Here is a 144,179-nt window from a genome sequence, read left to right as displayed (position 1 = left end):
AGGATGTTAAAGTCTTCAACTATTCTTGTATTCTAATCAATTTCTCCCTTTATGTCAGTTAATATCAGTTAATATTTTTTTATGTATTTGGATGCTTCTGTATTAGATCCATATACCTTGATGAGTGTAAAATCTTCTTGTATCGATCCCTTTATCATTACATAGTGTCTTTCTTTTCCTTTCTTTATGGCCTTTATTTTAAAGTCTATTTTGTCTGACATGAGTAGTGTGACCCCTGCTGTCTTGTAATTTCCATTTGCATGAAATATATTTTTCCTTCCCCTCACTTTCAGTCTATACATGTCATTTCCCTAAGGTGGGTCTCTTACAGGCAGCATATGGTAGGCTTTATTTATTTGTTTAATTTATCCAATCTGCCACTCTGTGTCTTATGATTGGAACATTTAATCTGTTGACATTTCAGGTAATTGTGGATAGTCAAGTGTTTATTGCCATTTTAAATGTTTTTTTCCTGATTGATTTATTTCTCATTCTATTCTAAATGATACTCTTGCTAGGTAGAGTATTCTAGGTTGAGATTTTTTCCCTTCCAAGACTGAGTATATTTTGTTTTGTTTTTGTTTTTTTAGGGCAGCACTTGCAGCATATGGAAGTTCCCAGGCTAGGGGTCAAATTGGAGACACTGTCTTCTGTCCTGCAATGTTTCAGTAAAGGAATCAGCTGATAGCCTTAATGGTGTTTCCTTGTAATTAACTCTTTGTTTTTCTCTTGCTGCTTTTAGAATTCTCTCTTCATATTTAATATTTGATATTTTAATTATTATATATCTTAGTGTAGGTTTGTTCGTGTTTATCTTGTTTGAGACCCACTGTGTTTCCTGTACCTGGAATTTTTCCTTCTTTAAGTTTGGGAAGTTTTCACAGCTGTAATTCCTTAAAGTACATTTTTGATTCCATTTTCTCTTTATTCTCCTTATGAAATCCCTATCATGTGTAGATTGGCATGCTTTGTATTATCTCATTGGTCTCTTACATTGCTTTCATTTGGCTTTCTGTCTGCTATTTTGATTGGGTGATTTCCATTATCCTATAATCCAGATCACTTATTCATTCTTCAGCATTATTAATTCTGCTATTTATTACCTTTAGCTCAGGTTTCATTTTGGTCTAATTTTTCTTGTCTCCTCATTGTTACTTTTTACAGTAATCTGTATTTCTATTGATAGCCTTTCTTAATTCTGTCAATATTTTTATTATCTCTTCTTTAAATTTGGTGTCTGTTAGATTGGAGAGGTCTGTTTCATTGTTTGTTCTTTCAGAGAAGTACTCTTGACCATTTACCTGGGAGAGGTTGCTCTGCTTCTTCATGTTACTTATATTTCTCTGGTTGTGTTTAGGAAAAACAATTTTCTTTGAAGGCTATTTATATGTGGAAGCATCCTGGTGTAGCTTGTATAGGTTTACTATTTTTTATGTGAAGACTGTTTTTAGTATTTATGCTATCTGCCTCTTTCCTCAGTGTGTGCAGGCTGTTATCCCTTTCATAGCGGGTATGTGGATGTGGTAGATGTGGCATTTTATGTGTGTTCTTGGCGCCTGAGATGGTGGAAGCAGCAGTTGGAGTCTACTCCCAGATCTCACAGTGGCGGTGTGGCTCACACCCACCTCCAGATCTCATGAAAGCAGTGTCCTGTCTCCTGAGGGTGTGATCATGGGAAAAGTGGCTTCTGTATCATTTCCCCTCCCCTGATGTGCCTCTCAACAATGGTGTCTCTCACCTCTGGTCGGCCCAAGCTGCTTCTGTGTACATCCCCAGTTGCAGCTGCTCCACACTTCAGCCCTTTCAGGCTGTTTCTGCATAGCCATCCCTAGTCCTCTCCTGGAGTCTGACCTTCAAAGCCCATGCTTCAGCTCCCAGCCCCCTCTCCCCACCTCCACACCAGCAAATTCACATCTCAGGATGGTGAGCACAGGTGGTGGCACTGACCATCTATGTCTATACAGGTCTCCCTTTGTTCTGGCTGCTGCAAACTGGTCACTGCACTTTCCTGCAAGACTCCAAAGCTGCCCCTCTGCTCTGGCTGATCTTTCCACTGGTGAGGGAACTTTTCAGGGTGCAGGAAACTCTCCTCTTTCATAGGTCCCTCCCAGGGGTGCAGGTCACATCCTAATTCCTTTCTCTCATTTTTTTTCTCTCTCTTTCTGTCCTACCCATTTATGTAAAGATTTTCTTGCCCTTTCAGAAATCTGAGGTCTTCTGCCAGCATTCAGTAGGTATTCTCTGAGGACTGTTCCACATGCAGATGTACTTACGATGTATCTGATATATCTGTGGGATGAAGTGAGTTCCACATCCTACTGCTCCACCGTCTTGATCACTGAAAATCCCAAATAGTAATTTTCTGTGTCTCTAATGAATGGAAACTTCACATAACATTTAATGCTGCTACAGTGGATGTGCCATTGTAGCAATAACTCTGTCCAATGGGAGACACAGCAGGCTCAAGCCTCAAATGGCAGGTCAAGTCACTTTTACCGACAAAAGTGTACAAAGCTTCCTCTTTTTCTGCTGTAATGTGGAGAACACAGTATAAGTTACAACATAAGCCAGCAGCTAAGAATGAAATGAAGCAAAGTGGACACTGAGATATGAAGTCCTTAGCCCCCCAAAGATTCACTTTTGTTTTTAGGTCCTCACAAACAGGAAAGGAAAACTGGAGTTCCCATTGTGGTTCAGTGGGTTAAGAACCCAACTAGCATCCATGAGGATGTGCATTCAATCCCTGGCCTCATTCAGTGGGTTAAGGATCTGGCATTGCCTCAATCTGTGGTATAGGTCACAGATGTTGGTTGGACCCTGCATTGCTGTGGCTGTGGCATAGACTGGCAGCTGCAGCTCCAATTTGACCCCTAGCCTGGGAATTTCCATATGCTGCAGATGTGCCCCTCCAAAAAAAAAAAATGAAAGAAAAAAAGAATCTGAGGTGAGCAGTGCACAGTGCAGAAATGATCAAAGGAAGTAGCCCTCTAAGCCAGGCCACTGGAGGAAATGCTCCATCAGAGGCTGAACCTGAAGCACTTCAATCTAAGAACATGATTCGCCTCACACAAAAACAGGGGAAACTTGACCTCACAGGCCAAAACAATCTAGCAAAGCTTACCTACCAACAGCCTTGGCTCATGTTTTTATCAGGTCCTTAATGAAGAGAAGTGGAAAGCTTGTGTCAGAGTCCCACACTTACCACTGGTTGTTGTATATAAATTATGTGTGTATTAAAGGTATAATTTTCAAATAATTGAATAGAATGTGTCTTGTCTCTAAAATTAAGATTTTTTTTCATAACTCAACAAGTCCTTTATAATAGTCACAAGGTTCCAAATGTTTAAAAAGTATGCAGTCCATATATTACTTGTGAGTGAATATCTGAAACACAGAATGCCAATGAACAACTGCAGTTAAGGTTATGATGCACAGAAAGGACAAAACCAACTGAGGAGTGTGCCTTAAAGAGGACTGCTTCATAGCACTACTGACAACTCTTTATTCTACAGTAGACACCATTAAGATAAGAAAATAGGAGTTCCTATTGTGGCTCAGGGGGTTAAGAACACAATATAAGTGTCCATGAGGATGTGGGCTCACTCAGTGGGTTAAGGATTGGGTGTTGCCATGAGCTGTGGTGTAGGTCACAGATGTGGCTTGGATCCAGTGTTACTGTGGCTATAGTTTAGACCTCAGCTGCATCTCTGATTTGACCCCTAGCCTGAGAATTTCCATATGCCCAGGGGAAAAAAAAAAAAAAGAAAGAAAATATACTGAGAAAATGATATCTTGTTTTTGAGAAATATCTACACCACATTTTTCATATACTCATTCTTTTACATAATAAAATAACTATATATTCTTATACAAAACAATAGATGAAATTGCAAAAAATACAATATTATTGTATTTTATTAAAGTTTATCCAATCACCTTTGAAGAAATTAAGTATAATTTCCACATGATTAATCTATTTTCTTTCATATGTTCTCATTTAGAATTCATAATTCAAAAATGAAAATTCCCTAGGTACTTAGATATTCACTCAGATAAGATGGATACCTGGATTTTCTAATTTTCCCATTGGACCAAACTGATAAATAAATTGCAAATTAATGAGTATATGTCTTTATAAAACTACAACACCCAAATATCAACACAACAAAATCCAGAGGGAGTAGAATGATCAACTCCATATTTCCTAAGTCAGTCTTATGAAAATAAATACTAACTTTGCATTGGGTTTCAGAATATCAAATATGCAGTCTCAGAAAAGGAGTGGGAACAGAGATTTAAAAGAGAGGGAGCAAGAGAAAGGAAAAGAAACAAAAGAAAAGAAAAAGAAAAAGTAAGAGGAGACTAAAAATCAATGTGAAAAGTCTAAAATTCTCAAGAGTTTTAATAGTAACCAGAGTAACAAAACCTGTGTCACATGGCTGGCAACATAGGTAATAGGCTAAAATAACAGGGAAAAAACTCTAGAACAAGGGTAACATTAGGTTGAGATCCATAAGTGTATTTTATTTTCCTCTGACCATAAGACATATGGAGTTATGATTTTAAAGAGAAAATAGAGGAAGTTCAGTTCTCTGTTTCCTGTTCTATTTTTAGTTCTCTTGCATTTTATTTTAATTTAATTATTTTTTAATTGAAGTGTAGTTGATTTACAATGTTGTGTTAGGTTCTGGTGTATATCAAAGTGACTCAGTTACAGGTACATACACACATATACACACATATGTACATATATATATATATATATATATATATTCTTTTTCAGATTCCTTTCCATTATAGATTACAAGATATTGAGTATATAGATGGCTATGCTGTATAGTAGGTCCTTGTTGGTTTGCTTCACATTCTATTCCATTTCCATGTCCTGTTTCTTATCTTTTCTGATGCTCCAAAATTTACTAAAATAAGATGTAGAACATATCAGTTCCCTCAAAACACAGCCCGTGTCTAATGGAATGTTTACAAATCAACTTCCATTTAAACTAACAACAATACATCAACAGGAATAAAAACAAAATTACAGTAACTATAAAGGTAAATATTTGCATTTGATACATTTTGTATATTCAGATATACAGATGGCTTCTAGAGTAGACATATATTTTGAAAGGTGATTTCTTTGTTAGTGGAAACTATCTCACACATGTGCTTGAGTAAACTCTCTCTCACACACACATACACACACAAGCATATGTGGCAAAAGAAATGCAAAGCAGAGCTATTATTAATTTTTAATGACAAATGGGAGTACAGAAGTCTTTGATCTTTGCATGCCATCCACAGGATAGACTGGTATTTAATGTAGTTCAGGAAAATAAAGCAAATCAAAGTAAAATACTTTTAATTAGTGGTTTAACTATGTGATTAATGATGCTTTTTTAAAGAAAATGCCTGAACCAGTAAATGAAAAACTCATTATTTACAAAAGCTGGTTTCTTCCACTTAATGACTTCTAATAGGCAGATAAATTGAATAACAACGTATGAAAACTATTAGCCTGAACATTTTCACAGGGAACAAAATAGAATGTTGTGTTTCAGCTTGTTAATCAACTAATCTTAAAATAATGAAACAAACAACATTATAAAAAGGCTTCTGTTAAAATGGCATGTGGCTAGCTTTTAAACAACTACACAACAGAGCTGAACTTTATTTGCATAAAAGAATAATCTGTACTAAAATGAAAAGCATTTACCAAAAGATTAAATCAGCCCTTGAAAACACATTCTGGTTTTCTTTATGCTTTATTTATTTGGAAGCAACTGCAACTCTATTTGAAATGTCTAAATAATAAATTTCATCCCAAGAAAAGATGTCAAATAGGTCTTTAAATACCTGGTTAAAAATACTGAAAGTACACAGAAATTCAAGACACCACTATCTTAAAATCAATGAAATGGGGACTTTATCAGTAGGATAGAATTATCAGAAACTTGGCCTCAGGGTCAGCTGAACTTTGTGTGACTCCAGCTTAGAGTTTCACAGATGAATGTCCTTGACTGGATCCTGAATATTCCTGAGCCTCAGTAGACTCATCTATAAACTGCACATAATAATATTATCTTTCAAAGAGTTCTCATGAAGCATGAGGTAATGCACATATTAGCTGTAGATGCTGGTTTTATTAACCTTAACTATTGCTGTACCAACCAAATGTGTTTAATAGCTTTACCACTAATCGTGCTTATCACTATGTGTAGACCCCAAAAGCAAAGATGGCAATCATCTTCTTTGAAAATTTAACCAATTTCCCCTATGCTGTTTGTACAAACATGTTCTCAAAATAAAATGTAAATATGACTGTTGCCATCAGAATTTTCCTAAGGTGACCCTCTATCATCCATGATTATAGAATTGGGTGAGGGCTACAGTAATATGTCTTCATTTCACTCTTGGAGGAATATTTATTTAGAGTGAAATAGTAATTATTTGATATAATTGAATAAACTAGCAAACTTTTCATTGGAACAGGTTTTTCTTGGTTTTGGGAAGTGTGGAAAGTGTTTTTCCCTTCTATTCCCATCTACTGAAATATTACTCGTTTTTCAAGGAATAAATGCTTTTTTTTCCCAAAAAATGATTTATGTCAATACTCAAATGAGGATCCCTTTGTGGCTTAGCAGGTTAAGGACCAACTACTTTGTCTCCGTGAGAATGCAGATTTGATCCCTGGCTTCCCTCAGTGGGTAAAGGATTTGGCATTTCTGCAAGCTGTGGCGTAGGTTGCAGATGCAGCTTGGATCCAGTGTTGTCATGGCTGTGCATAGGCCTGCAGATGCAGCTCTGATTCATTCCCTAGCCAGGAACTTCCATATGCTGTAGGTGCAGTTGTTAAAAGAAAAAATAGATACTGAAATGAAATTAGATTATGCTTTTTCCTCTGATGCCATAGTGAGTCCCTTGTGACTCTGTTTGGCCCTTTCTCCCTTCTGTTCCTCTTACAATTGTCTTACTTGTGTATGTGATCTAAACAGCTTCTGACGGTTTCTTCACTCCCCACCCCGATGGTTCTCAAGGACAGGCTAGACATGGTCCAGCTCTTACTTCCTTCTCTAGTCTTTCCCTGCATCATTTCCATGGCTCAGGCTTCAGCTCACCACTCAAACCTGGACCAGAAATGTCTGGAAGACCCTGTTCTGGTTCTTCATGTGGCTCTTCTCATCCTTCTGGCTTCAGTTCAAAAGTTGATCCTAAAGAGAGGATTTCTCTGACCAGATTTTCAGAGTATCCAAGCCACCATCCTCTGTCACTCAGACCATAACTGTAGCTTTACTATGGACCCCTGGGAACAAAGATTATTTTCTCCCTTTGCGATTTAGATGTCTTTGATTCTTTACATTTGTAGTTGCTCTGGCTGGGACTTCATTACTTTATTGAATACAAGTGGAAAATGTGAGAATCCTTGTCTTGTTCCTGATCTTATAGAAAAAGCTTTTTCGTTCACCATTGAATATAATGTTTGTTTGGGGTTTTTCATACATGAGATTTATTATTATAAGGTAGACTGCTTCTGTTCCTAGTTTGACCCATTTTATCATAAATTTTGTCAAATGCTCTTTCTGCATAATAGAGATGATCATGTGGTGTTTCTCTATTTTATTAATGTGGTTTTCTACACTGATTTTTGTATGTTGAACCATCCTCACATTCCAGAAATAAGTCTTTTCTTGGCCATGGTGTATAATCTTTTTCATATGCAGTTGAATTTGTTTTTTGTGGAGTTTTGTTGAAGATTTTTACATCAATATTATACAGGATATTGGCCTGTAGTTTTCTTTTCTTGTACGGTGTTTTTTTCCTGGCTTTTGGTAAGACTAACATCAAAGAATGAGTTAGGAAATTCTTCCTCCTCTTCACTTTCATAGAATAGTGTGGGAGGAACTTGCATTAATTCTTCTTTAAACGTTTGGTAAACTCCAACAGTGAAATCATATGGGTCCAAAAAGACTTAACACAGGATAAACAGAGATGAACACAGGATAAACAGAGATGAACACAGGATGAACAGATAAGTCACTGGTACTCCATCCCAGTGATGCCCTAAAAGGAAGTTGTGATTTCTTGGTGGGCTTGGATCAAACAAAATATAGTTAGGCACTTTAGTTTGATGCTTTATGGCAAAACCTCCCATTACACATAAAAAACTTAAGGTCAAGTTGGTAAATTGAAAAGTGCTGTTTTGTGAGTTTATTCAATGACTAATTCTCATCATAAGCTGTGGAAGCCTAATTAAGAGCACAGTTGCACTCATTACAATTTAATGTTTGGCAATTCTTAAGAGCTGAATGAAGTGAACAGAGAGATAAAGCTGTCCTTTCTCTGACAAAAATAAAGTGTGTTTTTACCTAATATGAATTCTATTTCCAAGCAGTGTAATAAAATTCTGTGATGTGATTAACTTCCTTTATTATGCAGGTCAGGACGTCATAGCATTAACTTCTCTACTTTCCCATCTTTGATGTAACACAGATGAAATGGCATTAATTTATGGATCTGAATATCTGGTTCAATACAAGAGGAACCACTTTTCCTCAGTTGTTTGGTCATACTTACATTTTTATGGGTCACTTTGGACTCCTCTATAGTCTAATGGAATAGTAAAAATAGTGCCTTATAGTGAGTCCTTAAATATATTTGTTCCAGATATTGAATTAATCATGAAGGGAAAAAAATTGATCCTAGTGATTCAAAATTTTTTTGAATTTTGAAAATAGTAATTGTCTAAATTCCTAGAGTAAATAGTAAGCATTATATCCTTGAATGAAAATTAATTTACTAAAGATGGGCTCATGCTTTTTGATGAGTCTATTTTTAATCATGTCAGTAACATTAGAAACACTCTAAATATTTCTATTATTTACTATGGTAACAAATTAAATTTAAAGAGTACAGAAATTAAGTTTTAAAGATCATAAAACTAGATAAATCACAAATACATTTTTGTTTAAAATCTTTGTCTAACTCAATCTATGAGCCTGGATATACTTTCCCAACAGTACATATATTTTTTTAATAAATCATGTTTGCAAAGTGCCTTAACAAATTCTGTAAAGATGGCAGAGTAGATACTAGTATTTCATTTTACAGAAATAGATGTCCTCTTTAAAACTGTATTTCAAAAATGATAAAAATTCACTTTTGAATCAAAACTTCCCAAATGGCAAAACAGTTTCAATCACTTGTTATTATTATTATTATTTTTTAGGGCCACACCCATGGCTTATGGAAGTTCCCAGGTTAGGGTTGAATCAGAGGTACAGCTGCCAGCCTATACCATAGCCACAGAGGCATGGGATCTGAGACTCATCTCTGACCTACACCACAGCGCACAGCAACACCAGATCCTTAATCCACTGAGTGAGACCAGGAATCGAACCTGAATCCTCATGGATAGTAATCAGATTCATTACCACTGAGCCACAACAGGACATCCACTTGTTAATATTTAATTAATGTTTATTTGGACCAAAATTATATTTTTCAGGTTGTCAAAGCAAATCATATTTTTTTCAATCCCTTGAAAATGGATTGGAGTTTACAACTGACATAACTTTAAACATTTTTGATTTTCAAAGTTAATGACTATTTAGTAACTATACCGGACATAAGTTTTGGATGTTCATTACAGAATTTTGGTGTATTGACTTACCTAAAATTCCTTTGGAAAGATTAAAAAGTATCCATATAGAAATACCGTATTACATAATATTATTTCAGAGGTGAAAAAGGTTACAGTATTTACAGGAATAGTATTTTTGGTCTATTTTTAGGCAATAGAACCAAAGCAACTTCATATTAGAGGAAATGTTACAGAATTCTGATTGTTTCAAGTTGTGTTTTGTCAGGAGAATCTTCTGAAATGAAGATCAGAGCAGAGGACGTTTCTTAGTGAAATGCAGCCCAAAAATGTCGTAATTGATTATAAGTGGAGCTTTAGGCCAAGGAAGGCCTTCAAAGGACCACTGTGTTAATGTGTCATGGCACGGAGGGTGTCCCAAGAAGGAGGTCAGACCCAGGACAAGGCGGTTATCTTCTACTGAAGCAGCAAGCAGAGGGCTGACACCAGCAGGTAGGCTTCAGGCTGCAGGGGTCATAAGCCCCTCAGTCCCCAAGGGAGAGATGTTTGAATAGAAGACAACTTTGAACTTCATTACTGTGTTCATTACTGTGAAATTCTAATGACTGATGTGGCTGAAGGCTGCTGAGAAGTGGGTGATTACCATTTACCTCACCCCTCTTGTCTTTTAGGTGGTCACAGTTGTGGTTTATTGAGTCTGGTGCAGTTTGTGTTTCTCACACTTCATTTCCTAAGACAGTGCTGTTATATTTGCTATTGTGTTTCACAGCTGTCTGTGCCTAGCCATGCCCCCACTCCAGCCCATCCCCTCCCTCTCCCTCTGCTAATATCTGCACGTGCTAAATTTCTCCCAAGCCTCCCTAGACCACTCTGTCTATGCATGACTCGCTGGAGAAGGGACAGCGAACCACCATGCCCCCTTCTCTCAGCACTCCATCCAGAACTGAAACTGACAGCACTTATGATTTGAACCATGCCAGAACCGAGATTGGGACTTGAACGCATGTTCTGGGACTTGAACCCAGCCTAAACCCAGATTGGGACTTGAACACATGGTTTTAAATTAGAATCACTCACCCAGTATTTGAATTTACTGAGGTTCAGGTCCTTTGTGCATCAGTGAAGAAGGAATTCAGTAAGAGACAAAACTATAGGCAAGAAATAGATTTACTTAGATAAAATACTTGTAAGAGATATAAGTGGGCAGGCAAGGAGGCTCTGCCCCGAGGATTAGGTGGGCTACAGTTTTATAACCCAAGGGGAGTGGGAGTGGGAAAAGACCGCCTCTTCATCTTTCTTCAAGTAGTAGCTCCTCCTAAGCATCCTGTAAGAGAGCATTTGACCCGACAAGGTCAAACCAGGACAGTTTGACCTGAGGCATATATCATGCCTCCACTAGCCAAGCAAGCCTTCCTCATTCTGATGGCTTTCTTGAGCAATTATTAACTTACAGTTGTCTCCCAAAGTTCCCTAGGTTTCCCTCTATCTATGGTCCCTTATAGGGAATTCTACAACTACCTGTGTAACTAACTATCCTGCTCCATCCTTATCAGAAACAGGAACTGCCTTGGACTATATGTCATAACATCTTATCCCCAGGTGGCCGGTGCTTTGCACCACTATCCAGTTTCCCATGGAATAAGCTTCAAGGACCCACAATGGGAGCTCTCATGGTAGCACTGGCTGCCTCACCTTTCCTGGCTCAATTTTCCTTTCTTCCCCTGTACTTTCCTGAACCTCCCCAAACAACTGCTATCACTTGTATCCTTGATTCAGTGTCTTCTGGGGAATCCAAACTAAGATTTTATCTTTTCATTCAATAGTTTTAGGAAACAGCTTAGGGCAAACCAAAAGGATCCTGGAATTAGACTACACTGCTGGGATTCGGATATGAAATTCTCCACACATTTGCTCCAGGATTTTGAGCAAATTAGCTAAAGTATCTAAGGCTTTGTTTCCTAAACAGAGAGTCAGCCAAATTCAAGGTTAAGGAAGAATCCTCCAGACAGCCACGTCTGCCTAAGTACTGCAGTGAGACTGCCAAAATGTCAAATCCTCATAACCCCACCCCTCACTTAATGCATCAGCAGGCTGCCTTCAGAATTGATAATTTGCTAGAACAATACTCAAGAGCTCAGAAAAGTTACATAGACTTAGTACTGATATATTTACTGATTATTAGATACAATTACTATTATAGTTTTATTATAGTCAGAAGATACAAGTAAGAACTAGCCAAAGTAACAGCTGCATAGTGGGATCTGGGAGAGCTGCAGATGTGAGCCCTCCTCATCCTCAGGTATGTGCACAGACTATAGTCAACCCAGGGAGTTCACCAGACCTCAATACTCAGAGTTTTTATTGACATTTCATTGGGTGGGCATGGCTTGTTGAATCATTGCCATGGGGTTGAATTCAACTTCCATCTCCCTTCTTCCAGCAGACTGAGCTGATATCACCTGGCCAAAGCCCTAACTCTCTAATCACATGATGAGTCTTCCTCATTAGTATAATAACAGTCATCTCATTGGCATAAACAATCTGGTGTGGTTAAGGCCCACCACAGATAACTAGGACGCTCTAATCACCTAGGAAATTCTAAGGGTCTAGCAGATAATTTCTAGTAACTGGGAACAGATGCCAGACTTCTATTTGGACCAAGGCCAAATTTTTAATATGCATTTTCTAATTTATAAAGTGAGTTTAATGGCAGCCTTGTATATTGGATTTTGTAAGGATTAAATGAGTTTTACATATAAGTTACTTGTACAATTCATGGCAAAGTCCTGCAAATTTTAAAATATACATATATATTTTTATGATTATGTTTTCTTTATGTGCCAGTTATATTTCCTTTACTTCTTTGACAACTGCATGTAAGAGCCTTTATAGGTAAATTTGTAGAAGGATATTCACATATTTGCAAGCAGAGCTGTAGAAGCAATCTAGGATTTGATGACAGAAAAATTAAGGTCTAGCTGATTTTCCCAAAGACAAATTAAAGGTGAAAATAAATAAGAAACAGTAATTTATGATACTGAGTGAGTCTGTTAAGTGCAGATCACCATTCAAAATGAAACTGAGAAAAACGGGGAATATTTCAGAAAGTGATTACTAGGTTCAAATGTAAATAAAATGAATTTTTTCTACTTTAACTTTTTTCAAGTTATGGAAGAAAAATACTTTATTCTCATTTGTTTTTTTTCTTATATTACACTGAAACATAAAAATAATGATCAGTATGTCCAGGTATTACTGACCACAAAATTACTTTAGACTATGCATCTGAGAAAAATAGTTACTTATCCAATGTGCCAACTCATCACACATGCAATACCTGTGCTATGGGAAAATAAATGACTAAAATATAAATGGAGGCTGGAAATTTCACAGATGAAGCCAGTGCAACAATTCTCATTAACCTCTAAACTAAAATGTTCTATGAAACCAATTTGTGTCCTGCCAGAACTGCATGTTTAATATTCTCTCTATAACTTTAATTTGTTCTTTATCTTTTCTCCACAGACCTCAGTATGAAAATTAGAAATTATGCATTACCATTATAAGTTTAATCTTTAACTCTATCTGGCTGTTGTTCACCTTGGACTAAAATATAGAGTGATATATAGGGAATGAAATTAAAAAAATTTTTTTTTCTTTTTAGGGCTGCACCCACAGTATATGGAAATCCCAGGCTAGGAGTAGAATCAGAGCTACAGCTGCAGGCCTACACTACAGCCACAACAATGTCAGAACTGAGCTGCATCTGTGACTTACACCACAGCTCATGGCAATGCCAGATCCTTAACCCACTGAGCAAGGCCAGGGGTAGAACCCACATCCTTATGTACCAGTCAGGTTCATTACCACTGAGACACAACAGAAAGTCCAGAAAAAAAGCATTTTTAATGAATGTTCATTTGTTTTGCATGTAATTTGTATATATGATAATGTTCCCAGTGATTTTAAATAACGAATGTTTCATTAATTAGGTCACAAAATAGAAAATAAGTTAAATATTATTTTTCTTATGACTGGAGTTTCCCAATGAATAAAATAAAACCATGAATCTGAGATGTACCCATGCCAGTATCAATCCACAGTGTAGCCAGAGTTTGACTCAGGAATAATATGGACACATGCATCTGCAAAGTTCTCTTTGTTATGTTTTCATATACATAAAATAAAGTCTCTCACCACTGACATTTAACACACCCTGAAAGAGCTCAGGGTGGAGATCAGGAGTGAGGACTCTGTGCTCTGGGAAAACTGGCTGGACAGGTCTTCAGATAGATATTTTCATAAGGAGAATTTAGGAGCCCAATTCTTGCATCCCTCTTATAGATAGAAAAGCACAAGAATAACTAATGGAGATATCTGCTCCTCATGACTGGCAGGAACCTTCTTGTGACTAGCAGTAACCGTCTATCTAAATATGTGCTTAATTGCTTAATTGCCTGAAACCCCCTTCACCAAAATCACACATGCTGACCTCTTCGTAGCAGTTCCTCAAAGCTGTCTGAGAGGTTGTCTCGCAGGCTATAGTCCTCATTTCGTTCCAAATAAAACTTAACTCACAACTCTCACATTTGTGCTTTTCTTTTTTTTTTTTTTTTTTTTTTGTGTGTGTGTGTATGTCAACACCACTAATTTTGTTTTTACATATTTTGACTCAAATGATAGAAATATAAATTTCTATACTGTACTCAACTTCAAATGATACAAGGAGCTTGGATAATTTAATTCTGATATTCACATTATGGTGATCATTTATTTTAGTTTTACCTTCATTTCTTTGACCCTATGAGATACTGTTTTATATACTCAATGTTTGTTGAAATGTGTCCTCACATTTACCATTTACTTGCTCATCATTGCTTTTTGCATATCAGACCTCTCAACTAGGATCACTTTTAGGGTGGCCAGAGGCTAGAATATAGGCTTTTACTTAAGGTCTGAAAATGTCCCAGTTTTTGCTTACATAAAAATGCCATCATTTTACTCTCATGTCTGAAATACCAGTTAGCTGATTATACAGTTCTATTTTGTGGCTATCTTCTTTCAGAATTTTGAAGTAGTCTTCCGGTTTCTATGGAAAAATTAGCTGACAAACCAATTGTTATTTCTTTGATTGTAATCAGTCAGTTCTCCATGGTTCTTCTTAAGAACTGTGTCTTTGGTGAACTGAAGCTTTGCTGCAACATGCCTGGGTCTGTATGACCTATAGGCTAGGTGAAGTCTGCTGTTCTCAACTTCGGCACCTCTGACACTTTAGGCTGCATAATTCTTTGTTGTGGATGCTGTCCTGTATCTCCTAGGATTATTAGCAGCATCCTTGGCTTCTACTGAGTGGAGGCCTTCAGTGTGACCCAGCTACGTCAACCAAAATTATACCCATCATTGACAAATATCCCCTGGAAGGTAAAAATCACTCCTCAGTAAGAACTGCTCAACTAGCTTAAACTACGTTAAAAAAAAAAAAAAAAAAAAAAAAAAAAAACTTCCAATTTCAACTATTTTATCTTGAAAGAAAAATCTCTCAAGATTACCCATTCTCTTTCTTCTGTTACAGTTGACCCTTGAATGACAAGTGTTTGGACTTCATAGGTCTACTTAGACCCCATTTTTTTCCAGTGAATATAGTAATTCACAACCCCAGGCTGGTTGGACCTGTGGCTGTGGAACTGCAGACTGGGAAAGACAACTATTGATCTTTGTCATCCACCATCTTAGTATCCACCTAGAGTTCAGGATCCGATATCCCCAGGTGACCAAGGGACAACTGTATATACTAACTAAATAACCCACTGGTAATTTTCTCTCCTGAGTGCCTTTCTCACATTGAGTACCATGGTGAAATACTCAAATCGAATTCTCCATAAATGTTTTTCTTTCAAGATTTAGCTCTCTTCATAAATTCATAAATTGGCATTCTGGGGGGAATATTAGTTTCTAATAGATCCTCTTTTTTTAAGAATTTTTTATTATGGTTGGTTTACAATGTCCTGTCAATTTTTGCTGTACAGCATAGTGACCCATTCATTTATATATATATATATATAACACACACACACATTTTCTTTCTCTCACATTATCCTCCATCATGTTCCATCACAAGTGACTACATAGAGGTCTCTGTGCTATACAGCAGGATCTCATTGCTTATCCACTCCAAATGTAATGGTTTGCATTTATTAACCCCAAATTCCCAGCCCATCTCTCTCCTTACCCCTTCCCCTTGGCAACCACAAGTCTACTTTTCATGTCTGTGAGTTTGTTTCTTTTCTGTAGATAGGTTCATTTGTGTCATATATTAGATTACAGATATAAGTGATATCATATGTTATTTGTCTTTCTCTTTCTGCCTTATTTCACTTAGTCCCATTCCATCCATGTTGCTGCAAATGTTAATATTTCATTCTTTTAACGGCTGAGTAGTATTCCATTGTGTATACGTACCACATCTTCTTAATCTATTTACCTGTCAATGGACATTTAGGCTGTTCCCTTATCTTGGCTACTGTGAATAGCACTGCTGTGAACATAGGGGTGCATATATCTTTTTCAATGACTGTTTTGTCTAGATATATTCATGGATCCTCTTAACATATTGATCCATAAGAGGTTAATTTGCCCTGGTAGAAAAAATAAACTTGAGTTTCTAAATCTACAAAGCTAAGAGTCTGCCTTTGAATAATGTATTAGAGCTCTGTATGCTTGTAAGTAACAAAAATAAAAATAAAATGGCTTGGGAGTTCCTATCGTGGCTCAGCGGAGAAGAATCTGACTAGCATCCAATGAGGACACAGGTTCAATCCCTGGCCTTCCTCAGTGGTTTGAAAAGCCAGTGTTGCCATGAGCTATGGTGTAGGTCACAGATGTGGCTAGAATCTCACATTGCTGTGGCTATTGTGTAGGCAAGCAGCTAACTTATTTGACCCCTAGCTTGGGAACCTCCATATGCTGTGGGTATGGCCCAACAACAACAAAAAGACAAAAAATAAAATAAATACATAAATTGACTTAAATAATAAAAAGAGAGGGGGAGTAAATATTATAAGAAGAAGATATTTGATGGAATAGCAAGGCAAGGGTATAGTACAGATTCAGAAGGAGCCAAAAAAGTCATCTTGCATCCAAGAAGTATTCTCCTCTCTTTCCACTGAATCTGCTTACACAGCATCTTCTTCCTACAGACTAGTCTTCTGGTTTGCTACTTGGTCCATTGGACAGACAGAACAAGAAGGACTCTTAACCTAGTCCTGCATCTCCAGGGAAAGGGGCATGGGGGGTACTTAGGAGAACCTTCCTCCAAATGTTCTAAGTTTCTTCAGTGCCTACATCTGGTAGGGCCTAGTGACAGAACCTAGTCATGTGCGGGTCCTGGAAATGTAAACCCTGAAATGTTGTATTGTCCACTGGGGACCAGCCAGCTCAGCAGGCCTTTCTGGGCAGGACACCCCAAATCTGTACTAGGACTTTACTGGCCTCAGTCCCTGTTTCTCCCTTTCAGGACTCTCTTAACGATACCCATCTCTCTCTGTGCGTGGGGCCCACCAGGTCCCCAGGAACTCTGGGACTTGCAACTGTGGGGAAGCTATTGATTCTTGCATTAGTTTTCTAGTGATGCATAATGAATTACTACAAATTAAATGTATTTTAAAAAACCTTCAAAATATACCAGTAGATAATAGCAACAAATGTTTATAAACAGTCTCATATATGCCACATGTCCATTGTGGGCTGACCATGGCTTTGCTCCATGTCTGGGATCCAGGCTGATAAATGAGGCTTTATTAAGGGCATTTCCATTAACCATGGCAAGAAAAGAAGGAAAACCTGACTAAATATATGCTAGCTCTTAACACTTCAGTTTAGAAGAGACCCATGTCGCTGCTAATTCTGTTTCATTAACTAAAGCAAATTGCATTGCCAAGCTCAAAATTAATTGCATGGACAAGATCTTTCCTCCATAGGAAGAAGCAGAGAATATCTGGAATAATAATACAGTCTCACACAATATGAATACGCTTTAATTTATTTGACCTCTTGAATCTGAAGATTATAATCTTATATCACCTCTACTATACTCAGTAAAACTTCCAAAGTTTTCTCTCTCTGTTATTCTTCTCTTCTGGAATTTCAATTTGTGGTACATTACTCTTTCTGAAACTTCTTTGAATCTTAAACTTCCTTTCACTTTTATTATTTGCTTAGTCTTCATTATGCATTATAAATAATATCATTAAATACATCTTCCAGTCCACTAATCTCATCTCCAGCTATCTTTTAGAGCTTATTCTTCTGGTTACCCTTAAGTTTTTATGTGCATCTTGGACCTAATGAAGGTGTACATTAATTAATGTTTCTGATAATAATTAGAATGCCTTGATCCATCCTCCGTCATAACATTTGCCCTGTGTATTAGTTCCTCCTTGTATTTAAAATCCCAAATTTTGGGAGTTCCCGTTATAGCGCAGTGGTTAAAGAATCCGACTAGGAACCATGAGGTTGCGGGTTCGGATCCCTGCCCTTGCTCAGTGGGTTAACCATCTGGCTTTGCTGTGAGCTGTGGTGTAGGTCGCAGACGCGGCTCGGATCCCGCGTTGCTGTGGCTCTGGCATAGGCTGGCAGCTACAGCTCCAATTCGACCCCTAGCCTGGGAACATCCATATGCGGCGCGAATAGCCCAAGAAATGGCAAAAAAGACAAAAAATAATTAAATAAAATCCCAAATTATTTATCAATAAATTATATCTTCCACATGTATTATATGTATATACTATATAATATTACACATATTTTATATTAAATAAATGTATACTACATAAACACATACCTATTATATGAGCATATACATATATGCTCATATATATGTATATGCTCATATACATATATATGAGCATATATATACATATCTTCTTTTTAGTTCTTTTACAATAGCTTTTTTCTGGATCCAGTTTCTTTCCTAATAAACTTCATCCTTTCATTTCAGTAAAATTTCATGAATGATAAAAATTCACTTGTATGTTAAATATCTTTATTTTACCCTCACTATTGAAGGATAATTTAAGTTGATAGTTATTATCTCTCAGCACTTTCAAAGACATATTTTTGCCGATATGAAATTTTCTGCCAAGTTATAATTCCAGTACTTTATTGTTTATAATTTGTAATTTATCACTTCCCACTTAAATATATTTACCTTCATCTTTCTCATTCTGCAATTTTTCTTTTTTTTTTTTTTTTTTTTTGTCTTTTTTGGCATTTCTTGGGCCGCTCCTGCGGCATATGGAGGTTTCCAGGCTAGGGGTCGAATCGGAGCTGTAGCCACCGGCCTACACCAGAGCCACAGCAACGTGGGATCCGAGCCGCGTCTGCAACCTACACCACAGCTCACGGCAACGCCGGATCATTAACCCACTGAGCAAGCGCAGGGACCGAACCCGCAACCTCATGGTTCCTAGTCGGATTCGTTAACCACTGCGCCACGACGGGAACTCCTGCAATTTTTCTAAAATGAATCTCAGAGCCTAGGTAATTATCAGGACTTAAGTTACTCCTACAATTGGAGGAATTATTTACTTCTCAGTCTGAAAAATTATCTATTATTTATTCTAATTTTGCTTCTTCTCTATTTTCATTTGTTTCTTCTTTTGGAACCCCACTAGATAAATGTTGCCTCTGTCTTAGTCTCCCTTTGATATCTCAACATGTTACATTTTCCATTTCTGTTTTTGTGTTTTTTCTGTGCTCAAGCAACTGGAGGAGAAGAAGGTGTCTTATACAGGGCATAGGACATTTTAAAAGATGCTATAAACGCATGAAAATAAATATAGCAAACTAACCACTTAAATAGATAGTTGCTAGGAAGAATTTTACATAGCATATAAATTATGAAAAACTCCTTCAATAGCAATAGACAAAAAAGAAAAATCAGCATTTTATGTAAAAATGTAAAAAGAAACATTCCCATACATTAAAGGCAAATCACTTTCAGAGTGAAGTAGATTAGTTCTCTTTTGTTTAAAAATATACATTCCATGTGGTTTTTCTTTAGTTTGTTACAAAAAAAATCCTAACATTGTAATGAAGCCTAGCAAGAAGGTTTATAAAGAGTAGAAAGTATCTAGAAATATCCCTAAGCTTTGGTATTTTGTACCTGGATTTGTGAATTCTTACTATTCTCTCACAATACATCCTGATATAGGAAATTAGGTATCATTCACTCTTACAATAATTCCTTCAATAATCGCTATGATTCCATGCTCGGAATGACCAGCCAAACACAGCTTCGTGGCCACCTGACCCTTTCCTTTACAGTTATGACATTTCATCCCTCTTTCCCTTTGATAAAGACTTCTCATAGAATCAGTCTCAACTATACTGCAGTAAGATAGCTTTCCTACTACCCAATAAAGGATATGCACAAGTTTAAATCTTTGACCTTGAGACCTGAAAAATAGCAAAAACAAGAAACATTTCTCTGGACCAAAAAAACGGAAATTGTTATTGGTGAATGCAATGTGCAAGAGACAGAAACACACTCGAACAGAAGGAGGCCACACTTGGGAAATTCACTTCAGCTGAGGAAAAACAGGGGTCAATATATTTTATACGGATAAATAATTCTGACAGCTGTAGAGGATTTTCTACTTTCTGTGGAACAGTCTCCAAATAAAAATGTCTGAGTGCTTGCTCTAATATTACAAAGCTTTCCACATATCTACCACTGATTCTTCTCTTAGTATTACCAAAAAATGGCAGCAAGCATTTGCTGGGAACTTACTGTGGTCAAGGTCACAAATTGCTCCTATGCTAAACACACCTGAGTGGTTTGAGAGCCAAAGTATCCTTAGAGAAAAAAAAGAATAGAAAGATACAGTTCTCTATAATGGATTATATTATTAATGTTTATAGATTCCTGAGAGAAGTAGTCAGAAAGAAATTTCTTCACCCTTCTGTAATGTCAAAACAGACATTTCCAACTAAATGATCATTTTTCTCTCCTCTCTTTTGACAATGGACAAGGTGACCTTGAAGGCACATAAATGATCCATTTGTTCAGAGTTGGACATCAAAATACCACCCTTACATTTAGATTGCTTTTATGCCTGCAGACTAAGGAAGAGGCAGGTCATGTCATTGGAGAACAACCAAGAAGGGATATTAGTAAACATCATTGAAAATGATGTTGAATTAAAAAAAAAAAAAGTGTCTTTCTTTATTTGGCCACTTGAAAACCTCAGTTCATTCCTCTCAGTAAAGTTCCCATAGAAATTTTCACCTTCTACCTCTACTTGGGACCCTGCAAGTGGTTTCAGTGGAAGATGTGAATAACCCCAATTAATGTGCCCTAAATAAATCAGAGTAGACTCAGAAACAAGCTTGGAGCCTGCACCTTCATTGTTTCCATGCTTCCAGGACTCAAAGAGAAGCAAATTTTCCTGCTTCCAGCTCTTCCTTTGTCTCTCCTGATCATTTGATAAACTTGGTGAGAAAGATGGTAGACTGGTCCTTCCTTCTATGGTTTCCCTAACAAACTGTACAAACTGTGGGAACGGAGGCACTAACAACTGTGTTCCACCGTCCTAGTCATCATAAGCATCATTGCGTAGGCAGGAGAAAAAGAAGACTTCAGAAAACAGTTCTTTACTGGGCAGAAACTGCTCTGAGATAATCCCATTTTAACTGCTCAATTACACTAATGCAGGAATTTAAGAAAAACAAAAAACATTCACACTGATTACAGCATCACTAGACTATGTAACAAATTGCATATTGAAGTTCTCCTGGAGAATTATACCATCTCTCTCATTGGTAGAGATAGGCCTGTAAAATAGACTTGACATTTTAATGCCAGTGCATTCTAAAGTTCCAGATGACAGCTGCAGAGCCAACATTTTAAAGCGGTCAGAAAATTCATGCTATACAATGGTCACAGCTGGACCCATCCATCAAACTGTTTTTGCTCAAATGAGATTCAGTAGTTGTCAGATAATTAAACCGTGTGTGTTCTGGACTTTAGGATTTTAGCCATGGGAGCTAGATTTGGAAGGAAAGCAAAAATGTTAAGCTTTCCCTGTTAATTTAGACTGAGATGTAGATTTTTAAAACCTTGCGTAATTCTAGGATGTTTCTGCATTAATTGAGCCCTGTAGTTGTTATCAGCCGTGTTGGTCACTGAGGTTGAGAACATTAAATGATGAGGATTGAATTAAAATACTGATATTCACCCTTGTAGAAACAGAGGGTTCAATATAAGTCAGTTTCTCCTTTCCTCCTTACCAGGGTCCATACACAAAGTAGTCTGTGGTTCCAGTGTCTCAGGTGTGACAGGCCCTGAGTTTCACTCTTTGTACACTTTTGGGTAACACATATCAATCGAGATGGTTTTCACTGTATGATACTGGAATATATGATTCTGATGCCTCAAGTGAAAACATGACTTTTAAAAAACCTTGGCTCTGATTCATTTCACACTAACCGGAGTTAGCATTATCTGTGAGCCTCAGTTGAAAAGTGTCAGGCTTGCTTGAATTCAGGTAACCCTCATAATAGTTCTCTGAGGTAGACCTCCTATTATTCTTATTTTTCACCCAAGGGGACTTGAGATACATCTTAACTCATTTAGCCTCAAAATATTCAATAGCACCCATTTTGCAGAAATGGTGATAAGGCTCAGAGAGATGGAGCATTGAGCACAAGACTCGCTGGCTGCCGCGTGGCAGAGTTGGGAATGGAAGCCAACATGCTAACTCCACAGCCTGTCTCCTTAACCATTGGGCCATCTAAACTCATCTTTGCAACATGAAATAGTGGCTGCAGGAATTCCCCACATTTGTGACTGTATCTAAGGGCAGAGGATGAGCGAACACCCCTGTGTTTATTTTAAGAATCAGAAACCCGTTGCTAAGCACCCCCCCCCCCCCGCCAAAGATCTGCACTTGAGTCACACTCTCCAGAATGGTCACCTGCCCAACCCAATGCTCATTGCAAGTGGCACGGCAGCTCACAATTTGCCTTGCGTGGATGGGAAGCAGCCAGGCTCCCTGGAAGCCTCCTGGAGAAGCAACTCCAGAATGACACCTGTGTTCTGCCAGCAAGGATATGGTGTTTGCTGTAGGTTTGCCCATGGAAGCCAAGTTCCTGGAATGTTCAAATAGGGACCCAGTACATGGTCTCAAACAGTCCTTAGCCTCAGGTCTCCCTTTGCAGTTTCAAGTCATGCCAGAATAAAAACGGAAAAGAACTGTCAGAAAAGAAAAATGCCTGCAGCAAATCCTCCCCACATTGAATTCCTCTTAAAACAAACATCCATTCTTTGTTCTGACAAAATATGTGTTGAAAACATTCCTTGTGCCATTTTTCTAATGTTAGAGATACAGTAGTGAACAAACACACACAGTCAGGTTTGTGGAGCTGACATGAGAGGAAATATTTAGCATGTAATATATAAATGGATATTACAATTGGAAAGGATGGGGCTAGATGGTGGAGTGGTAGAGTGAGGCAGGATGGATGGTCCAGCAAAGCTTCTCAGAGAAGGTGACATTAGATAAAGGCTTAAATGACATGAAGGAGAAGTAAGGTGGCTTGATGGAGTTTAGCATCAGGACTCTGAGGTTCAAGGACATCAGTTCAAATCCCAGCCTCTGCCTCTGGTTCCTCACCTGCAGAGCTGGGACACCTAGGAGTTAAGGGAAGATTAGATGAGTGAGCACCTTTCAAGATGCTTGTACTGCAGAGTGGGGCACTGTGAGTGCTCAGTAAATGTCAGCTCTGTTATTATGTCAGAAATAGTAGTCCAGGTACAGGCATCAGCAAGTTATCCTAAATAGGAATGATGCTACTGGGAAGCAGAAGGAAAGGTGGGGGCAGGAGGGAGAGGAACTCAGTGAATGTGAAGAGGGAGTTTGGAGGGGATGAGATCTGAAAGGGAGGCAGGTGCTTATTTCCCCCCACCAGTGGTAAATCCCAACTCTGGCTCTACATAAGGCTGACCTTAGTCAGAATCTCTAAAATGTGAAGCTCAGGTGTTAGGTTCTGAAGTTCAGCCAAAAAGGAAAATCACTGATGTGAGCTTTGCCTGTTAAAGAAAGGAGCTTGCCTTTTTATTCTAAGAGAAGAGCCAAGCCATTGGGATGTCCATTGTGTCCGTCCTCCTACCCACTTCTGCCCTCAATCTCATTTCGGCATATCAAATCCTGAACTGTCTTTTTTTTTTTGGTCTTTCTAGGGCCGCACCTGTGGTAAATGGAAGTTCCCAGGCTAGGGGTCAAATCAGCTGCTGGCCTACACCACAGCCACAGTAATGTCGGATCCAAGCTGCATCTGTGACCTACACAAGGGCTCACAGCAACACGGGATCCTGAACCCACCTAGCAAGGCCAGGGATCGAACCTGTGTCCTCATGGATATTAGTTGGGTTCATTATTGCTGAGCCACAATGGGAACTCCCGAACTGTCTTTCAAGGATGTCATGTTCTCTTGGATTAGAAGACTCCTGTGACAACCTCTCTCTCCTCAGGGCCCACCAACACTTTTCCTTTGCTTCTGGATAACTCAGCACTTCACAGATTGTGCTTTTGTGTCCCTGCCTTTCATTCTCCACCAGTAGGTAGATTGTTCCACAGACCGGTAATGTCCTGTGCATTAAGATGCAAAGAGGTATTTTGAAAGAATGAATTTAGGACTTTGCTCAGAAACAATGGCTTAGAATAAAAGCTGGTATTATACCAAAGCTCCCTAGCTTTTGCAAATTGGCCCACACAACATACATCCAATGGTAAGCACTAAAAAATGAAGAGAAAGTTCCTGTTTTGGCTCAGCAGCAACAAGCCCAACTAGTATCTATGAGGATGCGGGTTAGATATCTGGCCTCGCTTAGTGGGTTAAGGATCCAGTGTTGCCATGAGCTGTGGTGTAGGTACAGATGAGGCTCAGATCCTGAATTGCTGTGGCTGTGGTGTAGGCCAGTAGCTGTAGCTGCAATTTGACCCCTAGCCTGGGAACTTCCGTATGCCACAGGTGTGGGTCTAAAAAGTAATAATAATAATAATAATATAAAAAATAAAATAAAGTAATGAAGAGATCAAAGATGTTTTCATCAGGTTAGAGGTATTTGCTGAAATTGGGAACACCCAGAATACTGTTATGCAATCAGGGTCAGAAAGACAAAATAAGAATGTCAACTACATGGTCTAAGCTTAATTTCCTCCAGCAAATTAAATGAAGTAAATTATACTCAGAGTTTTAGGTTTTATATCATTATTGGTGTAGGGGAAAATGTACCAACAAAAAGTTCGAAAGGAGATATCCCTGCCATGATGACTAAGCAAAATCTGGCCAAACTGCCTCTAACCCAGCCAACTACCTCTAACCACCCCTCCCCCACACATCTGCTTCTGTAAAACTCACTCCCGCATCTATTACTTTGCCAGTTCTCACTCCCGTCCGCCAAGCACAGACCCAGAAGAACTAGCCCATAAAAGCCTTGTGAAACCCCTCTTCGGGGCTCAGACTTCAGAGAGCTATCTCCTCTGAGCCTGCTGGCATAATAAACCTGAGTTTTCTAACTCTCTGAGTGCTCGCTTGGTTTCTCGCTGGGTGAAAATGCTGCTGGAGCTGGTACACTGAGGCCACAGAGCCATTGGAGCTGGTACACTGTGGCCACAGAGCTGCTGGAGCTGGTACGCTGGCCATAGGGCTGCCACCAGAGCTGATACACTCTGGCCTTGGGCCGCTTCAACATTGGTACACAAGAGTGATAGATTCAGTTTTGGAGCACTTTCTTAGTTTTTCCTTTTTATTTATTTTTTTTTCTTTTTACAGCTACACCTGTGGCATATGGAAGTTCTCAGGAGCAGGGGTTGAATTGGAGCTACAACTGCAAGCCTACACCACAGCCACAGCAACACCAGATTCAAGCTGCAACACTAGATCCTTAACCCACTGAGTGAGGCCAGGGATCGAACCCACATCCTCATGGACGTTATGTCAGGTTCTTAACCCACTGAGCCACAGTGGGAACTCCCAGGAGCAATTTCAAAAGTACAAGGAAAAATCATATGAAAATGGAATTCAAGAAAAAATTGCTTTATGGCTTAAGTGTGCTTTCCACTTTGAGCTAAAACTGCACTTAGTCTTATATGCACAATTAGTATTTATCAAATATCATTCACTTTTCATGGCTGTGATGGACAGCTGGTCTGTCATAAGTTCCCAAATGGATGAATAGTGAAGAGGAAAGAAGGCAAAGTCACTTGCTAGGGCTACTAAAGTGTTTTGCAGTGCAATACATTTAAAAGAATTAGGTTGTCTAACAAATAGAAGGAAACTCCATGTGGAAAAAAGGCAGTCACTTTATATGGGAACTTACCTTGAACAGCAGTCTACAAACAAAATAACAGTTAAAAATGGACTTGTAAGTTCAAGGCTGGAAAAGCATTTAAATGTCAGGCCAACTTTTGTTCACATTGTGATGTATGGTCCTCTTGGGTGTAGATTGTCAAACTGAGTTAGTGTCAATGAAAGAATATGGGAGACAAACTTTCAGGTGTTCCCATTCAGCTAAAAAGAAAAATACAATTCAAAGATTTTTTTACCTACTGAGCTTTTCAAATATCCACTCAGTAGGATGGACACTGCACTGGGAAGAGAGAGTCAGTCTGAATACTAAAAGAACTTGACATCTCATCATTTTTTAAAGGGAATCCAGGCCATTGCTTCTATGCTTTTACCTCAAAAAAGTAAATAGATGCTAAAGATAATGTCATCAGTGGATTCATGTGGTCACTTACCTGGTGAAGTGAGTTTAGAATGGATACTCTTACACAGCTTTCATTAAATTAACTCTCTGCATCCATCAGTTGATACCTTCCATTACCTCTTAGTTCATCCCTGTCAATGTTGGTCATGGTCTGTGACCTTCTGAACTTCATCTTCTACAGACAGAGGTCAGGCATGGTACCTCAGGCAGTCTTTAAAGCTGATAGCCAGGGCATTCAAGATAATATAGGTGGGATATTATATAACTTTTCTTTGGTCTTGGACATACAACAAAACTTGGTCTTACTGTGCAAAATGCAAATGCAAAAACTTAGATTGACAGAGAAAGACAAATAGCATATGATACCACTTATGTATAAAATCTAAAATATGACATAAATATCTATGAAACAGAAACAGGCTCATAGATACAGAAAGACGATTTGTGGTTATCAAGGGGGAGGGGAGGTAGGGAGGGTTGGAGTGAGAGTTTGGAATTATCAGATGCAAACTATTATATATAGGATGGATAAACAACAAGGTCCTACTGTGTGGAACAGGGAATTACATTCAATATCCTGTGAGAAACCATAAAGTAAAAGAAGATGAAAAAGTATACATGTATACATATAACTGAATCTCTTTGCTGTATAGCAAAAATGGACACAATATTGTAAATCAACTATATTTCAATAAAAAAATTTTTTAAAAACTCAGACTGAAATTTTCTAAAGTTCAACTTTTGCACAAACTATACTTGTATATATTTTTCCTGGGTAACTCTAAGTCCCCTTTGATTTGCTAAATCAAACATTTATATAGCATCTGACAGTTAAGTATGTTGAGCTACCTTATTTTGGAAAATCCTCTGAGCAACAGCTTAATTTCAGAACATCACCGCTTTCATCAATAAAGCAGTGAAATTCTTTGAATTTTTGTTGTTGTTGTTCATTGGCTTTTACAGAGCATCTCCACTTATGCTTTGTAAAAATAGAGGGGGAAAACACAAATTAAATACTGAATCTTTCCTTAGAAATTAGTCTCAAAAACTTAACAAGGATGGATAAGATTAAACTGGTCATCTGCTTCAATAAACACACTTGATTAGCCCGAAGTTAGTCAGTCATAGGTGGAATTGTGAAATTAGATATCAAAACGTAAGACATATATGCAATGTAGAAAATCTTCAAAAATTGTATCTTTGTAACTTATTAATTAAATTAATTAATAAAGTCTGTGTAGGGCTTTTGCTTTCTGAATTTCTTTCCTCTTCAACTCAGAGATATCTTTCTGTTCGTTCACAAGAAGATAATGCTTTGTATACTGTTATGAGACCAGCTATTTTCTGGTTGGAATGAATCCCAGGTCATTGAAATTGCTGACAATATGCAACTGGAAAAAAATAAACTCCAAATGGATTTAATGTTAAGATTAAAATAATGTGAAGTCTTAGGGTATGAAACTACTGAAAATCTGTAAGTTTAAGAGAAAATGTCCCTGGTTGGCTCCAAAGTGGAAGATATTAAAATACAGGCATTTACTGTAATTCAGTCCCAGCTCTAATGATAAAACTAATAAATTTAAGCAGACTAGAAAACAAGAATATATTTGTAAGATTTAATGGAATACTGAGCATAGTCAGATATGCAGTCTCAAAACTGGGAGATCATCTAATTCAAGGAAGCAGATGAGTATCAGAAAAATTAATCTGTGATTTTAGGATTTTTATAATCTTTAGGCTGGGAAAAGCCAAGTAAATCCCTCAGTCAATACTTACCTTTAGAGTTGTTCTACTAAAATCTCCAGCATTAAACATTTTCAAAAAAGAACCATCTTCTCTGTCCCATTCTTCCTCTCTATTTTTCCTTCTTCCATTCTTGCTTAAAAGTGGAAACTGAAATCTGAACCTAGAAATTATCACATTAAGTGAAGTTAGTTAGATAGTGAGAGATACAATACCACTTATATGCAGAATCTATAAAAAGGATAAAAATGAACTTATTTGCAGAACAGAATCAGACTCACAGTCTTTGAAAACTTATGGTTACCAAAGTAGACATGTTGAGTATGGGGAGATTGGATGGGGGAGGGATTGGAATTGGCATATGCACACTGAGGGATATGGAATGACTGGCCAACTGGGACCTGCTGTATAGCACAGAAAACTGTACCAAATATTCCGTGATAATCTACGTGGGAAAAGAATGTGAAAGTGAATGGATGTCTGTATATGCATAACTGAATCACTTTGTCATATCGCAGAAATTATCACAACCTTATAAAGAAACTATACTTCAATAAAACTTTTAAAAAGAAGTTAATAAAAACTTTAAAAAAATTAAAAAAAAACAAGATCTACATACAACACAGGGAACTATATTCAATCCTGTGATAAACCATCATGGAAAATATGAAAAAGAATATATCTATATATGACTGTGTCACTTTGCTGTAGAGCAGAAATTAACACAACATTGTAAATCAACTATACTTCAATAAAATTTTTAAAAAGAAAAAGAAATCTGAACCAGAAGCAAACCAAAAAGAAGCTAGTCATCCAGAGTGAAAATGTGTCAAGAGGGAAGATTGAGTCCCACCCAGATGGCGATGCGCCCAGAAATGCTGACGGAACTCTTCTCTCCCAGAGGATGGCAAGAATGGGAGTGCTGTTTTTTGTTTTTGTTTTCTATTTTTTTGGTAAGATTTTTATTTTTTCTATTATAGTTAATATACAATGTTCTGTCAATTTCAGCTCTACAGCAAAGTGACACTGTCATATATATGACTATTACGTATACATATTTGACTGGATCACTTTGCTGTAGAACAGAAATACACACACACACATATATATATATACATTCTTTATCTCACATTATCTTCCATCATGTTCCATCATAAATGACAAGAGGGGGAGGGAGTGGGATGGATTGGGAGTTTGGGGTTAGTAGATGCAAACTATTCCATTTGGAGTGGATAAACAATAAGGTCCTGCTCTGTAGGACGGAGAACACTATTTAGTCACTTGTGAAGGATGGGAGTGCTTGTACCAAGGTGTTAACATCTGTCCGTGGATGTCATCACTGTGTCAGGCACCCACCCAGACGAGGAAATCCACAACAAAGTTACAGTCGTACACGTTTGTTTTTTTTTTTTAATCAGAAATTCATATTTAAATACATACGTCACATACATCTGACAAATCTAATTAAAGACAACCATACTTCCAAGAACGACTTTCATCCTGGATTTGATGTGGAAAAGAAAGCACACAGGAAGAAAATATCACTATGGAGCACGTCAAACCATCACAATTGGTGGCAGCGGAGAGCTGTTTCTAACCTCAGTTTTATCTAAATGTAATCCCAGGTCCATCATTCATTAGCTGTGAGTCCCTGGATAAGTTACTGAATTTCTCTCAGCTTCACTGTTTAAAGGAGGAAGATTTTATGCAAGCCATCATGAAAATAAATAAGGTAACACACAAGGATGCTTAGCAAACAACCTGCCTATTAATGTGTGCACAGTGAATGTTAGTTTTCCCAGCTTTCCTTATAAAATAGTCTCTGTGACTCTGATCTCAATTCATAATTGCTCATATATTGTAGAAGCAGTTTATTGAGGCTATAAACATGAAATGGCTTTTTTTTCCCCAGTAACTCCTTTCAGCCGTCCTCACTTGAATGTCATCACAGCCAGATTTTGCAACTGAGTAGATTTTCTTTATTAGAATTTTGTCCAGCCCAAGTTAAAATTCCAGTCTCAGACCTAATTCAATGCTTTCTCTTCTGCCACGTCTGGCCTTGCTTCTAAAACCATCTAAGGTAAGAGAAATGGTAAGTTTTTCACTGCCTGCTCTGTGCCCTTGTAAAGTGAAGCACTGCAACATCCTGTCTAGGAGGATGGATTGGAGAGAAATGGGGTGGATGGCAGTTTGTTTAATAGGGACCCTTGTGGTAGGTTGATGCTGCTCCTCTAGCAGATTCTGACTGGCTGGCCATGCTTTCTGAGAAGTGGACATCCCAGGACTGCCCTCCTCCTTGAGAACACATCTGAGGTCCTCAGAAAACCCCTTCATAGCCCTCTGGGAAACAGTTCCCTGAAATGAGACCTTTGGGTCTTGTTCAGCATCCAGGGTCCAACACAGTCCAGCTACAGCCCCTGATACTCCAGCAAGCCCACTGCTACTGGGGTCCCCTCTACTGTGAGCTAGAAAGACAGCTCAGTTCAGCCCCTCTGCAAGTCTGACCCATGAGAAACGGAATATGAGCCTTTTCTCCCCCAGGTCCCTTTGCCCCCATCGGCCTGGCATCAGGCAGAGGAGCACAGAGAGTTGCCCCAAGCATATATCACACTGCAGATCAGACCCCAAGCTCCTCTTGTCTGCCCTTTTCACAGACTAGCCTTCTCTCACACACACCCTTCCCACAGCCCTGCATTCATCACCAAGAAAGGTGATTGAGTCTGGGGTGCCTCTTTCTCAGCTGATGGAGGGGCTCAGGACCAGCACTCACTCTGCACCTCCCAGGAGGCTGATGATTTCTTCCTGACAGGTCTCAGACAGGTACAGTTCTTACTTTCTGATTCTGTGGGCATCTGGCTGCAAGTGTGGGTGTTCCATTTGAAATGTAGGGAATTTGGTCTTGTCAGTTTTTAGCCATGGATGCAGGTCATAAGTTTTAGGAGGAAGGGGAAAATGTTAGTCAATTTTGGATGCTAATGTCACCAGAAATATTAAAAAAAAAAAAGGCAAAGAAAATCTGAGAAACAATGAGATGGATTAAATGGCAGTAAAGACCAATCTTTTGTCCATAAGCAGTTTGCTTTTCTCTCTGTAACATTATTACAAACTCACTCCAATTCCAACTTTATAGCTTCCTCACATTTCCATGCACGAGAGCAGATGGGGGCAGGGGTGGGGTGGGGTCCAGGGGTGGGGTCCAGGGCCAGGTCAGGGTGGGAGAGTCAACCTGTTATCCCTGCTCTCCTGCTTATCCTTGTGCTCTTGTCTAGTCAGTGTTTGTGCGAATTCAAGGATGTTCGGGAGATTGAGAAAGCTTGGGGGATGGATTCTCATGTCTGTGCTGGATCCTCAGGAGGTCCATGGCTATCCAGTGGCCATCCTGCTATTCCTTGGGTGCCCTCAGCCTGGCTCCCTCCCTGGGTGATCTAATCAGTATCTGTGGCTGAGTCAGCAGCTAACAATCACTTGGGAGCTCCCTTGGTGCCCAGCCCAGCCATGGCCACCTACCTCTCCTGCAGGATCCTCCTTGCACGGAGATAGACAATTCATGTTCTTTACCAGGGCCCCTGGCCCTGACGGCTTTTGACGCAAGTCCATCTCAGCATGACCTTGGTGGGTGTCAGGCAAGGCCCTCAGCTCACAGCCCATCATGTATTGGAGCCAGGCAGCTCCCACTGTGGCTCAGGTTAAGGACCTGATGTTGTCTCTGTGAGGATGCAAGTTCCATCCCTGGCCTTCTATCCCTGGAGTCGTTGAGTGGGTTAAAGATCCAGCGTTTATGCAAGCTACAGCCTAGGTCACAAATGTGGCTGGGATCTGGCATTGCTGTGGCTGTGGGGTAGGCTAGCAGCTGTAGTTCTATTCAACCCTACCTGGGAATTTCCATATGCAGTGGGTGCAGCTGTTAAAACGAAAAGAAAAAGGACCAATGAGAACCTTTATATCTCACCATTCCATCCCATCTTCTTAACGAGGATACTAGCTCCTCTGTCCTATGTGAGATGATTTTACAACTATTGTGTGCTTTTCTATCCATGCTCTAACTGTCAGTTTCCCTTGGAATTTTCCAATAACCAATCAACCCAGAGTTTGAACTACCAAATATGTAGTTCATGGAAATTTTTCAGAATGTTTATCACCTACATTGCTGTTCACATAAGAAAAAAGCCATTATTATTTCCAGGGTGATTTCTAGTTAACATTTTGTTATAGTATTGTTGCTTCAATTTAATATAAACAAAAATCCTACTACAATATTTTAATATTATTGTATTGCCCTCATTAAAGATAGAGAAATAATGAAAAAAGGGTTTCAGTGACTGTACATCTGGCAATTGTGTTACTAATGTTTTGGGAGAGGTCTCTGTATAAGTACTTATTATAGAATTCTATGGTACAGAAAATAAAAGTGGTGCTTAAACATAATCCCTGGAGTGCCTGCCATGGCTCAACAGGATAAATGGTGTCTCTGGAACATGGACACAGGTTCAATCCCCGGCCAGCAGAGTAGGTTAAAGGATCCAGCATTGCCACAGCTGGGTGTACGTAACAACTGTGGCTCAGATCTGATCCCTGGCCTAGGAACTCCATATGCCATGGGGTGGCCAAAAACAAACAAACAAATAAAGCACCCCATAATCCCAGTTACTTTAGAAATAAATATTCCTCCAAAAATTACAGAAGTTTACTCCTTTTTGAAAATGATATATTAATGTCATTTAGATTTTTCAAATGTATGGGCTTTTTGATAGTTGAATTTGATAGCTAAGAAATGAGTTTGTTGGTTGAAAAAATATAGTTATACTTAACATCTAAGAAATGACACCCCTTTTCCTTCCAAGAAATTCTATTACATATCATAAAAATTATTTTGAGAAAAGAAACTAGAGCCATTATCCTTCCAGTCTCTTTAATTATTAGCCTGTAAACTCTCTAGTTTATAAATGAAAAGCCTCAGAACCAATATTTCAAAGTTGAAACTGGGGTAGATTTTAAAAGTATTTATAGTCCAACCTTTCTTTGAAAATATACCTATAGTTCCACAGGTTAAGAACCTGACATAGTGTCTGTGAGGATGTGGCTTCAATCCCTGGCGTCACTGAGTTGTTTAAGGATCCCACATTGCTGCAAGCTGCAGTGTAGGTTGCAGATCTGGCTTGGATCCGGTGTTGCTATGGCTGTGGCATAGGCCATCAGCTGCAGCTCCTATTCAACCCGATTCTGGGTTTAGATCTGGCCTCTGTCTCAGGTGTTCACTCATCAAACCCTTCATTTTTACTCATTCACCCTAGGTCTGATTTTTCCACTGTCAATCCCTTCCACTCAGCACTCAGCACTTAGATCCTGACAAGCTTGACTCCCGACTGTGCTGTGCTTTCTACCTTGCAATCATCCAATAATTCAATGGTAAACTCTTGTAAAAATGTTTAAAATAAACATTTTATTTGTTTATTTAGGCCACACCCACAGCATGTGGGCCAGTAATCAAACCCACACCACAGCAGTGATAATGCTGGATCCTTAACACTGAACCACCAGGGAACTCCCATCCAACCTCTTGCGAAGAATATTTTTTCTCAAAATACAAAAGTTACAAATGAATCAGAATTTTTATGAATTTAGACTATAAATTACACTTGAAAATTATGATCCAATTTTACATATTTCATTTTTATTTCAAACAAAGATTAAGTATAAGCTGTTGGGCTTCCTAAATACCAGAGAAGTCATGAAATATGGCAGAAGAGGATAGTTTCTGCTTTTATCCTTTCCTCTGTCATAAGGCTTAGTTAATTTTGTTTTTGTTTTTTCTTTTCAGGGCCACACTGAAAAGAAAGAAAAAATATGTCACTAATTATATACTAGTGTCATTTAGATTTTTCAAATATATGGTCTTTTTGATAGTTGAATTTGATAGCTAAGAAATCAGTTTGATGGTTGAAAAAATATAGTTATACTTAACATCTAAGAAATGACACCCCTTTTCCTTCCAAGAAATTCTACTACATATCATAAAAACTATTTTGAGAAAAGAAACTAGAGCCATTATCCTTCCAGTCTCTTTAATTGATTATCAGCCTATAAACTCTTAGTTTATAAATGAAAAGCCTCAGAACCAATATGATATATTAATGTCATTTAGATTTTTCCACAGCATATGGAAATTCCCAGGCTAGGGGTCAAATGAGAGCCAGCCTGCACCACAGCCACAGCAACGTGGGTTATAAACCACATCTGTGAACTACACCACAGCTAATGGCAATGCAGGATCCTTAACCCACTGAGTAAGGTCAGGGAACTAACCTCACATCTTCATGTTTACTAGTCGGATTTGTTTCTGCTGTTCCACAATGGGCACTGTGAGACTTTTTACTGAAAAAACCACATGTCCTTACATTTGATTTCATGGTAACATCATTCAAATGAGGTTAAGAGGTTTCATATCCTACTCAGATGATGCTAAATATTTGAGACAAGGTTAGAAGATGATCTTAAGACACATATATATTTTATTAAAATTAATTAAAGACACATATATATTTTATTCAAAATTAATCACGTCTCACACACATTCAATCCCTCCAATTTGAAACTTTAGAAATTCTATAGATTTAACAAACACATTTAAATAATGCAATTTCTGATTTAAACAGCACTTAACATTTATTATTTAGACTTGAACTACATTTTCAGCACCTGATATAGAAGTATTCTTCTCATGAATTGCATTTTCATGTTGTTTATTTCATTGAATCAGAGTCAGTCATTTCAGAGAACATTCAACAGTCATCTAGTATGAATGAAACAAAGAGTAAGAGTCAAGAGTACAGGTTTCTAGCAACATGGAGATTGCCTGTAGTTTTCAGATAAGAAAGAGAAAAACAAATTAAAAAGAAAATGTTCTTTGATCGTTCAATGAAGAAAATAAGCAAAGAAATGGGATGGAAAATGACTACCGGTATGTGTGCTGTTTGAATAAGGAAGCTCAGGGAAGGCATCTGAGCTGAAAACTAAAGGAAAAAAGGATAAGCAGCATGAATCCTCAGATACATGGAGATCTGGGAGGAGAGAGCTCTAGGCTCAGAGGAAAATAGATCAAGGTCTTCGTGTGTGAATACACCTGTGGTGTCCAGATGCTGTAATGAAAAGGGAGGATCCTTATGGCCTGTGAGCAAAGGGGATCGTGGTACCCAGCAGGTTTATCATCCTGGGCAGGGACCAGGTTACCTGCAGAAATTTGACATAAATGGTGGTTGTGTCCAGAGGCTGATTTCCAGGGGATGCTGGATGCAAGCTAACAGAGAATTTTGCTTACAAAGAAACAGCAAGGACTAGGTATTTGTGGACCTTATTTCTAGTAATCACTCTTGTTGACTAACTATACACACTTGGCCAAATGAACCATTCCTAAGGATCTCATTTTTCTTACCTATAAAACATAAGTGTCTACTCTGTCCAGATGCTATTGTAGGCTTGAATAAATTAAAAAATCTAATTATCTAGCATTGACTAACAATGAAAATGATTAAGCCTCTATATTTTATGTTAGTCATATTTGGCATCTGTTTTGTCTTTTGGAATCAAACTATAATATGCTTAGCTTTGTGGCTAGATGAAGTAGTATGGTAGCAACAAAATAAGTACTTTCTTTGCATTAAGCTAATAACTGCAATATGCCCACACATGGATGGAAGGAATAATGCTAAACCTCTGAAAGAAACAAAAATCCTTTCAAAAGATAATGAATAGAATTTACATATTTATTCAGTCAACACATAATTGTTGAATACCCACCAAATGTCAAAAAAGATGATGATCACCTAGGACTCAAAGTTAGTGCTAGCATAAGGTAGGAGTTCACATTTAATAGATAATTTATTAAATTAATGCATAATCATAATTAGTAAATTATTGTACAAATGACACTCAAGTTTCAGTTGAAAATATATCAAAGAGAGAGAGAGAGCCAAAGAGAGCCAAACTCAGGTTTCTCTAGAGAAACAGAACCAATAAGATGTACTCATTGATTAATTGATTAATTGATTGACTTAAGTAACTGAGTCACATGATTATAAACTGGCAAGTCAGTCCCAAGATCTGCAGGGTGAGTGAGCTGGAGACCCAGCATCATCTACAGGCTGGAGTCTGAAGATCTGAGAACCAAGAAACTGATGGAGATGTTTGTGTCTGAAGGCTGGCCAGCTTCAGGGCTAGGAAAGGCCAGGGTTTCAGTTTGGGTCTGAAGGCTAAAAGAAATCCAGTGTTGCAGTTCGAAAGAAAAGAGGCAGTAGGAATTCTCCTTAGCTTGGAAGGATTAGCCATTGTGTTCTAGTCTTTTGGTTCAGCCTTCAACAGATTGCATAGGGCCCACCCACATCTTGGAGGGCAATATGCTTTACCTGGTCTACTGATTGAAATGTTAATTTTGGGGGGTTAGTAGGTGCACACTATTGAATTTGGAGTGGATAAACAATGAGATCCTGCTGTACAGCACAGGGAACTATACCTAGCCACTCGCAATGTAATGTGATGAAGGATAATGTGGGAAAATAATATATATATTACTTTTTAAAATATTAGATAATATATATTATTAAATATAACATATAAATAATATATATTATTAAATACGATATTTATTATTTTTAAAAAATATTACATATATGTAGATGTATGGTTGGGTCACTTTGCTGTACAGCAGAAATTGATAGAATATTGTAAATCAACTGTAATAAATAACATTGAAAAAGAAAAGCATTAATTTCATCAAAAATGCCCTCATGAAGACACCTAGATTATGTTTCATCAAATATCTGTGGCCCATCTGGCCCAGTCAAGTTGACACATAAAATTAAGTATCACAGCATCCAGTGTTCAAGGCTGATTGAGTAATGCAAATAAGTGATACTGATGGCAGTAGAGAAGGAAAGAATTGCAAAGATTTAAACGCTATCAGGGGAGTTCCAGTCGTGGTGCAGTGGTTAACGAATCCGACTAGGAACCATGAGGTTGCGGGTTCGGTCCCTGCTCTTGCTCAGTGGGTTAAGGATCCAGCATTGCTGTGAGCTGTGGTGAAGGTTGCAGACGTGACTCAGATCCCGCATTGCTGTGGCTCTGGCGTAGGCCAGTGGCTACAGCTCCGATTTGACCCCTAGCCTGGGAACCTCCATATGCCGCGGGAGTGGCCCAAAGAAATAGCAAAAAGGCAAAAAAATAAAAATAAAAAAATAACATGTTTTTTTTTTTTTAAAAAAAAAAAAAAAAAGCTATCAGGGAGGAAGGGGGAAATGGTAACAGTGGGGTTGTATGGCAAACATTTTCTACCATTCCAGACCAACCAATGCTTATTCACGAAGTTCAGAAAAGACATGTGCGAAATAAAGACTAGGTGCAAAGACAAAGCAACTCTCCCCAGCCACGTATTTGCACTGTGGCAATGCCACTGGGTTGTATGTTTTTGCATATTGCTGGCTGCATGTGTGCATGTACGTGTGTAACTATGTGGCTGGGGACTGGGATGTGGAGAAAAGGAGGTTAAAGAAAGGGGAAAATTCCTAGGCTGAACTGGTGTATACGCTTCCTTTGCTAGCTCCTGCTTCCTGGAGTCAGTGCTGCAGTTTCAAGGCAATGCACAAACACAGAGCTGTGAGCAAAATATTAATGACAACCTTGAAAATCACACAGTTCAATCTCTGCCTTAAAGTATGCTTACGTCTTCTGGAAATGAGATTCTATCTTTTTATTTTTCTATTCCACCAGAAAAGAACATTCCTGAGGCTAATTCATTATCAGAAATATTCGATTACCTCTACAATACCACCACGCAAAATATTAGTGCATAACAAAAAGCCTCTTAGAGTACTTAGTGCTCCAATAATGCAATTACTGTTGCTTCTCTTAGTGCTGTGTGTTGGTTCTTTGTTCTACAATCAATAGACATCAATTGTGTGATGGGGGACTTGCTAATTGGCCTCTTTGGACCTCAATTCCATCCATTCTAAAATGAAAGTTTGGATTATAGGGGCATTATGGAATATTCTAGTTTTCATTTTGTACCTATGATTTCTACAGCTTTAATATTAGATCACCCCCAACTCCTTCCAGGCGACAATCCCTGTCTTAAAAGGTACCATGCTGCCATCATATGGTCAGACTTGAAATGACACACATTTACAGAAACCAGTAAATACATTTTTCAAAATTATTTTTTATGAAATACTTTTTAAAATTATTTAGAGTGTCTTGTTAGCTTCAGTTGTATAGCAAAGTGATTCAGTTATATATTAACATATATATTCTTTTTCAGATTCTTTTCCCTTAAAGTATATTGCAAAAAATTAAGTATAGTTCCCTGTGCTATACAGTAGGTCCTTGTTGATTATCTATTTTACAGATAGTAGTCTGTATATGTCAATTTCACTCTTCTAAAAACTAAAAATAGAACTACCATATGATCCTACAGTCCAACTCCTGGGCATATATGTGAAGAAAACCATAATTTAAATATATATATATATATATATATATATTTTGTTTTGTTTTAATTAATGTCAAGTGAAGCCCTATATTTGAAGTTAAAATTCATAAATAGTAACAAAATCAATTTGGATCACTTACCCACTAAAAGTGCCAAGGTTTTACCCACTCACAGTGATGCAAAATTTTTCCTGTAGGAATAATAATAGATACTCAGAATTCCTTGTGGTTCAGTGGGTTAAGGATCTGGCATTGTCACTGCAGAGGCTTGGGTTGATCCCTGGCCCAGGAACTTCATATGCCGTGAGTGCGGCAAAAAAAAAAAAAAGATTCTATTATTAGTTAATGTTAATGAGCACTAGCAAAGTGCTAGGCACAATGAAAATTTTACATAACTCACTCATTTAATTTTTTAAAGATAAGTTGTTTTGATATGTTAATTTTTAGATGTGGACACTAAAACATGTATGGGGAAAGTGCCAGGAGGTCATTATTAACCTAATTTTCTGACTTGTAGCCCAAACTCTTTCACCACCATATTCTTCTTCAACCACTTTATATTTACAAAAGTGCACTTTCTAACATTTCATTTTTTCTAGAAACATACACAAGGAAGTGAACAAAGAATTCTTAAAAATGTGATAATACATAAAGAAAACTACACAAATGCAATGCCTTATACGAAAATAGGAACTCAAGGAAAGTTAACTTCTTTCTGAAATACATAGCCTCTTGCTGCTACAATACTGCTTTGTTTATAATTAATATAAACTACCAATCCATTGTGATGTGAATCAAGAAAGAGATTAAAAATCTTACAATGACTACTGAGCACTGATTTTCTGAACAGTTCAAACCTTATGACTGGTAAGTACCAAAATATCTGTTAAGAATTTTGTAATGAAAGGGGATTTTTTTTTTTTCAGGCTTAAAGCTCTATTTGATGACTGCATAAAACAGATCATCAGTGGCTGTGTTTCAAGTTGCAAAAAAGAAAGAAAAAAAGTCATTTTTAATTTAAAAATGAGAGAGGTGTGTCCACTCAGAGAGGCAGCATAGGATATTAGAAATATGACAGTATAGTCAGGATAGCCTATCAATCCTGGCTCTCTGGGGCAGGCTATGTACAGTTTAGGAGTTTAGATGAATCTCATTAGGAAATGTCTCCACCATACATTAAAGAGAATAGACTCCATGGTTTGTATATCTCTGCTAGCTTCTACATTCCATGATCCTAGTGGTTCAGAAGTCTTGGGTTCAGATCATCTTTATCTTTGACTCACTTTGTTTAATAATGTTATAGTTCCTCTTTGATTGCAAGGGTTAAGTTTCAGAAATCCCCAAAGTAGGATTTGTGTTAGCAGGCTTTATTTAATTCATTCAATTATTTCTCAACCACCTCCCTAAGACTTGAGGTTAATAGTCTTATCTTCGCGCATAATAATAACTCAATGGCAGAACATGTACCATCAGATCCTTTTAATGCATCACACATTTTCCTGATATTTACTATTCCCAAATTCCATGAAGAAATCATGCTTCCAGCCCTGCCATACATGTTACCTCTATTTTCTATTTCAAACTCCGAGAACCCTATTTCTTATATCACAATTCAGAAAAGTAAACTTAAACAAAAATTGCCCAGATTTGTTGGGTCAGTGAGATTATTAAAGAGGAAACTGTGGCAGGGCTTATAAAACCTAAATAAGTTAGAGTCATTAGGAAATTACCTTATTTCCCTGATAATAATTGCAGCCAACTCTTATACTATATGACTACCAGTCCAGTGTCAAGATCAGCAAAGTTATTAAGATGCAGAATATACAAATAAGGGCTATTAACATCAAATATGAAATATTTTTGCCTAAAAACTTAACAGTGAATAAAGTCTACCAATGTTGGTTCTGAATCTTCTCCCCAAGGGAAATTTTATAGCTAACAATTATAGCTACTATTATGAATCAACTTCTATGGCTCAAGCACTCTAGATCCATTATCTCTGATCCTCATAACAACACCAGAAGTAGAAATTATTTCTACTTTATATATAATCTAATGGAGGGCCAAAAAAGATAAACAATTTCTTAAGGTCACACGGAGAATAGGCAAACAAGTACAAGAATCTGTGTTTATCCAAATCTAATGTTGTATTTTATACACTATATATGTCACACCCTCTGTGGCATTAGCTAGGCTCTTAGCTTGAGGATTACCTGAAAGACTACAGTGCACAAATATGGTTATTAACAGTAGTGATCAGAGTTCCCACTGTAGCACAATAGGTTAAGAATCTGATAGCAGTGACTTTGGTTGCTGCAGAGGTGCAAGTTAGATCACTGGCTTGGTGCAGTGGTTTAAAGTATATGGCATTGCTTTCAGCTGTGGCTCGGAGTCAATCCCTGGCCTGGGAAATTCTATATGCCACAGGAGTGGCCATAAAAAAAAAACTGTTAATCATCAGGAACAAGGTAAGGATATTCCTTCTTTGCACTGCTTTTCAACATCATACTTGAAGTCCCAGCTAATGCAAAAATAAGAAAAGAAAATAATAGCTATGTAAATTGGAAGCAAAGATATAAACTGCTTTTGTTCACAGATGACAGATTTATCAATGTAGAAAATCTGAAAGAATTAACCAAAGAACTCCTGGAACTAGTAAATGATCATAACAAGGTTGCAGGAAATAACATTAATATTAGTAAAGTCAATGATAAAAAAATGGAATTTGAAATTAAAAATATAATATAATTTACATTAGCACCCTCCCCAAATGAAATACTTAAGAACAAATCCAACAAAATAGATACAAGATATGTATGAGAGAAATTACAAAACTTTGATGAAAGATAACAAAGAAGAACTAAATAAATGGAAAGATATTCCATGTTTATGGTTAGTAAGACAATATTGTCAGGATGTCAATTCTTGCCAACTTAATCTGTGAATTCAACAGAATCTCAGCAAAAATTCCAGCAAGTTATTTTGTGGATATTAACAAACTAATTCTAAAGTTTATACAGAGAGGCAAAGGATTAAGAGGAGCCACCTTGATACTGAAGGAGAAGACTAAAGCAAGAGGAATGATACTATAAAGTTACAGTAATCAAGACAGTATGGTGTTAGTGAAGTGTTAGTCAGATAGCTTAATGGAAAGAATAAAAACCTCTGAAGTAGATCCATCTAAATATAATCAACTGGTCTCTAATAGAGAAGCAAAGGCAATACAACAGAGCAAAGACCATCTCTGTAACCAACGGTGCTGAAACAATTGGACGTTCACATATAAAAATAGTGAATCTAGACACAGACCTTACACCTTTCACAAAATAGGCAGAGACCTAAATGGAAAAAAGCAAAACTATTAAACTCCTAAAATATAACACAGGAGAAAACCTAGATGACCTTGGTATGGTAATGATTTTTTAAACACAATACCAAGTGCACGATGTATGATATAAATAAATCATAAGCTGGACTTCATTAAAATGTAAAAGTTCTACTCTATGAAAGACAATGACAAGCAAATGAGAAGATAAGGCATAGACTGGAAGAAAATATCTGAAAAATACATAAGATAAAGAACTGCTATTCAAAATATACAAAGAACTCTTAAAACTGAACAATAAGAAAATAAATAACCCATGTAGAAAATGGGCCAAAGATCTCTGTTTTTCATCTTTTTAGGGCCATACCGGAGGCATAGGGAGATTCCCACGTTAGCAGTCGAATCAGAGCTGTAGCCACCCGTCTACACAACAGCCATAGCAATGCCAGATCCAGGTTGTGTCTGCCACTTATGCCACAGCTCATAGCAACGCCAGATCCTTAACCCATTGAGCGAGGCCAGGGATCGAACCTACATCCTCATGTATACTAGTCAGATTCATTTCTGCTGAGCCACAACAAAAACTCCCGGTCCAAAGATCTCAACAGACACTCACCGAAGAAGATATACAGATGGTAACATATAAAAAAATCAATATCATATGTTATTAATAAATTACAAATTAAAACATCAATAAGATACTACTACACACCTATAGAATGGCTGCAATCCAAAATGCTGACAACGCTAAAGGATGTTAAGAAGTGGAGCAACTTGAACTCTTACATACTAATGGTAGGAATGCAAAATAGCACAGCCACTTTGAAAGAGAGTTTACAATTTCTTGCAAAACTAAATATACTCTTACTGTATGACATAGCAATGGCTCTTTTTAGTATTTATTCAAATGAAATTGAAAACATGTTCACAAAAAACCGAAAATTGATATTTATAGAAGCTTCAGTCATAATTGCAAAAACTTGGAAGCAGACAAGATGTCCTTCAGTAGGTGAACTGATAAACTGTGGTGTATCCAAACAAGGGGATATTATTTAGCACCAAAAAGAGATGAGATATTAGGCCTTGAAAAGATACTGAAGAAACTTAAACAAATATTACTAAGAGAAACATAAGCCAATTTGAAAAGGCTACACACTGTGATTCCAACTATACGACATTCTGGAAAAGGCAAAACTGTGGAGACCATAAAATAATTAGTGGTTGCCAAGGGTCAGGGGAGGGAGGATAGGAATATGTAGGCAGTAGCACTATTTTGTATGATACATATCATTATACATCTGTCAAAACCCATAGAATATTCAACATCAAGAGTTAATACCAATGGAGAATAGCGAAGTGCTAATGTAGGTCATTGATTGTTACAAAGGTACCATCTGGCAGGGAATACTATTAGTGGGGGATGTGCGGGGGGGAAAAGAAACATAGGGGAGTTCGCTGAACTTTTTGTATACCACTCTAAAAAATAAAGTTTATTACTGGTAAGAAATAGTGATCAATTAAAAATCATTTAAACCAAGTAATCCCTCAAAGCAATGAAACTAAATCATTCTGCAGAAACTGTCTCTGTAGTTTGGCCAAGAACAGTTCTCTTTTTCATATGCCTCTTGAGCTGTAGAGTTTTCTGTAATTCTTAAATGTAAAGCTAGAGATTTATAGGCAGGATGAGTCGCCCACACTATGCAAATTCCACCTGAGGACATATATATTCTTTATATGTATATGCGTGCATGTCCCTCCCTGTGGGTTTTTCTTTTTTCCTATGTCTCATCTTGGGGATAATGTGATTTTTGCACTACAAAAAATGACAGGAAAAGTCAAAGGTATGTAATTATTTCAGGCTCCATCTAACTTCAGGGAATGGAAAGGTATTAAAGCAGAATATACATTAGTATTAATGACATGCTGAGAATAAAGGACCCTAGAATGATTTTCTTAGATCATAAAAAGGACACTTTTTTTCCTATTTAAAGTTATTACATGAGAAAAGAAAAGGGAGTTTTAGCCTCCTGCAAAAAATTGTCATGTGGAATGTATTGTTTATACCTACAAATCCCAGATTTTTCTGAAATATTTAAGACCAAAATTTCTAAGTCTATGAGGAGAGAAATGCTACTATTTTGCTACAAGCAGTTAATAATGGTTCTGAGATAAACTCATTGGCTGTCTCCACAGTACATGCAAAGCATCAGAGCTAAAGCATTCCTCTGTTCACATTTATTCAAAGGTCAGCAAGAGAAATGGATTGGGGTTTCTATAGAAACCACTCATGGTTTTAGGTGTTTCTTGGGGCATTTTTTTTTTTCATTAACTGTTTGGAGAAAGGAGGTATACATTAGAGATTTTTATTAATGATATTTTCCCTACTGGGTCGAAGCTCGTTGATGAAGTTACCACTTTGCCCTTTGTTTTACCACATTTTTTGGCAACTCTTGTTGCAGCCTTTCCCCTCCAGCTGAGAAAATGGAATGAGCTATTTCTAAAGCCTAACAAATCCTGCCCATTGGCAGTGACTGTTCAGGTGGCATTTCTTCTATTTGGCTGTAAAGGAAATTTGTATATGATAAATATATAACATATTTATCGTTCAGGATTTATGTATTTCCTATGAAACGTAGCAAGTACAAGAAATCAAAACAACTTCAATGCCTATGTGAAACCAATTAGCAACCGCAATAACAAAAAGGAGAGATTGGGGTGGATATCGTGAAATTAATAAAATTTTCAGGAGTTCCCGTCGTGGTACAGCGGAAATAAATTCGACTAGCAACCATGAGCTTGCAGGATTGATCCCTGGCCCCGCTCAGTGGGTTAAGGATCTGGCATTGCCGTGAGCTGTGGTGTAGGTGGTAGACATGGCTCAGATCCAGCATTGCTTTGGCTCTGGCGTAGGCAGTCAGCAACAGCTCCAATTCGAATCCTAGCCTGGGAACCTCCATATGCTGCAAGTGCGGTCCTAAAAAGACAAAAGACAAAAAAAAAAAAAAAAAAAAAAAATTCAGTGTAAAATCCAAGACCAAAGATAACCAAATATTTCAATCAAGACACTAGTTAATGAATTGCCTGGAGGAATAGAAATCCCTCCCATAAATATAGAGAGAAAAATTAAAAAGAAAAAAGAATAGTCCAACTCAGAGGTAATACAATGACAGGTGTATTACTGAGTACCATGTTTTCCTGTAAATCATATCAGAACAGAGAAAGCTCATAGGGGACTATGAAAGATATTATTATTAAAGAAAAGCCAACATAATAATAAGAAACACTCACAGATGCTTCTTGGAATAAGTGAGGGCAGTTTGGGCTCTGAAGTCTGACATATCATTTATGTCTCACCTTGACCACTGATATTTAGAATTTTAAATAATTTCCTCAATCCCTATACAAGTCAGTTTCCTCATTTGTACAGTGAGGATGATAATTCCTACCTTGCAGAGTTGTTGTAGGGATCAGAGGTCATGGATAAGCTTCCTTCTCATTGGTAGATTCATTATCTGAAAACCTATAAACATGAGGCTGTGTAAGGATACAAAATTCCTCATACCATGAAAAACTATCACTAAATAACTCACCTCATAAAATTAATATCCATTCAAACATTTTCCCCAGTTTAATGCTAGCAGCTTTCTCAGCTGATGTTTCTGATTATTTGATGATCTTTAGCTAATTTGGGGGGATGCTGCACCCACAGCATGTGGAATTTCCCAGGCCAGGGATCAAACTCATGCCACAGCAGTGACCCAAACCACTGTAGTGACAATGTTGGATCTTTAACTTGCTGAGCCACAAGGGATTCCATCAACCGATTATTTAAAGTCTACAACATTTTGGAGTTCCCATTGTGGCTCAATTGGTTAAGAGCTCAGCATAGTCTCTGTGAGGATATGAGTTCAATCCCTGGACTTGCTCAGTGGGCTAAGAATCCATCATTGTTGCAAGCTGTGGCATAGGTCACAGATGTAGCTCAGATCATGCATTGCTGTGTCTGTGGCATAAGCCTGCAGCTAAAGTTCCAATTTGACTCCTAGCCCAGGAACTTCCATGTGCTGTAGGTAAAAAAGAAAAAAAAAAGAAGTCTACAATATTTCATGCAATTATAGTACTCATGGACAATGAATTAATAATGCATATATTAAGAAGATGCAAAATCTTATAAGGCATGTAAAAATGAGGATGAGGAACTGGAGAGGCTACACAGCAGAGACTAGAACCAAACTCCAACAATTCAAATACTATACCCACCAGTTATCAGATGCATAACCATGAACAAGTATCTCAACTTTTCTGTGTCTCAGTTTTCCATGTACACAAGGAAAAAACAATACTACTACCTACTACAAGGATTTGTTATGAGGATTGAATAAAGGTAATATTAGTAAAGTGTTTAGAATAAATCTTAGAAAATCACAATGTGAGCATTCCTTAAGTAAAAATAAAAAAAAATGACTCCATAAAAAAAATCATTTACTTTTTTTTTTCTTGAAGTATATTTGATTCACAATGTTCTGTTAGTTTTAGGTGTACAGCAAAGTGATTCAGTCATGCGTGTGTGTGTGTGTGTGTGTGTGTGTGTGTGTACACATATATTTTTCTCTTCATATATTTTCATTGTGGTTTATCACAGGATATTGAATGTAGTTCCCTGTGCAATACAGTAGGACCAATTGTTTATCCATTCTATATATACTAGTATGCATCTGCTAATTCCAAACTCAGAATTCAACCTTCCTCTGCCACACCTCTGGCAACCATAAGTCTATTCTCTATGTCTGTGAGTCTGTTTCTGCTTCATAGATAAGTTCATTTGTGTCACATTTTAGATTCCACATGTAAGAGCTATCATATGGTATTTGTCTTTGACTTACTTCAGTATGATAATCTTTAGGTCCATCCATATAGCTGCAAATGGAACTATTTCATTTTCATTTTTTTGACAGCTAAGTAATATCCCATCATCTATATATGTACCACATCTTCTTCAACCAATTATCTGTCAATGGACATTTAAGTTGTTTCCATGTCCTGGCTATTATGAATACTGCTGCATAGCAAAGTCATTTTAAAGATGAAGTGAAAGATTATAAACTAAGGAAAACCCAGAAGGTTTATGTCAAGATAGAAACAATAACAAATAATGATTTGAATATTACAGAGGTTGAGAAGAATTTGTGAAAATAGATGAAGAGCTGGATTATTTTCATGCATACAAAAATGACCATGGTTGTTGTTAGACTGTTAAAATCAAAAAGGCTGTGGTAGCTGGTTTTCCAGATGCACCCAATGAGCCCCAGCTCCTTGTATGCACAGCCTGGGTCATCCCCCCCCAACCACACTGGACCAGGCTTGGTCTGCGTAATGTAAGGCAGGGGGGATGGAGTTCCTAGATGTCTGCTCCATGGAAATTGTGTGAGATAATGACTTTTAAGCTGCTAAGTTTGGGAGTTTTTTTTTCCTCAATAAATATTTTTGAGGTATAATTAACATATACCATTCTGTTAGCTTCAGGTGTAAAACATAATGATTTCATTTATGTATATATTGCAAAATGATCACCAGAGTAGTCTATTTAAAATCCATCACAAGACATATTTACAAATTTTTTATCAACTCTCAGTAACTTTCAAATATACAATACAGTATTATTAATTATAGTCACCATGCTGCATATTATATCTTCATTGCTTATTTATTTAATAACTAGAAGTTTGTACCTTTCGATCCCCTTCATCCTTCAGGCTGCCTCCCCTCCCCTCCCAGCCTGACTCTGGCAACCACCAATCTGTTCTCTATATCAGGTTTGGCTTTTTGTTTTTGTTTTTTAGATTCTACATGTAAGTGAGATCATTCAGTGTTTGCCTTTCTTTGTCTGACTTATCTCAGCATAATCCCCTCAAGGTCCATCCATGTTGTCACAAATAATGGGATTTCTTTCTTATTATGGCTGAATAATATTTCATGTTAGGCATATTTGCCACATTTTCTTTATCCACTCATCTGTCAAGAGTCATTTAGGTTGCTTCTCTCTCTCAGCTATTGCAAATAATGTTGCAAGGAACAGGAAGGTGCATATCCATTTTCGAGTTAGTTTTTTTTTTTTTTATCCTTCTTTCAGATAAATACTTAGAAGTGGAATTGCTGAATCATATGGTAGTACTTTTTAAAAATTTTTTGAGGAAACTCCACATTGCTTTCCACAGTGGCTGCACCAATTTCCATTCCCAGCAACAGCGCACAAGTATTCTCTTTTCTTCACTTTTTTACCAGTACTTGTTATTTCTTGTCTTTTTTGTTGTTGTTGTTATTTACAATGCTCTGGCAATTTCTGCTGTACAACAAAGTGACCCAGTTTTATATATATATACATATACACATTCTCTTTCTCATGTTATTCTCCATCATGTTCCATCATAAGTGATTGGATATAGTTCTCTGAGATCCAGCAGGGTCTCATTGCTTATGCACTCCAAATTCAACAGTTTGCATCAACTAACCTCAGACTCCCAATCCATCTCACTCCTCCCCCTTCCCCTGGGAAACACAAGTCTGTCCTCCATGTCCATGATCTATTTCTGTTTTGTAAATGGATCATTTGTGCCATATTTAGACTCCAGATTTAAGTGATGCCATATGGTGTCTGTCTTTCTCTTTCTGACTTGCTTCACTCAATTGGAGAGTCTCTAGTTCCATCCACGTTGCTGCAAATGACATTATTCTGTCCTTTTTATGGCTGAGTAGTATTCCATTGTGTATATGTAACACATCTTAATCCATTCATCTGTCTATGGGCATTTAGGTTGTTTCCATGTCCTGGCTATTGTGAATAGAACATACAGGTATCTTTTTGAATCAAAGTTTTGTCCAGATATAAACCCAGGAGTGGGATTGTTGGATCATATGGTAGTTCAATATTTAGTTTTCTGAGGTATTTCCATACTGTTTTCCAATTTACATTCCCACCAACAATTAAGGAGGATTTCCTTTTCTCCACATCCTCTCCAGCATTTGTTGTTTGTTGACTTGTTAATGACAGCCACTGGTATGAGGTGGCACCTCATTGTTGTTTTGATTTACATTTCTCTAATAATGTTGAGTATTTTTTCATGTGCCTGCTGGCCAACTGTATGTCTTCTTTGGAGAAATGTCTTTTTAGATCCTCTGTCTTTGGTTTGTTTTTTGTTTTGTTTTGTTTTTGGTGTTGTGTTGTATATGTTGTTTGTATATTTTGGATTAAACCTTTGTTGGTTGAGCCATTTGCAAAAATTTTCTCCCATTCTGTGGATTGTCTTTTCATTTTTTTAACAGTTTCCTTTGCTATGCAGAAGCTTTTGAGTTTAATTAGGTTCTATTTGTTCATTTGTGTTTTTATTGTCTTTATTCTAGAAGGTGAGTCAAACAAGATGTTGTGATTTACATCAAAGAGTGTTCTGCCTATGTTTTCCTCTAGGAGTTTATAGTATCTGGCTTTACATTTAGAACGTTTTGAGTTTATTTTTATATATGGTATTAGAAAATGTTCTAATTTCTTTCTCTTAAATGGGGTTGTCCAGTTTTACCAGCACTGTTTATTAAAGAGACTATCTTTCCTTCACTGTATGTTCTTGCCTCCTTTGTCATAGATTAGTTGACCATATGTGCTTGGGTTTATTTCTGAGCATTCTATCCTGTTCCACTGATCTACATTTCTGCTTTTGTGCCAGTACCATACTGTTTTGATGAATGTAGCTTTGTAGTAGAGTCTGAAGTCAAGGAGCCTTATTCCTCCAATTCTGTTTTTTCTTTTCAGTATTGCTTTGGCTATTCAAGGTCTTTTGCGTTTCCATACAAATTTTAAAATATTTTGTTCTAGTTCTGAAAAGAATGTCATTGGTAATTTGATAGGGATCACATTGAATTGTAGATTGCCTTAGGCAGTATTGTCATTTTGACTATATTGATTCTTCCAATCCAAGAGCATGGTATATCTTTCCATCTGTTTGTGTCATCTTTGATTTCTTTCATCAGCATCTTATAGCTTTCAGAGCACAAGTCTTTTGTCTCTTTAGGTAGGTTTATTCCTAGGTGTTTTATTCTTTTCAATGCAATGGTAAATGGGATGGTTTCCTTAATTCCTCTTTATGAGCCTTCATTGTTAATATATAGAAGTGCAATCAATTTCTTTGTATTAATTTTGTATCCTGCAATGTACCAAATTCATTGATTAGCTCTAATAGTTTTCTGGTAGTATCTTTAGGATTTTCTAGGTATACTATCATGTCATCTGAAACAGTGATAGCTTCACTTCTTTTTCAATTTGGATTCCTTTTATTTCTTTTTCTTCTCTGATTGCCATGGCTAGGACTTTAAAAAATATGTTGAATGGCAGTGGTGAGAGCCAACATCCTTGTCTTGCTCCTGATCTTAGTGGAAATGCTTTCAGTTTTTCACCATCAAGAATGATGTTAATTGTGGGTTTGTCATAAATTGCTTTTATTATATTGAGGTAGGTCCCCTCTATCCCCACTCTCTGGAGAGTTTTTATCAGGAATGGGTGTTGAATTTTGTCAAAAGCTTTTCCTGTATCTATTGAGATGGTCATATGGTTTTTATTTTTCAGTTTGTAGATGTGCTATATCACAATGATAGATTTGCAACTATTGGAGAATCCTTGCATCCCTGAGATAAATCCTACTTGATCATGGTGTATGATCTTTTTAATGTATATTTATATTCAGTTTGCTAATATTTTGTTGAGGATTTTTACATCTATGTTCATCATTGATATTGGCCTGAAATTTTCTTTTTTGTGGTAACTTTGATTTTGGTATCACAATGATAGTGCATCATAGAATGAGATTGGAGGGTTATTGTTATGTAGCAATAGATAACTAACATGGGAGCGAAAGAAGCCCCATGTGCTTTTCTGCAAATTTAATGAGAAAAATTACACCTCCCACATAAATACAATTTATACTGTTTATTCTAAACAGTAGCAGGCATATGCACCTTTAATTTTCAAGATAAAAGCTTCTTCAAATCACTTTTGTAAAGCTATTTAATAGATAATTGTGATTTCCCCTTTAACCAACAGAGACTTCCACAGTCTATACTTACCCATCTCATCTTCTTCTCCCTCCCTCTTCCTCTCTTCTCCAACCATACTTATGACTTTGAACATGAGAGGAACATTCCCATCTCAAGGTCTTGGCACTGAACTCCTCCTTCCCATCTCAGTCCCTCTTCTCTCACTTACCTAATTATCTCATTCCCACCTTTGTTTAGATGTCTCTTCCTCAAGGGGACTTTTCCCAAACAGCTTACTTTAATTGCAACCCTACTCCCTCACAATTTATCCCATTGTATTGACCCCCAAAACTTTTAGTAATTGTTCTGTACATCTTTCCTCACACGGTGGCTTTATGAGGGTGGGGATTTTCATCTTTTTAGCTGTAGGTTTTGTTTTTGCTTTATGTGGCTGAACTGCAGCATATGGAAGTTCCCTGGATAGGGGTCAAATCAAAGCTGCTGCAGCTGCCAGCCTATGCCACAGCCACAGCAACATGGGATCTGAACCATGTCTGCAACTTACACCACATCTCACCAACACCAGATCCTTAACCCACTGAGTGAGACCAGGCATCAAACCCATATCCTCATGGATACTAGTTGGGTTTGTAAACCACTGAGCCACAGCAGGAACTGCCTAGTTGCTTATTTACAGATAGATCCTCACTCATTAGAACCTTGTCTGGCACTTAATAGGTGTTCAGTACATATTTATTGATGTGAGCTTAGGAAGTAAATTTAGTTTAAATGTCTTTTTTTTTTTTTTAACCATACCAATTATCTTGGGGCAAGGTGGCTGCTTGTACTTAAATTTTCTGACTCAGTAGGTTGTCAATAAACAGTAGCTGTAATCTGAATGCAAAGCTCTCTTTTAAAAAAAGAAGTATTAGCCTAAGTGACTTACAAGAAAAGGGCTGCGGTTGTAAAGACATTGACTGTGAACTCACTACTGTTTAAGTCTCTTTTTTTTCACCACCTATGCTATATGGAGTTCCCGGACCATGTATCAGGTCTGATCCATAGTAGCAACCAGCTGCAGGTGTGGCAATGCCAGATTCTTAACTCACTGTGCCGGCCAGGGAGCAAAACCCTATCCCTTTGGGCCAAAGTGGGAATTTTAAATTTTTACCACCTACATTCTGAGAGCACATAAAAAATTTCCATGTCTTTACTCCTAATTTCCAGAACAGATGTACATTATTTTTGTTACAAATTTTCCATCAAAGAATAAAATTACTCACTGTACCTAGGTAAAACTAAAGATGTAAATCAGGTCGTGGCTCTAAAAAAAATCTAAACTGACTATGAGTGGATTTTGAAGACTCCTGGAAGACTTGTTTAGAGATTATAATAGAAAGGACCCTTGGCTCAGAGTGACTCGTTTCTTGGTTTAATGCTCTACTGTTGCTATCTTGAAATTTTTAATAATATATGGATAAGGGGCTTTTCACTGGGGCCTGCAAATCACATAGCTGGTTCTGAGGCCAAAGAAGACATTGTTACTCAGCTACTGTCCATTGTCCACGTAAATGAGTCTAGATGGAAATGCCCAGAAAAGAATATGAATTTTCTCTGTGGGAGCTTCCTTAGCCCTTTTTTTACTTCCCTGATGAGTAAGGGGACTGGAAAAACAGCATCAGTGGTTGAGGTACCTCTCTCTGCTCTCAGTGATGTTGCTGAAATATTAGATGCCTCTGTGCACTGATGCCAAATAGAAATGCAGAGGCAGAGTTGGAAGAAACAGAAAAAGTAGGTCTAATTGATGGGCAAAGAGGGGGACACAGCAGGCTAGTGCCTCAAGGACTGTGATCTCCCCACTCCCTTGGAGTGAGGAGTCTTACAGTGTTTGAGGAGCAGGGAGTGGACAGCTTAGGGACATTTTCCTGATTGGTTGTTGGTGAGGTAATTGAGAGTCAGTGTCATCAAACTTCCGGTTCCAACTGGTCTGGGATCTATGTCCTTATGGGCAGCATGAAATTGACTTCTTCCACCTAGTGGGGGTTTCAGCACCTGCAAAACAGCTGAGGTTGCAGATGTGGCTTGGATCTGGTGTTGCTGTGGCTATGGTGTAGGTCAGCATCTGCGGCTCTGATTCAACCCCTAGCCTTGGAACTTCCATAAGCGATGGGTGTGGCGCTATAAAATAAAGAAAAAAAAAGAAAGAAAGGGAAAAAAATGGGAGTTTACATTGTGGTGCAGCAGAAACGAATCTGACTAGTATCCATGAGGATGCAGGTTCGATCCCTGGCCTCAATCACTGGGTTAAGGATTTGGCATTGCCATGTATTGTGGTGTAATGTAGGTTGAAGATGTGGATTGGATCCATGTTGTTATGGCATAGGCTGGCAGCTGTAGCTGATTTGAAATTTGACTCCTAGCCTGGGAACTTCCATATGCCACTGGTACAGCCCTAAAAAGCAAAAGAAAGAAAGAAAGAAAGAGAGAGAGAGAGACAAAGAAAGAAAGAAAGAAAGAAAAATGGAGGGAAGAATCTCACTGTGACATCAGGGCAGGACGTTGGGTTCTGCATCCTTCTCCACTGCAGGCCCACTTGGCTGACTCTTCAGATCCTGTCTGGCCTGCCTGACCTTCTAAGGATTGCTAAGGGGGTGTTGGGAGTGGGGAACTAGTCAATTTTTAACTGCTCTGTTCTTCCTTTTTACTTATTTTTATTTTGGAGAAAAATCAGCAGGTCAGGCAAGGCACTGTGTGCAATCAGGAGGGCCTAAGTCAGGAATTAGGTTAAACTGCCTAACAATCTCAGTCCTATAATTAGGTTCTTGTAAAGTGAGAAGGGAGCAGAAATGGGCAAGCAGGAAAGGGGCGAAATAGCGCCTTTTATCCTTAAAGGGGTTACCCCTTTCACCAGAAAATTCTTAACCTGAGATGCTGCCAGATTGGTATGCTAATTGATTTGAACATTAGTTTTGTTATTTCTGTGGTCCACTCTCATTGATTAAGTTAATATCAAGTGCAATGATTTGAAAAGAATAAAAACACAGAGAAGAAAGCATGAAGAATGGGTTACTATGAACTACACTGAGCAGGTGGAAAACTGTGTAACACTAATAAAAGGAGATGGGGAAAGCCACCTTAAAAATACAATAAATAGGAGTTCCCATCGTGGCTCAGTGATTAACAAACCCAACCAGCATCCATGAGGATGCAGGTTCGATCCCCGGCCTTGCTCAGTGGGTTAAGGATCCAGTGTTGCTGAGACCTGTGGTATAGGTTGCAGATGCAGCTCGGATCCTGTGTTGCTGTGGCTCTGGTGTAGGACGGAGGCTACAGCTTGGATTTGACCCCTAGCGTGGGACCCTCCATAGCCTTGAGTGTGGCCCGAGAGACAAAACAAACAAACAAACAAAAACAATAAGTAGCTAATACTGAATGCTTAAAATGTTCTGGGCATCTTGCTTGATGTGACTTGGTGTGACTTGATTTATTTATTACTTATTGTTTATTATTCATTTTTATTTATTTTATTATTTTTATTATTAAATGATGTGACCTTATTTTTTTTTTTTGGCCCCGCCCAAGGCATGTAGAAGTTCTCTCAGGCCAGGGATCCAACCAGAGCCACAGCACTGACAAAACAGAATCCTTAACTGCTAAGCCACCAGGGAACCCCATGACTTACCTTATTTAAATTGAACCACAAACTTTAACTACCTTTCTCTTCCTGTGCAAATGGAAGTCATAATGTAATAAATCAAAGCACTGTGTACTATTTTCACAAATGTACTTTTTTTGTAATTATTTATACATATCTGCTGAATAAGTGACTGTAAATTCTCGAACACTATTTCAGAATTAGGTTCAGAATGTCAAGGACCATGGCAGAAAGAGTAGGATTAGGTCAAGCTAAGTTCCACTACTGCCTGCATCTTTCCATCTAAAGGAAGAAAGATAAGGGGCTTAATTCAGGAACTGCAGGTCACAAAACAGGTTCTGTTGCCCCGCTTTTCTGTAAAAAGGACTCCTAGGCTGTTCCCTAGTAGATGGGAGATGAACCCAGAAAGCACGCGGTCCTGCGCATATGTTTCCACAGAAAAGAGCTAGAATCTCGCCCTTTGCTGTAGACCAGATGCCCAGGTACAGAGCCGTGCGGACTGAAGGGGCGCAGTGTCTCTAGCCCCCATGCTCCGCCCAGGAGGCGGGGAGGAGTTGGTGAACCGAAAGAGGAAACGCTTGACCCGAACCCTGCGGGATGGAGCTGCTGCGCTTCTGGCTGCTCTGCTGCTGCTGCTGCTGCTGCGGTGCTGACGCCACCCGGATCCCGCCACGGGGCCGTCACCCGCCTGCCGCCTTCCGGGTACCGCGTGCATTCCTGCTGGGATCCCTTCCCGCACCGGGTGGGGCGAAGGGCCCGCAAGTAACACCCCCGGGGTCACTTGCCTCTTCCTATCTGGGGTTGCAGGGGCTACCGGAACGCCACCTCCGGGGGTCGCCCGCCCCTTCCTGTCCCGGAGCGGAGAGGCCAGGACTTTGGAGCTATCAGAGCTCCACTCTCGGGTTCACTTGCCTGTTCCCGTTAGGAGCGAAGGGTCCCACCCGAGCGCCAATCCCAGGGGTCTCCCCCCGCCCCGTCCTGCTGGACGGGCAGCGGGGCCACACAAGAGCCACTCCGGGGGTCGCTTGCCCCTTCCGGTCCCGGGGCGTTGAGGCCAGGGCTTAGGGGCCACTCAAGCGCCACTCCCGGGGGTCGCCAGCTCGCGGTCCGATGGCGAGCCAGGGTTCCTGAGAGCGGGCGAGCTCTCCCTCCCTCATCGAGTTCTAGGGGGTCTCTCTCCCCCTGACCTGTGCTAACCCCTAGATTGGTACTTCAGGAAGAAAGAGGTTTGGCTGTGGGTTTATATGATGCGCCGCAAGTAATCATTGGCCACGTCCAAAGTGTTTCTGATTGGAAGACGCACACACTGCCCTGGCCTTCTCACCGCCTTCCTAAACTGGCGGTTGCACAGTCGCGGGAACCAGAAGCAGGCGGAAGAAACGTGTGGTTCTTCCTCCGGAGAGGGGCGCTGGTACCCTCCTTATGAAATCAGAATTTTATCAACAAAAAGCCTAAGTTTAGCAAGCTCAAAGACTCTTACCCATCTCTGTTTTGCCTGAACCCGGGCTCGCCATCTTACACGTTCACCTGACTCGGTGGAGACTGATTTAGAGAGAAAGGGGAAGCATTTCATTTCCTTTTCAGATTATTGTGAAGGGTTCACAATCTCAGATTGTACCCCAGCGTTAAAACTCGGGAACAGGCCAGTAACCTGAGTATAAATAAGGTTTTTGTTTGTTTTTTTCCTGAAATCAAGGAAGCTATCAGAAATAATGATTTAGAGTTTGCCTTACCATAGTCTATAAATCTGATGGCATTTAATTTTAAAATCGTAACGTCGTTATCATGACAATGTGTTATAAAAAAGAATTCATTCATTCTTAAAATAAGTATGAAATCAGTAATACTGGCGCTTATCCAAATTGTATGTATGTGTACATATATATGTATGCATGTATGTAGGTATGTGTGTATTTATGTATGCATGTGTGTATGTATTTTTTGCTTTTTAGGGCCTCACCGGTAGCATATGGAGGTTCCCAGGCTTGGAGTCAAATTGGAGCTACAGCTGCTGACCTATGCCACAGCCACAGCAATGCAGGATTCCAGGCGCATCTGCGACTTACACCACAGCTCATGACAATGCCAGATCCTTAACCCACTGAGTGAGGCCAGGGATGGAACCCACAACCTCATGGTTACTAGTCAGATTTGTTTCTGCTGTGCCACAATGGAAACTCCATGTTCTTTCTCCTGGTGTCCTGGTGTTTTCTTGAGATTCTGCAGCAGTGCTCTTTTCTACCTCTCCTGCTCTTGCCCCTGGAGGGCCAGTGTTTAGGAAGTTCCACTGTTGCCTGAATCTGTCCATCCTTATTTTTGCCCTATTGTATTGCTCTAGAGTTCCATTCTAGCTTTCAAAACCAGAAGCATGGGTATAATTGCTTGAGAACAGTTTTTGTCTTCTCCTCCCGCCCTGAGCTTGGTGGTGTATGGTGGTGAACACTACCCCTTAGGGAGAAATGATCATTTGCAGCTATATTGATAAGGTATTCATTGACTTAACAGCTAACAGCACCACCATATTCCTTGAAAAATTAGTATTTGAGATATTGGAAGCACAAGGAAGGCAGAATAATGAATGTATATTTTAAACAGAAGTAATTTATATAATTTGTAAGCATATATGTATTTACTCATATTATATAGTTAACTTATACCGGGCCTGTGAAAAGGCCATACCAAGAGATGATGTCTAGAAAATGCAGCTCTTCTCAGGAGAAATGTAGGGGTACATGTTGGGAGATAGAAAGTTAAGTGAATGAAGATTCTTAGTGCTTTTAAAAACGTTGCATTGGAAGTTCCCATTGTGGCTCAGCGGTAATGAGCCCGACTAGTATCCATGAGGATTCGGGTTCAATCGCTGATGTCACTCAGTGGATTAAGGATCCAGCATTGCTGCAAGCTGTGGTGTAGGTTGCAGATGCAGCTCGGATCCCACATTGCTGTGGCTGTGGTGTAGGCTGGCAGCTGTAGCTCTGATTCGACCCCTAGCGTGGGAGATTCCTTATGCAACAGGTATGGCCCTAAAAAGCCAAAAAAAAAAAAAAAAGCATTGAGAAACGCTGAAAATGTTGTCAAAGCAGTTGCTTCCAGTGGGGGTTTACTTCATGAGATGGAGGCCTGGGAGAACTTGTAGGTCTCCTGTCCACAGTTGTTGAAAACTCTTTTTGAACCTGGATGGCTGTTTAGACCTGGGACAGGGAGCTGGAGAAGGGCAAAGAGAGAAAGGGCTTTGCTTGCTTGGTACCAATGAGCATTAGGCAACATCCTTCTGGCCTGGCAGGATGGATTAAAGTGTGATAACTGAGAGTATAACCCTGGGAAGCTTTATCTCTTTAACATTATGTCAAATTACGAATCGGTTGAGACTTGCAACAAATTATTGGTCTACCTAATATTATTTACAGATTCTAGAAAATTTCCTTGCTCCACAGTCAAGTTAAAATGAAAAAGCAAAGTTTAAAAATTAAGAGTTATGAAGTGCTGTTTGTTGTGTTAAGGAGAATCTGTAGGATTCAGAGTGAAAAGTGGACAAATATGGAAGACCAGGAGCTGTATAGAGTCTTTGGATCTCTCCTCATGTTTGCAAGCAGGCTGATGAGTGGTGACTGCCAGAAACATAGTGTGGGAAGGTATTCAGGGAATCACAGCTGTAGACACGGAGAAATGGTCCGATTGATGAGTCATGTTCTGCGTGGTCATGGTTCAGAGAAAGGTAAAATCTTTTGTCATCCCGCCTTCTGTGTTTTCCTAAGTGCCCCGGGAATACTCTCTAAATGAGAATTAGGCGACACCCATGACATTTACCCACACACTGTCATTATATTATTACTGGGTGAAGACCAGGCTCCTCCTTGGATGATTATGCATGCTTCACAGGATAACTGATGGGGGCAGGGTGCAGGGGTGGGAGGGTAAGAGCGCCTCCCTCTGTTCTTTTACTCCTTAGAAGCTTCCAGTGTTCAGGACACCCCTACTGTTGGATTAAATCTGTTCTTTGTGCCAGGACCTAGGTGGGCACTGAAATGTACTGAGGGTCTTCATTTGACCACAGAGCAGCTGAACTCTTGACCTCTTCGGGCCACAAACCCAATTAGGGAATCATTAAACATTTACTTCAGAATCATGTCTATATGCCAATACTCATGTGGTTTTGCATACAATTTTGAAACTTCACCTTAAAAATTGTTTCCATCATAACATATGCTACATTAAAAAAATAAAATAAAATTATGTATACTGGTAGGCATGTTTGTTTACGTATGAATAGAAGATCATAGCATTTTACAGTGAAGGGGCCTAACTAATGAGCTACAGATGTTTGCTATAAACAGCCCCTTAAGAACTGGATTATTTCCTCCAGATAAACTTGATCCAGAAGGCTTTAAGTTGTAATTTCTATCTAACAGAAGCATTAAGAGGTGAAATTGACTTAAGATACTCTTGTTCAGGTGGCAGTTTCTAATGGTTCTAGCTTCTCATGCACTGCCAAAATGAAAATATGTCATCAACTTGAACTTTTGAGTCGAAATTGATTGGTTCATTTGTTCTTGTGTCCATTCATGTGTCCAATGCTTTAACCTCTCCTGTGGATAGGGAGAAGGTTTAGGTTTTCTGACTCAGTGAGAACAAGACACACGCTAACTTCTAAGAAATTACAGCCTAGGAAGTGAATCTTATGTTTAAACATTGATCCATAAATGAGAAGAATGTAAAGTACACTAGAAAACCAGATTGTTTCAATCAGTTCACAAAAGGATATGTATTGTATTCAATCTTTATGTGCCTGCCCACACACAAGTATGCAATAACTACACATCTCTTATTATTTGACTTTACATGGTAAATATATGTGTGTGTTATTTCAGACTTCAGCACAATATATAAAAAATGATTTTTCAAAAAATTTTTAAAAAATGCTTTGTCTAGGAAGCTTTTCTAAAGCAGTCTTTTATAAAAGTATGTCCTATGAAAAAATTTGTTATTATTCACATGTAGGTTTTCTTGGGAACCCTAGTGACATCTGGAATATTGACTGCACATTCTAACATGGTCAGCAGTATCCTTGCCTTTTACCTACTAGATGCCAGTCATGTCCCCCATCCCCAGTAGGGCAATTAGTCATGTCTCCAGAAACAGCTAAGAGTCCTGGGAAGGGGAGAGGAGGAAGGAAGGAGGCAGCCTTTCAGTGAAAATCACCCATGGAAAATGACTGCTCCAAATCTCATGAGAAATTCTTGGCAATGAACCAACACTGTACACAAGCATTTTACTTTTCTTCTTATTCCTGGAGTTGCTGCAAAATTCCAAAAACTGAAAGCACCAGCAATGAGAACACTTGAAATCTGTTTGTAAAATGTATGATTCATCCTGCAGCAAACCTCAGAATCTGCCAATAAAGAATGTAAAAGTCTAAGAAGCAGAAGTGAAACACCCTGGGTTTAGAGAGCCAAACAGGAAGTGATCTTATAAACCACCTTCTACTTCCCTCCCAATTTCAATATACAGCTTATCCCCATGCATGGGAGTCATCAAAGGGAACACATATCAGACTGATAAGTTGCCCAATAAATCACCATTAGTAGAAGAAAACCTAGGAGTTCCCATTGTGGCTCAGTGGTAATGAACTCAACTAAGTATCCATAAAGATTTGGGTTCAATACATGGCATCATTCAATGGGTTAAGGATTCTGAGTTGCCATGAATTGTGGTGTAGGTTGTAGACTTGGCTCTGATTTGACCCCTAGCCTGGGAACTTCCATGTGCCACTCATGCAGACCTAAAAAGAAAAAAAGAAAATCTAGATGTCAATGGAGAACATATACTAAATTCTCACTGCCTTCTCAGCCAAAAAAAAACTAGATGTGAGGTCTAGTAAAGTAGACCCTTCCCAGGATTTCTTATTGGCTGAATAACCACACTTCTGCACCAAATACTAGCTGTGTTACCCAAGACCAATTATTTATTCACATCTTGGTTATTCATCTGTGAAGTGGAGTACCTAGTACAGGGTTAACATCAACTACGCAAATCACCTAGGAAAAACACATTCAATTGAATAATCCCTTCAACCTTGCATATTTAGTGCACCCAATAAGTGAGGAATTTAATTTAGAGCCAAAAGCAGTTTGGTTTTACTTACTCCTTCAGAAAGAGTTGGATATCTACAAGAGGAAAAGGCATCATTTAATTTACTCTGACCTATGTTGTCATTTGCTTCTAGGTATTTTTTAATTTCCTTTTGATTTCTTCAGTGATCCATTGGTTGTTTAGTAGCATGTTGTTTAGTCTCCAGGAGTCTGTGTTTTTTGCAGTTTTTTTCTTGTTGATTTCCAGTCATATATTGTTGTGGTTGGAAAAGATGCTTGATATGATTTCAACTTTCTTAGAGTTACCAAGGTTTGATTTGTAGCCCAGGATGTGATCAATCTTAGAGAATGTTCCATGTTCACTTGAGAAGAATGTGTACTTTGTTGCATTTGGATGGAATGTCCTATAAATGTCTTTTAAGCCCATCTGGTCTAATGCTTCATTCAGGGCCTGTGTTTCCTTATTGTTATCTGTCTGGATGATCTGTCCATTGCTGTAAGTGGGGTGTCAAAGTCCCTCACTATTATTGTGTTATTGTTGATTTGTCCTTTTAAGGTCATTAGCAGTTGCCTTATGTATTGTGGTGAACCTATGTTGGGTGTGTAGATATTTAAAATTGTTATATCTTATTCTTGGATTGATCCTTTGATCGTTATGAAGCATAATGAAGCATTAGATCCTTTGATCAACAAAGATACAACACTCCAAAACCTATGGGATGCAGCAAAAGCCATTCTAAGGGGAAAGTTTATAACAATACAAGCCCACCTCAGGAAACAAGAAAAAGCTCAAGTAAACAAGCTAACTTTATATCTAAGGCAGCTCCAGCGAGAAGAATAGACAAGACCTAAAGTTAGTAGAAGGAAAGAAATCATAAAGATTAGAGCAGAAATCAATGAAATAGAAATGAAGAAAACCATGGAAAAGATCAATGAAACAAAAAGCTGGTTCTTTGAAAAGATCAACAAAATTGATGAACACTTAGTCAGACTTATCAAGAAAAAAAGAGAGAGGATTGAAATCAATCAAATTAGAAATGAAAAAGAAGTAATAATGGACATCACAGAAATACAAAGGATCATAAGAGACTACTATATGCAACTATATGCCAATAAAAAGGAAAACCTAGAAGAAATGGACAAATTCTTATAAAATACAATCTTCCAAGATGAAATAGAAAAGATCGACGGACCAATCACAAGAACGGAAATTGAAACTGTGATTAAAAACTTCCAACAAACAAAAGTCCGGGAACAGATGGCTTCACAGGAAAATTCTATCTAACAATAGAGAAGAGCTAACACTCATCCTTATGAAACTATTCCAAAAAATTGCAGAGGAAGGGACACTCCCAAACACATTTTATGAGGCCACCATCACCCTGATACCAAAACCAGACAAAGATTCCACAAAAAAAGAAAACTAGAGGCCAACTCCACTGATGAGCATAGATGAAAAATCCTTAACAAAATACTAGCAAACCACATCCAACAATATATTACAAGGATTGTACATCATGATCAAGAGGGATTTATCCCAGGGATGCAAGCGTTCTTCAATATCCACAAATCCATCAGTGTGATACACCACATTAACAAACTGAAGATAAAAACCATATGATCCTCTCCATAGACACAGAAAAAGCCTTTGACAAAATCCAACACCAAATTCTGATAAAAAACCCTTCAGAAAGTGGGCATAGAGGGGAACCTACCTCAACATAATAAGGCCATCTATGATAAACCCACAACTAACATCATACTCAATGTTGAGAAGCTGAAACAATTCCTGCTGTGATCAGGAATAAGACAAGGATGTCCACTCTCACCACTACTATTCAACAGAGTTTTGGAAGTCCTAGCCACAGCAATCAGAGAAGTAAAAGACATAAAAGGAATCCAAATTGGAAAGGAAGAAGTAAAACTATCACTATTTGCAGATGACATGATACTATACCTAGAGAATCCTAAAGACTACCAGAAAACTCTTCAAGCTCATCCATGAATTAGGCAAAGTCACAGGATACAAAATTAATACACAGAAATCGACTGCATTTCTATACACTGACAATGTAAGATCAGAAAGAGAAATTAGGGAAGCTATCCCATTTACCATCACATCCAAAAGAATAAAATACCTAGGAGTAAACCTACCTAAACAGACACAAGTCCTGTACTCTGAAAACTATAAGATGCTAATGAAAGAAACCAAAGCTGACAGAAACAGATGGAAAGACATACCATACTCTTAGATTGGAAGAGTTAATATTATCAAAATGACTATACTGCCCAAGGCTATCCATAGATTCCATGCAATCCCTGTCAAATTACCAAGGATGTTTTTCACAGAACTTGAACAAAATATTTTAAAGTTTGTTTGGAAACACAAAAGACCCAGAATAGCCAAAGACATCCTGAAAAAGAAAAATGGATCTGGGGAAATCAGGCTCCCTGACTTCAGACTATTCTACAAAGCTACAATCATCAAAACTATATGCTACTGGCACAAAGACAGAAATATAGATTAATGGAACAGGATAGAAAGTCCAGAATTAAATCCACGCACCTACAGCCAAATAATGTGTGACAAAGGAGGCAAGAATGTACAGTGGAAAAAAGACAGCCTGTTCAGTAAGTGGTGCTGGGAATACTGGACAGCCACAGGGAAAAGAATGAAATTAGAACACTCCCTAACACCATACACAAAAATAAACTCCAAATGGATTAAAGACCTAGATATAAGACCAGACACTATCAAACTCTTAGAGGAAAACAGGCCAAACACTCTCCTACAAAAATGACAGCAACATCTTCTCAGATCCACCTCTTGGAGTAATGACAGTAAAAACAAAAATAAGCATATGGGACTTAATTAAACTTAAAAGTTTCTGCACAGCAAAGTAAACCCTAAACAAAATGAAAAGACAACCCACAGAATGGGATAAAATCTTTGCAAATGAAATGACTGACAAGGGATTAATCTCCAAAATTTATAAACACCTCCTACAACTCAATACCAAAAAAAAAAAAAAACAACCCCATTGAAAAATGGGCAGAAGACCTAAACAGACAATTCCTCAAAGAGGACATACGGATGGCCAAAAAACACATGAAAACATGTTCAGCATCACTCATGATTAGAGAAATGCAAACCAAAACCACTAGGAGGTACCACCTTACACCAGCCAGAATGGCCATCATCAAAAAGTCTGTGAACAATAAGTGCCGGAGAGGGTTTGGAGAAAAGGGAACCCTATGACACTGTTGATGGGATTGTAAATTGGTGCAACCACTGTGGAAAACATTATGGACATTCCTCAGAAAACTAAACATAGAACTACCATTTGATCCAGCAATCTCACTCCTGGGCATCTATCCAGAAAAAAACTATGACCCGAAAAGACACATGTACTCCAATGTTCACCAGCAGCACTATTTTCAATAACCAAGACATGGAAACAAGCTAAATGTCCATCGACAGAGGAGTGGATCAAGAAGATGTGGTACATATACACAATGGACTATTACTCAGCCATTGAAAGAAATGAAATACCGGCATTTTTAGCAACATGATGGACCTAGAAATTATCATGCTAAGTGAAGTCAGTCAGATAATGAGACGCCAGCATCAAATGCTATCACTGACATGTGGAATCTGAAAAAAGGACAGACTGAACTTCTTTGCAGAACAGATACTGAGTCACCGACTTTGAAAAACTCATCGTTTCCAAAGGAGACAGGTTGCGGGGTGAGAGGATGCGCTGGGGTTGTGGGATGGAAATCCTATAAAATTGGATTGTGATGATCATTGTACAACTATAAATGTAATAAATTCATTGAGTAATAAAAAAAAGAAAAATAATAATAATTTACTCTGACCTAGTCCTAGTCTGTGAAGGAGATTGCGCTGATCTCCTGCAAGAGGTTGTGATTAAGGACCAGCATGTAGCTTAGAACCCCTGACTACCCCAACTCCAATGGGATTTTACTCTTAGAACTTTTGAAAATGACTGTTTCCCTATCAGTTTACCTTAAACAAAGCAGCTTCTGACTGCTGTTACCCATAAGTGGAAAGTTTGGGGAATTAAGGTGCTTGGAAAGAGGAAGGGTTTCTAATCTTCTAAGAAAAATGTTGGTTTCTCAAGAGTTTTAACTCTCCGCCTAATCAGGGTATAAGACTGGTCAGGTGTCTTATCAATTGAGTTCTCTTCTATTATTATCAGACTGAAACAATCCTCTTGGTTTTTGTTTTGTTTTGTTCACTTTATAGGGCCATACTTGCGGTATGTGGAAGTTCACAGGATAGGGGCTGAATCAGAGCTACAGCTTCTGGCCTATACCATAGCCACAGCAATGCAAGATCTGACCCACGTCTGTGACCTACACCTCAGCCCATGGCAACACCAGGTCCTTAACCCTCTGAGTGAGGCCAGGGTCGAACCCACACCTTCATGGATACCAGTCTTGGATTTGCCATGATGGGAACTGCCTTGGTTGAGCAAACATGGTCCTTCCTTTCCTTTTATGGGTTTGTAAGAAGTGTAGAGAATGATTGAAGTAGCATAGCTAGGGCAGCAAAGCAGAAAATGAGAATACAGAAGAGAGTGCTCAGAAACATCTGATGTTTTAATCATTAATTGAAATATGTGATTACCTAAGATTCTAGCTTTTAAAAGGATGGCTGACTATTAGTTCTAATCAAGGTAGCTTTAAGTACAGGGCCCTAAAGTATGAATTATTATTATTATTATTTTAGTATAGCTGATTTACAGGGTTTTGTCAATTTCTACTGTACAGCATAGTGACCCAGTCATACATATATATATATATATACATTCTTTTTCTCATACTATCCTCCACCTAAGGTATGATTTTGATTAGAGAGACTTAAGGTGCATAATATCTATTAATGTTGAAAGGACATGTTTTCCCTAGTTTTAAATTTACGGGATCATTTCCTCAAGTTCTTTGGCCCTAGATCCCCTTCCAGGCAGGAATCTGGTATGTCTTATTGTAATTCATTCAATTAAAACAAAACAAAACAAAAAAATAGGTAAAGATAATTATTTTTCAGGAGATCTCTTTAATGCTGTTTTGATTTATCACCTCTAAGTTTGTAGTGTTCGATCCATCTGTTTTCAAACTTCAACTTTCAAAGCTGCAAATAATATGTCCCCTGTATGTTCCCCAAAACTTTGCATCTTTTATTTAACAAATGAAATTAAGGGTCAGGACTTTTCATTTTAATATCCTGTGTGGCTTTAGGAATATTTACTATATGGTTGATCAAGGTTATAGCCTCCATTGCCTTGTATTGGGATCATATGCTGATAGATCCTATACCTATGATCAGTTCTGTGACAGAGGATGTTAATAGCATGAGGAATGGGGCTCAATTTAGGCTCATAGTGTGTGACGTTTCCATGAAATCTGCTCTAACAGCAAGAATGAGATAGATCAGAAAAGTCTCTTGAAATAATAGTTATTACCAGAAGTGAAATATAAGACTTAAAAATTTTAAATTATTTAAAACCACTGTTAGGCATTTCCCTAGTGGCCTAATAGTTTTTTTTTTTTTTTTGAATGATTTTTATTTTTTACATTATTGTTGCTTTACAGTGTTCTGTCAGTTTTCTACTCTACAGCAAAGTGACCCAGTCACACATACATATATACATTCTTTTTCTCACATTATCCTCCATCATGCTCCATCACAAGTGACTAGATATAGTTCCCAGTGCTATACAGCAGGATCTCATTGCTTATCCATTCCATCTGCAATAGTTTGCATCTGTTAACCCCAGATTCCCAGTCCATCCCACTCCCTCCCTCTCCCCCTTGGCAACTCCAAATCTGTTCTCCAAATCCATGAATTTCTTTTCTGTGGAAAGATTTACTTGGGCCTTATATTAGATTCTAGATGTAAGTGATACCATATGTTATTTGTCTTTCTCCTTCTGACTTCACTTAGTACGAGAGTCTCTACTATCTCTACTAACATTCCATCCATGTTGCTGCAAATGGCATTATTTTGTTCTTTTATAAGGCTAAGTAGTATTCCACTGTGTATATATACCACAACTTCTTAATCCACTCATCTGTTGATGGACATTTAAGTTGTTTCCATGTCTTGGCTATTGTGAATAGTGCTGCAATGAACATATGGTACATGTGTCTTTTTTCAGTGAAAGTTTTGTCCAGGTATATGCCCAAGAGTGGGATTGCTGGGTCATATGTTAGTTCTATTTTTAGTTTTCTGAGGTAGCTCTATACTGTTTTCCGTAGTGGTTGTACCAATTTACATCCTCACCAACAGTGTAGGAGGGTTCGTAATAGTTAAGGATTCCACACTGTCACTGCTGTGGCACAGGTTTGATCCCAGGCCTGGGAATTTCTGCATGACTCAGACACAGACAAAATAACCCCACTGTTAACAATGAGGTTCTCCTGTACAGCACAGGAAACTATATCCAATCACTTGTGACAGAACATGATAGAAGATAATATGAGAAAAAGAATATATATATATATGTGTGTGTGTGTGTGTGTGTGTGTGTATATGTATATATAAACTGGGTCACTTTGCTATACAAGCAGAAATTGAAAGAACTTTGCAAATAAACTCCAATAAAAATTTTAAAAAAACATAATATATATGTGTATGTATGACTGAGCCACTTTGCTATGAACATGACACTGATACAATATTGTAAATCAACTATATCCCAATTAAAAAAACAAACAAACACTGTTATTTGGAATTAATATAATTCCTATTGTTATAGAAAATAGAAAAATAAATATTCTTGGATATTCTGATAATTTTATTTTACTATGAAAGCAGTGTATTTATTTCAGTAGATTACTCTTTATTTCTGATTCCGTGAGAAAGATTTGCTCCACATCAACCTAAGGAAATATGAAAACATCATCTTTGGATGTCATTTTTTATAATCCAAATGTTCTATGTCTGAAGGGGAAAAAAGATCATAAGAGTATTTCATTGAGCACTTTTTATGTTAGATACTGTAAAATGTGTTTTCCAAACATTATCTTATTTAATGTTCATATTCTGCCAGTTCTGCATTACCACATTTGCCAACAAAGAAAATAAAGCCCAGATAGGCTGAATGTATAGTCAAAGATTGCACAGCAATGTGTATTTGTGTGGTTAGACATTTGAGTTTGTTACAGGGTTGAGAATAGAGAAATCCTCTGTGTGTGTGTGTGTGTGTATGTGTGTCTGTGTGTCTGTGTCTGTGTCTGTGTCTGTGTGTAGATAAAGAAGAAAATTATGCTTTGTTCAGAATTCTCCAGGGAAGTACTTTTAATATTATTAGCAGTCTTGTAGGGTCAAAAGAAGCAGATTGGGATTAGAGGTGGGAGAGGGCAAAGCCAAGCATTTTGGGGTTCAGAGGAGTTTGCTTTTGCCAACTTGATAAAAGCCTGGGCTGGGACTCCATGAAATGACAGAAGTTGCTGCACTGGAATAGCAAGGAAAATTCACAAGTGGAGTTCTATTAGAAGTTGGTCTCTAGAGTTTCCTAGAATCTTTCCATCTGGTTGAAGAAGTCCTTTTCATTCAGTGCTGAGAGTTTTTAACATGAAAAGTTCATGAATTATGTCAAGTGTTTTTTCTCTACCTATTGAAAATATCACATGGTTTTCCTTTTTTATTCCACTAATATTACGTTGCTTGATTTTCAAACATAAAACCAATGTAGTCTTTTTTATTTTTTGCTTTTTAGGGCCTCACCTGTGGAATATGGAAGTTCCCAGGCTAGGGGTTGAATCATAGCTACAGCTGCAGGCAGGCCTACACCACAGCTGCAGCAACCACAAGCCCTGAGCTGCATCTGCAGCCTATGCCCCTGTAGCTTGCAGCAACACAGGATCCTTAACCCGCTGAGCTGAGGCCAGGGTTGGAACCCACATCCTTATGGATACTAATCATGTTCTTAACCCACTCAGCCACAATGAGAGCTCCCCAATATAATCTTTTTAATGAAACTTACTCGGGCATGATGTATTGTCTTATAAATTGTTGAATTCGATTTGCTAATGTTTTGTTAAAGATTTTACGTCTATAGTCATGAAAGTTATTAGTGTGTAGTTCTCTTGCCTTGAGATATCTTTATCTGGTTCTAGAATCAGGGTTATACCGGCCTTTTAAAATAAGTTTCAAAGGGTTCCTATCTCCCTTATTTTCTCAAGGAACGTGTGACAACTGGTATTTTTCCTTTCTGAGTTGTGTGGAATTTGCCAATGAGGCCATGGGGTCTGGTTTTCTTTGTGGGATGATTTTCAGCTAGGAATTGAATTCCTTGAGTTGGTAGCAAGCTGTTCATTTTCTACTTCTCTTATATCCAGATGTGGTAATGTGTGTCTTGCAAGAAGTTTGTTCATTTCGTGCAGGCTATCAAACTTACTGAGGCATCAAGTTGTCCAAATACTATTCTTCTATTGCCTGGAGCATCTGTAGTGGTTCTCTTTCCTTCCCTGATATTGGTAATTTATGTGTCTCCTCTTTCTGTTTTCTTCCCTTTTTTTTTCCTTTGTCACAGGAGTAAAACCTGTGGGAAGAAGTGGGAGGAAGATCAGGAAGAGTATCTGACTCAGTGCAGCTCTGAGCTGAGTGAAGGGAGGGGGGGGGTGTTGGGGGAAAGTGCCCTAGGCTTCCCTGTAGTCCTAAGACAGGCTGAGACCTGGACCTTGGACCCTTTGTCGCAGTGGCTGCAATGCTTGCACCTGGACAAACATCTCGAGTAACAAAATACAAAGAAAATATAAGGGACCAAAAACAACCACATGCATGCATGGTTGGGGCAAATTATGGGCAATAGGATGCAAAAAAAACCAAAACAAAATGAAGAAAAGCACAAAAGACTAAGTGCCACTTCTGAAGAGCCTAGCGTAAAAGCAGGCGTCAGAAGCCAAAGCCGGGCACTACACATGCCCCCTGCACCCAACACCACCAAAGGGGTGGGCAGACCACCTAAGCCACTGTTCTACCCAGACCTCTGGACCCACCGCTACCCTCACCCCATATAAGGAACCAGCTCACCACCCCCCCAATGAGTAAGCAATCAAAGAGAACTGTTGTTTATTTTTGCTCCCCTCAGCAGCAGCAGGGGCCCCAATAAAGCCCTGCTTGAACTTCTCATTTGGTTTCTTATCAATGTCTATTGATTAAGGAAGGCCAAGAATCCATGTTGGTAACAATTCCAGGGAGGCTCAGAGAGGCCAGTGTGAACTCAGCAGGGACTCATTAATCACAAACCAGTCTTCAGGGGGTTCATTTTCCCCCAGATAGTCCAGTCTTAGTGCTTAGTCGCTGGCTGGATGCAGCCTGTGGGAACCAAGGCCTCCCACCCTTCATGCAGTCCTGGTAATTCAGGTGCAGAGGTTAAGCTGCCTGCAGATGGCGGTTTGTGAGGCCCATTCTCCTGGCTGCATCATAAAGGTCCTGCATTCTGAGTGCCTCCCCTGATCACTCCAGCTTGTAATGATGGCTGATAAATTCCTATAGAACGAATGACTCCTCCTCATTCTTCAGCAGTTTGCAGTCACCAACTTATATTTGTCACATGGCCTACATGCATTTGCTTTGTATTTCAGTTCTCTGTTTATGTTTGCACATTTCCTTTCCAAATTATATTCAAAGCCTGGCTTCATCAAGATTATTTTTAAAAGCCTAAAATTCAATAACTGTCAGTTATTTCATTAACACTCCTTGAATGCATGATCAGTAAGGAATAAATGAGATTATGATGAATCCCAGTAATAATCTGCTTAAAAATAAGGAGTTTATGCCATTTGCAACAACACTTGGTTGGTCCTAGAAATGATCATACTAAGCGAAGTAAGTTAGACAGAGAAAGACTAATATCATATGATATCGCTTATATGTGGAATCTAAAAAAATAATACAAATAAACTTCTTTACAAAACTGAGAAGGACCCATAGACACTTATAAATAGACTTACAGGAAGAGGAGGATAAATTAGGAGCAAGGGATTAGCATATACACACTACTCTATGTGAAATAGATAACCAGGAGTTCCCGTCGTGGCGCAGTGGTTAACGAATCCGACTAGGAACCATGAGGTTGCGGGTTCGATCCCTGCCCTTGCTCAGTGGGTTAACGATCCGGCGTTGCCGTGAGCTGTGGTGTAGGTTGCAGACGCTGCTCGGATCCCGCGTTGCTGTGGCTCTGGCCTAGGCCGGTGGCTACAGCTCCGATTCAACCCCTAGCCTGGGAACCTCCATATGCTGAGGGAGCGGCCCAAGAAATAGCAACAATAACAACAACAACAACAACAACAAAAAAGACAAAAGACAAAAAAAAAAAAAAGATAACCAAAAAGGATCTACTGTATAGGAGAGGGAATTATATTCAATTATTTTATAATAATTATAATGGAAAAGAATCTGAAAAAGAATATGTATATATATATATATATATATATATACACACACACACACACATACATATATTTTTTAAAAAATAGCTTAAAACTATCCAGGGCATGACATACATCAAATGTAGTTATTCATTTATCATCAACAAATATCAATTAAGCATCTGTTGTGTGCCAGGCATGTGCTCAGTGAGAAGAACACACAGTGCTGAATAAGACAAACCAACCTGACCCTAAACCAGCCTGCTTATAGGTTTGTGAGATACACACAATAAATGCATAATTTAGAGAAACGAGTAGGAAACTTACCAAAGGATGGTCTCCTGAAGTTGTATTTACTCCAAACAATTGGTTAGTATCAGGAAATTGAGGCAGGTTCATATAAAAGACAAACCTAAGATTATTATCACAAAATTCAAAGCTGAGGAATCTGTAGACAATAGGCTGATCTCCCCTTCAGATAGACAAACCAAACGATCTTCCTGGGACATTTCTAGGATTGAATCTCTTTGCCAGAACTTTTGAATCCCAAATGACATAGAGATCTCTATAAAGCTTAAGTGGAAGCAGATTTATTTATTCATTACTTAGTCCTTTTTTCATGCTCATTCATTTGGCTGAGAAAGACAAAGAAGACGCACTTGCCAGACTCATAATTGTTTGATCACATGAGTGTCTATGTTAAAGAGTTTCCACTAGTATCTAGTCTTTATCTGCAATTTACCTTATTTTTTCCATTATAATAAATAAACATATAGTTAGTACTTTCAGTGTGCTTAGCGAAGAGGAATTACACATGGATAAGACATTCCTCTCCCGGCCTCAAAAATTACTACTGAAATCAGATAGTATTTTTTGTTTGTTTTATGGCTGCACTTGCAGACTAGGGGTCCAATCTGAACTCAGTTGCAGGCCTACACCACAGCCATGGCAACACTGGATCCGAGTTTGATCTGCAGTCTACACCACAGATTGTCACTGTTTAACCCACTGAGTGAGGCCAGGGATCAAACCCATATCCTCATGGAGACAATGTCCAGTCCTTAACCCTCTGAGCCACAATGGGAACTCTGGGTAGTATTTTAATTTTATTTTTAATACTACCTTTACTACTAGCTTAACTACTTAATCAAGTTGAATTTGATTCTCTTATATAAACTTTTATTGTGATCTGCAGGAAATAAATCAAGCTTTGACTTTTTCATCTGAAAAATTATCTCCAAGTAAATTATACAAATATTGCTCTAGAAAAGTTAACATAGGTGATTAAATTAACATTTTTTTTTCTTTTAGGAAAGTCTTCATAGACATCGGTACTTGAATTCTTTATTTTCTCATGAAAACTCCACTGCCATTTATGGAATAAATCAGTTTTCTTATTTGTTTCCTGAAGAGTTTAAAGGTATGGTATGATGGTACTAATAGTTAGTTTCCTGATTTTATTTTGTTTCCTTAATTTTTGAAAATTGTTCAATAGTGAATAGAGTAAATTGAGTAATAATTAACATTTATTAAAAACATAATAGGGGAGTTCCCATCATGGCACAGTGGAAATGAATCCAACTAGGAACCATGAGGTATCGAGTTCAATCCCTAGCCTTGCTCAGTGGGTTAAGGATCCAAGTTGCCATGAGTTGTGGTGTAGGTCGCAGATACAGCTCGGATCTGGCGTTGCTGTGGCTCTGGTATAGGCTGAAGGCTACAGCTCCTATTGGACCACTAGCTTGGGAACCTCCATACGCCACAGGTGCGGCCCTAAAAAGACAAAAAAAAAAAAAATCTAATAGGTGTCAAGTGTGTATCAGGTGCCAACAGTTGGAAAAATAAAACCATGGCCACTCTTATTACTCTTTAAGAATGAAATATGATAAATATACACATTTCCATGTGGTTCTGAGGGACAATACCTCATCATTTTCTCCAGTTTTCTAGAGCTGTTTCTACTCAACACAGCCATGGTTCCATAAGTTATGATAAAGCAAGGATGTCAATTATACTCACTTTTTTATTGGTCTGCTTCTATCAAATCAGTCATTTTATGTGACAGCTCCAGCCCTATTGTAGGAATTTTCATTTTTGCAGCTTTCAGCTCTTCCATGTCATGTCATGGAAAAGCGCATAGGCAGACTTGATTAATAACTGTGTTGAAAAGTTCTTCCAGAAAGAATCCTTGTAATATCATTTGCTTGTTTTTTCATTTCACGTTCGTTCTCAGCTATTTATTTAAGAAGCAAACCTTCCAGATTCCCCAGATTCCCAGCAGAAGAGCAAACGTTCATCTCCAACATCTCTTTGCCCTTAAGATTTGACTGGAGGGACAAGCACGTTGTAACATCAGTGAGAAACCAGCAGACTGTACGTTTTAGGTTGTTTTTGTTTTTTATTTTTTGTTTTTTTTCCTCTTTTCATTTCTTTTTTAATCCTGGCTGGAACGGATTTGAGGTCCAGTTCAGCCAAACTTGGAATGGAACTATCATTTCTGTATGTTAAATCATACCTCAACCATCAAAAAAGGGTAATGAAAAGGGAACCCGTGGTACAGTGAGAGGTAGATGTTGAGGGTCCTGCCCACCCTGTGCTGTGTCAAGGTTAGCAAACTTCCAGAACAGCAGATGGAAGGCTGGCAGGGGCGAACTTGATTACCAAATGTTTATGGGGTTCAAATGGAAAGTCACGCTGTACAAATAACATGAAATCAGGCACCTTTCCCACCAGTGTGTCCTGAGCTCATCAGAAAATCCCACCCCCTACAGGATCGCACACATATTACCTATGATCCTTAAAACTGCAGTCATTTCTTCTATTACGTGATAGGACAGAATGTTCCTGAAGATCCCCACTGTGCAAAATCATGCACTAAAAATGAAAGGGATGATGGGAGAAATGAAGTTAGGACAGAGCACTAAAACTAAGTGACGCAAAAAAAAAAAAAAAAAAAAAGAAAGTCGTAAAATTGCTGCACAGTTTTACATGCAGTAAATGATGAATGTGTAAGTCCTGTGCTACACAGAGCCCTGTACCTTGCAAAAGTCCTAAGTATGCCTCTGAGTGTGGGTGGAAGGAGAGCGGCAACTTGCGAGTCCTTGAGATGGGTGGCGGGAAGATTATCTGGAATCATTACAAGAGCGGGACTCAGGATTTGGGCGGGGTGCTCATAGCTCGGGGTGAGCCATCTCGCCAGCAGATCCGAGGTCCAGTGGGCGGGCTCTGCGCCCCTTGCCTTACACAGGGATGTCAGCCCGCTCTGGCAAGTCCGTTCCCTAACCACAGGGATGTGGTTTCCGTTTATCTGCAGTGAAAACCTCAAAGGTCATTCAGCCTCCTCAAGTAAGGCCAGTGTTTTGGACCTAATAGTTACCCAGTCACCGTCTAATTAGGAGGATCTTTTAAATTTCTCAGATGCTGTATTTACTGTGAATAAAAAAATATTCCCCCCCAAGTCATTTGCTTTATAATTAGATGTGTAATGAAGGGTGGTACAGTCTGAAGCACAATCTATCCAGGAAGTGCCTACATTGTATTAAAGGGGAGGTTTTCACTAGGAATCTTTTAACTAAAGGATAGATGTTTTTGAGTAGGAACTGCCCTCCTGGAGCAGCTGTAGGGAGGGAACCTAAAGCTACCTGTATTTCCATTTCTCCAGGAGTGGAGACCCAGCAGTAGCTCCCTTAGGAATGCCTTACTTAGTCTGCCAGCTAACTGGAGCTAGAGACATAAATAAGACCACTCCCAATCAACAGAGTCAGTACGTCATACATATAAATACATCCATTATTTTTCCCATATAGCTTCTTACTAACTATTGAGTAGGTTTTCCTGTGCTATACAGAAAGTTCCCATTTAATCATCTGTTTTATACAGTAGTGTGTATATGTGATTCCCACCCTCCCAATTCTTCCCTCCCCTCGATGGTTTGACTTAGAGTAACCATAAGATTGGTTTTGAAATCTATAAGTTTGTTTCTGTTTTTTTTTTTTTACATAAGTTCTTTGGTATCATTCTTATTTGATTCCTCATATAATATGATATCATATGCTATTTGTCTTTCTCAGTTTGACTTCCTTCACTTAGTACGATAATTTCTAGGTCCATCCATGTAGCTACAAAGAGCATTATTTCATTCTTTTTATGGCTGGTTAATATTCCATTGTATATATGTACCACATCTTCTTTATCCATTCTTCTGTTGATGGACATTTAGGTTGCTTCCATATCTTGATTATTGTAAATAGTGCTGCTGTGAACATTGGGTGCATGTGGATTTTCATGCTATAATTTTCTCTGGATTGATGCCCAGGAGTGGGATTGCTGGATCATATGGTAGTTCTATATTTACTTTTCTGAGGTACCTCCATACTGTTTTCCATAGTGGTTGAACCAATTTACATTCCCATCAATGGTGTAGAAGGGTTACTTTTTCTCTACACCCTCTCTAGTGTTTATTGTTTGTAGATTTTTTATATGTATGACTGGTTCACTTTGCTGTATACCTGAAACTAATACAACATTGCAAATCAACTATATTCCAATTATATTTAAAAAAATAAAGCCATAGAGTCACTCAGAACTTCACTTCAAAGATGACCAGCTGTCCTTCCTTTCTTTGCCTATAGCACCTGGTCCAGGATTAAGTCAGTGCTGCCCATTTTTAAATTCCACTGTCATCTCTGCCTTCTCTGCCTACTCTTTCTTTTAGAAAATTAAAAAAATTTTTTTTCAAGTTATAGTTGTTTACAATGTCGTGTTCATTTCTGATTCCATTCCCTCCACTTCCTCCCTTTCTTTAGGGCGAGACCTTTTATTCTTTTGTTCTGGTTTGTCCAATAAAAGCAAGTTAAGAGATCCAGATTTAGGAAGGTGGTTATCCAGTATTTTAATGGGAAATGATTAGCATGGGTTTCTGTCACTGGAACATTTCATGTGCGTTCATCTTCAGCCCCTGTGTCCATCACATAATTGGTGAAACATGCACATACATTCCCATCCCTGGTCGCCTCACCCCTGCCTTCTGCCCTTGGGGTGGGGGTGGTAGATGGGCACAGAACTGAGTGTTGGGGAGAAGCAAGAGGGATTGGAGAACGGAGTGGGGATTTAGTACACTTCTTAGATACAGAAACCACCTGTTCAATGAACAGGTGGTTCATTTTTAAAAAAAAAAAAACCAAACTAGCCCATTTTTTTTCTTAAAAAAGACCATCAGTCCAAGTGCTTTCTCGATCTCTAAAATTCCCTTTTACTTTGCAGTTCTCAAACTTATAATAGTTTACTTTGAATGAACTAGATTTCGATGCTTATAAAAGAATTGTGGTTTTCATTTCTTTTTTCAATTAGAAAATCAACAGATAGACATTTATGTTCTGTAAGCCTCCAGATCCTGCTCACTTGACTTGAGCATTTGTGATATTTAGAGATGTTGGTTGACTTGGTTTGAACATTCCTTGATAACCGATACCATTTTATTTCTATTTCTGACAGTGTGGCGGGTGCTGGGCCTTCAGCGTGGTGAGTGCAGTGGAGTCTGCATATGCCATAAAAGGACAGCCGTTGGAGGTCCTGAGTGTCCAGCAGGTCATAGACTGTTCATACAACAACTATGGCTGCAATGGAGGGTCCACACTCAATGCTTTGTACTGGCTCAATAAGGTAACTAGTTCCTCAGCCTTTTAAAGCTGATTGTTTGTATGTTCAGAATTCAGACACTTTACTCTCATACACTAAGTAATGTTTTCAACTTCAGAAATGTAGCTAGCCAAAGGTTGACTCAATCAGAAGATTTAAACATGAATCGCTTCTGGGCAGATCAGCCATTGAAAAATCAGTGTGAAAAATCTTAACCTGAAATCCATTTTCAGAAAAATATTTGTTTATTTGATCCAACATTGTAAATCAGCTATACTTTAAAAAGTTGTACAGATAAAACAAAAAGTTTTGAATGCTTTTGGGGGAGCAGATGTGTTCCTTAATGACCTAGAAAGATGATAATTTATGAATTTTCATTTCCATAGATGTTCTGAATATTAAGGTTGAAAGGGACATCGGAGTCAGCTAATTGAGTACTTCTTTATGCAGTTGCAGAAATGAGCCCCAGGAGGTGAGACAGTCTTGCTCAGTCACTAGCTGACAGAGAGCTACAATTTGGTCCTCCCCTCCTTCCCAAGGGCTTTACCTAATCCTCTTCCTCTGACACTATCCCAGGTCAAGCATCAGATGCATGAGACCCACCAATGAGGGTGCTATTTTGTGCTATGAAAGCTTGTCAGGATGGAGTTTTCTGCATTTGAATAGCCTTCCCTTGTCCATTTTCTGTATTTTGGGCCACTTCCCTGTACATATTATGAGCCACAATGGCTTGTGTCTCCTCATTCCCATAAGCCAAGCATTCTGAAGAGGAGGGTTCTATCAAGACAATTTAAAAATATGTGGCATATGTCAGATGAAAGGCATAGAGAGAAGTGGACAGAAAGATGATTGTGAGCATAACGCATGACCACAGTGCTGTGTGAGCCTCAAAGGCTTGCCCTGGAAGGAAAGTGGACTACACCCTTGTATCCTCAGGAGAAAGATGTGAACTTTATTACTCTCACAGTTTATTATCAGATCATCAGAGGTTCTAGTGAAAGGGGGTATGAGAAAAACATGAGTAAAAGAGAAAGACGCTGAGTTTAATTACTTGGGATGTCCATAAACTGGGATTTCCCTGGTGGCCTAGCAGGTTAAGGATCTGACATTGTCACTGCTGTGGCTCTGGTCACTGCTGTGGCGCGAGTTTGATCCTTGACCCAGGAACTTCTGTGTGTCACAGGCGTGGCCAAAAAAACCAACCAAACGAACAAAACACCTAAAGCTTTAGTATAAGGGTTTTTTTTGGGGGGGGTTGTCTTTTTTTCCAGGCTGCACCTGTGGCATATGGCTAGGGGTCTAATCAGAGATATAGCCGCTGGCCTACACCACAGCCACAGCAACACCAGATCCTTAACCCACTGAGCAAGGCCAGGGATCGAATCTGCCACCTCATGGTTCCTAGTCGGATTCATTTCTGCTGCGCCACGACGGGAACTCCTAGTATAAGATTTTAATATAAGATTTTTCATAACTTAAAAAATATCCACACAATGAAGGTGCAGCCATGTGGGATCTTATTTTGACACTTTGTAGTGAGTTCCACTTTATTTTTCAAACAACCGTGTAACAAAGAATATTTTGGGTGATTTTTTTTTCTTGTAGACACAAGTAAAAGTGGTCAGCGATTCAGAATACCCGTTTAAAGCCCAAAATGGCCTCTGCCATTACTTTTCTTGTTCACATTCTGGAGTTTCAATCAAAGATTACTCTGCATATGACTTCAGGTAAATGTCTTATTCTGTTGTGGTTTCCTCTGTATTTCTTAACCTATACTTTATTGAGAATTCGGAGTTAATAACTTGATTGATAGGATCAGTACATACTTTTAAGTAAAAACTAGAGACTTAATTGGCAATTGCCATGGAGTTCTGTGGATGTTTTTTCTGAAATATCTCCTTAATCTTCCCTGTGTCATTACAAATAGAAATAATGCACTTAACACATTTAAAACCAGTTGAAGGTATAATGGATAGCCCCTCTTACCAAGTTTAAGTGTCACAATTATCCTTACCTATGCATTTTGGTCTTACTGTTGAATCAATTAAAAAAAAATGCTTTGTGTAGACCTTCCAGCTCATGTCAAGCATTCTGTTCACCTAGAAGAATTTTTAACATCCTCTCTGTCCCTTGCATGTTTTAAGTAATCAACTGTAAGAAAACATGACCTGAAGTTTGCATAGCAAGTTCCAGTAGGCAGAGTATATTAAGAGGTAATAGGTGACACGGCCCATCCTATAGGTGCGGTGGGCTGCAGGGGTGGCTAAGAATAGGTTGAGGAAGAGGACTTGAGTTGGAACTTGAAGGACATGATAACTCTGGGCAGGTTTAGGGGAAAAGAATCATTCAAAAAGTCTTCTAAAACACCTGGAAAACTCAAAGCTGGATGGAGAACCACTATGGCTACTTGATTTAATGCAAATAAGTGTTCAGGAGTGACAAGGACAGAAGGAGAGTCATCCAACTCCTGGCTTCGTTTTTTCTTTTTATTTTAATATGAAGGCAGATTTGCAGTCTTTTGAAACAGAGAAAACAGAAAAATGTTACATTAAATTCAGCTAAGGTGACACACTGCCCTAAAACTTATTGAATATAAAAGAATCTCTTTGTCTAGATGATGTGTCCCCATGGGATTTGAAAGAAATTAAGGATGAAATTGGAGCCTTGAGCAAAATGAAACCCCTATACATCAGCATCCATGTGTCCGAGGACAGAGTAATGGTCCCTTCAGTGATGGTCTGCAGTAGAGGCTCCCAGGGAGGCAGAACTCTGCAGCCGGCAGCATGAGTTTCCCAGAGGGCAGGGTGCACAGGGCATGTGATAAAACACTCATGGTCACTGGGCACATTGCTCCACACCACCTTTGAGAGGAAAAGTCATACAACTTAGAATAGATTTACAAGGAGATCCTGCTGAATAGCATTGAGAACTATGTCTAGATACTCATGTTGCAACAGAACAAAGGGTGAGGGAAAAAATGTAATTGTAATGTATACATGTAAGGATAACCTGACCCCCTTGCTGTACAGTGGGAAAATAAAAAAAAAAAAAATGAAAGGAAAAGTCATGCACTTTCTAAAATGTTCTCACTTTCTAGTGATTCTCAATAAGCTGTCAGATCCTGGAGGGTCTAAGTGAAACCCATGCATGAGAAGGAACTACATCTTCAAAAGGTCCTTAGAAGGGGCTCAGGGAGTAGCAGCATGAGCAGCAGATTGAAAAAGTGATGGAGAAACAAAAGAATAATAAGCATTAGTCTGTGGTAGACAGAAACAGTGAGTGAGGAAGAGAGACAGACAGACAGACTGAGAGACAAGGTGAAGGTCAATGCATTGGGGCTTAAGAGGGATTCATCAACCCTTGGATTAGAAGAGAGAAGGTTCCTTTAAAAATCCCCATGTTATGCTGAACACCAAACTCCCTGAGAACACAGCGCCAAGCTGTGTTAGACTCTGCAAGAAGACTTTCTTTGGATTTACTCATTGATTCAGATATTTATGGAACCCTGTTTTAGGTTCTGGGGATTTGGTAGTAAACAAAACAGATAAAAAGCCTGCCCTCAGGACTATAGCTTAGTGATAGAGACAGCAATAAAGCAAACAAAATTGTGCCTAGTCTGTGAGATGTATTAGCTTTTAAAGAGAACAGAATCGCAGTGAGGTGAAAAGGAAACATTGAGGGGAGGGGAAAGTGTACAGTCTCAGAAAGGGAGGCCAAGGAGGGTTCCCTGAGGAGGTGACATTCGAGTGGGAGGGAAATAGCAGCAGGAACCGTATGTGCAAAGACCCTGAGACAGAAACAGTTCTGGCATATTTAAAGGACAGTAAGAAAGCCAGTGTGGGCTCTCATGGAGAGAATAAGACTGACAGGTTACGAGGTGATAAAGGGCCTTGGGTCATGTAGTTCCCTTAGAGCAGAGTCTTAGAAGACTGGTCTTAGATGATGAGATGCAGAATAAAGCTCCACAGGTATATTGAGGGATTTTTTTTTTTTTTTTGTGAGGATACGAGAAGAGAGTGTCAAGGAGTGCTCCAGGATTTTTGCCCTGAAAACACTCAAAGAAAGAATTCGGCATGACTGGAGATGGGAAAGTTCAAGACGGGAACAGGGTATATTAGGTTGGTTTGGGAAGTATAGGAAGTGATCTGGGAAGCCCTGGGAGGGGTGTAGGGAATGAGACACACCAGAGAGCCGCATGTCTTTGGGAAGCAAATTCCTACTAAGGGTCACTTGGCCCTTGGTCCTGGGGACCCCTGGGGAACAAGGTAGACAGTTCACTTCAGGCTTCTCCCCCTCAGGCACTCTTCACTTCCATGATTTATTAGCTGAAGGTGCAAATGGAGCAGAGGTGAAGAATGGGCTTGATTCCCTCGCCCTTTAAGAGAGAGGAGCCTCGGACAAACAGCTGAGAGTCTCCTTGTGGGACTCTGGTTGACTGCACTGCAGAGGTCAAGGCCAGAGGATGTGGGCAGATCCGTCTAACATCTGGTATAACCAGACACTGGACCAAGATCCTGGTACTTGAATATTATCACTTCCACCTGAAGTACCTGAGCCTCAGAGAAGGTCACATAGATAGAAAACTCTAGGGCCAGATGAGAATGCGTAATCTGTCCAACTCTGAAAGTCATACTTTATCCCTGACCTCTGTTTTTAAGGTCATGAGCTCTTAGGTTTTTATTATTCTTTGGCAACATCAACCCCGGGCAAAGCTATCAGCCAAAACTTTCATAAAATCTTGTCAAAAAATAAAAAATAAAAAAAATAAAAGGAGTTCCCGTCGTGGCGCAGTGGTTAACGAATCCGACTGGGAACCATGAGGTTGCGGGTTCGGTCCCTGCCCTTGCTCAGTGGGTTAACGATCCGGCATTGCCGTGAGCTGTGGTGTAGGTTGCAGACGCGGCTTGGATCCTGCGTTGCTGTGGCTCTGGTGTAGGCTGGCGGCCACAGCTCCGATTAGACCCCTAGGCCTGGGAACCGCCATATGCCGCAGGAGCGGCCCAAGAAATAGCAAAAAAAAAAATAATAAAAAAAAATAAAATAAATAAAATAAAATCTTGTGCAGAATCATAAAAGATCTAAAAAAAAAATCCATTGAATCATAAAAGCATAATGTAGTCTTCAAGCAAAATGATCACTCATACCTAGTCTTTATCCCACATTTTTGCTCATCAGACCCCAGGAAAAACTTCAGAAATCAAACTAGGATATGAGGAAGACCATGTAAATAAACAAGAAGGGAAAAAACCTACTACATATAACAATGGACTGAAAAACTAAGATACAATATAACACACTGAATTCTAGGGAAAATGAGATACAAATTTAAATGCTCATCAGGGGTCGGTAACAGATAAGACTCACCTTAGTCACCACATCTTGATGACAGTAGAGTTTAGGGAATTCTTCAAAAACTGCAATGTTTATATCTTACTGATGTGAAATTAATAGTAAGTTCCCGCAACAAGCTTTGATATTATAGCCATTATGTATAACATACATTTTGATAGTAGTTCTGTATTGGGCTAAAAAAAAAAAAATGGAAATAAAGAAGTTCCCATTGTAGCTCAGCCGGTTAGGAACCCGACATAGTGTCTGAGAGGATGCGGGTTCCATCCCTGGCCTCACCGTAGCATTGCTACAAGTTATGGTGTAGTTTGCAGATGCAGCTCAGATCTGGCATTGCTGTGGCTGTGGTGTAGGCCTGCAGCTGCAGCTCCAATTCAACCCTAGCTCTGGGAACTTTCATATGCCACAGGTGCAGCCCTAAAGAAAAAAAGATGGAAATAAGGATACTGTTTGGAGTATATTTTAACTTTCTTGAAGCCCACACTCTTCTGAAAAACAAGTGACAATGCCAGTCAGTTCTGGAGCCAAATGGAGCCGTTCTTGGCTGGCCTTGACCATGGCATGCCCTCCTATTTCATATTTTTCAACAACTGTGAAATCTTTTCCCTAGTCCTGCCTCAAAGCAGAGATTATTACTAAATTGTCACCCACAGAGTTAACTACCCTCTGCATTCTGAAAAGCTTCTCTCTTTCTTCATCTTTCTACTTTCCTCACACCTTCCCTGTAACTTGATCTTTGCTTTCCAGTATTTACTGTGTATCTTTTGTTATCTTTAAAAGGTGGAGCCAGTTGTGTCCTGGTTAATACAGAGATTATCATATTGGCCATAGTGGGATTACAAAGCAGTCCCTCAAATTGAATAAAATAGAATATACATTGTACAATAAAACCTATCCTGAACAAAACTATCAATTTATTACATAACTTAGAAATGAGGGAAGGAAACCAGGTTTATTGCAAACCTAGAGTATAATGGATGTGTTAGACATACTACAAAATCTATACCTATAATTTCATTCTTACGTTGATTCTGCAGAGTGGATGAGTAATAGTGGTATACAGCTGGAATTTGAACCCAGCTATGTGTTACCTCAAAGCTCACACCCTACCATGGTGCTTTTCTCAGAACTTTATCATTTTGCCATTTTAGGTAGTCTTACTGAATACCAACTATTATTATAATAGCAAAAATTAGAGATGCCTGCTTATAGAAATCTAAAAAAAAAAAACAGATCTTCATGTTAGCAGGTAACATGAATAAACCTTTAGAATGAATGTGTAATTTCTATTTCAATAAATTCCACTATTGGTCACTCATGTATTTTCCTCATCTGTGCATAGAATATCCCCTTGATAGAAACTGATCTCCAGCTGGCATGATGATGGCTTATTTACTTGTTCAAGGCACTAATTCACCATGGTTTGCTGCAGCAATAAACTAGCAAATGCTATCTTAATGGCCTGAAATATCAGCAGCTTGATTTCAGTGTCCTGCACCCACAAAGCTGACCTTTAAAAATGTAAATTAATGGTTTAATCACGGCCTTTTAAGATCCATGAAGGCTGACTGTTTTGTCATATTAGACTTTTTCAACACAAGTCCATGTGGGGAAGCAGTAAATCTGTCTCACCATCTTCACCATCCCATCCTAGTTCTCCTGGCTCTTAACAATTCTCCTTCCCTGTAACTGTATTCACCACATTCAGGTGAATTCCTCTAATTTCTTTTTTTTTTTTTTTCTTTTTTTTTATTACTGAAATGAATTTATCACATCTGTAGTTGTATAATGATCATAACAATCTGATTTCACAGATTTCCATCCCACAGCCCAAGCACATTCCCCCACCCCCCAAACTGTCTCCCTCGGAGATCATAAGTTTTTCAATGTCTGTGAGTCAGCATCTGTTCTGCAAAGAAGTTCTGTCTGCCCTTTTTTCAGACTCCACATGTCAGTGAAAGCATTTGATGTTGGTGTCTCATTGTATGGCTGACTTCACGTAGCATGATAGTTTCTAGGTCCATCCATGTTGCTAAAAATGCTGGTATTTCGTCCTTTTTGATGGCTGAGTAATATTCCATTTTGTATATGTACCACATCTTCTGGATCCATTCCTCTGTCAATGGACATTTAGGTTGTTTCCATGTCTTAGCTATTGTAAATAGTGCTGCAATGAACATTGGAGTACATGTGTCTTTGCGAGTCGTGGTTTTCTCTGGATAGATGCCCAGGAGTGGGATTGCTGGATCAAATAGTAGTTCTATGTTTAGTTTTCTGAGGAATGTCCATAATGTTTTCCACAGTGGTTGCACCAATTTACAATCCCACCAACAGTGTACTAGGGTTCCTTTCTCTCCACACCCTCTCCAGCACTTATTGTTTGTAGACTTTTGGATGATGGCCATTCTGGCTGGTGTAAGGTGGTACCTCCTAGTGGTTTTGATTTGCATTTCTCTAATAATGAGTGACACTGAACATCTTTTCATGTGTTTCTTGGCCATCTGTATGTCTTCTTTGAGGAATTGTCTGTTTAGATCTTCTGCCCATTTTTGGATGGGGTTGTTTGTTTTTTTGGTATGGAGCTGCAGAAGGTGTTTATAAATTTTGGATATTAATCCCCTGAATTCCTCTAATTTCTTTATCTTATGTTCAATGACATAAGTTGGCTGGTCTCTTGACTCTTACCTAGTGTGGCAGAGATGACAAGATATCTCCACCCATCAGGCTTTCCACTTTCCTTATTTTAAGATTCCCCATAGTTTAGTTGGGTACTTTGCCAGCTGGCTACAAAATTTCATTTCCCATCTTCCTTGATGCTAGACTTGGTCATATGACTGAGTTCTAGTCGATGAGACCCATGCAGATATGTACAGAATATGTGACTACATCTGGGATCTCAACCTGATAGTAGCACTTCCCCTTTCTACTTCCTGTTGTCTGAAATAGGTGTTAAATGCCTGGAGCTCCAGCAGCCCTCTTGGGCCACTGATTGACCTCTGGAATAGAAACTTCCAATAAGAAGAGGCTGGGTTCCTGGGGTCCTGGAATCCCATAGTGTTCTGGACGTCCAATCTTCTAGACTTTTTTTTAGGTTTCATCACTTAAGTCTTCTATAATTGTAATCAAACCTACCTTTAAATGTATACAGATTAAATAGATCACTAGATCACTTTATCAAATGCTTTTATTTTTAAATTTCTTAACCAAATATTTCTTCCTTCGGTAGTGGCCAAGAAGATGAAATGGCAAAGACACTTCTTACCTTAGGCCCTCTGATAGTGATAGTGGATGCAGTGAGCTGGCAGGATTACCTGGGAGGCATTATACAGCATCATTGCTCAAGTGGAGAAGCAAATCATGCTGTTCTAGTAACTGGCTTTGATAAAACAGGTAAGTGCTGATAAGAATTGACTGATTGACTTCCCAGCTTGAACTCCAGCTGGATAAATGATTGCCATCCTTTTAATACTGAAACGTGGTCCTATTATACCTAAGTCCTCATGACCTTCACAAATTTTCACTAAACTTCAGGTATACACTCCCTGTCCATTTTGGTAGATGCCTTGTTAAAATGACACTAAATTCTTATTTATTTATTTTGCTTTTTGGGGCTGTACCCATGGCAAATGGAAGTTCCCAGACTAGGGGTCGAATTGGAGCTACAACTGCCGGCCTACACAGCTGCGGGATCCCAGCTGTGTCTGTGACCTACACTACAGCTCACGGCAATGTTGGATCCTTAACCCACTGAGCGAGGCCAGGAATCGAACCTGCATCCTCATGGATACTTGTTGGATTCATTGCTGCTGAGCCATGATGGGAATTCCCAAAATGACACTAAATTCTTGATGTAAATAATATGCATTCTCCATCTGGAATGTTTAGGGAACTACTAATTATTTTATTATACTTATCTAACAATTCTTTCCTCCTTTTTTGAATTCCCTGGAAATGTGTGTGTGTGTGTGTTTTCATTTTCTGTAGAAACTGTATTAAGGGAGATGAAGTCAAACATATTTCTATTATGTGTGTGACACTAGTGCAGTTCAAGTTTACTTAACTGGTTTATTATCATTACCTTACATTTTTAATCTTTTTCTTAGAGCCACTGTACTTTTCAAGAACTGAGCTTTAAAAAAACATTCTTTCACCACAGATACATTTTTCAAGGTCTGTTGTCCTTTTATGTTTTGCAGGAAGTACCCCATACTGGATTGTGCGGAACTCCTGGGGAAGTGCATGGGGCATTGACGGTTATGCCCTTGTTAAAATGGGAGGTAATATTTGTGGTAAGTTATGAATTTATATTTAACACTCCAGGTTAAATGTCGAGGAAGAGACTATGAATATATTAATATTATAAACCTCTCTAGTCCATACTGGGTAGCCAGGGTACTCAGATCACTCTTACAGTAATAATTGCAATCCTTTAAGCAATCGATAAAAAAATAATAATATTTTTTAAATAGATATTACTGTACACATTCATGTTTTAAAAAGAAAAAGGAGTATAGTAAAACGAATATAATGAGCAAAACATTATAAGATACATTAATAATTTACCAAAGTTACTAGTTCTAAAACCAGAAAAACACTCAAGAAGTTGAATTTCTCCAAAAATGTCTGCTAGTTCCAAATTTGCTTTTTATAACTGTATGACTTTCTATTATTTTATATATTATAATACCTATTCTAGTAACAAAAGGATGACTTATTCTTTGTAACATAGTGGGTAAAAATCTGAGCGTTAGAATTGTTTCTGATTTCATATGCCCCATGTCAACTACAAAACTCTAGCCAAGCACTCACTGGAATTGAGAGGCTTACGCAAATAACAAACATGCTCTTTTTTATTCAATAAGGATGCATTTTTTTTTTCAGTGAGACAACATACCTTGAAACAACAAACTAGGTGTTCCCACTGTGTTGCAATGGCTTGTCTCTGTTGCCAGTTTATCTCTGTTGTCAATTTGATCCTCAGCCCCTTGAAGTGGTTTAAGAATCTGGGGGTGCAGCCAAAAAAGGGAAAAAAACAAAACAAAACAAATTAAAAGAGCTCTAAATATTTTATACAAGGTTTTTATACATTTTTATACATGTTATACTTGTATTCAAACTCCATTCTAAAACTTTTGATCTAGAAAATCAGCATATTTTCCAAATCAAGTTGGACCAAAACAGTATTATGAATGATTAGTTGTAACAAAAACACATTTTAAAAATTGTAGAACACCCCAGATTGTGATGTTTTTTCTTTTTTGTTTTTATCGTCACATCTGTGGCATATGGAAGTTCCTGGGCCAGGGGTCCAATAGGAACTGTAGCTGCAGGCCTACACCACACACAGCAGCACAAGATCCAAACCACATTTGTGACCTATGCTGCAGCTTGCCGCAATGTCAGATCCTTAACCCACTGAGCAAAGCCAAGGATGGAACCCACATCCTCACAGACACTATGTTAGGTTCTTAACCCACTGAGCCACAGTAGGAACTTCACGTGATATTTCTGATTAAAAAAAATTACGGAAAAATTTGAGGATTTATGTTTTGATTCAGTCTAGTGACAACTGCTCAATCGTTCCATGAAGCGGAATCCAGGAAATTAATCACCTCCGTAAAACATTTTTCTTAAATGACTTATTGAAAAGAGTCACAATCACGGAAGCCTTTCAGCCAAAGCACCAGCTGCCCAGTCAGGCCTCCACATCCCAGCTTCCCTGGGTCTTATTGTGGGTGAATTGCTATTTCCATCCTGGGAAACCCTGCTACGACCACACTTTATTTCACTGTAAAGTCTGGGGTCTGGATCTGGGCTGAGGGGGGCAGCTCCGTTCAAAGCTCTGGCAGGAGGCATCACAGGAACACAATTTAGACACTGGTTCATCTTTGCCTGGACCATGACTCTGTATCCCCACCCCCACTTATTCCCCAGCCCTCAGCTACAGAGGGTGAGTTGAGATCATCTCTCCTCTCTACCCATTGCCCAATCGAAGTCTCCAAGGCCTTCCTGGTTAGTAATCACACAGGAATCCAAATCCTTTCTGAAAGCATTTCCTGAAAGTTAAATTCCTGACGATGATCACACTACTGTTATGAACAATGGCAGAAGACAGGTAGCAGTCCGAGGACCCAAGAGATTTCAGAGACTCAGCTGGTCACAGAGAAATCCAAACTTCAAATCGGATCTTTAATCACTTTCGCCATGCTGCTGCCATCTGTGTTCTCATACCACACGTATGATTTATTGAAACTTTCTTAGAGCTTGAGATTAAAATTTCAGTTGTGGGGAGTTCCCATCCTGGCTCAATGATTAACGAACCCGACTATTATCCATAAGAACACAGGTTCGATCCTTGGTCTTGCTCAGTGGGTTAAAGATCTGGCATTGCTGTGAACTGTGGTGTAAGTCACAGACACAGCTCAGATGCTGCATTGCTGTGGCTGTGGTATAGGCCGGTAGCTACAGCTCCAATTCAACCCCTAGTGTGGGAACCTCCATATGCAGCGGGTGTGGCCCTAAAAAGACAAAAGACAAAAAAAAGTTTCAGTTGTATTTAAAATAATCTGATAAATTATGTTCTAATAAATAACAATAATCAATTTTTAATTGACTCTAAGCAAGATGTATGAGTTTGATACAGATTTCAGATACATTCACCTGTTCAATTAATAAGTCATTGTATCATAGTTTTTTAAAACAGAAATATTAGGCACCTCTTCTCATATCTGCTTTTGAGGTTGCTGTGTTTATACTGACAGGTAGCTAGCTGTAAACTGTGTAACCTAGTATGTTGTTTCCCAGTGAAAACTGTTTTAATTTACTCCTTAAAAGGCATATTAGAGAGAAAATGATGTAATATTGATAATTTCTTTTTTTCTTAGGTATTGCAGATTCTGTGTCAGCTGTATTTGTGTGATGTGTTGGATGGAGCAAGAGACAGCTGCAAAACTGAAGATTTATAATGAGATGTAATACTTCATTCTTGGCATTTTGTACCTTTAGTCTTTGGCAAAGTGTTCTAGGGCCTGGTAGTGTTTAAACTAAGTTGTAGAATACACTCTTCTTTTTTTTTTTTTGAAGATCTTTTTTTATTATTATTATAGTTGATTTACAGTGTTCTGGCAATTTCTGCAGAACAACCAAGTGACCCAGTCAAATATATGTATATATATACCTACACACAAACACACACATTCTTTTTCTCACATCATCCTGTATCATTTTCCATCATAAGTGACTAGATATAGTTCCCTGTGATATATAGCAGAACCTCATTGCTTATCCACTCCAAATGCAATAGTTTGCATCTACTAACTCCAAACTCCAAGTCCATCCCACACCCTCCCTCTTGGCAAACTGTTCTTATAGAGAGATAGACAACCGAAATCAGTGGGAAGAACACCAGTTCCAGGGCCTGGGAGGAAGTCTGTGGAACTGTTTCCTAATAGGAGGAAGATCAGATCAGGACAAGTTTTAGGTCTCTTTCACTCTGAAGGGGTTATTATCTGGTTTTGTTTTATTATTGTTTTTATTTGCTATTTGTTTATTTTAATGACATATGTCCAGTAGGATGAAACAAATGATAAGAATTTATTTTCCTCTATGGGACATAATCACCTACTGGAACTGCCCCTCTGTACAAGATTAGCCAATCTAAAACCATGTGTGCCTCTCACAACTGTGTTCTCAGCCCTCTGAGATGGATTTATTAAGAATTTTGAAATGACAATTGCTTTAGCCCTCAAAATGGTGCTTACCCCTTGACCTGTGTAGATGCTGTATAGAAAGAATCCAAAAGACAAAGTCAGTTTTTAAGGCAAACAGTTAGCCTGACTGAAATTAAATGACTAATATGGCAACTATGTGATAAGAAAATCTCAATTAGCCTTGCCTGAAACACAAATTGTTGTTTGGAAATTTTCACTGCTAATAGGATTTCTATAGTACATTTTATTTCCTCCTTTATTCTCCTTGTGTTGAGGATCGCTATGTCTTCCCACATCTTCTCACTCTTTCTCTTACTGCTTTTTTTTTTTTTTTTTTTTTTTTTTTACTATGCTCATAGCATGTGGAAGTTCCCAGGCCAGGGATCGAACCTTGGCCACGCAGCAACCAGAGCCTCTGCAGTGACAATGCCAGAGCCTTACCCATGGAGCCATATGAGAACTCCTTTCTCTTACTCTTGACTCTAAACTTCTAAGTATTCCTGGAGGTCTGGATTCTCTGGCTAAAGAAGTCTCATTGTTTCCTTTCAATTTCTATTTTATAACTATTTATTGGGCTCCACTAGTCTCTAACCCTTTATTGACACCAGGACCTCACCTGTCTATTCCTCTGTCACTTGGAGGCACCACCCCTTTTAAAGTTCAGTCTCATTAATCTGGGGTGTCAGCTGAAAGGTTTTCCCAGTTTTCTGCTTATTTTTCCCAGACTCCTTTCCTACTTTTGTGTGGGGCATCCCTTTGCCTTTCCCCTGGGTCTTACTTCCTGAAGCCCATCTTCTCTCTTGCTCCATCACTATGTGTGGTTGTAAGAACCTCAGAACATAAAAGCTGGCCTTCTGGTTGAAAATAAGTACAACTGTACTATAAGAGTTAACATAAGAAAATTATATCCAATGCTATATATAGAAATATTTCTTCTCTAAAATCCATGGTTGCTTTCCAAGGTAGACTATCTTCACAAAAGCAAAACTGTAAAGGTAGCAACAACTACTCAAAAAAACTGAGGTTATCCCCTTTTTCTCTCTCATTATTGGCCTTATTTATCAATCTCCTTATTAGAAAAAGAAAATCAAGAACAAAATGTATTTTGTTTTCTTACACCAACCATAAGCAATTTCAAAAGAACACATGTTGACTCAGTTTAATGTTCCAGAACACCACATTTCTATTTTATTTGGTTGGCATTCTAAAGATCCAATTATGTCAAAAAGGAACTATGTCATTGTTTTTCTAGTTTGTGTTCATTTTTTTCATTTCTGTACAATATAAATGCTTTTCTGATACTCTTTTACAAGTGACAAATTTATTTTAATTACAAAATGGTTAATACTTCCCAGCTCTTCTGGATTCTGATAACATTTATAATAAAACAACCTCTATTTGACGTTGGGTAAAAGAAGGCTCTGTCCCTAAGTGAATGACCTGTATTTTGTAAACACAGTGTTAATATGCTTTACATTCACACAAAAGTTTTCTCAGCTCCAAATTCATATATTTAATTTTGGTTTTTCCCCATAGACACCTTTACCTCAATGTGTCCAAATCATCTTCTTCCCCTCCTCAAAAAAAATAAATAAATAATAAAAAAAGAGTTCCTGTTGTGGCTCAGCACGTTAGGGACCCAACATCATGTCTAGGAGGGTGCAGGTTTGATCACTGGCTTCATTCATTGGGTTAAGGATCCAGCATTGCCACAAGCTGTTGCATAGGTTGCAGATGTGGCTCAGATCTGGTGTTGCTGAGGCTTTGGCATAGGCCTGAAGCTGCAGCTCCAATTTGACTCCTAGCCTGGGAATTTCCTTATGCTGCAAGTGCGGCCATAAAAACAAACAAAACAAAACAAAACAAAATCAGCCCACCAACAAATAACAGCAAAAACACCTGCGCTCCCTAGGGTATCTATTTTGATTAACGGCACCAAAATTATGTAATTAATCAAAATTGAAAGAAATATTAGATATTATATTATAAACTATACCTTAGCAACTCATCTCTTAATTTCTCTCCATTTTTACTATCTTTTCCTAAATGCATGTTCTCTAGTATCTCTTACCTCCACTTTTCCATAGTCAACCCACCAAACCCCATGTCCCTTAATCTGAGGGTTCTCAAATACAGTCCCCATACCAGAAGCCACCTGAGGACTTTGAAACTCTTCACTCAATAGGCCCTCCAGCTAGCTGTTCCTGGTGGATGTTGCAATAATCCATCTTTTTCTGTCTGCTGGATTTACCTTTCTAAATATACACCATTACCATGTTTTTCCTCTGCTTTAGACCATTCAGGGGCTCCCAGTACCTACAAGATAAATCTCAATTCTTTTAAATGAGCTTTCACAAAGAAGCGCCTGTCTACCTTCTCAGCCTCAGCAACTACTGTTCTATGTAGGCATACGCTTTGCTACAGGCATAACAATCTGCTTGAAGTTCACTCAGTGAGGCTGAGAGGAAAGCAATGAAATATTCACATAATAATTAGGAGCCATAATGAAAATAACCAGGATGATCCTGGATGTGATTTCACAGGGCTCTTAAGGTGAATACTCAATTAGGGAGACTTACAGTGATTTCATGATTCATTTAAGAATTATTTAAAGTGGATCATCAGCACTAGAAGCAAGTTTAAATGAAGGCAAAAGTACTCATTGGGATTATAAATGGTTTTGACATTTACACTAAGATTTACTGACATCATTTGAAAAAAAAAAAAGAAACTCTTAGAACTATATAGCTTAGTTACACCAAAAAAAAAAAAAGGGCATAGATTAAAAGCAGCTAAATCAGATCATTTAGTCTATTAAAAAGAATAAGCCTTGACAAGCAGCACTTATTTTGAGATTCCAAGGCATCTTGGTAACAGAACATCCATTAACACATTTCTTCATTGCTTCATGAGAAAAAGCAAAGATTATGAGGCAAGTATTTCATCATCATCATGTAGATAGAAAACCAGAGCTTAAGCTGGTTGTTTGTACCAAAGTAGATAATTAATAAATGGATTTGCTCTCAAGTTTGCTGACTTATTTCGAAGCAAAAGTCATTGGCCAGCATGGTACGTGTCTCCATATTTTTCAGTTTAACCATCATCAGGTACTATATATGTGCATGTTTACACATACACACACACACAAGCCATGGATGTGAAGGGAATTATATGTAGTTTAGAGACAATCTAGACAATATGATCCTTTAAAAAAAAACACCACCACTTGTGTTGAGACCAAAGAATAGTTCAATTCCATCAAGAACTTGCTGCTTGCCATAGACCCTAGGTTACTCTAGGTTTCTGTACATTCCAGACGTCTTTGATAATATTTTTTATTCCCCCCTCGTAACAGAAATTTAACCAAATATTGCCAGACCAAGCAAGAAAAAAAAAGACTGGGGCTCATGTCTGATCTGAACTCTTGGTCTAACAGTTTTTGTTCCCAGTGAACTAGGTCATGGCTGAGTCTGTTTCTCCCCTTTCTTCTGGAAAGACTCCTCCTCTCTGCCTCCAATTTGCTCTGCACAAGGGTGGGCTCTGTCTCCTAGACCACCAGCATGGTAGCTTGGAAGAGCACCTTTGCCCCCTGAGAGTCCAGAGGGGCTGGAAACAGCAACCCAGGCTGAGGACGGAGCTGGTGTACAAGGGGGAAGAACAAAGCCAGCACCTATAGAAAAGAAGAGGTGAGGAGTGCCCATTGCAGTGCAGCAGAAATAAATCTGACTAGTAACCATGAGGTTGTGGGTTCAATCTCTGGCCTTTGCTCAGTGGGTTAAGGATCTGGCATTGCCATGAGCTGTGGTATAGTTGCAGACGTGGCTCTGATCCTGTGTTGCTATGGCTGTGGCATAGGCTGGTGGCTACAGCTCCTATTGGACCCCTAGCCTGGGAACCTCCATATGCTGCAGATGATGTGGCCCCTAAAAAAAAGAAGAAGAAGAAGAAGAAGAGGTGAGACAGAGGTCCTCAAAGGGTTCTGGGAATGAAGCAATGGAGTTCTCTAAAAAACAAGATCTGTCTCTGTGGCCTCAGGTATCTCCAAGCTTCTCTTATGTCTTGGAGCTAGTGAAGTAATCACCCAATTAATCCCGTCTGGGTAAGTTTACCATAGACTTCAGGCATTGGTCATCAAAAGTTCTAAAAACCAGGGAGTTCCTGTCATGACTCAGCAAAAATGAACCAGCCTAGAATCTATGAGGATGTGGGTTTGGTTCCTGGCCTCACTCAGTAGGTTAAGGATTCCATGTTGCTGTGAGCTTCAGTGTAGGTGGCAGACAGGGCTCAGATCTGGCATTGCTGTGGCTGTGGCATAGGTCAGCAGCTGCAACTCCAACTTGACCCCTAGCCTGGGAACTTCCATATGCCATGGGCGTGGCCCAAAAAAGACAAAAAAAATTTAAAAAAATAGTTTTAAAGATACAAGTGGAATTTCCAAACAGTGTACGTCGGAAGACTAATTTTTATTACTGAAAAACATTTTTGATTGAATAAGTCTTTGTACACAATGATACATTTTATTGCTTACAATATTTGAAATAGCTGAAATTTACAAGCTTATAAAGTTTGAGACAATGAGATAGTTATTATGTTAAATGGTTATATTCAGACAGGTCCCAGGAACATTAAGTTTTTAATAGGAAAACACCATATGATAATGGTACGATTTAACTGAACTAGTCTCTTATCTTAATGTTTAATCTGATGTCATCACAAACATGAAATAAAAAAATTATTTCTGAGATTGAATCAGTGCCACAGTGCTTAACTATGTATATACATATATTATAGTAGGACTCTGTATATTCAGGAAAATTCATAGCAAATTAAAAAAAAAGGAACTGCAGACAGAGAAATTAATGTTCTTTATAGATATTTGCAGATGATTTTAATCTGATTCATCACTGCTGAAGTATGAGCTGTCACAGTACTCAGCCGTGTAAAGGAACTTATGAATAATTGGGTTCATCTTCGGTATCCAGTGTCGGGGAACCAGATATGTTGAGAGGTTAAATAAGTCTACAAATACCTTGTACCTGTCACTGAGAAAACACATATATACAGATGTTTTAGACATATTGACATGAAATATTGTCAAATTTCTCAATAATATTTTTCCATAAATAATTAATATTCATATGACATGAGTGGCTCAAAAGTGTTATGAAATAAGAGCCACAATTCTTGCAGTTTGCCTGACATAAAAATATATATTCCAGGGAGTTCCCGTCGTGGCTCAGTGGTTAACAAATCCGACTAGGAACCATAAGGTTGCGGGTTCGATGCCTGGCCTTGCTGAGTGGGTTGAGGATCCAGGGTTGCCATGAACTATAGTGTAGGTTGCAGACGCAGCTCAGATCCCTATCCCGCGTTGCTTTGCCTCTGGCGTAGGCCAGTGGCTACAGCTCCAATTAGACCCCTAGCCTGGAAACCCCCATATGCTGTGGGAGCAGCCCAAGAAATGGCAAAAAAAAGAAGAAAAGAAAAAAAAATATATATATATATATTCCATAATTGATTTATTCTTCTTTATATAATTCGTTACACATGCATATATTTATTCAATTAAGGATATTGTTTATTTCCACAAACTTGCCTAATTTGCATTTAAAACAACTTTATTGTGGTATACTTATTATATAAAGAACTGCAGAGGAGTTTCCACTGTGGTGCAATGGGATCAGCGGCATATCTGGAGCTCTAGGACACAGGTTCAATCCCTGGCCCGGCACAGTGGGTTAAAGATCTGGCATTGCCATAGCTGCAGCGTAGGTCACAACTATGGCTCAGATTTGATCCCTGGCCCAAGAAGTCCATATGCCACAGGGTGGCCAAAAAGGGAAAAGAAATAAAAGAGAACTACACTTAGAGTACAGACTGTACAGTTTGAGTCTGGACATATGCAAACACCTGTATACTATCATATTCAAAGTAACAGACATATCCAATAATTCCCAAAGTTTCCTTGTTTTCCCCCCATCTTTTTTGTGGAAAGATGCTCAATATAATTACTTATCAGATAAATGCAAATTAAAAATAAAATAATATTTTAATAATTATTATATATGTTACATGTTGTATAAATCAAATAGTATTAAAGATTGCTTCATTTTTATTCCATATCCAGGTTTCATGTCCATAAACAACATTCTCTGTTTCAGTGATCTAGACCAGGCTGGTCCAGATTAAAACCTAGAGTTTTATTATTGTCATGTTACCTTCATGAAGATAAGGGTATGTTCTTGTTTCTGACTTTTAAAGGATGGTATGAAAAATAATAAATTGAAAGCGTACAGAGTTCCCAGTTGTTCATTGGAAAATATTTCCCACCTGTAAAGTAGCTGCCTAATAAATGACATGAATGCATTAAAAAATTGAAACACCATCTTAGACTTATAATAAATGTCTATAAGAGAGTTTTTCACATTAAAAATTGCTTTTTCAGGAGTTCCTGTCGTAGCGCAGTGGAAATGAATCCAACTGGTATCCATGAGGATGCAGATTCAATCCCTGGCCTTGCTCAGTGAGTTAAGGATCCAGTGTTGCTGTGGCTGTGGCATAGGCTGGCAGCTATAGCTCTAATTCAACCCCTAGCCTGGGAACTTTCATGTCTCGGGTGCAACCTTAAAGAGCAACAGAATAAAATGTAAAATAAAACAAAATTGCTTTTGGGTTTGTTAGTTAATGATTTTAATTTTCATTTTTATAGCAGAAGAATATTTGCCTTTGAAGTCAAATTGAGTTCAAATTTTGCTGTTACATGCAACTCAGGTGACCTTGGCCAAGTTGTCTAAACCACAGTGTTTTGGTTTCTACCTCTGTTAGATTAAAAACTATAACCCCTTCCTCTGACTAGGCCTTTGTGAAGATTTACTGAGATAATGACACCCTAAGAATACTGTTCATTATTCCCACAATGCAGATGTGTGTGCTCCTTTTACACAGGCAGTTAAAGATCTGGTATTGCCATAGCTGCAGCGTAGGTCACGACTGCAGCTATGGCAATGTCAGATTAATGTTTAATCTGATGTCATCACAAACATGAAGTAAGAAAATTATTTCTGAGATTGAATCAATGCCATAGTGCTTAACTACATATATACATATATTATAGTAGGAGTCTGTATATTCAGGAAAATTCATAGCAAATTAAAAAAAAAGGAACTGCAGACAGAGAAATCAATGTTCTTTATAGGACATTATTCCTGGGCAAAGAGAAAATGTGTAATGGTGGTGAAAATTCAAACCAATAAATTTTATGAATCACTCAGTCTAGCATTTATTCCCAGGGGAAATGTATAAAAATGATGAAAATGGAACTTGTGCGTTTTATAATTTAGTCAATCTAACAGTAAGGGTAGGGATGAAAATAGTGAATTATAAAGAATTTTGGAGACTAAACATGAACATCTTTATTCTTGAACTGGCCCTCTCTTCCCAAGGGACCTTGTAAGTTTCTCGGTTTTCAGCTGTGCCTGTCTAACTATAAATTTATCTTTCTATAATATTGTGAATCCTAAATAAAGTAAGAACACAAATGTCCTAGAAATCTCTCTAGCCTGTTTTAAGTGCTTGGTAAATGTTGACCTCTTGCCTTGTAAATAATATGAAAAAGGTACCTTATGGAATACATGAAAGTAGTTTTTATACTATAAAATAAGGAGTCACATCAGCAAACAAGAAAGGGTTTTCAGCTGTGTCATTCCTCTGGCCAAGAGGAGGTTCATGGAATTCATGATAACTCTTTTTATCCAGCCCAAACCTGAGCCAGGACTTGAAACATTTCTCCTTGGATTCGCTCCTTCCTGTACTCCCAGGTCATGCAGCCATTGGTACCATACTCCCTTTTAATCATAGGATTCCAATGATGAATTTCCAGAGGTAAGGATTTTTACTATGACCTCTGAAGCTTCCAATGGGACTACCTCAGTCTAACTATTAAAGAGTGGTGCCAGCAGTCCAGGTAGGAGCGAGTATAAATGCCTTTTCTTAGATAATGCACGTCTACAGGGGGAAACAAGAGCTGGTGACTTCCACAAAGATTACAAGATGAATTTCCCCACCATACCTCACTGTTGAGCGCAGATACTGGTAACCTGAAGACCCACCGGTGCCAGCCTTGCTGCCCAGCATCCTGTGCACCATGCACACATGATTATCTAGGCAAACACACAGATTAGCTCCGTGGATATTTTCTGCCATTAGTTCCACGCTATGCTAAAAATAAGGTGCTGGTAATGATTATTGCTTCTGAGAAAAGGCTCACCCCTTGTCGCTTAGCAAATGGAAGGTTCAGTGTGAGCAGATGAGACTTGTGGGGAGGTTGCCTGGCACCCTGCCTGGTCCAGGCTACATACATTTAACTCTATCCATCTTACATTTAGCCTTTGGAAGCCATGGGGGGAGGTATGGCCCACTGTGCCTTTCACGAGCCCTCCTTACTATTGCATTTATGGGTCCTTTCCTCTATTAAAAAAAAAAAGAACTATTGAAATTATATTTTAAAACTGTATTGAGGAGTTTCCTTGTGGCTCAGTAGGGTTAAGGATATGCTGTTATCACTGCTGTGGCTCTGGTTATTGCTGTGGTGCAGGTTTAATACCTGGCCTAGGAACCAACTTCCACATGTTGTGGGTGTGGCCAAAACAACCACCCAAAGCCAAAAAACTGTATCGAAAGAAAGATAAATACATTTCTATTATATATTAAAACATTTTCCTTGACCTCAAGTTTATTTTCTTCTGATTATCAAACATAACATTTTCCTGGGCCCTCAAAATTACCATGAGCCCTGATCTCTGTGCCCACTGCGTGCATTGGATAAGTCAGCCCTGAGAGAAATTGCTGGGCTGGCTTTTTACAAAGTAGCCATCCACATGCAAAAGAGTGGAGGCGAGAGGGGGACAGGGGGCCCGGTGGGGGGAAGGGGAGTCTGGTCAGGTAGGGAAGGAAAGACTCACATCTCCACTTGGTCATGAATGTGTCTATGTCCATGAGGAAAGTCAGCAGCTGGAAAGGAACCTGGAACCTGGGCTCTTCCCTGGGGAAGAGACGATGATAATAATAATAATAGTAATGTAATGATAATAATAATGATAAACAACCTGTTCAGACAAACCCAGTGTGTCAGGAAGAGCATATCTTCCTTAATCTCTTGGGCCTGAAACCAATGTTCCCTTTGCCTCTTGGAACCTGTGGAAGCTCGGATCACTTCTTTGGGCTTACTTTCCTCATCTCTTACTTTCCAGCTTGCAGCATGTGTTTAGAGAGTCTAGAATATTCCTTGAGAAACATGGAATAACCAGCCTGAGTCACATCCGACATCCATTCTCATAAAAGGCAGGCATGGACATAACCTCAGATTTCCCAATTAATAACAGTCAGAAACTCATTCATAATTAATTATTTTTGAAGTTACCTCCTAGATCTAAATGGCTTTTTAAAACTATGACTGCAATTTATTAGATTTATACTATACTATTTATAATATATACTTCATATCTACTTTATATGAAGTATATAGGTATATACATATATATAGGTACTCAAATATATTTTTATATATCTAGTTCTCAATTTTAACTTCCGCTTCTCTTTCTTTGATTTGTTTTTACCTGTAAAAATATATCATCAAGGCCCCCTGAAGTGCTCTGTATGAGAGCCGTCTCTCTCCTGCAAGACAGGTAGCAAGTTTCAATTTAATAACTAATTTAAGACATTCATATTAATTTGGTATCATCACCTTAAGTAATCAAGTGTTAGGAGCTTTTAGAAAATAATGTTAATGTTAATTTAAATATTTTATCCCTTAGCTTAAATTTGGAAAACTATCAAGATGTTATTTTACTACTAGATTATATATATATAAACAGCCATAAAAAAGAACAAAATAATGCCATTTGCAGCAACATGGATGGAACTAGAGACTCTCATACTGAGTGAAGTATCAGAAAGAGAAAGACAAATACCAAATGATATCACTTATATCTGGAATCTAATATACGGCACAAATGAACCTTTCCACAGAAAATGAACTTTTCCACAGAGAATAGACTTGTGGTTGCCAGGGGGAGGGGGAGGGGAAGGGAGTGGGGTGGATTGGGAGCTTGGGGGCTAATAGATGCAAACTATTGCCTTTGGAATGGATTAGTAATGAGATCCTGCTGTGCAGCACTGGGAACTGTCTGGTCACTTATGATGGAGCATGATAATGTGAGAAAATAGAATGTATACATGTACATGTAACTGAGTCACTGTGCTGTTCAGTAGGAAAAAAAATGTATTGGGGAAATAACAATTAAAAAAAGAAAAAAGAAAATAGAGCATATATATATACTTTATATACATATACTTTAGTTTCTCAAAACATTTAAATGTCATGTTAGAGCTTGGGGTTAGTAGATGAAGACTATTACATTTAGAATGGATAAGCAATGAGGTCCTATTGCATCCAATCTCTTGGGATAGAACATGATGGCAGATAATATGAGAAAATGTGTGTATATATATATTGACTGGGTCACTTTGCTGTACAGTAGAAATTGGCACAACACTGTAAATCAACTATAGTTTTTAAAAAAGAAAAAATAAGTAAAATCTGATATAGAAAATAATTCTATGATAAATGAAAAATTCCTTGTTACTCTGAATGGAAATATCAATATCTATTTTATTTCCCCTAAGTGAGGTTTGATATTTTGCTTTCACAGTCTTACATTCCAAAGGAAGGATCATTGGAACAGAGGTGCCTACCTTTACTAAGGAGATGTTCATGGCGTTTCTCATCAAATAAGGACAGTAACACCTTTTTCTGTTTCTGAAACTCAGCCATCTGTTCCTCTTTTTCCTCTGACTCTTCCTTAGCCTTTGGAGAAAATACTGAATTAATATTCCCAAGAGAGAATATGTTCTTATTTTAGAAGACACTGATGTCAGTAATAGACTAGCCAGGGGCAACAAGGGTGTACCTAGGATATTTACTCTACCATCTAATATTATATCTTGGAAACTGCCTTGTGAGATGGAGTCTTCCTCATACTCACTGGTCCTATCCTTCTGTTTAAATTTAAATGATTTGTTAACTCAAGTATTCATTTCATAAACATCATGAGAAATGGACTCAGATGGGCAAAACTTGACATAACTTCAAATGGTCAATAATGATCTAATTTTCTTTTTACAGCTGCACCTGTAGCATATGGAAATTCCTGGGCCAGGGGTCAAATCAAAACTGCAGCTGCAGGCTTATGCCACAGCCACAGCAACACCAGATCTAAGCCACATCTGTGACCTATGCTGCTCATTGCGGCAATGCCGGATACTTAACCCACTGAGCAAGGCCAGGGATTGAACCTGCATCCTCACAGAGACAATGGTGGGCCCTTAATCCACTAAGATGCAATGGAACTCCTACAACAGTTATTTAATATAAGAAGGAAAGTAATTCCACTTAAGAAAAGTTAAGAATTCCTAGTCAGAGAAATTATTAATTCTATTGAAATTCCATATTCAGTATATAGTATTCTGTAAATACTACACTATTACCCTATAGTGCTATACTATATATATACATATATATACTATTACTATATTCTTTAATACTATGCTATTTTTCACTGTTACATGTTTATCCATTTGATCTCTATTGAGTCATTCAAGAAAATTCTTATTGCCCAGCCTACTACACATAATCTGCTTTCAACTCAATTACTTGCACTGGGGCAAAAATAAGTTACCCCAATTATTTCCAACTTATCAGAACAACTACATTGTGTGGTAAGAATGTGTGTGCATACTATGGCCAATTAATTATTCATTTACTCATTACATGTCAGGCTAATGGGACAGAGATAAAATTGTGAGCAAAAAAATGAGTTCTCTGATCTCTATCTGGTGGGATTAAAACAATGCAAACAAATTGCAACCATGGATGGTGGTGTAAAGGAGCAGTAGAATGTGGTGATAACTTATAGCAGCAGAGTGATCAGGAAAGACTCTCCTGGAGAAGGTTTCCTTGAGCCAAGACCTGAAGAACAGGAAAGAGTTATTTGGGGAAGAAATATATGATCTGAAATTTAAGGAGGTATCTAAACTAGAGATAAGCAGTTGATAATTTCTGGTGTATAAGCAGATGTTGAAGCAGTGGGTATAGGTGAGTTCACCTACTGAAAGAGGACAGAGAGATAAGACAGACAAAGGATCTGAGTCCATGTGTTGTGAATCCCCATCACATATCAGTTTGAGAGAGACAAATGAGCCCATAAAGGAAATAGAGAAATAGAAGTCAGAAAAATAGATGAAGACAGAAAACTGAGGAAAACCATAGAGGAAAAATGTTCAGGAAAGTCTAAGTAGTTATTAGTATCAAGGAGAGTAGGAAGTGAAGTGGAGATTAAAAATGGCCATTGGAGATTAAAAATGGCCATTGGATTTATTTATGAGGCCATTTGTAAACAATAGGGCAAGAAGGCAGACTGTATTGGATAGAGAGATAGAAGGAAAGTAATTATTTTAACTGCTATTCTAAATACTTTACAAATATTAATCTAATTTAATATTCATAATAATCCTATAAAGTCCGCCAAGGAGGAGAGTGAAACAAAGAGGGATTAAGCAGCAGAAGGTGTTCAATGTCACATGGTCATTAGGACGTGAAGGTGGGACTTGAAGCCATGAATGTGATCTCAAAGTCCCTGCTTTAAACATTACATGATACGGCCTCTCAAGACAGAATTGAATCAGCTCTTTCAAGAAATTTAGTCATGAAGAAAGGATGAGCAGCCCATAACTTGGAGGAAGTGAGGAATCAACAGAACTTTTTTTAGGTAAGAGGAATTTGACATTGCCTGAGGGCCAACAGGAAATACCCAGCAAATGCATGAGTGAAGAGAAGTTATATGATTCAATACATTTGGTTGGCTGGTCCTTTGTGACTAAAGTAGTCATAACATGAAGTTTTCACAAAATTAAAAAGGCCTATTAATCTCATGTATTCAAAAAAGACAAATCTTGTCTATAATAAACTCCTTAATTTAATTTTATTGTGCATAAATAAAATTATATAAATCATGTAATATATTCCAAGCAGATGCACTTGCAAAAGAATATAAGGAAAATGAAGCATTAAGTGAAAATTGTTGAAATAAAATTCCTAGTGCTTCTGTAGTAAATCTGTGCTTACTTATGGCATCATAAATACCTGAAGCCTTATGAATTCTTCTTCCAGGCCTTTGACAATGTTTTTTTCAAGCTTCCCCCAGAAGTTAAATCCATGTGGCTCTAAACCTGGAGTTCTTTCCAGCCATGCCTTAAGTAAATAGTTTTTAAGTGAATACATTTTAACATTTAAAATATGTGAAATACTTTGTAACTAATATTCTTGAACCTGAAATAGGAAATTGTCATGGTTTTGAGTAATATACATAAAAAGTTTGTGTGTGTGTGTAAATAATTTCTCTTTCCCTTCAATTTTTCACTTGTAAAATAGCAATTTTTATTCTCCTAATCTTGAAGGCAATCATACTAATAATATTTACTCTTTACTGATAAATATATTATTACAGAAATCCCAATTTGTTCTATAAATCTCTGAACAAACATATCTATACATCGTTTTAATGAAGTCTTCTGGCTTAGTCTCACAAGAGTTTATGTCTTAAGAGCTGAAGGAATCATAACATGTATGAGATATGACTGCTTCTAAATGTAGGGACATTGTATACTTAGCAAATTTAAAATGAAATAAATACTCAGTTATTTAAGATTCCAGAAGATTTTTAATCTAGAAATAAAACTGAATTTATTTATCTCTGTAGGTTCTCATTTAGCCTATTTTGGTTTTGAGATTAGCTTTGTGATTCCTTCTATCCCTTATTATGGCATGCTATCTTTATACATGGCATTACCATAATATATTAACCTAAACCTACATTTACATTACCCAAGGGATTAGTGAGCAGAGTGTAATTCACTAAAAGAGAGATTTAATCTGCAAAGGAAAAGACTTTGTCAAGGAAATCAAGACTCCACAATTCTTATTTAATAGTTTACTCATGCAAAAGCAAATTAATAATTCCTTAAAACCATTAATAGGCCCATAGAGAATTGATATGAAGAAGGTAAATTCTGAAGAATAGAAGCTTAGTGATTTGGTTTAATTAAGGAAAATGAACAACTTGTGGGACTTTTCAATTATGGATTATTTTAAAGAAATGAAGCTCATTAGATAAATAACTATACAGGTTTAAAATTAATTAAATGTTGCTTAGCTGGGATGTTTAAAAGGATTATTTTAATAAAATAAGGACATTATTAAATATTAACATGTCATTGATTACATAAATATATCTGAACCTCTCAAGAGAATTCTCAATATTTCAGGCAGTTGAATTTATGACTTTAAGGATTTTTAGATTCATTCTTGTCTTATCCACAATGACTGCAACCCAGTTTTGATATGAGTTTTAAAATTCTCATCAAGCAGAAGCTAAATTAACAATATGTACCGAGTTAAGCCCTTAGCAAAGGCATTTGAGCACGAACCTCCACCAGCTGTAGCAGTGTCCTCTCTTGCTCTGACTTGAGTAGAAGTTCATTGTCTTTTCCTTTGAAGGTATCTCGGTAATGTCTCCTGTTGTAAGGGACTCTCAAGCTCTGAAGAACACCTATCTTGTTTTCTAATAATCGGAACTGCAAACTCTGGAAGCCTGATGCCGGGGACAAGTACTCTCTTTGAGAACAGGTACAGGGGGGGACCAGAAGAGAAGGGAAGAGACAACTGACATTGTAAATCTCTGTAAGCATTTCTTCTGTTGGGAAAGATTGTCAGTTTTACTCTCCTAGGTGTCACCAGGTACAGACATACAACAGCCTAGAGCTGGACCCATGATTTGATCTTCACTGAAATAAGGAAAAGGAGCTATGTAACCATCATTGTTGCTGTTGGTCAGTGTTTGTATAGTTTGTAAAAGGTTATATATGTGTGTGTATCTATATAATATGTGCTCATTTACATGTGTATACATATATGTATATACACACATACACATATATGCATGTGTGTATACTAAACTTTTTCTTTAGATTGAGACAGGTGAACACTGAGTATTTTTTATTCAGTGGTGCTAAAAGATTCTTTACAAATCCCATTCAGTTTCTCCTAAAAGTTCAATTCATTAATCTCATTACCTAGTAGTATTATGAGCAGCAGGTAAATCCTGCAAGTAGAACAAACGAGATGTTGCCTAGCACAAAACAAGGCATGGCAAAGTGTGATCACTCACCCCACACAACTGTTACATCCTTATAAATTCTTGTCATCTAACCAGCACCCAGATTTCAATTGGTTACATATATTACAAAAGAATTCCACTACTTTTCATTTGATTGTCAAACATGTAGAAGATACTGCCTGTTCCACATTAAATGCATCTGATGTTCCTAAGAAAATTTCTTCTCGATTTTTGGTATGAAAAAAGCTTATCTATATCCAAATGCATCTGTCTGTCTGTCTCTATCTATTTATAGATCTGCTTGGAAATGTATAGTTATAGTTTAGTCTATAACCTATACTGACTCTTTTGCTGATATGCTTCTTTATATGTTGCTCTTGTTTCTTTTTTATTTTTTGTTTTGAATTATTTACATTTAGTTTTGTTTGTGAGTTGTCTAAAATCTTTCTTGGATAAAAGCAAGGCACCCACAATGAATTGCAATTAATGGATCATGTTAACGATTGTATGTAAAAGTAAAGGATGAAATATTTTCCACAACTGCTCAAATGCATATGATGAACTCTCCCAAGTGCTCATACTGACAAAGTATCAGTAGAACAGGCTTCACCTGTCCCACAACACACCTTCTCTTTGGCCCATCGGAAGGGAAGGGTAACCCCCTGCATGGCAACAAAGCCATGGGTGCACACCTGAAGTCGTTGAAATCTAAGGCTGTCATGGTCTCCAGAACAGAAAACTGCTGGACCAACAGTTTGAGGATCACCACCACTCGGTGCATTCGAGTTACAACCTTCAGCATATTCCTTTCATCCCTGACCTGCGTGGTTAAGAAAGGAACACTGAGTAATCCTCAATTCTGGCAGATCCAAAATACAGTATAAAGAATAATGCGTTGCTATTCATATTATCTCTATTTTAAAGAAGAACATTGGAACAAAGTGTGCCTTAAGTACATGCTGAACTAATAGCAACTCTGAATTGTATGCAAGGAATGTCTGAAACATCATTTTTTTTCTTTAAAAGTAGAAAACTATATGGAAGCAAGTTTTAAATAAATTCTGGAACAACGCCCACTGATTTCAAAACAAATTTCTCCCTCAGTTTTGCTTTAAGGATTAAAGGTCAAGGGAACATGGGGACTTGCGGGTGAGGTTAAGCAAACCCTGGGTAAATCTGCTTTTCCCCAGAGCTTCCATTGATATCAATGGGGATTGTGTTCACAGATACAAGACAGCCACTTTTGGGGGACGGATGTTCTCTCTCCCCCAACACCTCTTGGAGCAGGGTCTCTGAGCTGGAAAACCCAAGACTGTGTCCCATGGCCTCCAAGGACTGAGGCAGTGAGTGGGAAAGGAAATAGGTGGGAGGAAGGATCAGGCCAGGGAGCATCACTCAAAGCTCTGCTCTGCCCTTTCCTAACTCTTGATCCTCCTTGTCCTTTTTGGGCTCATTCTCTTCCTCATCTCTCATCTCTCTCTCTCTCTTTTTTCTACTTCCTGTTTCACTTTCCTCATCATTGTTCCTATCTTCCCATAGCAAATTTCCATTAGAAATACTATTCTGGTACCTAATGATTAAAGAATCTATGTTTGCTGTCTGGGCAATCTACTATCATTCATAAGAAATTTTTTAAGGAAAAAATATTGAGTTCTAAACAAGGGGATTGCAACTGAAATTTGAAAGGAAACTAAAAGTAATGGGAGGTTAATAAAGATACTGGGAATGTGTGACTAAACTCTCCATTAAAAACCTTTTTTTCTTCATCAATTAATAATCCCACCATTTGGTATTAAACTTTTCCCATTAATATTATTTTTCTATTGTACAACACAGGGAACTATGTACAATCTCTTGGGTTGGAACATGACAGAAGATATTATGAAAAAAACATACATATATATATATGACTGGGTCACTTTGCTGTACATGGAAATTGAAAAAAAATTGTAAATCAATGGTACTTTAATAAAAAATATTTTTTACATTGTCCAAAAAAGTATGAAAACAATATTGTGACATAACAACTCACATGGCCATTCTGAAAAATTTCTCGAACAGAATCTAATTCCCAGAGAATTTGCTTAAACCATAGTTCATAAGCTGCAAGGGAAAAAAAAAATCATTGTCAGTTGGAAAGTTATGGGAGAATTTCAACCATAATTATATAAAAAACATGGTTAATACATTGAAAGAGAAATAAAAATGTAACTTAAAAATCAATACATGTCAATATGGCCCTATTTATGCCACAAACAAATGTCAGTGATAAAGTTATAATAATCTCCTTTCACTGAATGTTTTACTCTTCCAGGCATGTTATCTTCATGCTTGATTATCACATTGATTTCTCTCAACAAAATGCTGTTTATGTCTTTTAGGATATAGCACCTAATATAATTCTAACTTCCCATAAGGAAATTGGAGGTGTATGGAGAAGCAGAAGTGATACTCAACTTCATCTATAAAATAAGACATTAATATTCATTAACCTATTGCCTATGACAAAGTTTTTGTTTCTAGGGACTTAGAATATTATGGGAAGGACAAGCTTATGAACAGTCTGAATCTTTGCATTAGAGGATCATGGAAAAATCAATAATCTTTGTGCTTACTAGTGCATTCTATTTGGGCTATCATATGGCCATACTTCTATGTAATTAGGGGAATCAAATCAAATTATACCTTTAAATTACATTTAAGAAGACTTTCATACAACTAATTTTCATATTCAGACAAGTCAGATATTTCTTGATCAGGTTAGATATCAATTTTTTAGGTTCAGCATAGCTAGTGCCATGACCCAGTGACTACACTTTCTGATGGAAAGAGGAAAGGAAAGTCTCCCTATTAGATAGAATTATTAACAGGTAGGTATTAGGTAGCTCCCTATTAGGATATTACCAATTATTATGTGTTTCTTACATGCTACACCTTAAGCTAAGTGCTTAATACACATTATTTCATCTTCACAAGAACACTGTGAATGAGAAGACACAATAATTCTTTCCATTTTATAGATGAGGAAATGAAGAGAATTACTGGTCAAGAAACCTGACAAAGGTTACACTATCTGTAACTGTAGAGATGGTAATCTAAACAAATTTCCGATTCCAAATTGTGCTACCCTACTATGATTCTTCCCCTCTTAATTTTATCTTGCTATGAGCCACCAATAAAAATGTAAACAGGAATCATACCTAGTCATTTGTGATGGAACATGATAGAGGATAATGTGAGAAAAAGAATGTGTGTATATATATGAATAAATAACTGGGTCACTTTGCTATATAGCAGAAATATCAACTAAAATAAAAAATAATAAAAATCTAAAAAAGTAAACATAAATAAACACATTAAGCCAATTAGTTTCCATTTTTAGTTATTTTTTTAACTCAAAGAAGTTGATCATTTTAGCCAGTGAAGAAAACAGTCATTTGAGGAAAAGACACAAAGAATTGGTAGGGAAAGAAAATATCTAGAAAAGAAGCACTGACTAGCATGAGTCATTTGGCCTCATTAGCCAGGGTGTAATATTATGACAGCAACAATCCTGGAGTAAATCTTAATGTTTTGGGGTCACAGACCCCATAACACACATACTCTCAAAATTTTGTACATGATTTCAAAGAGTTCAGGGACTTCCTAAACTTTCAAAGTTTCTGACCCCTCCATTAAAAACCACAATCCAGAGATTAAAAGTCTGGAGAGAGTAAACACTCATTTCAGACCCAATTTACATTCCTGTTTAGTACCAGATTTCAACAGAATGTGTAAATTTACAGTAAATGTGAGTGAACTACTTTCTGAAAATAAGAACTTTTATTAAAGTGCCAAATTGAAAAATATCAACATCTCAGCTTGCAAATTCCAGTTTTTTTTTCCCCTTGGGGCTGCACCTTGGCATATGAAAGTTCCCAGGCTAGGGGTAGAATTGAAGCTGCAGCTGCTGGCCTACACCACAGCCATAGCCACAGAAACACAGGATCCGAGCCTAGTCTGCAACCCATGCAGCAGCTCGAGAAACCGCCAGATCCTTTAACCCATCGAATGAGATCAGGGATTGAACCCACATCCCCATAGGTACTAATTGAATCCTTTTTTTCTTTTTTGTTTTCTTTTTTTTTTTTTTAGGGCACCACCCTCAGCATGTGGAAGTTCTGAGGCTAGGGGTCAAATAGGAGCTACAGCTACTGGCCTATACCACAGCCACAGAAAAGAGGGATCCCAGGCATGTCTGACCTACATCACAACTCACGGCAATGCTGGATCCTTAACCCACTGAGTGAGGCCAGGAATTGAACCTGAGTCCTCATGGATACTAGTCTGGTTTGTTACCACTGAGCCACAATGGCACTCCACTAATTAGATTCTTAACCCACTGAGCCCCAGCAGGAGCTCCTCAACTTACAAATTATTTGTAAATTCCAAGAGAAAGTAAGTCCCCTTGGATTTAGGACAAAGCTAAAATCCTACCTGCTCCAAAGAACAGTGAAGCAGCAGAAAGAAGACTTACAAATCCCAGAAGGAGGATTTATCTGACAGCAAAGCATTTTCAAGCCTTCTAACAAAGGTGATTCCTTTCCCCTTTCCCCATCTTACACTTAAGAGCCTTGTAGCCTTCCTCATTACTGATCGGAAAATACCTGTGGAATAGTTACTATGTAACCTTTTGTCCAACTTACCTTGATGAGTTATAATGAAAAGATGTTCATCATGGATTTTATTTCCTTTTATTTCACTTTGAAGTTCCTGTGCATTCAAAACTTTTTCCAACTTAAAACAAACAAAAATTACTAATTTGGTAGAAACTTCCAATTATAAAATGAATAAGTTAGGTAAATCTAATGGACATCATAGTGATTATAGTTAATTACAATGTATTATATACTTGAAAGTAGATGAGAATTAATCTTAAAAGTTCTCACCACTTACAAAAAAGAAATGGTGATTATGTGACATGATGCAGGTGTTAGTTAATGCTATGGTGCTAATAATTTTGCCATATATAAGTGTATCAAATCAACACCCATGCACTTAAACTTATGAAATGTTATATGTCAATTATATTCCCATAAAGCTAAAAAGTTACAAAAAGAAAGACTGATTTTAAAATTGCAAAACTTTATTTTTACCAATTTTAATGAGAAGACCATACTGAAAAAAATCCCCCAAATCCCAAATTCTCAGGAACCAATCTACTTTCTTATAAACAAGTACTGTCTCCTCATAAAGAGTGGGTTGAATTTATGATTTTTATTTTTTTCAGAAGAAATTATGTTTAGTAAGATTCTATCATGACAAATTCTGTTACACTCATGGAGAAATCATATCCTGTCTATAACTTAACGTGAGTATAATAAAAGTTTGATAACTTGTTTAGCCTGCTGTGTATTTACTAGTCTCTTCGAAGAAGATCTTAACATTGCTTATCAGTTCATTCTTAGAAACCCATCAGAGAGGTCATCAAGGGCTCTAATCATTTCATGTCTTAAAAATAATCTCCAAATACTTCTTTGTAATATCCTTCTTTCATCTACTAACTATTTCAAGAAAACATGTGCCTTCAACATTTCTACTTTATGATAAAGAATTTAAAAGAGAATTTTTTTTTTCTGGATACATTTGCAATGATCTAGGCTGGGATTTAGAAACCATGTCTTCTATATACATGTTGTGCAATGACTGCCAGATATCTCTACTTTATCTTATCTTATATATTCCGCTGCCCGAATTCTGCATTTTCTGCTTTTCTTGTATTTCTGCCAGGCAGGTGGATCTTCACATAGGAGTTTCTTGAATTTTTCTAACAAAACTTAAAGAAGCATAAATTTATATGAAAAGAGATATCTTTAGGTCCAGAAAACTGTTTAGTGACTGAGGAGAACAAACAAACCAATTCCACCCACCCCCCTCACCACCCCCCAACATGAAAATATCACTTAGCTGAATTTAGCAGCTAATGATCAAAACTAAGCCTTGTAAGGACTCTGCCACTTACTTGCAGGTAATTTCCATAGATAAGTCCTCCTTTACTGGCTCTATTCACACTGGTTTGTGATTTGTCTTCTTCACTGCCTTCAACAGAGAGTTTTTCAAAAGCATATCTGCAGATGAAAGAAGTGAGGAGGAAAATAAGAGATCTTGAGAAAGTACAGTACCCAATAATAGGAGTAACGAACATGCTCTTAAGGATGGTTTTTCCAAGTAGATTATTAAGCAAGGGAATAAGGGTGAATAAGTCAATTTCAACATTATTGAAATTCAGAAATTAGTGTTCATACTTGATTGACATTCCTAAAAGCTTAACCATAATTAGCAAAGAGGTAAATACTCACTCAAAGCTGTTTCCTAAAAATGGGCACCCACTCATGGTGAAAACGTTCTGTCAGAAGAGCCCTGAGCCTTGAAATCATTGGCCTCACTAGATGTTCTGCAGCTGCCTTTTATGAACCCTGCTCACCCGGCCCAGCCAATCAGCCTCTCTGTGTGTCTCAGTGAGCCTCCCATTTCAGTTGGTACTGAAGCTGAACTTCAGTAAACTTTAGAATGGACTCATGTTTGGGACAGTCTGTTTGCTAAAAACATGAGCATTCTGCCAAACTGAATATTTGACTTGCGAGTTCTGCTTTTATATCCAAAGAAACAAACGTTAAATAATCAATAGAGACAAAGTTAAAGAAAATTCACAATTCTATTTCAAGACTACATTGGGCATAGTGTTAGAATATATAAGAGGATGAGCCTGTTAAAAAAAAAAAAAATCCCCAAAGCAAATATTTATTCTTTCAGTCTCAGAGTTAGATATTCTTATAACTCCTAAGCAAAATATTGAACTCATCTTGTCTGTGGGGAAAGAAATTCAATATATATCAGAGGCAGGATTCATACTTAAATCCCATTTCCATCCTATCTTCATAGTTCCTCTGGCCTAAATCTCATCTAATGATTAGGCTGCTGGATTGTATTGAAATGTAAATGGATATTATTTTAATTTACTGGTCACCTGTGATACACTGATTACAGGGAAGTGGGAGACATCCTACTTTTTAGGCACATAATTTGAAAACAATAATAATGTGTGCACAGTTCCAAACAATGTCAGTGCTAAAGCATTCTTTCTAGAAAACATTACTTATTGGTCTAAGTTCTAAACTGTTGCCTTGAAGACTATGGGCCAGGGCTTGGAGCCATACCCCTTCCTTAGTCTACCACAGGGATGTACTAAGAACCACACAGAGAGATGGCTTTTCCTATTTATCCTGCCCTCTAAAAATGTCAATTTATGTCTAATTTACCAAAGTTGTTAGAAGTCAGAAGCTTCATTCATAGTCTTGGTTCTACCACTGTCTAATTGTGTGATGTGGGAAAATTAATTTAATGTCTATACATATCAACTTCTTCATCAAAAGATCTTGTTCTATCCTAAAATTCTGATTTTATAACTAATAAATGTTAATGCAGGTTTACAGAAGGGTAAATAGGATGAAAATGTTATAAGAACTGGGAAATCATCTAAAACACATCTTTTTAAAAATAAATTTCATTGGAGTATAGTTGACTTACAAATTCATGTTAGTTTCAGGTGTACAGCAAAGTAAAACATTTATATGTATACATATATCCATTCATTTTCAGAATCTTTTCCCATATAGCTTGTTACACAGTATTAAGTAGGTTACCCTGTGCAATACAGTAGGTCCTTGTTACCTATCTATTTTATATATATATATATCCCTCATATTGCCTTTGGGTTTTTATAGACACCTCTTGCAATTACTTATACCTGGAACAGGATCTGTCAGTAGGAGTGGCAGAAATAATGCCTAGTGCCCTGGTTTGGAGTGTTTGGAAACACAAAATTTACCATCTCTTCTTTCTCCACTTAGTTATTCAACTGGTTATGTTTTTACAAAAAATACAGCCAAAGAATTTATTCTACTCTCTGTAAGCCTTTCAGCTGAGAAGTATTCCTCATTTATTGGTTCACACGCTAGTGAAAGAAATAAAGAAATGGTTTTTTGCTATCAATTAGAAAAATTGGTTATTTTAGAAACAAAAAAATTTCTTTTAAAATTTTTAACAATTTATTTTTATTGTGATATACTTTTGTTTGTGTGTGTGTGTGTGTGTCTTTTTAGGGCCACACCCATGGCATATGGAGGTTCCTAGGCTAGTGGTTGAATCAGAGCCGTGGCCACTGGCCTACACCACTGCCACAGCAATGCAGGATCTGAGCCGCATCTGTGACCTACACCACAACTCACAGAAATGCTGGATCCTTAACCCACTGAGCAAGGCCAGGGATCAAATCTGTGTCCTCATGGATGCTAGTCAGATTTTTTCCACTGAGCCACGACGGGAACTCTGTGTAGTTGATTTATAATGTTGTGTTAATTTCAGGGATATAGCACAGTAATTCCATTTTATAGTTGTGTATGTATGTATATTTTGTACATACAAATTCTTTTTCAGATTTTTTCCCTTAAGGGTTATTATAAGATATTGAGTATAGTTCCCTGTGCTTGTTGTTTCCTTTCTTTTAAAATAGCATTCCACTTGGATCCTCTAAGTAGTATCAATTCAGCGGCTTGTTTCAGCAATGTGAGAACAGATTACTCAAAGGTTTGAACTTAATGCATAAAATAAATCATAAGTTAAAGCAAAAAAGTTTGTTTCCTTCAGCCAGGACAGTAATTACAATGGCAGCCTTTCAAACACATGTATTCCCACTACTTTTTGCAATAGAAAGTATTATGACTGGAGTTCTCAATGTGGCTCAATGGTAATGAATCCAACTAGTATCTATAAGGATGTGGGTTCAATCCCTGGCCTTGCTCAGTGGGTTAAGGATCTGGTGTTGCATGAGCTGTGGTGTAGGTTGCAGACATGGCTTGGATCTGGCATTGCTGTGGCTGCAGTGTAGGCTGGCAGTTGCAGCTCCCATTCAACACCTAGCCTGGGAACTTCCATATACCACATGTGCAGCCCTAAAAAGAAAACAAAAATTATATGAAATGTTTGATTGGTTATACCCTGGTCGGCATCTTACCAATATTAATATGTTGCCAATTGGAAACCAGTTCGTCAATCTGATGCTTGCGTAATATGGAAAACATTTTCTTTGTGGTCTGATTTAAGACTTCTATAACTAGTATCATATATACTGTTCCTGATAAAGTTTATAGACTGGATATTTTATACAGACATTCTTTCTAGAAATATGCTTTGGCTCAAAGAATCAAATCTCATGGTAAAATCCCAGACCAGAGAGCAGGTAAAAGAGGAGAATATATGGGTATAGGTGATGCTTTGTGGTAATCTTTGAAACTCATTACATGTCTTCATGCACATAACTCTGTGTATGCACAACTATGGAAGGAATATGCTGGAGGGAAATATGGCTGCTGCACATACTTGGAAGACACAAGTCATATCCAATTCTGGGCCTGTAAAAAAGCCTACAAACCATCTAATCTGTTGGGGCTTTTTTGTTTGTTTGTTTGTTTTTGCCTTTTGCCCTTTTAGGGCCACACCCGTGCATATAGAGGTTCCTAGGCTAGGGGTCTAAACAGAGCTGCTGCTGCTGACCTTCACCACAGCTATAGCAATGCTGGATCCTAAACCCACTGAGCGAGGCCAGGGATCAAACCCGCAACCTCATGGTTCCTAGTCGGATTGTTTCTGCTGCGCCACAATGGGAACTCCACCTAATCTGTTTTAAAAGTAAAAGTATTGGAAGTTCCCATCATGGCTTAGCAGAAACGAATCTGACTATCATCCATGAGCACACAGGTGTGATCCCTGGCCTTGCTCAGTTCTCTCCTTGTGTTTCTAAGATTAGGGGATAAAGAAGTTAGCCTGTGAGACCGAACAAAAAGAAGAATTAGCAAAGAGCTGGTGTTGGGCTCAACTGAGAAAGTGATGCTAATTTACTCTATTCCTTCCTCCATCACGGTGATGTTTTCTGACAAAGGGCCACCTGTCATCTGTTGTAGAATATTCCATTTTCTTTTTTTGCTTTTTAGGGCCACACCCACAGCCTCTGGAAGTTCCCAAGCCAGGGGTCCAATAGGAGCTACAGCTTCTGGCCTATACCACAGTCACAGCAACGTCAGATCTGAGCTGTCTTGGACCTACACCACAGCCTGCAGCAACACTGAATCCTTAACCCACTGAGCGAGGCCAGGGATCAAACCTGCAACCTCCTGGTTCCTAGTCAAGATTCTTTTCTGCTGCATCATGATAGGAACTCCAGCATGTTCCACTTTCTTCTTTCATGTAACCCTCAAGGTTTAGAACTGCCTCAGGTCCCCACTCTACCTGGCAACCTGATTGTACTCATTTTTCTTGCCAACAGTTAAAGATTGTAGCAGACACAGAAACACGAAGCCCAAAAGTGAGTTCTCATGGATAAATGTCCCAGCATCCTATTTTTTAGAAGATAGTTTTGAACACACCCTGCACCTTTCTCCGGATCTCCAAGAGTAATCCTTCATTGTCTGCAGCTTCAATCTCCAATACCAATTGAATCCCAATTTTGACTTTTCTTCCTTCCCTTCCTGTCTCACACTCCCCACCTCCTCACTACCTCCTTCTGGGAACAATTCTCAAATCTATTTCCTCCACTCAAACCCTTGTCCTATGCTCTGCTTTGGAGAAAGCCAAGATTAATGTACAGATCTCTTATTCAGGGACTAAATAGTTACTTGTTTTTCAAAACCTTTTTTTCCTTTCCAAGCAAAGGAAGTTCTATAAACAAAAGAGCCATTCAACAATCCATTTTCACTCATTTATTCAGTATGGTGAATTACTATTTACCATATCTTTATATGGTTGTATGAATTAGTCTTTCATTGTTGTTTTGCTATTGTTGATGTTGTGTTTTATTCCCATAGGTAAGAGACTGAAAAGAATTAAAAACCCTTAGCTGGAATTTAAACTTAGTCATATATGTAGGAGCATGCAAAATCTTCCTTTTTTTTTTTTCTCGTCTTTTTTGTCTTTTTAAGGATGCACCCGTGGCATAGGGAGTTCCCCAGGCTGGGGGTTAAATCAGAGTTACACCTGCTGGCTTACACCACAGCTCACAGCAATGCCAGATCCCAGACCCACTGAGTGAGGCCAGGGATGGGATCCCCATCCTGATGGATCCTAGTTGTGCTCATTAACTGCTGAGCCATGAACTCCACAAAATCTTCTCAATAAAACTCTGGAAGAACCATCAACAGGAAATATTTGCTTGGTTGTAATTACGATGGCAGACCCAAGAAAAAACAGAAAAGAAAATATTAGGACACTAATTTCAAGGGAAGGGGTATTCATGTTGATAATCAAATAAGGGACTATTTCTTTCCTCTGTGTGGATTGAGGATGATTAGTGTCATCCAAAAAACAATGCAGAGGTGATAAATAAGAAAAGAGTTTATTGGGAGTTCCCACTGTGGCACAGTGGAAATGAATCCAACTAGTATCCATGAGAATGTGGGTTCAATCCCTGGCCTTGCTCAGTGGGATTGCTGTGAGCTGTGAGCATTGCTGCGAGCTGTGGTGTGGGTTGCAGATGTGGCTCAGATCCCACGTTGCTGTGGCTGTGACGTAGGCCAGCAGTTGTAGCTCTGATTTGACCCCTAGCCTGGGAGCTTCCATATGCTGTGGGTGCAGCCTTAAAAAGAAAAAAAAAGAGTTTATTGGGGTCTTAAAAATTGAAATTTGGGAGACATAGATTTTGGAAAAACCAAAAAAAGCATTCTCAGGAGGAGAAAGAGTCAAAAGATGGGCTTATAAAGACAAAGACCATGAGGTTGTTCAAGATACCTACAGAGAATTTTTATTGATTCTGATGTGAGTCAGGTAATACCTGTCCTTAAGGAATCATGAGTTATTTTAGGGTAAGGATCTGATAAGAAGACAGACTGTCACAAGTTACTTGAGGGTAATGTTTCTTGAGTTTCTGGCAGATGTTCTGGATGCCTCCTTAGGACAATAAATGGCCAAAAGGTCAGATTCCATCCAGGCTGACATTCATAAGTCACACTTCCTGAGTGGCCTCCTGGCCCCACTTTAGAGACCTCTCTTTACAGTACTAACTCCATTTTGAATTCCCTTCCACATTTCCTTCTTCTGATGGAGACCTTTCATTAGAAAGTGTTGATGAGAAACCATTTGGTTATTTGGCATTGGTATCAACTCCCTTTCAACTGGGAAGGCTCATTTCCAGAGAGCATGTCCCACTGAGAGGGGAAAGAGGTAGGTGTGTAAGAGGTGTTCTTTTAAAGGGTTTATAGCCTCATCTGAGTAGCACACAGCTATCCAGATGATGCTGAAAATAGGCTTAGATCTTCATTCAAGGCAAACTATTACATTTAGAATGGATAAGCAATGAAGTCCTACTGTACAGCACAGGAAATTATATCCAATCTCTGGAGATAGAACATAATGGAAGATAGTATAAGAAAAAGAATTATATATATATATGACTGGGGGTCACTATGCTGTACGGTGACATAGACATGGCACTGTAAATCAACTGTACTCTAATATAAGCAAAATTAAAAAATAAAAGAGGAATCTTGTAGGAGGGCCTAATCATCTCAGGACCTCAAGCTACTGTTATTCCTGTGGAAGGTATCATAGTACAACGGTGAAAGATAAAAAGCATAGATAGCTTAAAAACAGCAGAGTGAGAACAAATCAGAACAATGATTAGTATGACTAGTTGCAATCCAGGACACAAGAAGGCAACAAGTCCAGAGGGGAGCCAGCTGAACGTTTCTAGATGTCAGGGTCAAAGAATTTTTTGCAATGTCTTTGATGATGGCATCAGGGGTTTAGGTGAAGTTTCTGAGTGGCTTAGAGAGCAAAAGGCAAGAAGATTGTCTACACAGACATGTTATGGTAATTTCTCTGAAGTTTATATCGAATTGTCCAATTTTAGTTTCCACGGCTTTGGGAAAATGGCAGTTTTAAGGTCTCAATGATTCCAAGTTTTTCTAAAAAAATGGGAGAAAAACTGAAAATGTTAGTTTGGAGAATTATGGCCAGATATTGGAGGAAACTAGAATTCAGAATCTAGTCCAATTTACAGGTAAATAACAAAACCTCCGAGACAACTGAGTACTAGAACCTAATATCCACAAAGATATATTACTTAAACAATTTTTCTCTCTCAAATCACCCTTATTTCTACCAAATATAGTCAAATCAAAACTATTTTTTTCTATCTTTTTTGCATAAAGAAGATGTGGCACATATATAGAATGGAATATTATCAGCCATAAAAAAAAGAATGAAATAATGCCATATGCAGCAACATGGTGGACATACAGATTATATTGAGTGAAGTAATTCAGACAAAGACAAATATCATTTGATATCACTCATATGTAGACTGTAATAAAAATGACACAAAATAACTTTCTTATAAAACAAACAAACTCACAGATTTCAAAAGCAATCTTAGGGCTACCATAGAGGAAACCATGGTGGGGAGGGAGGAATTGGGAGGACAGGAATAACATACACACACGACTGTATAAAATAGATGATTAACAAGAACCTACTCTATAGCTCAGGGAAATCTACTCAATAGTTTGTAGTAACCTAAGCGGGAAAAAAGAATGTGTATTGTGGATATATATGTGTGTATATCCAGTTCACTTTGCTGTACACCTGAAACTAATAGAACACTGTAAGTCAACTATACTCCAAAATTTTTTTTGAAAAAAAGGACTAATTTGTTTCCAAAATGTCTGGTTTCAAAAAACCACATCTGATTATTTACAAACATGTAACAGCAGTAATTACTGACCATATAGGATTTTTGAAATAGGCATTGCTGGAACTTTTCACAAGGAATCTCAGATTGAACTTTTAAGGGACTCTCAAGACCAGGAAGGACAAGCCAAGACTTTGCTATCAGATGTGCCTACAATACCTAGAGATTTGAATGAATTCTTCTTCTTGAGGTGTCCAAAATAGCTTGAGCATCTTCCATGAAGTTACCTTTCTTTCTAACCTGGATAGGCTGCTGGGAATCCTGTAAGAAAAGTACCAAGTGGATATTTGCAGGAGTCTTTATTGGCTCCATAATGTCAATCTTTAGTTCCTTAAAGCTGTCTGGTCATGTCTTAGCCTATTCATGTCCCTATTAAATAGGACATTATAGTCAAAACCTTGGTAATGTAATGTTTCCAATTATTCTCCTGTTATAAAGAGAACAGATCCTTAATGAACTCATGAAAATAACTACATTGAAATGAAAATAAGAATACTAAGAGTTTCTGAACTCTGAAGGGATCAGATAGCTAGATTAAGATAAATGTTTCCTCTTTGTTTACAAAGATATACTTTATCAAATTGCTGCAAGTCATGGATAGCTTGAGAGAAGAAGTTTACCTTAAATCAGGAAGAACAAAACATAAAACAATTAGCAATGTTAAAACAAAAATTTATAAATATTATAATCATCCTCATCAGTTCATTTAGTCCTATGGAATTAATTCTCATTATCTTTGTTAGCAGTTATATGAAGCCACCAGTTTCTTCACTAGAGTTTCATAAATTCTTCCCCAGTTCAATGTTATGATCTGAAAGTTCATTAGAAAACTACTCGGGGTAAGTGTCAAGTCCTTTATTCAAATATCTCTGAAAATGAAACGAATTTCTAAAAACATCAATGTAAAACAATAGCTGTCAATAAATGACAAAAGACATAAGCTGGCATGATTAAAAGCTGATTACCATGCAATTGACACAGGAAATTATGTTATTTCTGTGATATACAACACTTTAAGATAATAAAGAGAAGTAAGACTCATGACATTTTACTAGAACATGTCAGATTTCTAGGAATTTCAGTTTCTGAAACAAATACCGCTAAAGAAAGGCTTAGTATTACTTCTTATTTGAAAATGCTGCCCATGTACTTTAATAAAAGTAATAATAAATTTAATAAAGTAATCCTAATTAACATCTCCTTTTCATAATGAAAGAAATGCTTGAGATATTTCAAGGATCCTTTGAAACATATCTCAGATAAAGTTCTAAGGCAAAAGAGGTAGATTTTGATTTTGAGGAGTTTGCCAAAAATATTGTTAAATGGTCAATTAGGATAATAGGTCACTGAAAAACAATGCTTAGGAATCCATTTAATCAAAATAACAATTGAAGACTTCATAGGCTAATAGAGATGGTTATGCAGTTGTAAATATCTTTGTTTTTCTAAACAGATTGTATTAAAGGTAAAGAAAATCTTTGTTTACCATTTCTCATTAAGATTAGGCCAAAAATCTAATAAAACTTTGTTTTTTAAAAGAAAGAAAAATCAAATTTTAATTTTGCACCAATTTACCTTATATGTTAAATCTCATTTACTAAATTAAATTTATTCCAATTTTATCCAGATTGGCCACACATCAAATTCCTTTCTAAAGATTCTTTTTTTCCCAAAATTTTTATAATTTTCTATGTCCATTTTATTTGTCCCTTGTTTTCTTACCTATTTAGAAATAATCAGATTTACGACAAAAATCACTTTTTCTTCCCTTAATAAAATGCATTTCTCTTCTTTATACCTTTTTGAAAAAATGTCCTCACTTACAAAGATGATTTCCTTATTAATTTTAGCATTTTTAATTACTTATATTAATTAGAACTCTTAACATTTTGAAACCCTAAATTTTTTGTAAAAAAAAAAAAGAAAAAGAAGAACCAAACAATGAATTGCATGGCTTGGTGAACTTATAAATACATTCTATAGTTTTTAGAAATATATGCTACCATCTTCTAATAAGGCACAAGATATGAATATTTACTTACAGACTCCTTTTTCTGTCTCTATAATAAAAGGTCAAAAGTAGGTAAACTTACACTTGTTTAGCAATTAGTATTTCAGTATTTTATCTTATTTGGAAATAATCTAGACATTCCACCATTTAATTAAATTTTAGAAAGAGCTAAAATTATAAGTTACCAAAAACATTTGAGGAAACTATTTTTATGTAGACATACCCTAAAACATAATTATTCTAAAAGAGAGCATCTAAAAATTCATCTTCTATCTACATTTAATTTACTCATGAAAATATCATACCAAGTTATTTTTCTTGCTGCCAGATTTTGTAACATATACCATAAACATATTTGACTTTCAGTAAACCTAGGTACAGTAAAAGTATTATACTTAATGTTAATAACTCTGAAAACATGTTTTCATTAACTAAACCAACAAACTTAACAAGATTCAATACCAAATTTTAATTTAATATTGAATATTTCACGTGAATCTGAAATTCATTTGAGTTTGTTTCTACTATACTTCTGAGAACTTATATAAGTTCTTAATTTTCTAAAGTTAATAAAATAAAATTTTACAAATTAGTATTGGCTATACCATCTGGAGGTACAAAAAATACCATGTCTATAATGTACATATATATATAAGCAGACATACAGAGAGATCTCACAGTTTTTATTTTAAAACTTTAGTAATAAATCAGTTATAATACAAAGCTCATTAGTTTACAAATACAGATTGAATAACTTAAGGCTATTTGTTTAGATGGTTCAAGTCTTTTATTATGTGTGGGAAAGAATTTTAAGGTTTGTATTTGCCCTGGGCAAGCAATTTTAAGAAGGCTGTTTGGGCAAGAGATTCCTTTTAAAGTTTGTGTTTAAAAAGACCTCTCTCCTACATACCCTCTTTTAAAAAATATTTTTAGTCTTGGGATTGGAGACAGTCTAGAAAGAGTTCTAAAAGAAAACATGAAAGAAAGTTTACATTGCAAAGGCATAGGGAGAGAGAAAGACAGGCTCCTCCTAGAAAGACTTTTGTTCCATTTAAAGTCAGAATTTTGAAAAAAAAAAAAAATTGTTTCAAAACATCTTCACTAGGCTATTTGATGCATTGTGGCCTTTTTCTTTTTTTTTAATTTTGTAGCCACACTGTGGCATATGGATTTCCCAGCCAGGGACTGAATCTGCAGCTGCAGCTCAGATTCAATCCCTGGCTGGGAAAGCTGGATTCTTTTTTTTTCCTCAGCTCACAGCAACACTGGATCCTTAACCCACTGAGCAAGGACAGGGATCGAACCCTCAACATCATGGTTCCTAGTCGGATTCGTTAACTGCTGCACCACAACAGGAACTCCGAAAGCAGGATTCTTTAACACACTGTGCTTGGCTAGGGATCAAACCAAAGCCTCTGCAGAGTCCAGAGCCACTGAAGTAGGATTTTTGTTTGTTTGCTTGCTTGCTTTTTAGGTCTGCACCCTCAGCATATGGAAGTTCCCAGGCTTCAGGTTGTAATTGGAGCTGTAGCTGCCAGCCTACACCACAGCCACAGCCACAGCAATGCCAAATCCAAGCTGTAGCTGTGCCTACACCACAGCTCTTGGCAACACCAGATCGTAACCCACTAAGTGAGGCCAGGGATTGAAACTACATCCTCGTGGATACTAGTTAGGTTCGTGACCGCTAAGCCACAACGGGAGCTTCCCGAACTGTAATTCTTAACCCACTGCACCAAGGCAGGGATTCCACATTATTACCTTCTATGAGGGACCAATCTTGGTGTCATAAAATATGTATATAATTTTGGAGAGAGATAGACAGCAAGGAGGAAAGCATGCTGTGGACATTCAGAGAAACAGCAAGAAACAGAAGGAAAGAGAGATTGATTAAGAAAGATCTTTCAGCACCTTCTCTGGCTTGTTCTGCTTGCTTTCTTTGATAATCCCAGGCAAGGCACTTTCTTTCTCCTTTCCAGTGGTTTAACAGTACTTTGAATTTAAATATTAGACTTATTACATTTGTTTGTTATCCTTGAATGTTCTTCTAGGCTGTATTTCCTCTAGGCAAGTATTGTATATTCACCGCCTTGAATTTTCTGTACCCATCATCCAACCAGGTAAAAGAGGACACAACTATTTTTTTTTTATTACTCAAATGAATTTATCACATCAGTAGTTGTATAATGATCATAACAATCCAATTTCATAGGATTTCCATCCCACAGCCCAAGCACATCCCCCCACCCCCCAAACTGTCTCCTCCAGAGACCATAAGTTTTTCAATGTCTGTGAGTCACCATCTGTTCTGCAAAGAAGTTCCGTCTGTCCTTTTTTCAGACTCCATATGTCAGTGAAAGCATTTGATGTTGGTGTCTCATTGTATGGCTGACTTCACTTAGCATGATAATTTCTAGGTCCATCCATATTGCTGCAAATGCTGGTATTTCATTCCTTTTAATGGCTGAGTAATATTCCATTGTGTATATGTACTACATCTTCTGGATCCACTCCTCTGTCAATGGACATTTAGGTTGCTTCCACGTCTTCGCTACTGCAAATAGTGCTGCAGTGAACATTGGAGTACATGTGTCTTTGCAAGTCATGATTTTCTCTGAGTCGATGCCCAGGAGTGGGATTGCTGGGTCAAATGGTAGTGCTATTTTTAGTTTTCTGAGGAATGTCCATAATGTTTTCAACAGTGGTTGCACCAATTTACAATCCCATCAACAGTGTCATAGGGTTCCCTTTTCTCCACACCCTCTCCAGCACTTATTGTTTGTAGACTCTTTGATGATGGCCATTCCGGCTGGTGTAAGGTGGTACCTCATCGTGGTTTTAATTTGCATTTCTCTGATAATGAGTGATGTTGAACATCTTTTCACGTGTTTTTTGGTCATATGTATGTCTTCTTGGAGAACTGTCTATTTAGATCTTCTGCCCATTGTTTGATGGGGTTGTTTGTTTTTTGATATGGAGCTGCAGAAGGTGTTTATAAATATTGGAGATTAATCCCTTGTCAGTTGATTCACTTGCAAGGATTTTCTCCCATTCTGTGGGTTGTCTTTTTGTTTTGTTTAGGGTTTCCTTTGCTATGCAGAAACTTTTAAGTTTGATTAGGTCCCATTTGTTTATTTTTCTTTTTATCGTCAATACTTTGAGAGGTGGATCTGAGAAGATGTTGCTGTTGTTTATGTCAGAGAATGTTTGGCCTATGTTTTCCTCTAAGAGTTTGATAGCCTCTGGTCTTATATATAGGTCCTTAATCCATTTGGAGTTTATTTTTGTGTATGGTGTTATGGAGTGTTCTAATTTCATTCTTTTCCCTGTGGCTGTCCAGTATTCCCAGCACCACTTATTGAACAGGCTGTCTTTTCTCCACTATATATTCTTGCCTCCTTTGTCATAGATTAGTTGGCTGTAGGTGTGTGGGTTGAATTCTGGGCTTTCTATCCTGTTCCACTGATCTCTATTTCTGTCTTTGTGCCAGCACCATATGGTTTTGATGACTGTAGCTTTGTAGTATAGTCTTATATCTGGGAGCCTGATTCCTCCAGCTCCATTTTTCTTTTTCAGGATGTCTTTGGCTATTCTGGGTCTTTTGTGCTTCTAAACAAACTTTAAAATATTTTGTTTGATTTCTGTGAAAAATGTTCTTGGGAATTTGATAGGGATCACATTGAATCTGTAGAATGCCTTGGGCAGTATAGTCATTTTGATAATATTAACTCCTCCAATCCACAAGCATGGTATATCTTTCCATCTATTTGTGTCATCTAAAAAAGGACAAAACTATTGAGTGGAAAAAAAAAAAAGCACAAAGTAAGAGCTGAAAATTATGTTTCATTTGGTGAACTTTCTGAGGACTCAAGCCCAGGAAGCAGCCTCTCAGATAGCTCTGAGGGACTGCTCCAAAGAGGTAAGGGAGAAACTGGAATACATAGAGGGTTTTACAACAAAAACCAAGGTAGTTAGATCATCAAAATATTACTGTTAAAGAAAACCAGATACTTTCAAGTTAAGGAATTTAGCACTTTTCTGTGTGTAGGAAAATGCAAGAGTCTGGGCTCATTGAAATCATTCTTTTAATATGTACCTTAACTATCTAAGGCCAGGGTACAGTTTTCCTCCATCCTGAGTCCATTCTGGGTGATGGCTGAGTGTAGCTGCCATGGCATTCTTAGTCCACACAATGAATGTTTCTACAAAAGTGAAACCCTTCTTTTCATCACCCTTTGTTTAGCAGAGTCAAAGATGAATTTTTTTTATTTAATTTTATTAGAGTATAGTTGACTTACAATGTTGTATTAGTTTCAGGTGTACTGCAAAGTGAATCAGTGATACATATAAATAATCCATTCTTTCTTCCCACATAGGTTATTACAAACTATTGAGTAGATTTTCCTATGCTACCCAGTATATATGTTATTCCCACTCTCCCAATTCTTCCTTCCCCCAATGGTTTCACCTATGGTAAACATAGGATGAACCTAGAGATTATCATACTGAGTGAAATAAGTCAGAGAAATACAAGTATCATATGATATCAACTATATTTGGAAGCTAATAAAAATGATACAAAAGAACTTATTTATAAAACAGAAACAAATTCTCAGGTTTCAAAACCAATAAATATGAATTTAAAAGCTTAGATATTTAGCAGAGAAGGAGCTTATTGATAGTATTTAGAAATATGGGGATAATCATGGAAAACCTATGAAGAAAGTCAATGAGTTATGGTTTAAAATTAAGCAGCTCAGGTACTGTGGATTATATATTTATGGTAAATATTTGCACACAGGTCAGTAACAACAACTTGCTGAGTACTTTTTTTTTTTTTTTTTTTTTTTTCTGCTTATTCTTGCGCCGCTCCCGCAGCATATGGAGGTTCCCAGGCTAGAGGTCGAATCAGAGCTGTAGCCACCAGCCTACGCCAGAACCACAGCAACGCGGGATCCGAGCCGCATCTGCAACCTACACCACAGCTCACGGCAACGCCGGATCGTTAACCCACTGAGCAAGCGCAGGGACCGAACCTGCAACCTCATGGTTTCTAGTCGGATTCGTTTACCACTGCACCACGACGGGAACTCCCTACTTTTTCAATAAAAGTTGTTCAGGTGCAGTTAAATATCTTCTGTGCATTTTGAATTTTCATGGGTTCAAGATTAAATTGATCACTCCCCAATAATTGGCCAATATTTGTGCAATGATTTGCATAAATAGATGGATACATTTTAATACATTTAATACATTTTAATAAAGTAAAAGAGAAAATAACTATGATTTTGCAATACCTACTATATGCCAGACACTATACTAGGCTTGTTTCAAAGATTCATACATTTACTTCTCTGAGAATTGAGGCTACATATGCTGGTCAACAGAGCCAAAACATAAACCAGACTCACTCCGAAGTCCTTGCTCTTTCTCCTACACAGACTGCCTTGTAATTTCCAACTGTCAGACTTCAATAATATACTGTGAAATAATAGAAAATATATGTTCATCTCTGCAAAGAGCTCTCAAAATCCTTGTATCTTAGGTGATAAGAGCACTGGAAGCATCTTTGATTTCATATTTGATCTTTTACCCCAGCACCTGACACAGCTCCTAAAACCCTTGTCACTTGCTGGATGATAGGAGTGTCTTTTGATCTAATGAAGTGACTCTGGGTGAGCTTCATGAAGGATGAGTGGAGGATGGAGCATGTTCACTGGAAAGAATAAGCCATGACTAGAATCTTGGAATTTTCTCCCTCGCCTCATTCTTTTGAGAAGGGAGAAGTGTTGAAAATGGAGTTAATGATTGATCTTGCCTATGGTATGCAGCCTCCACAAAAATTCCCGGTAGGGTGGTGTTCACCAAGCTTCCAGGTTGGTGAATGGGGGCGGGGGGTGCACTTGGAGAAGACATGACTGCTCTGTATCTTTCCCCAAGTACCTTGCCCTAAATGCCCCTTTAGCCAGTTGTTTATTCTTTGAGTTCTGTGAGGTGTTCTAGAAAATTAATTGAAACCATCAATTCATTTCAAAACATAGTAACCTCCAATTGTAGCCAAGTCAGACAGAAGTTGTGCGTGGCCTTGGGATCTCTCACTTTGAATTGGTGTCTGAGGGGAAGGGGGGCAGTCTTGTGGGACTGGACCTTTAATCTGGGGGATCTGACACAGTCTCCAGGTATTTGCTGTTAGAACTGGGTTAAATTGTAGGATATATTCTGGTGTCCAGCTTTCTTTTTTCTTCCCTTTGGATGCTTTTTGTCCTTGCTCCCTGTCCTGATTTTTGTGGGGAACACTTGCCACTGGCAAGAGACCCTGCCTGTGAGGGCCCTCCTTCCCCATCTAATGCCATCACCTGGTGGAAATAAGCCTGACACTGGCTCACCACCTCCCCTCTGCTTGATCTGCTGCTCACCGTTTTCCAAGTCTCACTCAATGTCCAAGCAGACCCTTAAAATCTACATTATTGTACTGACAGTTATCAGTAATTCCAGAGAAGAAATAAAGAGAATTGCTTCGTGGGGGGCATAAACTCCACACATTTGGTGACCAGAAGTAAAGTCCTCTGGATGAAAGTAAAGGACACAGAACATGTAAAAAATAATTAGTTATTTTCTTTTTCTTTTTACATACCTTTACTGCTTCTCCTCTTTATCAAGGGTCAAGTCCCATGTTTTTCATATCTGTAAATCTAGGAAATCTTTAGGTATTTTATGAGATAAAGAAATCAACATTTTATGGTAATGGTTTGCTAATTTGACTTCGATTTTAACTTTCATTATATTAAAAGCCAAAATTGCAATATCCGGAATCTGACTCCTAAGGCAGGTTGACTCCTAAGGCAGTGTCTCCAGGAAGTAAGGTATTTGGGAAAGAATAAGTCTCACTGGTTCCAAGTTTGCTTCAAGGATTGGGTCTGTTTAAACAGCCAAAATAAAAGCAGTGCATCCAAACACCATAGGATAAAATATTGATAGGACAGCCAAAGTCTCAGGTCTCTGATGTAAAATAAAAGTGCTTAGAATTTTGTACATAGTATTGTTTTCTTTTCTTAGGGCCATAGATGTGGCATATAGAAGTTCCCAGGCTAGGGGATGAATCAGAGCTGCAGCTGCCAGCCTACAGCAGAGCCACAGCAGCCTATGCTACAGCACACAGCAACACTGGATCCTTAACCCACTGAGAGAGGCCAGGGATCAAACCTGCCTCTTCGTGGATACTATTTGGATTCTTAATCCACCAAACCATAACAGGGACTCCTGTACATAGTATTTTTATTTGATAATATCCTAGGTATTTCAATACCTGGATATTAGAAGTTGGAATCACTTGGATCCATCATCTGCTCAGTACTAGAGAATTATTTAAAACAGTGTACCAAAACACAGCAGTGTATATAGGCTTGGTGGTTAAAATGATAAGCAGGACAGAAAATATCCATTTTTTTCATGAAGCTAATACCCTTAATAAGAAAAAAATGACCAAAAAAATGAAGGAAAATTAAGAAAAAAAGATGATTTTAGATCACAATAAAGGCTATGAATGATAATAAAATGCTACTCCATGAGACACAGAGTAGCAAGGTTTGGAAAGCTTGACTGATAAGGAAAGACCCTCTGAAAAGTGTCACCAAATGAGCCCAAATGGTAAGAAAGAGTCAGCCAGGTCCAGATTGGTTGAATATATCAGAAGTAAGAATGCTTAACTCATGTATAGAAGTTTAAAGCAAATTTATGAAAACTTACAAATAAAATTCTATATCCAATACATTTAAATTCTGAAATTGTTGAAAGTGTGGGATCAGCCCCAGGGTGACTGCTTATACTTGTTTCAATGTAGATCTTTCTGAGTTTGCTTGCCAACAATGACCAGGGCATGTGTTGCCTCAATTCTGCCAGCATTTTTGTCTATTATACAATTATGAAACATGTGTTCCAGTAGTACACAGTGATAATATCTGGGCTGTGCTTGATGAGACCAGTCAGATACCTCTTCAGCTCAACTGTGTTCTTGTCTCATTTGCCTAGGGCAGAAGTACTGGGTGATGGATGATGACATGAATAGAAACACAAATGTTTCACTCCATACATCACCGGTGAGATATAGCCAGAGTATTTCTCTGCCAACATAGAAAGCATCTTCAAGGTTGGGGGCTGGAGAAGAATCCTCATTAGCTTTGATTTTTCCAATTGGATATTCATGCCATGGAATTGTGCAATGTAGTCAGCTGAAATTCTGAAAATAAATGATGCAAAAATATTGCTAACTGGGAAAAATAATTTCTTTTAGTAAACAGTTTCTCAGCCCTCTGTCATGCTATTGTCTGAGAAATTTAAGATACAGAAGTATAATGAAGATTCAATTTTTTAACTTATTTTTTATTAAAATATTGTTGATTTACAATGTTGCACCAGTTTCTGCTGTACAGCAAAGTGACCCAGTCATATATATATATATATGTATATATACACTTTCATTCTCTAATATTATCTTCCATCATGGTCTATCCAAGAGATTAGATATTGTTCCCTATGCTATTAGAGCAGAATGCCATTGCTTCTCCATTCTAAATGCAATAGTTTGCATCTACTAACCCCAAACTTCTAGTCCATCTCACTCCCTCCCACTTGGCAACCATAAGTCAGTTCTCCATGTCTATGAGTCTGTTTCTGTTTTGTAGTTCAGTTCATTTGTGCCATATTTTAGATCCTACTTAAAAGTGGTATCATATGGTCTTTTTCTTTATGACATTTCACTTAATATGAGAATCTCTAGTTGCAACCATGTTGCTGCAAATGGCATGATTTTGTTCTTCTTTTATGTCTGAGTAGTATTTCATTGAATCTATGTACCACAGAAGATGGCTTTTTAAAAAAGTTTTTCAAAATACCCATTCCACTTCAGATATTGGAAGTGAATCATCATGTGAATCTGTTTTTAAAAAACACCTCTGGAGTTCCCATGGTGGCTCAGTGGTAATGAACCTGACTAGTATCCACCAGGATGAGGGTTCATATCCTGGACTCACTCAGTGGGTTAAGGATCCAGCATTGCTGTAAGCTGTGGTGTAGGTCACAGATGTGGCTTGGATCTGGTGTTGCTGTGGCTGTGGTGCAGGCCAGCACCTGCAGCTCTAATTTGACCCCTAACCTGGGAACTTACAAATGCCACAGGTCGTGGCCCTGGGGGAAAAAAAAAAAAAAAAAAAAAGCCAAAAAAAATCTGATTAAACAAAACTGTTTTCTTTAAAGTTCTATAAGAGATGTCTATTTAAGCGGCCATCACATTGTTTGCTAACTCTAGTCATCCACATATCTTAGACCAGCCCTGTTTCTACCCCACATCAGACATCTAATTCCCTTTCTTCTCCAGATGGCTGTAGAAGTTCCACTTTGACTCCCATCCCAAACCACTTGGACTGCAGTTTTTAACTTAGGCTGCTTATTTATAACCAACTTACTTCACAGATGAGAAAATGAAAGCACAAAAAAGTTCAAAATATGGCTTAAATACAACATCTACTTAGAGGTGGGATTTGAACAAAGCCATTAAAAAGTCCCCTGGCTCCAAGAATACAATCATCATTTTCCTGTATTACTCTGCTTCTCTGAAAGGAGACTTGGTTAATAAAATAAGACACAGGCAGGTAGTTTGGTAAAATGTAGTAATTTATTATTTGTTTATACCCCACCATATACAAAAGAAAAAAAACTTTAAGACAATGTATAACATACATTCGATGAACATGAAAAATAATAGTTAAACTTAGGCATATGGAGAACAGGGCAAAAAAAAAATGAATGTATAGGAAAGTGTGACTAAACCATAAATGATACTGTAATGCAAGCTTTAGGAATTTAGACATTTTTTAGATAGGCCAAAATTCGGCTCTAAATTTTGAAGCAGCCGATACAAAGAAGGAAATTAGGTAAGTATATGATTTACAGTTTCATTAAAATAAAGATGAATCGATTGTTCAGAAAATCCACAAACAGTCTTGGTAAGGAGACAGAAACTTCCTTGTTCTAATTATACAGAGATTGCCCAGAGTGTGAATGAAGGTGATGGGTGGATGGGGTAAATCAGACACTAATCTCAATCAATAGATACTTTTTTGCTGGTGATGATATGCCTGAAATGCCTGAGAAGCTTTACTAATGCACTGAGGTTTTTACTTATCACTTTGAAGGGAGTCTGAAAGAATTGTCCTCCTTGATTGCATAGGAGTAATCCAAATAAATGTTTCTGTCATTGAATGCTGGCTTCACACAAGCAGGCTTAGATCCTGCAAGGCTTCCCAAAACCTGAAATCTAATATACGGCACAATGAACATTTCCATAGAAAGGAAAATCATGGACTTGGAGAATACACTCATGATTGCCAAAGGGAAGGGAGAAGGAGCAGGATGGATTGGAACCTTGGGGTTAATAGGTGCAGACTACTGCCTTTGGAATGGATAAGCAATGAGATCCTGCTGAGTAGCACTGGGAACTGTATCTAGTCACTTATGATGGAGCATGATAATGTGAGAAAAAAAGAATCTATACATGTATGTGTAACTGGGTCACCATGCTGTACAGTAAAAAATTGACAGAATACTGCAAACCAGCTATAAAAAAAAACACCATTATTCATATATATATATACAGGAGAAACAATAGAAAAGGTATATATATATATACCTTTAAAATTGCCAAAATAGATGGTAAATCACAGATTTAGGTGGTTGTATTTAAAAAGCCACAGACGTTTATCAAAGAACTAATAACAAATAGAGCATATTTGGGGTATTGGGTACTGGAAATCCTAAATCCCTCTCATTGGAATCTTGACATGTCACCTGTAGATTTCTGGTGAAAGGGTTTTCCTGTGTCAAAGGTAGTAAAGTAAAGGACATACAAGGAGAAGCAGCACTCTGATTACACAGCAGATAGTGATTGGTGATGGGGTATTGTTATTTTCATCCAGGAGGCAGGAGGAAAAAGTGGGCTGGAGTTTTTCTTGGAGAAGTAGGAATCTCTCATGTTAGTGGAAGAGGGAATTTGGGTTCATTATTTGCTGTTTGCTGCAGTGAATGAAAAGCCCAACTTCTTAGGATGGCTTCATGTGGAGCAAAGTAACATGGACATCTCCCTACGCCTTCCTTAATTCTTCAAGAGCAAATCCTTCCTTGACCATATGTCTTCTTGTAACACTATCAGCCCATAGTGAAAGGGAATCCCATGTCTTCAGACTGTCTCTTTTTTCATAAAACTCTGACAAGTGTTTTCTTTGCCTCTGTGTCTAGAGAGCAGGTTTTATATCCTCCAGGGAGCAGCCTTCGTGATAGACACTATGAAGTTATGTGAATTTAATTTAATGATATCCCATGCTTGATTTGATTATAAAAAATTTGTTAACAATGCTAAAAGACAAAAAAAAAAATAGACTATAGATGGCACACAACTTTGAGGATTGAAATAGTTGTGATTTTTTTCTATCTAAAAAATAGAAACAGGAGTTCCCACTACTGTTCAGCAAGTTAAGAACCTGACATACTGTCTGTGAGGATGTGGATTTGATCCCTTGCCTCACTCAGTGAGCTAAGGATCCGGTGATGCTGTAAGCTGTCGTGTGGGTCATAGATATGGCTCAGATCTGGTGTTGCCATGACTGTGGTGTAGGCCTGCAGCCGCAGCTCCAATTTGACCCCTAGCCTGGGAACTTCCATGTGCTGCAGGTTCAGCCATAAAAAGAAAAAATGGAAATAAATGCTTGTAATTATAATTATTGTCAATCTCCTAACAAAAAATTTGTACAAGTCATTCCTAACTGACAATGTGGGCAAATCTATAACAGTAATTGCTAACACGTATTGAGCTCACCATGGAGAAAACATATTATTTCACTTAATTTGTGCACGAATTTATGAGATGCCATTGTACTTGATCCTAAGAAAAGAGAAACTGTACCTTGGAGAATCTGAGTGACCTCTTGCTGTTACACAGCCAGTCAATAGTAGAGGCAGTCCATTGCAAACACTATGCTCTTTCTACTCTATTACCCTGTCTTCCATTAATAAACTTTGTCTCCAAAAAGAGATTATTATACTTGATATCTGTTCAATGTGATTGACAAAGTATAACCAACCTGATAAACTTGATAACGGCAAGTGGATGAACCACAAAATATAAGAAAAAGAAATTTTATAAAAATAAACAGAAAAATAATGACAGCTCTGCCTGTGATCCAGCAATCCCACATTTGGGCATATATCCAGACAAAATTATAATTTGAAAAGATGAACACACCTCAGTGCTCATAGCAACACTATTTATGATAGCCAGGACAAGGAAACAACCTAAATGTCCATTGATAGACGAATAGATAAAGAAGGTGTGGTACATATATACAATGGAATATTACTCAGCCATATAGAAGAATGAATAATGCCATTTGCAGCAACCTGAATAGACCTAGAAATTATACTAAGCAAAGTGAGTCTGACAGAAAAAGACAAATAGCTTATGATATCACTTTTATGTGGACTCTAAAATATGACACAAATGAACTTATCTATGAAATAGAAATAGACCCACAGACATAGAGAACAGACCTGTGTTTGCCAAGGGGGAGGAGGGATGAAGGAGAAATGGATTGAGAGTTTGAGATTAACAGATGCAAACTATTATATATAAAATGGATAAACAACCAGGTCCTACAGTATAGTACAGAGAAATATATTTAATATCTTGTAATAATCATAGAAGGTAATATTGTTTTATATTGGAAAAAAAGAAAAATAATGGCAACTTTAAACTTTTTTAAAAAGTCAAATTATCATTCTGACTTGAGGGAGTTGTGGCTTATTTTAAGCAAACGTTTTTAGTCACCCCAAGCTAACAGAGCTGTGGGCCCTTAAGCCATAGCTGCTGCTACCAGCCTAGGGCAGACTTCATGTCCCAGAAGTGAAAGAACTATTGCTCTCTCATCAATTGCTGAATCACTTTGGCACATCGATAGTGATTCCTCAGCAGTTCTGCAAACACTCCTACACTAATAGGGTTCCACTGTCTTTAGCCAACTGTTCTGTTGTCTAGTCTGAAACACATGTTTGTCCTGGTGAAAGTGGTTTTAGTTTTGTGTTCAGTGAATGCCCATAATTGTTATTGGAGGGGAGGAAAAAGAGTTTCTCAACCCTTTTAGGGTCCCTGGCTGTGTCTGAAAAGTAAACTGACAAAAACTGATTAACAGGAGGAAAGTAGACAACTGTTATTGGATTTTTGCATATCCATGGGAGCCTTCATAAGGGAATTAAAGACCTGAGGGACAAGAGCAGGAAGTTTTTACATTTTTTAGACCAGGAAACATGTTTATGAAGGAATGACAAAAGAAAGGGGGTCTGTGGTGGTAACTAGTGAGGAAGTAACTAGAAAGATAAGGGTGAGTGGAATGAGGTTTGTTGGCAGATTCCTTGGGAGATCTGGGCTAAGAGTCTGACTTTGGTCAAAGGAGAATTTATTCCCTGCCTTAGGCAGAAAATGGGGAGCTTTTCTGTATTTACTGCTTCTTAATTACCTTTAGCTTAACATATTTTTTATGCCAAAGAAGGGTATTTTTGGGTGATATATTCTGGAGTTTCCTTCACTATTGACTGCTTGGTCACTTTGGTTGTCCTTTATGTTTATATCTAACTCTGCATTTAACATAAAACACACATAGAACAATATCATTCATTTAACACTTCTTTTTAAAATTCTATCTTTTCTTTAGGAGATAGGTTATATCAGAGGAAAAACCTCCAGGAAAGAAGTCTTTGAATTTTTCTTTATTCAGACAAAAATATACACATTGTAACACAATGTCAACACAAAAAAACACAAAGTCAAAAATGAAAGTTACCAGGGTTCTACTTCCCAGAAATTACCAAACATTAACTTGAGTCACATGCTCCCCCAATCTTCCCTGGTCTACAAAACCAAATTATTTTTAATGCTATAAATGTAGGCAAAACTTTGTTACTTCAGTCGAAAAATGTTAACACATGCATATTTGACAATTTCTATTATGTACTTTTTCTAACCCAGCAAAGACACATTCACCTCTTAAGAGCTGTCAGCAAACCAGCAGCTCTTTTTTTTTTTTTTTTTTTTTTTTATTTTCCCGCAGCTCTTGATTAACTGGTTAATTTCACTCTACTGAAAATCTCCTGCAAAGATGCTAGTCCCCAAAGAAGCCCTAAGTGGTTTTTTCTTCTTGCCCCGGTCCTTGTACTACAGTGAGGAATAAAAATTATACTCACTTCTCATTCTTGTTTTCAGACTTGCTTTTTCCCTAAAAACGTCACTACTCCTTCTGTTGCTATTATCCACAGAATCTTGCATCTTTTCATGTTTCTCAGTGATTTTATCTACCTGCTTATTGGTAGGTTCTGCTTTGTAGGTTCTTGGAATTTTCAATATGTGGATAGATGATCTTATGAGAAACCTGGCCATTCAGTTCCTCTCCTTCCTCTCTGAGGATCTTGAACTTCACTCGCTCTGAGCCATCATCCCCACTTTCATCACCCACACTTGCAACACCTAGCAGTAGCCATTAGACACAGGTGGCTATTGCACTCTTGGAATGTGGTTGGTCCAAAAAGAGATGTGAGTGGAAAATATACACCAGATTTTGAAGACTGAGCCTTAAAAGAAGAATGGGGAAAAAAAAGTCAACTTAATAATTCTCAACTTGATTATAAGTCTGAATAATATTTTTTTTATTTTTATGGCTGCACCTGTGGCACATAGAAGTTCCTGGGTCAGGGGTCAAATTGAAGCTGCAGCTGCAGCCTAGGTTACAGCCGTGGCAACACCAGATCTGAGTGAGCTACATCTGCAACCTATGCCACACATAGCTTATGTCAATGTTGGATCCTTAACCCACTGATTGAGGCCAGGGAGCCAACCAACATCCTCACAGAGATTATATCAGGTCCTTAACCTGCTGAGCTCAACAGGAACTCCTGAATAATATTTTAAATTATTTTGGTACATAAGACATTATTAAAATTAATTTCTCCTGTTTCTACTGCTTTACACCTATAAGAAAAATTAAAATTACAAGTCTGGCTTGTCCTAGTGCCACACTACTGGATTCACTTTAAAATTATAACTATAAACCTCAAGTGGTCTCTTCGCATTACCAGGAAGTCACATGATACATATGATACATGGCTTGACCACTCATTCTAACAATTTTCACATCTTCTCCTCTTTCTCATACCCCTATTTATGGTATCATTTGATGATTTTAATTACATATGCACTGAGAAATTTGAAACACTTAGGGGAGTATTTCCATTGTGACTCCATTCACCACCTAGTATCTACTCTCATACATTCACTCTGGGTTCCTGCCATTTGCCATAAATGAGCTATTCATATCAAACTCTCCATTTGTCTATTACATCTTGACTCCTCAAGAACTTTGCCCCAACAAGTATGCCCTCTTTCTCCCACATTATTATTATTATTATTACTATCTTTTTAGTGCAGCACCCATGGCATCACATCTCTGTATTTCACTCTTAAATGTCTTATCTATATGTGTACACACAGACCGTCATTTCTGAAAATTATAAGAATTTTTACTCATCCCATTTTGCATGTCAGCACTATTTTTTCTTCCACTTATACTAAAACTTCATGAGAGTTGTTTATCTGCACTGTCTCGACTTCCCTTTTTAAATTCTCTCTTTGGCCACTAGAATTTTTGCCCCACCACTTCTCTAAGATTGCTGCATTGCTAAACTCAGTGGTCAATTTTCAGGCTTCATCATGCTGGAAGAAACAGCAGCATCTGACAAGATGATCGCCCTTCCTCTAGATTAATTTCCTTCATTTGGCATCAAGTATATATCACTCTCCCTGGTTTTTAAAATGGAAGATTCAGGGGTCTGTCCATGGTCATCTTCTGTTCTCTGTAGAGACTCTCTGCCTTAGCAATGCCTCCTAATGGCCTTAAATACAATCCATGTGCCACTGATTCTCAAACATTTGTCTCCAGCCCAGCCAGACCTCCTTTCTGAACTCCAGACTCATGTGTCCACATGCCTGCTCAACAGCTCTACCCGGATGGCCAATAGACATTGCAAACTGAAGAGATCCAGAACTGAGCTAATCTTTCCCTTTCCATAAGATCTACTCTACAGAAAGTCTTCTTTTTCTCATTCAATAGCATTTCCATCCTTCTGGTGTTCAAATAAAAAATCCTAACATCATCCTTGATGCCTATCTCTTTCTCACCACCACATGTGAGCCAGGAGGAAATCATCTTAGCTCTACCTTTAGAAATATATGAAGAATCCAACAACATCATGAAAATTTTTCCATCACCCATTCACCCCCCCCCCACACACACTATTCTTCATACCTTAAGCAAGAGTAAGTGAAAATTTGATCATGTCACTCAACTTTAAACAAACTTGCAAAAATTCTCTATTTTATTAAAATAAAAGACAAGATCCTTACAATGGCCCACAAGTACAGTACTACATTTCCTCCCATCACCCTTCTGGTCTCCTCAGCTCTCTCTCCCTGACTACAGTCCAGCTATGCTGGCTTCTTTACTCCTCCTCAAAAGCACATAGCTTTCACCCGGGACCTTAGCTCTAGCTATGCTGAGTGTCTGCAATATTCTTCTATTCTTGAGAAATTCCTTTACTGTCTTTAGGACCCTGCCAAAATTTCACATTCCCAAGTACATCCACACTTTTTACCAAGTCCAAACTTAACCTGCTCACCACTTGACAGGACAATGAATCAAGAGAGGAGGTGTTGGGATAAGTGACAACAATTTTTTTTAGGAAGCCAGCAGACTGAGAAGATGGTGGATTCATGTCCCCAAAACCCATCTTGCCTTAGTTAGAATTCAGGCTTTTGTAATGCTAACAGGGGAGGGAATAAAGTCAAACATTTCCTGATTCCTGTCAGCCTCTGAAGGGGATGTGTTAATTTCTTCTTTCCTGTAGCCATTCACAGGTTGGCCTGGTCAACAAAGGTATTTTAGCTTAATGCTTACTATCTGGGAGGCAGAATTCCCAGAGATTGACCATTATGTATACCTTAAGCTTATAAACAACATTTCTATAGTGATTAACTTGGTAAAAGCTATAGAACACAAAGGTTAACATAAAAGAAACAAATTCAGTATGGAGTCAGATTAGTTCTTCCCTGTTACACACTGACTACTTCATTTGTCACCATAATCCACACCATCTCCTCAGACCAAGGACTCTTGATCTCTCCTGCTATGTTTTACTTAGTTTTCTACCATAGCACATTCTCTGACTCATTTGGTAACTTACTGATTAGGTTTACTGTCTTCTCCTGCTAAACTAGCAGCTCCACAAAATTAGGCATCTTTGTTTGGCTCATTGCTGTATCCTAGACAGCTGCAAGCAGCATCTGAATCACAAAATCCCTGGAAATTTAATGGTAAACCCAAGTACAGTGCAAAAGTATTTCTCATTGCTTTTGACTTACTGAAAACATGACAAGGATTTTGACCTTATGAAATGTTTCATGAAACATTTCTCACTGTCTTCTACAGCTAACCTGGCATTCATCTGGATTGTCCCATTTGTTTGCCATAGAGCTGTGAAAGAATTTTATTTTGCCTATAAACTCAGTATTCATTTTTGAAAACTAGGCTTTCTCATATTTTCTTTATTGCCAAGGAACTTCACAATGTTTTACAAATTCCCAGTTAAAATCCATCTGATTTCTCTTTGGTGTGTGTCCTAGTTTCCTAGGACTGCTCTAAACATTTACCACAAATGCAGGGGCTTAAAACAACAGAAACGTACTGTCTCACAGTTTTCCCAAAGTCCTAAATCAAGGTGCTGCCAGGACCATCCTCCCACAAAAGGCTCCAGGGAAGAATTCTTCTTACCTCTTCCAGCTTCTGAGGGCCCCTGGACATCCTTGGCTAAATGCAGCCTAATGTCAATCACTGCCTCCTCTATGCCTGGCCTCCTCTCTCTATGTCTCTCTATCCAAAATTCAAGATGATTTTATCTTGAGATCCTTAACATATCACATCTAAAAAGACTCTATTTCCAAATACAGTCACACTGAGGCTGGACATGCCAAATTTGAGTTTGTTTTCTTTCTTTTTTATTACAGTATAGTTGATTTACAGTGCTGTGCCAATTTCTGCTGTACAGCATAGTGACCCAGTCATATATATATATATATATACATATATATATATATATACACACACATTCTCTTTCTCATCCTATCTTCTATCATATTCTATCACTAAGCACACAACTTATAACACTTCATTAAAATATTTCCCAAAGTTATGAAATTGATGACAACCTCAATATTTTTGTTCTAAGTGGTTGGAAGGCATATAAATTTCTCCCAAATATTCTATTGAACAAAGAGATAAGAGAGCAGAGTTGAGAAAAGAGACAGGAATATAAAACTGTCAGTAGAATATTTGGATAATTTGACCCTATCTGGGTAACCTTGACTCCTATGTCATGTACTATATGGACACAAAATTTTGCAATCTCCTGGGCCAGCAAGTTAAACATTAGTGGAGTCCTTCACCCTATATTGACCAATAACAGGAGTATTTCCAATACTGTGAGGAAAGCCACAGACGTGTTTAAACAGAGACTGTTTCCCTGATGACATGTTGCTGCTGAGTGACAAACAGAAACCTCCCACAGATGGGACCAATAGCAGGCTATGGCAGAAAACTGGAATGAGAAACACATTAGCAGTTCCCCGAAACCTTTCATTTTCAGAAAGTTGTACACACCAGCTGGGAATGGGCTTTTTGAGTATATAGATAATTAGGATATACCCTAGCTACATTTAACATGTTTGTTAATGATGGTGTTACAGATATGTAACATTTTCCTGTGTATATTACTCCTGTGTGTATTTCAAAACCATTCCTTCTTATATTTAAAGATCTAAAGATGAGCATTTCATTCAATCAGTGCATGAAAACACAAATCAAAAAATCCCATTGGGATGTCAATTTCAACATCTTATTAAATAACAAGAAAGAGAATAAAGAAATAGAGTGTATGTGTTTCATTTCAATTTTGCGTTGACTAGGAAGTTCTGTTTCTAGTATATCTGCTAGGGAAAGATAGAATAAATATAACAAAGGGAATTGAGTTATTTAAAAGTTAGCCTGTCTCTCTGTTGTTTTACCATGTTTTTTATAACCACTCAAATAATTGAGAAAGAAAAATGATCATGAACCCCTCCTCTTCTACATCTAAGTATTTTGTTGCTTTAAATTCATTTAGCTGAGTAGGAAGCATCACAGGTCTGTGTTTTCAAATTAACAATATTTTTCTTCATATATATATATATATATATATATATAGTCTTTTTGCCTTTTCTTGGGCTGCTCTTGTGGCATATGGAGATTCCCAGGCTAGGGGTTGAATCGGAGCTGTAGCCACCGGCCTACGCCAGAGCCACAGCAACACGGGATCCGAGCCGCGTCTGCAACCTACACCACAGCTCACGGCATCGCCAGATCCTTAACCCACTGCACAAGGCCAGGGATCGAACCTGCAACCTCATGGTTCCTAGTCAGATTCGTTAACCACTGAGCCACGAGGGGAACTCCTAAAACATATTTTTGAGTTACTAACTCTTAATAAATAATTATGGACAATTAGACAGTAGTGAACACAGTAAACTTAGGTCAATTAGTTCTTCCAGAAATTGTGTCAATTTAAATAATTTTTAAAACGCTAACCACAGGAATAGATTTTAATATATAAAATAATAAAGTAATTCATTAAATTAAAAAATAAGGGAAATCAGAAGTCAAAACTCTCCTTTACAGAACACTGTCAACAATAATGTAGAAAGAATGGAAGAAAGAGAATTATTTTGTAACATCATAGCAGTAATTTATTCAGATAAGATTATTGATTTTTGCTAAATTCACTGGGTGAAAGTTTGGGAACAGGATAATCTAATCTCAAAATAATGCTTCCACAGATTACTTATTAATTACAAAGGGAAAAGTTACATTTACAAAGAAGAAATCTGACTGACACCATCTTAACCAAGCGATCAAGCTTATTCCTCTCACCAATAACAGGAGAAACTAAGATCACATGCTTCTTGATATGATGCTCTGTGAAGGACCCACATACCTGTGTGCGTCTCCGATAACCTTAAGTACTTGACCTGAACCTTATTGTGAAGACGAAACTGTACAGCTCCAAACTGAAAAGCATTCTGTAAAATATCTGACATGGACTGTTCAAAAATGAGAAGACCAAAAAAAAAAAAAAAGAAAAGAAAAAAAAATCAGTGAATGGCTATGAAACCATTCTGGATTAAAAGTGCATAAACAGAAATGCAATCCTTGACTCTTGATGGGATTTTGGATTGGGAAATACAGAGTGTGATTTGGAAAGAATTTGGAAATGGTCAGTATGGAATGTATACTAATAATAGTGCTGTATCAAAGTTAAGTTTCCTGAGTGTGATTTTATATCATTTTTACACAAGAGGATGTCCTTTTTTTTAAGCAACAACAGGATGGTTCATTTAGAGATGAAGACAAAGCAAATGTGGGAAAATGTTAAAATTTAATGAATTACGTAAAGAGTATTCATTGCACAATTTTTGCAACCTTACTGTAAGTTTATACTTTTCAAAATGAAAGTTTGAAAAAATTACAATAATTTTCTTATATCATGATAATGTGCACATAATGAAAAAAATACAAAGCTAGGACAAACTTTTTATTCATTCAATAAATACTTATTGACCCTCTCCTGTTTACCAGATACTTTTCTTCCCAGTTGGATAGATCAGCCATAACAACAGCAGGCAAATAGCCCTGCCTTTGTGGAATTTACGTTTTTTCTCCTGTCTGAGCTTCTTTCACTGTTAAATGGGTGAGGTTGTGGGGGGTGGGGGTGGCAATAAGGGTTGGACTTGGTGATAACATAAAGTCCCTTTGTACACTAAATGCTTTCATTTTAGATCTGTGAATTTATTGGCTTTGAATATACATGATACAGTGACTTCCTTAGTGCTTTATAAAAATGAATATATTGAAATGATTACAAAAATACTAACCCACAATGCTTACACATAGGGCATAACAGAAAATAGCAGTTTCCACTTTTTGTATTAATACAAACCCAAAGCAGGACAGCATTAAATTATTTATTAAAAACATGTAGGTTGTGAGTTTGCTTTGTTTTTTCTTTCCAATATTATTTAGAAAAATATCTATTCTCAATAAAAGAAATACTCTTTACATTGTCTTCTTTGGAAGACCCTATAGTCTATCAAATCTGTCTAAATCTAAAAAAGAAACTGCATCACTATTAATGATTATGCATTGCCCAAGTTAGAAAATAAAATATGAAGTTTTCATTCAAAACTAAATTTAGAAGTAGTGCTAAAGATGACTTTTTATATCTTTAGCTATATGCCAATCCAATTGGATCAAAATTTTTATTAGAAACACATAAGGTTTTTTAAAAAATAGAAAAAAAAATGTGTCTGTATAACTGGTGCTGGGCCAGAATATATTTCTCTAGACATTGCATAAAATTCTTAACATTGCTTATGCTCTGGATTCAAATAAAATATCAGAGAAAATGTTTTTCCCCATCTACTCTATTGCATGTCTTGCTTTTATCAGTAGTAATTAGTGGTTTTCTGCTTTTGATGCTACCTGTGCAATGGTGGTAGATAGCAATAATTTAGAACCCTCTAGAGTCTGATTGGATTTGGTTTTGTCACTTAATTCCACACCTTTCTGTTTGTGAGCTCATTAAGGGTTAGGAATGGAAGAAATCTGACAATGGAATGCTATGCAAATCAAGGGCTATGGGCACAGGGAAGAAGGAAAGTGGGAGCTTCTGTATTGTTAGTGAGCTACTTAGAGAGTTAAGTTAATAACACAGAAGAGAGTAGCAGTAACTGTGACAAGTCTGTGCATGAGGGTTGGAAAAATAATTTTCCAGTATAGCAGGGCGACGAGAAAGAAGAGTATACTGAGATAAAAGAACCTGCTAGCACAGCGGGACAACTTCCTGATAATCATGAAGAGCCGAACCCAGTGCATGGTCGTGTTTCTTTTTATAACCCGGGAGAGGAGAGAGGGGAGAGGTCTTGAAATACACCTGCTGACCTGCTGATTGGTTGGGGGGAAAGCCGTCTTATGGTACACTTGCTGGTTGGTTGGAGGCATATAAGGTCCTTATAGGGGCAGGGTGAGAAGCAGGTCGCATACCTTTCTTAGTAGGAGGTAGGAAGGAGTATGCCAAGTTGCTAAAGACCGAGGAGGGGGCATGATCATTGGGGTGATGATAACTGCTGTGGTAAGTCTTGTCTTGACCAGAGTCTTTGAGTTCTATCTCCTTAAGGGGACTTAAAATCCCACAAATGATGCTTGGATTTGATTTCAAACAGGGACAATAAAGGCAACTAGGAGGGGATGTCCTCACTAGACAAAGATAGAGCTAAAATTTGCTAATAGAGAGAGATGAGAGTGAAATGTTATCAAAACTGCCAAGGAAGGAGAAAAGGAAAAAAATGTTGGAAAGTTCACTCTAAAGTAGAAGAGACAGGAGGTTTCAGAGCAGTGCAAGCAAAAGTAACTACAATCATCACTTTAAATGTCACGGGAAGGAATAAGTGTGAGCAAAAAAAAAAAAATAAGCTGTTTTTAAAAATTCTATACTTTATCAAGTAAAGTATAGGAAAGACAGGAGCACTCTTTCCTTTCTGTTTCTCTCTCTTTTTTCTTTTTACGCTAAGACACTATAAGGAAGTAACCAAAGGTTGTGAGCAAGAAGGAAGAGAAAGTGAAAACATGAAATAAACTTCAAGAAAATTTCTAGTTATTAAAAAAATATAAAATTTATAGTTATGCTTGAGCATTGGCTAATTATGATGCCGATAAAATATGGCTTTGGAGGCGCTTTCTCTCTTGATTTTTCCTTCTAGCACTTTCCCTCCATGGCACCCATCTCCCCCCATCTTTATTAATTGGTCCCCTACCTGGCCTGCTCTTTCCATGCTAGCCCCACCTCCCACTAGTCTGTTTCCAGACTTAAAGCAGCTAATGATTCAGCCTCTAGACATTCAAATAGTGAATAACTGACAGCACACTAATAGTAACCTCTAGAAATGCTGTGTAAAGATGCTTAGAAGAAAAAACGAAGTGGGACTCACAAGGGGAGGAAGGGTGAACAGGTGAATCAGCTGATACCTCTCTTGGGAGAACCTGGATTTTAAGACTATAATGGAAGTTATCATTAACCCCAAAGAAGAAATCTTATATTTTTTTTATTTTTTAATTTTAATTTTTTGTCTTTTTAGGGCCACACCCATATGGCAT

The 144,179-nt window shown here is 37.9% G+C and overlaps 2 protein-coding genes across 2 annotated transcripts; one reads left to right on the top strand and one right to left on the bottom strand.

The window, feature by feature from the left end:
- CTSO (cathepsin O) lies at positions 54,810-92,547 on the top strand. The gene is made up of 9 exons (XM_021100531.1): positions 54,810-54,821; positions 55,056-55,328; positions 72,391-72,499; positions 73,313-73,452; positions 76,573-76,740; positions 78,322-78,443; positions 85,292-85,455; positions 86,262-86,354; positions 88,950-92,547. Exons 1-9 carry the CDS (start codon positions 54,810-54,812, stop codon positions 88,982-88,984), a joined length of 1,116 nt encoding a protein of 371 aa, XP_020956190.1. The 3' UTR covers positions 88,985-92,547.
- Positions 94,219-111,451, bottom strand: TDO2 (tryptophan 2,3-dioxygenase). Its single transcript, XM_003128997.6, has 12 exons — positions 111,343-111,451; positions 111,006-111,111; positions 109,690-109,780; positions 107,037-107,107; positions 105,697-105,824; positions 104,316-104,502; positions 102,973-103,080; positions 100,527-100,638; positions 99,389-99,446; positions 98,735-98,814; positions 97,843-97,933; positions 94,219-94,816 (listed from the first exon to the last, which is right to left on the bottom strand). Exons 1-12 carry the CDS (start codon positions 111,375-111,377, stop codon positions 94,663-94,665), a joined length of 1,221 nt encoding a protein of 406 aa, XP_003129045.3. The 5' UTR covers positions 111,378-111,451; the 3' UTR covers positions 94,219-94,662.

Source organism: Sus scrofa, chromosome 8 (genome assembly GCF_000003025.6).
Source record: "Sus scrofa isolate TJ Tabasco breed Duroc chromosome 8, Sscrofa11.1, whole genome shotgun sequence".
Classification (NCBI taxonomy): domain Eukaryota; kingdom Metazoa; phylum Chordata; class Mammalia; order Artiodactyla; family Suidae; genus Sus; species Sus scrofa.
This window is presented reverse-complemented; position numbering and strand designations above follow the sequence as displayed.

Excerpts from the sequence above, each read along its gene's own strand:
- CTSO (XM_021100531.1), top strand. Across the intron at positions 73,453-76,572 it reads CAGTGAGAAACCAGCAGACT|TGTGGCGGGTGCTGGGCCTT; the intron begins GTACGTTTTAGG and ends TATTTCTGACAG. Across the intron at positions 85,456-86,261 it reads AACTGGCTTTGATAAAACAG|GAAGTACCCCATACTGGATT; the intron begins GTAAGTGCTGAT and ends TATGTTTTGCAG.
- TDO2 (XM_003128997.6), bottom strand. The coding sequence starts at position 111,377 with ATGAGTGGGTGCCCATTTTTAGGAAACAGCTTTGA. Across the intron at positions 103,081-104,315 it reads CACTGCTACAGCTGGTGGAG|GCATGGCTGGAAAGAACTCC; the intron begins GTTCGTGCTCAA and ends TATTTACTTAAG. Across the intron at positions 100,639-102,972 it reads AAGAATTCATAAGGCTTCAG|GCTAAGGAAGAGTCAGAGGA; the intron begins GTATTTATGATG and ends TTTTCTCCAAAG.